This window comes from Galleria mellonella, unplaced genomic scaffold (genome assembly GCF_026898425.1).
Source record: "Galleria mellonella isolate WM207_F2 unplaced genomic scaffold, CSIRO_AGI_GalMel_v1 utg625, whole genome shotgun sequence".
Taxonomy (NCBI): Eukaryota; Metazoa; Arthropoda; class Insecta; order Lepidoptera; family Pyralidae; genus Galleria; species Galleria mellonella.
Window position 1 is genome coordinate 475,977 of NW_026442129.1, and position 121,896 is coordinate 597,872.

At 35.0% G+C, this 121,896-nt stretch overlaps 6 protein-coding genes, 1 non-coding gene and 1 pseudogene across 13 annotated transcripts in view; 3 read left to right on the forward strand and 5 right to left on the reverse strand.

Annotated features, from left to right (window-relative positions):
* The window catches only part of LOC113511170 (uncharacterized), a 244,882-nt gene extending 233,087 nt beyond the window's left edge, over positions 1-11,795 (forward strand). For all 5 annotated transcript variants that reach the window (XM_031912233.2, XM_052899690.1, XM_052899689.1 and 2 more), the window contains 4 exons: positions 4,016-4,193; positions 8,177-8,312; positions 10,173-10,317; positions 10,820-11,795. In XM_031912233.2, the coding sequence (XP_031768093.2) occupies positions 4,016-4,193; positions 8,177-8,312; positions 10,173-10,317; positions 10,820-10,894 (534 nt within the window). In that variant the 3' untranslated portion in view covers positions 10,895-11,795. The remainder of the gene's footprint in view (positions 1-4,015; positions 4,194-8,176; positions 8,313-10,172; positions 10,318-10,819) is intronic.
* A 10,953-nt stretch (positions 11,796-22,748) lies between these two features.
* Positions 22,749-63,205, reverse strand: LOC113511186 (uncharacterized). Its single transcript, XM_026894801.3, has 6 exons — positions 62,971-63,205; positions 37,868-39,001; positions 33,918-34,124; positions 32,316-32,478; positions 27,422-27,574; positions 22,749-23,389 (listed from the first exon to the last, which is right to left on the reverse strand). Exons 2-6 carry the CDS (start codon positions 38,985-38,987, stop codon positions 23,305-23,307), a joined length of 1,728 nt encoding a protein of 575 aa, XP_026750602.2. The 5' UTR covers positions 38,988-39,001; positions 62,971-63,205; the 3' UTR covers positions 22,749-23,304.
* A 5,535-nt stretch (positions 63,206-68,740) lies between these two features.
* Trnav-aac (transfer RNA valine (anticodon AAC)) lies at positions 68,741-68,813 on the forward strand. The gene has a single exon. It is a non-coding gene; the product is annotated as a tRNA-Val (tRNA).
* Positions 68,814-70,189: 1,376 nt separating this feature from the next.
* On the reverse strand, positions 70,190-79,073 carry LOC113511293 (MATH and LRR domain-containing protein PFE0570w-like). Its single transcript, XM_052899684.1, has 8 exons — positions 78,906-79,073; positions 78,529-78,739; positions 77,354-77,430; positions 76,903-76,971; positions 76,110-76,193; positions 74,334-75,071; positions 72,240-73,847; positions 70,190-71,881 (listed from the first exon to the last, which is right to left on the reverse strand). The coding sequence occupies exons 1-8, from the start codon at positions 78,949-78,951 to the stop codon at positions 70,911-70,913; spliced, it is 3,804 nt and encodes a 1,267-aa protein (XP_052755644.1). The 5' UTR covers positions 78,952-79,073; the 3' UTR covers positions 70,190-70,910.
* A 2,377-nt stretch (positions 79,074-81,450) lies between these two features.
* On the forward strand, positions 81,451-83,559 carry LOC113511290 (uncharacterized; annotated as a pseudogene).
* LOC113511289 (uncharacterized) lies at positions 83,254-91,733 on the reverse strand. Its single transcript, XM_031912232.2, is given in 4 exon segments — positions 83,254-83,513; positions 83,936-84,086; positions 84,088-86,309; positions 91,489-91,733. Coding segments are annotated over 4 exon segments (2,661 nt in total). The 5' UTR covers positions 91,601-91,733; the 3' UTR covers positions 83,254-83,337.
* A 19-nt stretch (positions 91,734-91,752) lies between these two features.
* On the reverse strand, positions 91,753-99,264 carry LOC116413380 (uncharacterized). The gene is made up of 6 exons (XM_031912241.2): positions 99,179-99,264; positions 97,250-97,594; positions 94,815-94,874; positions 93,565-93,711; positions 92,497-92,589; positions 91,753-91,817 (listed from the first exon to the last, which is right to left on the reverse strand). The coding sequence occupies exons 1-6, from the start codon at positions 99,237-99,239 to the stop codon at positions 91,792-91,794; spliced, it is 732 nt and encodes a 243-aa protein (XP_031768101.1). The 5' UTR covers positions 99,240-99,264; the 3' UTR covers positions 91,753-91,791.
* Positions 99,265-112,021: 12,757 nt separating this feature from the next.
* Positions 112,022-120,499, reverse strand: LOC113511288 (beta-1,3-galactosyltransferase 5-like). 3 transcript variants are annotated; one of them, XM_052899671.1, is made up of 6 exons: positions 120,363-120,499; positions 118,683-118,854; positions 115,753-115,936; positions 115,085-115,304; positions 113,949-114,071; positions 112,022-112,908 (listed from the first exon to the last, which is right to left on the reverse strand). In XM_052899671.1, exons 1-6 carry the CDS (start codon positions 120,460-120,462, stop codon positions 112,595-112,597), a joined length of 1,113 nt encoding a protein of 370 aa, XP_052755631.1. In that variant the 5' UTR covers positions 120,463-120,499; the 3' UTR covers positions 112,022-112,594. The 3 variants fall into 3 exon arrangements, with proteins under 3 accessions (XP_052755631.1, XP_052755632.1, XP_052755633.1); XM_052899672.1 differs by having other exon boundaries at positions 118,683-118,812; positions 120,363-120,467; XM_052899673.1 differs by lacking the exon at positions 113,949-114,071.
* Positions 120,500-121,896: the final 1,397 nt, after the last annotated feature.

Consider the following 121,896-nt stretch of genomic DNA (forward strand, 5'->3'; position numbering starts at 1 on the left):
CTCGACACTTAGACACTAGACACTCAGACACCCAGACACTAGACACTCAGACACTAGACACTCGGATACAAGACACTCAGACACTAGACTCTCAGACACTTGACACTCAGACACCCAGACGTTAGACACTCAGACACTAGACACTCGACACTCAACACTCGACACTTGACACTCGACACTCGACACTCGACACTCGACACTCGACACTCGACACTCGACACTCGACACTCGACACTCGACACTCGACACTTAGACACTAGACACTCAGACACCCAGACACTAGACACTCAGACACTAGACCCTCGGATACAAGACACTCAGACACTAGACTCTCAGACACTTGACACTCAGACACCCAGACACTAGACACTCTGACACTAGACACTCGACACTCGACACTCGATACTCGACACTCGACACTCGACACTTGACACTCGACACTCGACACTCGACACTCGACACTCGACACTCGACACTCAGACACTCAGACACTAGACACTCAGACACTCGACACTCGACGTCACTCGACACTCGACACTCGACACTCAAATACTAAACACTAGACACTAGACACTCCGACACTCGGATATAAGACACTCAGACACTAGACTCTCAGACACTTGACACTCAGACACCCAGACACTAGACACTCAGACACTAGACACTCGAAACTCGACACTTGACACTCGACACTCGACACTCGACACTCGACACTCGACACTCGACACTCGACACTCGACACTCGACACTCGACACTTAGACACTAGACACTCAGACACCCAGACACTAGACACTCAGACACTAGACACTCGGATACAAGACACTCAGACACGAGACTCTCAGACACTTGACACTCTGACACCCAGACGTTAGACACTCAGACACTAGACACTCGACACTCGACACTTAGACACTAGACACTCAGACACTCAGACACCCAGACACTAGACACTCTGACACTAGACACTCGACACTCGATACTCGACACTCGACACTCGACACTCGACACTCGACACTCGACACTCAGACACTCAGACACTAGACACTCAGACACTCGACACTCGACGTCACTCGACACTCGACACTCGACACTCAAATACTAAACACTAGACACTAGACACTCCGACACTCGGATATAAGACACTCAGACACTAGACTCTCAGACACTTGACACTCAGACACCCAGACACTAGACACTCAGACACTAGACACTCGAAACTCGACACTTGACACTCGACACTTGACACTCGACACTCGACACTCGACACTCGACACTCGACACTCGACACTCGACACTCGACACTCGACACTTAGACACTAGACACTAGACACTCAGACACCCAGACACTAGACACTCAGACACTAGACACTCGGATACAAGACACTCAGACACTAGACTCTCAGACACTTGACACTCTGACACCCAGACGTTAGACACTCAGACACTAGACACTCGACACTCAACACTCGACACTTGACATTCGACACTCGACACTCGACACTCGACACTTAGACACTAGACACTCAGACACCCAGACACTAGACACTCAGACACTAGACCCTCGGATACAAGACACTCAGACACTAGACTCTCAGACACTTGACACTCAGACACCCAGACACTAGACACTCTGACACTAGACACTCGACACTCGATACTCGACACTCGACACTCGACACTTGACACTCGACACTCGACACTCGACACTCGACACTCAGACACTCGACACTAGACACTCAGACACTCAGACACTCAGACACTCAGACACTCAGACACTAGACACTCAGACACTAGACACTCAGACACTAGACACTCAGACACTAGACACTAGACACTAGACACTCGACACTCGACACTCGACAGTCGACACTCGACACTCGACACTCAGACACTAAACACTAGACACTAGACACTAGACACTAGACACTCAGACACTCGACACTCAGACACTAGACACTCGACACTCGACACTCAGATACTAAACACTAGACACTAAACACTCAGACACCCAGACACTAGACACTCAGACACTGGACACTCGGATACAAGACACTCAGACACTAGACTCTCAGACACTTGACACTCAGACACCTTTTTGGCCTCAGTTCCGTCGAACCCAAATGTACGAAACAGATATATCATCAGTTTTAATTGACTTTGGCACAGACGGCATGCACGTTATTTACCCTAAAGCCATACAGTTTCCAGCAAAATTCAATTATGGTACGGCTGAAAAAAGGATGTTGCCCTTAGTTTTGTCATGAGCATTCACCGTCCATAAAATGCAGGGCAGCACCGTCGACCATGCAGTACTATATTTGGGCTCAAAATGGTTTGAGGAAGGACAAGCATACGTGGCTCTAAGTCGAGTCAAGTTTCTGGAAGGGCTATGTATTGAGGAATTAGATTGTACTAAATTATCAGGTAAGAAACCATGTAATAATGATGCACTGAATGAATTAAATAAAATGAGGAATATTCGGTAAACAATTTCACTAAATACTAAAAACAAGAAAATAAAAATCGGTAAAAAAACTTTTAAGTTAAACGGTTTTATTTTATGTGCACTGAAAACTACAAAATAAATAAATAGTTACTTACCTATCAACCTACGTAGGTGATCTCGGTCATTAATATCTCTGATAGTAGTGGTTGTCATAACATGAACCATGTCAGCGGCCGAAAGGCAGTTCATGAGAGAACACTAACACCAGGGTTTGCTTGGTAGGTAAACTAAGCAGCCCGCACTATAACAAGTAGGTATTTTGACCTTCTAGTTCAGAAATATTTTAGTACTAGGCAGAATAGCTTTTAGGCATATTAGACTAAAATAAAAACGTGGGGCCCATTAACTATTTCTGTATTACTTTCTACTATACTAAGTGTGGATTGCATCGACTTATTATAATCGTCATCATCATCATCCTAGCGGTTTATCCCGGTCGCATCCGAAACCTCATAGCTCCGGAGTCCAGGGTCCGCTGAATCGACTTACTATAATCGTAACTGGAGGTTTTGACCATCAATAACCAGCCGTTACGGCTTCACCAGCGAACGCCGAGCTCATGATCTACCAAAGTATAAGATATGCTCTGCTATAGGTATGATTTCAGAGGGGCCCCACGTTTTTATTTTAGTCTAATATGCCTAAAAGCTATTCTGCCTAGTACTAAAATATTTCTGAACTAGAAGGTCAAAATACCTACTTGTTATAGTGCGGGCTGCTTAGTTTACCTACCAAGCAAACCCTGGTGTTAGTGTTCTCTCATGAACTGCCTTTCGGCCGCTGACATGGTTCATGTTATGACAACCACTACCATCAGAGATATTAATGACCGAGATCACCTACGTAGGTTGATAGGTAAGTAACTATTTATTTATTTTGTAGTTTTCAGTGCACATAAAATAAAACCGTTTAACTTAAAAGTTTTTTTACCGATTTTTATTTATAATACTTTTGGGTTATAAAAGTGTCATTTTTAGACATAATTATTTTTTTTTTAATAATATATAGACATATAATTATATAGACAGAGCATCGAGCCTCAAAAACGGGTCAACTTTTTGTCAGCTAATTGTCAAATTAGCTGACTCGTTTTTTTATCAGTATTTCATATTTATTAAATAATACGTCAACATACATTTTATGTGTAAATATAAAATGTATGTTGACGTATTATTTAATAAATAAAATTAGTGTTTAAGCATTAAAAAGATGTAGAATTTCTAAGACAAAATAAATATGCTTAGAAGTTATAAAGGAATCACTCATAACTATTTATCACGCAAAATTGTATGGAAACGTTGGCGCGCCTTTCTCGGAGTATTTCTATGGGGACACTATCTATATAATCTGAGGTTACTTGTTGATAATGTAGCTTTTTAAAGGTGAAAAAATTTTTAAAATCGCTTGAAGAGTTTTTAACAACTACTACAAACAAATAAACAAACAAGAAATCAAATTTCCTCTTTATAATGGTAACATATATTAAATTGTTGAGTTTCGCCTTCCAGTCCGAAGGCTGCGCCCACGGTTACTGCGTGGTGTATTCTACAGCCGACCGCAGCAGCTTCGCTGAAGCGGAGCGCAGGCTGCAAGCGTTGTGGGCGGCGGGGCACACCTCCCGCCGCGCCGTCATCCTAGTTGGCAACAAGGCTGACTTGGCCAGGTCCAGGGCGGTTCCTACTGATGGTAAGTGATTATGATTATTATATTAACTAGCTTATGCCCGCGACTTTGTACGCGTGGTATTTGTTATTCCTGCTTAGTATGTATCGATGTATGTACTTACCTATTTATTATGTCTGGTTATTACCAAACTTAATAAATGACATGTCGTTCTCACTCTTTGCCTTTGGTCAAAATGACTTTACTTAAGTAGGTTGTGTACTAAGCTGTATAAGTTACTATAGTTTTTTAACTATCTCACGGAACTCTTTAATTTTCTGTGATTAAAAGTAAATCTAAAATGTTGACCAGACATGTAAGGTGCACCATGCAAAACTTCATTTAAATCGGTCTAACAGTTTCGGAGATTATCTCGTACAAACAAACAAACAGAGAAACAAAAATTTTGAAAAAAATTAGATGTATTCTATTCCACTTCTGACATCCCCCTGACTCGGTTTTTAGCTTTTTTCTATGTACAGACATTTGAACTTTACAGCTTATTTGCCATACATATGTATATATATGTATATATATATGGCTGATGGCCCACCTGATAGAAAGCAGTAACCGTCACCTATAGTAATGAGAAGTACCATGTACATAACAGAGTATACTGTTTCACCCATGACACCCCATGGGCGGTAAATACCTTAATACTTAATACCTTATAACACCATAACAGTTTCATCAATCACTATAAAATTTGGTATACCTATACACGTATTATATGAAAGTAGATAGAAAGAGATGAATAAAGATATAGTCTTATTTTTATCTCGCTCAGAAACACACCAAAGTCACTCGAACCAAGTCGTAGGTAAAAGCTAGTATTTAATAGTGTGTGGTATATATTCTGTACCGTGGTAACGTGTTACCATTTCATTTACCATCTATTAAAATTTAAAGATATTGTTGTTCCTACGAATGTAGGTACATGACACTTCGTGTATGTTAGTTGAATAGCCCACATGAAGGTGAATATTTTAAATTACATGTTAAAGCGAGTTAATTAAACCGACTCTCGAACTAATTAACGTTATTAACCATGTTATATATCAAAGTAAATTTAGACTAAATTACTGTTCACCTAATTGGAAGACGTCTTTTTCTAATTGACAATCCCTTCCTAACTTGACGTTTATCTTTAACAATCCTTGATATTTCATTACGATTTGCCTTGGTTTTTCCAATAACAAGTCTCATTTGTATGATTTATTTGCATTTACAAAATAAATTTTACGTCTTCAAAACTTTCAATGAGCGCCTTTACAAAATCTATTAGCAAAGTTGTTTCTCAGCATAATGTAGCTCAAACAAAACTTTTAGGCTTTCAAAGCTAATTTTCATTTAAACTAGTGTTTTCAGCTGTATAATCTGCAATATTGGATTTAATGGCGGAGAGCAATTTTAATGTTTAAGGTTTAACCACAGGGTTATTGGATCACAGATTTTATTATACACAACAATTTAATTTATTCTTAAATAATACATTTTCTATTCAGTAATTGAATATTAAATATGGCTAAAGGATTTCTAAATATAATCTATGAAATTCTGGAATAAAATGCTTTATGAATATTTAAAATTGACATTTAAAAAGTTATACATTTAATTGCTGAAACTTTTTATAATTTCACTAGTATTTGATCGAAACATATTGCAATTACGAACTCGATATACTTGATATATTATAAATATAAAACATAAAGCAAATACAAATGTGTAATTCGATTCACTCGAAATATTATAATTGTAATAGTTAGTTTCCACTAACTGGTCCCAAAGTGAAAATTTTATTAAGTCAGAGGAAGTTATTACAAGAAAAATGTAGGTAATCTTTAAATCTTTGTTTACTGTTATATCAAACGTTTACTTAATTAAGTACATAACATCACTGGGATTAGGTAAAAATAACAAATCTCATGTTCTAACTAGGTAGTATATTTAAATACATTTTACTAAACTGTACTTATCATTAAAATCTTAAGTTATAATAAATAAATAGGTATGAGTTTAGTTAATAACATGTAAATTGTATTTTGCTTGGACAGAAATATAGAAAATAATACATTAAATTTTTTATATATTCTGTCTTTACTAACTTGTGTATTTATACAATTGAAATTATTATTACGAGAAGATAAGTGGCAATATTTAATAATAACTCCTGATGGAATTAACTGAGCAATAATTTGCTTAAATCAAATTTTGCTTATATACGTTGTCAGGAATTCTAATTAGTTTGATTATTTGAATTCTCATGTATTACACAAACATTATTTTGCTTTTCAGTATATAATTGGACGCAAGTAACCTTTAATTTAACTTTTAATTAGCGCATTTCCACTGAGATATCGAATTTAATGAGAAAATTCCACTACCTACCCACGAATTGGGTGAAATAACTTATGCCTTTTAGCAACGAGACTTTAATTTTAATTCAAAAGGGTTTATAGATGTTCAAGGTAAATAAGCGATGAATTTAAAATTAGAATAATAAAAGGTATTGATTAACGGTCGTCAATTAGATACGTATGATCTAGAAAGCCTCTTTCTATAAAATCTACATTTATATAATCTCGAAATAAACGTATTAAAAAAAAATCATTTATTATAATTATTTATTAGCATTTAACTCTCCACTGCTGAATATATGCCTTCTCAATAAGGAGAGTGTTGCCAGTAGTTGCCATGATTGGCAAACGGTTTGGCAGTTGCAATTAGGGTTTTGTGATGTTTAAAAGAGACTTTGCTGCTCATCCCTCGACCATTAGGCTCCCTTAGTCGCCTCTTACTATAACCACGGGAAAAGAAGTGGTGGCCTATTCTATACCAGGAGTACATAGCGTATAAATAAATATAGAAAAGAGATTATTTGGCGACCAGAAAGAAAAAAACAAAATTAAAAGTAATTCGTAGTCGATTCACCATAAAAGCAGATTCTCTCAGCGCAATAATAGGGTCATTGCACTCAATATCTTACTAATGTAATAAAATTGTAAATAAACGATATCTGTATATGGAAAGTATTTAAAAAAAAATTTGCCATCACACAATTTTTTCTTGAAAATGTCTGTCTATCTTACTACTTGTCTGTATTCGTTCCGGCAACAAATACTGCGTCAAATTGGTTACGATTTTCACAGTTCAGTTTTTTTTTTTAATATTATTGAAGTGACAAACAAGCATACGACCATCTTGATGGTAAACGGTTACTGCAGCCTAAAAGCTAACTTAAATGCTGGTGTACGGGGGGAAGGGATTGTTAGTAATGGGGATGTTAGTCCCCATTGCTATCAATATACCCTATTATATACCTATATATATTTACAGTGTACAGAGGAATAACATTTGAGTCCACAGGAATGGTAACGCATGGGGGTATCATGGGCGAAACAGTATACTCTGGGGGAAGGGATTGTTAGTAATGAGGAGGTTAGACTCTATCAGGTTGACCTCCACGCGGATTCCCCTGGAAACTGTTGCAACTCGACAACTATCGTTGAATTCGTCACGATGGGCTAACCGACCTATCTTTTCATCCTCATCTATCACCTATCACTGGTGCCCCGCCAGTGATAGGTGATAGCGCAGGCGGGCTTACCACTCCATTATCATCTATTAAAAAAATAACCAGTGTAGGTTTTATCTTGCTACGCCATTTAGAAATGATACATTTCATTAGATTTCCTATTTCTGGAATCCATTGCTTAAAAAGTAGCTGACAGAAATCTAGTTTGTATTTGAACTAGGGCACCAGTGAAGGGATGATTGATAAGGATGCAAACGCAGGTCAGTTAGCCCATCGTGACGAATTCAGTAGTAAATTGGTCACGATGGTTTCCAGGGGGAACCGCGTGGCTGTCGACCTGATAGGGTATATTAATAGCAATGGGGACTAACATCCCCATTACTAACAATCCCTTCCTCCCCAAACTGTAGAGCACAATCCTATATCTTTTATCTTACGGCTGTCTCTTCACCACATTTTACAACAATTTCAGAGGGGAAAAGCTTGGCGACATCTTACGAATGCAAGTTTATAGAGACATCTGTGGGAATCAACCACAACGTGGACGAGCTGCTGGTGGGGCTCCTCACGCAGATCAGGCTGAAGCAGCAGCACGCCGAGAGAGTCAGGTTGGTGTTGGAGTCTATCTATCCTATACTATTTAAGAGCTGTGCTCTTGTCGATGGAGATCTTGCCAATCACTACGATTTTCAGCGGTGTTGAAGTCATCATCATTGTTCATGATCAATCACCTTTATTGTTCCCTTCAAGGAGTGATATAGATTTAAAGGGTTCACAGTATGCACACAAATAAAATTAATACTTCATTATATAAAACCACAAGATAAAGAGACGACAATTGGCGGCCTTATCGCTAAATAGCGATCTCTTTTAAGCAACCTTAGAATGGAGAGGAGTAATTAAAACTGTGTCTGGTAAACGTCATAAGGAAATAATAAGACTGAAAAAGGAAGAAAAAAGGCTAGAGGTAAATTTAAACGAAGTATAATAAAAAATATAAATAAAAAATACATACTTACACATAATAATAATATAATCATAATTTGGAGAGGATGGATGAAAGAAGAATTACGAAAGAGATTTATCGAACAATAATGAATGGAGATGTCGGTAGGGGCCGACCTAGACGGACGTATGTCGACCAAATAGGCGACGTGCTGAAGAAGGCCCAAATTAAAAGTACCCGTAACCGGTGAGCGTGTATGAAAAGATTGATGAATATGGAGGAAGCGAAAGAGGTTTGTCTGAATCCAAGCATTTGTCGTTCCATTGTTTCTGCCTACACTGATGGGAGACAGGCGTGACAGATATGTATGTATGTATGTAAATATAGCTTCTCTTAAACAGAATTATCGACTAATGTAATAGTACATAACACACAATCTGCCCACATTTAGCTGAAGATTCTTTAATATATGACTAGAGAGGGGAAAGGGATTGTTAGCAATGGAGTTTGACAGCCCCATTGCTAACAATATGCTCTATTAGGTCGACCTCCACGTGGCTCCCCCTGGAAACCATCGTGAACAATTCTTGTTGAATTCGTCACGATGGGCCAACTGACCTGCTCCATCCTCACCTATCATCCTTCACTGGTGCCCCGCCAGCGTATCCCGATTGCGCAGGCGGTGTTACCATTCCATTATCACCCATTAAAAAAAAAATATGACTAGATATGTATATCTCGTGGTTTCACCCGTGTGATTGAGTATATACAGTATCCTATGTGCTAATTTGGAATATAACCTATCCGTGCACCAAATTATATTCAAATCTGTCCAGTAGTTTTTGGGTAAAAAGAGTAATAATATCCAAACATCCGTCGTTACTATACCATACTATCGTATATAAAATATAAAATAGGATAGTGGAATGATAAACTCGCCTGCGCTATCGATTTACGTTGGCGGGGCACCAGTGACGGATGATAGGTGAAGACGATAGCTGGTCTTAGTGGATGATAATGGAATGGTAACCCCGCCTGAGCTATAGGTTTACGCTGGTAGGGTATCAATGAGAGGTGATAGGTTTTTTTTTTATTCAACTTAGAATGGCAAACAAGCTGACGGGCCGCCTGATGGAAAGTGGTAACCATCGCCTATAAACATAAGCAGTACCATGGACATAACAGAGTATACTGTTTCGCCCATGATACCCCCATGCATTGCCATTCCTCCGTACCCAGTAAATTCACGCCATATCCCACGCTTCAAACCGAAACACAGCCATGCAAACACAACTGCTTTACGATTGAAACACGAATGGAACAGAGGTACCCAAGCAATCGACTTTTGTACAAATTCTCCCTCTGGTAAGGTGAGGATGAAAAGATAGATTAGTTGGCCTATCATGATGAATTCGCTGGGAACTAACCGCAATGATTTCCAGGGGAGATAGCGTAAAGTTTAACTTAACAAAGCAAATTATTTTCACTGAGTCTTATGTCCATTTTAAAATGGAATTTCTAGAAAACGCAGCGGTTCACGCAAGAACCGGAGTCGCACCAGGTCGCCCATGGATACGGAGACGCCCGCGGCGCCAGCTCCGCCGCCCACGTCCGCGTCTGCGGCCAGCACTCCCAGAAAGAGGACCAGGCTGTCAGCCAGTGTTAAGGTATGCAGTAAAAGTATCTATTCCATATATCATACTATTAATCCACCCCGGCTTCGTACGGGTACATAGATAGAAAGATAAATTAACTCATGTGGCCGTGTGGTCCCGGCATAGAATACACCACTACTTCCTTTCTCGTGGGTCTCGTAAGAGGCGGCTAAGGGAGGGCGAGGGATGGGCAGCAGCTTCCCTTTTAAAACATCTCTAAAAGCCTAACTGCGGTTGCCATCCGCTTGCCAAGCGTGGCAACTACTGGCAAAACTACCCTTATGGGGAAGGCGTATGTCCAGCAGTGGACAGTTAACGGCTGAAATAATAATACTAAAAAATAAATAAAAAAGTGTGTGAAAAGATTGATGAACGTGGAAGAAGCGAAAGAGGTTTGTTTGTATCGAAGCATTTGGCGTTCCATTGTTTCTGCCTACCCTAATGGGAGACAGGCGTGACAGATATGTATGTATGTATGTAAAATAAATAAAAATATATTGTTGTTACTGTTCAGGTCCGTGGCTTGCTAGGCCGCGTTTGGGCGAGAGATTCCAAGTCGAAATCGTGTGAAAACCTCCACGTGCTCTAGCACTCGGCCGCCGAGCCCGTCGCCTGCTTCCCATTCTTCGATTGCGCCGCTGATTACACATAAACCGACCTCACCGGCATTGGGATAAGGTCTAAAATGAACCTGGAGAGTGAAAATCTAACTCACAATCAAATATATTTTACTAACTTTTACCCGCGTCTTTGCGTGGCCAGGATATGTTGGACTATGATGATAATTATCTTATGTCCCTCTCCATCCCATACAATATCAGTGTACCAAATTGCATAGCGATTGGTTAAGCCGTTAAGGTGCTAAGTGGCAACGAATAAATTCATTTTTCACATTTATAATATTAGTAAACAAATGTTTTTTTTTTTTTTTTTAAGAATCCGTTTTGAAAAAAAAAAGTTTAAATTGAGAAAAGAAAAAAAAGTATTATTTTCTCCTTAGCTTTGTCCTAGAACAGCTATGATCTCTCTACCAGGTTTGTATTAGACTAAGTCGATATATTTGACGACAAAACAACGCTTACCTCTAATAGATTTTTTTTTACATTTAAGAAATATAAGTAACTGAAACGCGAATAGCGTTTCAGTAATAAATTATTAATAAGTAAATTATTAAAAAAAATAGAAATAATACCATATAACAACTAAGAAGCATCAATTATAAAAATATAATAATAAGGAATAACACCTGAGTCCTCAGGAATGGCAACGTATAGAGGGTATCATGGGCGAAACAGTATACTCTGTTATGTCCATTGTACTGCTCATGTCTATAGGCGACGGTTACCACTTTCCATCAGGTGGGCCGTCAGCTTGTTTGCCATTCTAAGTTGCATAAAAAAAGAAATAAAGAAAATAAATACCTGTAGTACCTACAGTTGAGATTAGAGCAAGCTTGGAAAGATAAATGTTGTACTAAGAAATGAAAGAAATTTTATTAAAAAAAAATCGTGATTGTTATACTTTTACTTGTACTACATAATTTTTTTCTTAATCAGTTTCAACTTATGGCATTATAAAAGTGTTTTGTTATAATGCTATTGTGTCAGTACATTCAATAAATTTTACTATATATGTAAGTAGTTGTTTTTATGTAACGTAAAATGTAATATTTTTTACACGTTGGAAACATACTATTTCTAATGTGTAAATCTCTGCAAAATAATTCGTTGTTTTGTTATCATATATTATCGACAGGCAGATACATATATATGCCTATTACATGAACAATACACACATCAGACGATATTTGTGATAAAGTCATTATAAAATAATAATAACAGTTATATCATACACAGATTCTTTGCTTGCTGTAATAATATATTTGTTGGTATTTTTTGTAACTAAAACAATTCTATTAACTGCGTAGACCTCTATTTCTAAGAATTTAAAATAAATAGAAATTAAATTATAGATAGATAGATAGATACTCTTTATTGTTTCCTCCAAAAGTTTACAATAGTAAACTTATTATAAATATAAACAATTACAAGAAATAATCACATATACAAATAATTATAACACACATATACAAAATAATATTCACAAGTAAATCTACATAGAGGTCTATGTAAAAGTCGTTTTTGGCAATCTTTTTTATCATTTAATTATCAATTTTTGTACCTATTGTGACAGCTATAGCTGAAGCATAAAATATATATTTTATATCATTCATTTAATATATTCTGCTTACTAGTGTTAAAGTTGGGAAGTACGACGGCTCGGTATATAAACTTAAGTATAAATAAAAAGAGTTTACTTCAGAAAAATGAATGTTGATAAGTTTAAAATGTCAAAATAGAACAGGTCAGAAGTTTTATGTAATGAAGGAAAATTGATTGAGCATTTACACAGTAATATTGATATCTAATATTTACTTCAAACGTTTCAAATATTATTTCTAATAATTTTTTTAATGCAGTTTAATGAAGGAAAAATTTAAAAAAAAAAGCTACTATTAATATTTTGTCTATGCTATGCATACATGATTTATTTCATTATATATTTAGCTATCAATATTAGTTTAGAATAAAGGCAGCAATGATATCTTGACGAATATTGTTTCAGTAATGTACATTCAAAGTTAATTATGTAGGAGGTACGAAAAAAGCTTGCCAAATTATAAGTATGTTTTTATAGAAAATATAATAGCCAGTATGATAGAAAGTAATCAAAGCTAAAGATTTTTAAATAAGATTTGCACATATGTAGTTTTCATCACCTGCTTCATAAATGATCTGCCATGAAAACCACAAAATGAATATAATGCCAACAGAATTTATATCTACAAACTACCAACATCGACTACATTTGATGATGTTTAGTTATAAATAAGTATTTGTCAAGTTATCGTTGTTTGAAGGTATGCTTGTATTAAGAAAGTATTGATACCGTAAAGTGCAACATTGTAGAAAGAATTTTAGATGGTTTGAAAGATTCTATAGATACTGAGTATTATATTGTATAACGGATGGATAGCATAACAATTATATATGTGATCCTAGTGTGTCTCCCTTACGGTAATATTAGTATTTAGTAGTTATTTAAACTAAATTTTGTATAATGTAACGATTCGTGTATTTTGATTCATGTTAGATTGTAGGTTATATAGTTATAATGGTTTTTGTATAACAACAATTATAAATGGAGTAAAGGAGATAATTTTGACTACGCTAAATGTATTTAAATCTTATTTGAAAGTCGTATTGAATGTAATTTTATTTTGTTTTGTCAAGTAGGCATCTATTAACTATTTCGTTCACTAGTTCATTGTTGGGTGCATTTTACCAGGTTTGGTCCTCAGTTTACATATAGGTTGTTTCTAGCTGCCTTTTTGATATTATTAGTCCATCTAAAAGGAGAACGGTCAATGCTGCGTTTATACGCGGTCTTTAATTTTGCTCCCCATACTGACTTAACAAATGTGGTCGGTCTATAATCTTGTCAGCTAACAAATGTTGAGACATTTGTTAACTATTTTAGCTCTCAATAGAATTTCCTCGTTCCGAGTCATGTATCATAGAGAAATTTCAAGAACAGCACTTTCTATCGTTCGTTGTGCATTCTTAAATATGTGAACCAGCTTTACAGTTAGAGACCATATCTCTATATCATAAGTCAATACTAACTAAAGATTTTTGTCCTTAAGCATTGACGAATTTATATAGTGGACATGTGAAAGAGTTTTCTAATGGTCTTGTCCTCCTGAATACTTCTATCAATTTCTTCTTTGTCCTTTAAGTTAAGTGGCATAATCTGTTGAGGGCATAAATAATCTTTAACTGCCTCAGTTGCTGTGTTCCTGGCGAACTTAGAGTACCGAAGTCATACAATTTTTACATTACATTTTAATTATTTGTCCAAGTTCCTACTTTCGCACATTCTAAAGCTTTTTTTCAAGAGATTCGAAATCATATAGTATTCAACTCAGACTTTGCAATGCGGCCATTATGACTGCATTATTAATATAACGAAGGTATAAAATGTACTCGCTATTGTCATTGTCATACGTCATTTAATATTCCATTTTGGAGTGTTTTCTATTACATGTATTATATATGTATTATGTAATACATCAGAGTAGAATACATTTTTTTATTAGTACTCTGGATGAATGGCTCCGTATTGATGTCTTTTTTGCTATTTAATATATTGTAATACATTTGTACATAATGTATAAATATTTTTATTTTAATTACGTGTAAATTTATTTAAACGAAATGATGATAATTAATAGCTGAAATAATAATGATTTAAAAAATATAATATCTTTTTGTATTATTTCGTTTTATAAATTATTTTATATATTTCATATCAATAAATTAATTATATATAAGGATAAGATGTATTTATAAATAAATCAGACATTATAGTGATCGAATGCAGTATTGTAATATATTTATAAATGATTTTAGAATTTAAAATGTATCTTCCACTTCAAATAGTGTAATAATTTTATTTTTTATTAATTCCTTCGACAGCAACGCAGTCGAAATAATAATAAAAAATATCATTTGTTTTAGATATTTTGTCTGAACTTTAAAGAAACTAATCTTTTTGTTCCTTGAATATCGTTTTCATATTTAATAGATACAATTTTTATTTGCTTTGTATAATTTTCCTTGTAGGTATAATTACTGTATTTCTTCAATGACATAAGTATTATAATACCTGTCATAAAATACTTATATTATAATATAATTGGGTCCACAGCTTAAAAATTTGGAACGAATTAGATGTAGTGATTATTTTGCAAAAAAGAGATATAGATATGAAATTAGCGTAGAAAAGACGAGATAGTCAGCTAATATAGAGAAATTTATAAATTGGCAGCTAACATGGCTATTATATATCAGAAAGTTAACTAAGGTAATCATTTTCTCAGATTTTGGTTATGGTATTTTTAACATTAGCAAAAATGGAGAATAACGATCAACATTGAAGCAGTTATCAGTATTCTAATTACTTACAGTATAAAATAAAATACCAAAGCTTAAAGGAATGATAAAATATTATATCATTCTCTCGATGACTAAAGAAAACGTATCTGCCAAAAGATTGATCTACTAACAAATAAATAACGTGTAAACCAGGCCACACTGCTATAGCTGTACATTACAAATATCAATGTATATTATAAGTCATATATTTCAAATTGAAAATAAAACAATCCATCCAAAGATACAATGCCATAAATACAAAACGTTCCTCAAACACTTATGTAGTGATAGTATTCATTTTAGTGACCCGTATGATATTCAGTTACTTTAAAAGTACTGCCTTTAGACCTGTAAGTGTTGGTTTAAATAACAATTATTTGAATTTGAGTGCCTGATATTCAAAGGAAATGATTATTTAGTCCCTCCGTGAGACCCATTTGCCTTATTTTATTAGTGTTATTAATTATGATATTATAATTTCTTAGCCAATTCGATGATAGACGCTAGATCATTTACATTATAGTCATTATATTAGTGTTACATCTGAATTACTAGTCGATAAATGTGAGCTAAGTGTAGCATCTTCTTTATTCGATGTTAAAATAGTGAACTAGTGTTCAGGTTTTTTGGTTAGTAATTTTAAAATATGTATATGAACATATGCATTATGATTGCAATTAAAGAAAATATATATAAATAAAACATCCTTTCTTTCATGTTTTTTTTTTTTTTGGATTTTGAGTAAATATTATATATTAATTAAAATTTTGTATCTATATTATAATATAATATTTAAAGTTGGAACCAAATTACCTGCGACACTGGTTTTATTAAAAAAAAAAATTGATAAAATAAACGAATAGATAGAAAGTTTTGAAAGCTTCTTAGAGGCTTTTATTTATAAAGGTAATTTACGATGTATTTAATAAATCCCAGGGTCCAAATACGAAACACCAATCTCAACTCCTAATCTTGGACTATCCTGGACCATCCTTACCTAGCTTCACCCATCAGCAGTAGAGCTTAGTCACCAGTAGTGAGCTTAACGTTAAGATTTTTATACGATCGACTTTTGTTATTCAGTCTAAAGATTTTGCTTAAAATAGTATCAAATGCTAAAGAAAATAAAATTTCTGTAAAAAAATTATATTTGATACAGAGGTGGTGCAAGCAACGTCAGGGAAACGACAATAATGGTACAGTGAGTCTTAAGTAACTACTCGTTATTTTATAACTATTTCTCTCAGTTACAGGATTTTTGAGAAATAATTTGAAAGATTCTAAATCTACTGCTGTATTTCAAACCATTCTTCTACTGGGCCAAAATTCTGCTATTTAAAAACCTAATATAAAATTGCAAAAGATAATCGACAGACAACAAACAGTGGTGACGTCATTTGACAGATTTTATACGAATTATGTTAGTTACATAGTAATTTTACAAATTTTATGTACATAAAGCAAATTATACATTTGATGTGCCAGATATTAATTGGCGTAAATTTTGCACATTTGAAATGCACTGTGTAAATTAACATAATTATTGACATTTTGACGTAAAGTCTTAATCAAGTATTACACATTTGAAATTGTACAGTTAATTGGCATAAAAAATTATGTAAAATTAATTAGTACAGCAATTGCGTAAAAACACAATTGGTGTGGACTATATTAATTGTCAATCTTCAAAGTTGACTGAAAGAAATGACTTCCATCTGTGTACTTTGTCATTTTCGTTGTAAAATAGATATCTACATTGTTTTACACATTTGATATACATACATGATGTCAATTAACACAGTTTTACATATTCGATGTGTATGACTACTCTATCGACTGTCTGTTATTAATATTTATTTATTTATATATTTTGGGTAACAAGTTTTGTTATAAACATAGGTTCATAGACCTTAAAGTCTAACAGGAATATATAATAATAATAATTTGTTTTTTCCACACGTGGTATCGGCGATATGCAGCACCATTATCTATTTATTATTGAAGTATTCTTAAATAGCAGAATTATACCCCTAGTCGCTTTATTAAAGTGTTCACGTGGAGACTTGGGCTCTTTATGACCTGTCCTATCTTACAACCTCAAGGTCCCCAAGTCTGAACCTAATGCAATGCCTAATTGTAACCCCTTTGGACCACTTTAAGCAATATATCTCTATATTTGATAGTCCCTTAGGTTTTTCATAGGAATCAGTAGGCGTAGCTTACAGTAGAATTTTATATTATAAAAACATTAATAAGTACCTAATTATAATAATATTTAATAACGATCTGTGTGTCCATGTGAAAATTTCAAATGTTCGATGTGATTTATTAAGGTTTTTCTGATGGATTTATGTGTTATATTTAATATTATTAATAATAATAATAATAATATAAGATGTATTAAACCTAGTATTGTAAAATATGACTTATTTGAATTAATATCACGATTTATTAATAATTTATATGTATTTTAATTATTTATTAAAAAATCATATGATAAAGTGTTTGACATCTGTGAAAATATATAAGAATACATTTAATATAATTTAATTAACAACTAGATTAATTATAAATGATAATAAATAATAATAAATTATTTAATTTACTGTAAGTTTGAGCAATTTCTATTAATGTAGATTGTCTTTATTTAAATGAATAATATTAAATAACTGCTTGATCTATTGTTTTACATATATAAAAACTGATAATTTTGTCATTTAGAAAGAAACCTACATATTCTTAGAAAAGAAACGGCAAACTTACATATATGTAAAATTATAAAAATATCTAAGTTATAAGTGAGTGTGTAATTTTTATTATTTACATTTATTAATTATTTAAATAAATTGTAATAAATGAATAAGATATATATCACAAGTGTCAAGTAATCAACTATCATGTTTTACAATGCTAGCTATTTATGATCAATGTAATATCATACTATTTTCTAGACGGCAATGGAGCCCGCGCATCTATTATTGCAGTCAGCAACAACAAAAAGTCAGCCATTTTTGAAATGTCAACATAAATAGAAGTCAGCCATTTTCAAAACGTCAAAGAAATATTTTTTTTAATTAATTTAGTATCCATTTCTTTTATATCTAACAGAACACGATTGAAGTCGGTTAATTTAATAATTTAATTTAATTTTTAAATTAACATTTTTAAGTTAGTATTTATACTGGTTGAAAATTAAGTATTTTCCGGAATTATATATAATAATATATACAGAATGTCCCGATTATATATGTATTATATATATATAAAATATGTATTAGGAAAATCCTAATTATGTTTTTACGCGATTAGTTTAATATACTGACTACTGTAATGTCAGCAAGCATACTACTGCTTTTACTTTTAGATTAAAATTAATTGACCGAATATTTTCATTTATAGTCTGTCAACTTCATGTGTGGCACTCTTACGACCGCAAACGTATGTGGCTACGCAGGAGCGCCCTTCACGAAGTAGCCGGGCTATAGTTGCCATATATATATAAATATTGTGAAATCTGTTGCTGTGCGAGCAATATGCAATACGTTTTCGAAAAATTATACATATTATTCAATACTGTATTAAAATATGAACATATTGTACTGAACAGAATAAGGCTTATCATAATCTCATTGCTAGAACATTCTATAGGAGTTTCTGTATTAAAATCATCATGTACTTATTGCCAATGGACTGTAATCATCGGAATATCATTTTGAATCTACCTACATATCTAATTATATACACGATTTTTCTGAGAAAATTTTACGCACAAACGAATAACATGTCAAGTAAATTTAGAATGGTGTTCTTTTTTATGGGATTCTTGATTTTGTACCGCTTATATTTTACATTATATGATATATTATGTTGTGTCAACCCGTCATTGTGTAACAACAAATTGTTAAATGTAACATTTCGAAATATATTCTGATGTTTCGTACATAAAATCAATTTGTTGTTTTATTTCAGACTTTTCTCGGGGTCCTATGAGTATATATATATATATATATATATATATATATATATATATATATATATATATATATATATATATATATATATATATATATATATATATATATATATATATATATATATATATATATTATATGGCTGAAGTAATAATAATTAACAAAGTTCTCTAAAAAAATTCATTTCTTTTCCAGCAAAACCATGATTGATCTTAATTACTGAATATAAAATGATTTCGATAAAATTTCTATGGTATATATGTTATCTGTAAGTATGTCCTTTCAAGTAAATACAAAATACAAATACAAATAGCTTTATTTTGTTTGAAAAGTGATATAAAAGATGGTATATAATATTTAAATATTGTTTGTTTATTAATTGTTCACACTTTTCACCAGAATCTGGCGTGCAAATTTATTTAATTGTGCTACTATACTATGCTAATACTATTTTACTTATATCGTCATGATATATAATACACGTCAACATATTTACGTATTAAATATATATTAATAATAAATTATACAGGTTACAAATTACAATCATTTTACAAATTACATTAATGAGTCACTTTTTTTTTTATACAACTTAGAATGGCAAACAAGCTGACGGCCCACCTGATGGAAAGTGGTAACCGTCACCTATAGACACGAGCAGTACCATGTACATAACAGAGTATGCTGTTTCGCCCATGATACCCCCCATGAGTTGCCATTCTTGAGGACTCGGCTGTTATTCGTCTGTACCCAATAAATTCACGCCATATCCCACCCTCCAAACCGAAACACAGCCATGCAAACACAACTGCTTCACGGTTGAAACACGAATGGGACAGAGGTGCCCCGAGCAGTCGACTTTTGTACAAAGTCTCCCTCTGGTAAACTTTAAATTATTCAAAATATTCATTAACCGAGTAAAAACATTTTTTCTATCAGCCACCTTTTTAGTTTTCTTTTAAATATATTATATAATAGTAAAAAAAAGAATGTTCCAAATCGGCTTATAACTGACTGAGTTAAGGACGTCTAAAAAAAATACAATCGAAATTAAGAGATACGTAAATCATCATCATCATCATCTCAGCCCTTATCAGTCCACTGCTGGACATACGCCTCCATAGACTGACATGAACGGTCCTGAGCCACCTGCATCCACTGACTCCCTGCAACGCATTTAAGGTCGTCACCCCATCGGGGTCGCCCACACTGTACTCGTATTTGCTCGTAAGGACTGCAAACCCAGTGACCCGGAGGTCGTCGCCTCCGGAGTAGAAGCCGGGGTAATGGGGTACGCCACGAGGCCCCTACCTCGCCCGCCCACACATCATCCGGCGGGCAAGAGAAGACCATGTTGTTTTTGTTGTTGCTCGTAAGGAGTCGCCACTAAAGAACCTTTCTTCCCTAACGGTTGTCGATTCTTCGATCTATGTAAGCTGTGTGTTCAACGTATCTCCTTTGCTAAGTTAACGAAATCTTAAAAAATATATGTATGTAGATTAATTTGTGAGTGAATTACTTTGGTTAAAATAAAACACGTGTTTACTTCATTATTCTTTATTTGTTTATTTTTAACAATTATTTTTATTATATATATAATTTCTATTTATTTACATCATTTATATGTATAAAAATACACAGTTAACTTATTCGTTATTTCAAAGTGCATTATTTATAAAATTATACATTTTATTTCTGCGAAATTTTATACATTTTCTTTATATCTTATATAGTGTTTTACAATTAATACGTTACGTATTACATGGATATTAAATCATATACATAAAAAGTCATAAATGAGGATGTATACCGTATTGTTTCTTACAAAATGTAATATATATTTTGCCATGTGTGAGTGATTTCTTCCAGACATCCTTGAGAACCCGAAAGGAGAAAGTGTTTGTAGGGTTTGTATATGAAGCAAAACATATATGGTGCAAAAATAATACGACAAATAATAAATTATTAGTAGCTATGTAGTTAGTAATAGAATATAAGTATAAGATAAAAATTATATATATAACTAACTACTAATAATTTTTTACTTATTTATATAAAAATTAATAATATTTTTTATTTTATAAATTTAATTCAAAATTAATTTTAATTTTGGAAATTTAAAGAATGGCTTTTCAGATTCGAGCTATTGATACTTATAAAGTGGAATATATTAGTAAGTAGTATTTTTCAAGAAATTCTTATGTGTATAGTAGCGTTGGGATATTCATTAATAAAATAAAAAATAAAAAATACTTTAATTTTATTTCGGATTCAACAGATTTAAAAAAAAATCCAGATTTTGTGGTAGTGGGAGGCCCTATTGACGGAATATTCGTTAAGTATTATATAATCTAATTGATTGAAATCTTTTTTATACCACAGGTGGCAAACGAGCATACGGCCCACCTGATGGTAAGTAGTTACCGTAGCCTATGAACACCTGCAATACCAGAGGTATTACGCGCGCGTTGCCGACCCAGAAGAAACCCCTTTACCTCTTTTTTAAAGAACCTCAAGCTTATTTTTTATGCTCAAAAAATTCTGGTCGCGGAGAAATAAGTAGAAAAGAGGTTAAAATATTTAGTGTTATAAAGTTAAATATTACATTAGTCAGTCAGTGATTTACTAAATGTAATTAAAATAGCAGCTCTTCTTAAATGAAGATTCTACCTGTGAAACAACATCTGTTTCTGCTGAACTGTTTCCCAAATAACATTGATAGTCGAACGGTCAATATTAGTTATGGGGGGGAAAGGGATTGTTAGTAATGGAGACTGAGAATCCTATTGCTAGCAATATACCCAACCAGGTCGACATCCTTGCGGTTTTCCCTGGAAACTATCAGGGTTAATTCCTGATGAATTCATCATGATGGGCTAACTGGCCTGTTTTCATTCTCATCTATCACCCTTCACTGGTGCTCCGCCAGCGTATCCCGTTAGTGCAGGCGGGGTTACCATACCGCTTTCACCCATCAAAAAAAATTAAATATGTTCCCTACACAAATTCATTTTATCATCGCATCTCTCGCCATTAACAGGGATTTCATCCTCACACCTTGTCACCAAAATGGTCGCATACAGTGCGGTTTATGAGGAGTATCCTCCCGCGAAAGATTAAGCTGTAGAATGAGTTCCCTGCCGAAGTTTTCCCTAGAGGCTACAGCATGGCATTCTTCAAACAGTGCGTAATAAGGTTTCTCTAGTTTTCTTTCAGGCGTCCATAGGCTACAGTAACCATTTACTATCAGATAAGCTGTAGAACACTGCCTTAAAAGTTTACATAAAAGTTTTGATTACACCCTGTAGACATGGACAACACCATGGATATTAATATAACGCTTATGGTACTTTCCATGTGTTGCCATTTCTGAGAGCTATGATGTGTCGGTATAACAATATATATATATATATATATATATATATATATATATATATATATATATATATATATATATATATATATATATATATATATATATATATATATATATATATATATATATATATATATATCAGCAGTTTTGGTGATTATTAAAGAGACGCTGCTTATCCCTTGCCCATTAAGTTCCCTTAGTCATCTCTTATGATATCCATGGAAAAGGAAGGGGTGGCCCATTCTATACCGAGACCACACGGCAAAATATCGATTATTCGATATATATCGAAATGAATTCTCGACTTGACCGGCAATATTAAAATGGGCAACGACCTTTTTTCCGCTGTCTATTTTCAGAGAAACCCAATATATAGTTATCGCAGCTGTACCGGTAATGTTCATGCCTAGTTGGTGTATATCTGCTGATACAGAAGGTTAGTAGGTACCACGGTTTGTACTCCATGATTGATCCCCCACGCCATCCCCTGGTTGATAGAGATTAGTAACAGGAGCTAACAGCGCCATTGCTAGCAATACACCCTCAAATACTCCTTGCTGTCTTGCAGGACACCATCGTGGTTAATTCCTACCGAATCTGTCACGATGGGTCAACTGGCCTATCTCCGTCGTCACCTACCATCCCTCGGACTGAACCCTCAGAATGTTTCGTTATCGAACCACTGCCACATCTTCGGTTTGGTGAAGTCCAGCTCGTATTCCTCACACTTCTGTCCAGTTATCCTGGAAATTGTTAGAGATTAGAATCAGTCGCAATTCAACGACCATCGTTTAGGAAAGCGCTTATATGGTATATACCATACCATATCAGCCTTTAACTGTCCCCCCTTAAAAGATGGTGAGGGTTGCCTGTCTTTGCCACGCGTGGCAGACGATTTGGCAATTGCAGTTAGATTTTTGTGATGTTTTAAGAGGGCCGTTGCTACTCATCCCTCGACAATTACAGAATTTACAGGGTACAGAGGAATAACAACTGAGTCCTCAGGGTTAGCAACGCATAGGGGGTATCATGGGCGAAACAGTATACTCTGTTGTGTCCATGATACCGCTCATGTCTATCCACGGCGACGGTTACCACTTTCCGTCAGGTGGGCCGTCAGCTTGTTTGCCATTCTAAGTTGTATAAAAAAAAACATACAATGGAGAACTACTGTACACTACGATTATATAAATATACATACATAAATATATTAAATAAATATTACTTACATATACAAATATATATCATAAAAAAAATATTCAATTATAAATATACATACATAATTATAGATTACATACTATAATACCAATAAACAATTATACTGTATTGTAAAGATTTATCTCGACTTTGCTCACGCAATACATGCGTGGACCGCGCTCATGAATAAAGGCTTCTACTGAGTTAGAGAGTCGGACACCCAAATTTAAAGACGAGTAAAGCCAATATGAATAATTCGGGGGGAAAGGGATTGTTAGTAATGGAGGCTGAGAATCCCATTGCTAGCAATATACCCAACCAAGTCGACCTCCTCGCGGTTCCCCTGGAAACTATCATGGTTAATTGCTGATGAATTCATCATGATGGGCTAACTGGCCTGTTTTCATTCTCATCTATCACCCTTCACTGGTGCTCCGCCAGCGTATCCCGTTAGCGCAGGCGGGGTTACCATACCATTTTCACCCATCAATAAAATAAATATGAATAATTAATAAACAAAAAAACATAAAATTTTCATAATATTTGTTTTGATAATAACATCATTGATACATTGATACAAATTGGTATAGATGTAGTAATATTTTATTTAGATTTCTATAAAAAACAGTGCGGTGTGGTGCAAATATTTGTAAATCTTAATTGTTTGTATTAGCATAATACGAATAACAAGTGCAACCCGGTGGAAGAATGTTACATCTATTGCAAGTATATATTTGCATAACACTCATGCAATAAATATAAAGAAGCCGGTTCGAAACGAACACAGATGGCGCCACACGTTGCTGCGCCTCTCTCGATCATATCATAATATTATGAGTATTTCGTAACCCCATGATCATTAATAATGCGGTACATCATTTGGCTTTAATATTGCAGAAGAGAAAAACGATTTGTGAAACTTTAAACAATTCATTGTAATTTAAACCTTAATTACAAATGAGAAAGGGTTTAATTTTAAAACTAATATTCATTATTTAACTATGTATATAAATGTATAATGGGACTTTATAAACTGTCTGTACTTGGGAGATATTTGAGAAAAAAATATTTGAGGGGAAGCCAAAATTACATTTGTTTTGAAATTTTATTCTGAAGAGAAAAACGTTTGTGAAACTGTAAACTATCTCTATGTTTTTCCTTAATTACAAATGAGAAAAGTCATTTTTAAAACTAATATTGATTATATAACTATGTATATAAATGTATAATGATACTTTATAAACTGTCTGCACGTGGGAGATATTTGAGAAAAAAATTATATGAGGGGAAGCCAAAATTACATTTGTTTTGGCTTTAATATTGCAGAAGAGAAAAACGATTTGTGAAACTTTAAACAATTCAATGTAATTTAAACCTTAATTACAAATGAGAAAGGGTTCATTTTTAAAACTAATATTGATTATATAACTATGTATATAAATGTATAATGATACTTTATAAACTGTCTGCACGTGGGAGATATTTGAGAAAAAAATTATATGAGGGGAAGCCAAAATTACATTTGTTTTTGAAATTTTGTCTGTCTGTCTGTTTGTCGGTCTATCTGTCTATCTCTATGTTTGTTCCAGCCTCATGCAAAACTACTGCACCAAACCGGTGTATACCGATAGCGCGGGTGGCGACTATTTCATTAGCACCCATAAAAAACCATCATGGTTAATTCGTAGTAAATTTGCCACGATGCGCTAACTGACCTGCCTTTCATTCTCACCTATCATCCCTCACTGGTGTTCCGCCAACGTATATACCGAGTAAGCGAAGTTATAATTCCATTTTCATTCATTTTCATCCATTATCATCCATTATCATCCATTATCATACATTATCATACATTATCATACATTATCGTACATTATCATACATTATCATACATTATCGTACATTATCATACATTATCATACATTATCATCTATTATCATCCATTAAAACCATCAACAACCCAATTATTTCATGTCAAGGGCCCATTACAAACGCCCTCTACCCGCTAAGCCGCATGCATGCAGTTTTTGTGCAGTCCTTCAAATATGATACATGGTATTTTAACACCGTCAGTGTAATTTTTGAATTATTGGACATCCTTCCCATTGTTTATGCTTACTCAATTGTCCAAAACGATGTCTTCGGTTCAGATATGGGAGTTACATTATGGACAGCTATGACGGCCGGTCTACCCGTCATACTCGTGAACGGACGCCATCTCGGTCCGGCCTGCTCACGTTTGCTACGGTTGACTCATATAAATAAATAAATAGCGATAGCTAGTTCCAAAGTAAGCAGAGCTTGAACTATGAACACCAGATATCTGATAAATATACCTTAAATATATATATATATATATTGTAAATACATACATATTACATACATAAAAGAAGCCCACGCCAATACAGATAATATAAATAAGAATTTTTGTATTATATGAATGAATGAATGAATGAAAACTGTATATTGTTGCGTTCAAAGAATGATACAACATGGCCATAGCGAAGGGGAGGGGGCATCGAAGGGCAATGCCCTACCTTAAATTAAAAGGCCCCAAGAAATTTAGACAGATTCGCTTTTTCGATGTCACTTAATTACGATTTCTGCCCTACCAAAAAGTTTATTTGCCCTACCTTAAACTTGTGTACTAAATACGGCCCTGTGTTACTAGGAAATTGTAATTAAAAAGTTAATGTCTATGTATATGTAATGAAATCTAAATGTTTAATGCCCTTTTAAACACACCTTGTATTTTATCAATGAAACTAAAGATACCCAAAGGGACTTCGATTGTAAAACGATAAAAACCTGTGAACTTCTCATACTAACAGCATTACTCTGTCGAGTACTACTCATGTGTATAGGCGACGGTTACCACTTTCCATCAGGCGGGCCGTCAGCTTGTTTGCCATTCTAAGTTGTATAAAAAAAGGGTATTAAAAACTCAGAATTGTATTTCCTTTAAAAGAGCCCACGACTACGATTACGCCCTCTATATTTTATTTTCAAAAAGAAATAAGTTCTAAGTTCGATTATATATTTTTTATATATTTATTACCTCATATGTCTGTCAATTGTAAACCGAATTGGATTTTTTTTACCCGAAGGGATATACTTACAGATAGTGTGATTTAGTTTTAAATTAACAGCTTGTATCACAATTAAAGTTAGTTTTTTTTTATGACACACAGTTTTATTTTTAGCATTTTCCAAAAAATTTAAATTGAAAAATGTTTACTTTTTTTTTTTAGAAAAATCTCTTTGATCAGTTTTCTTGATAGAAGAAGAATGCCGTTTCAATTTCAGCTGTATTTTAATGGCCCACCATTAAAATACAGCTGAAATTGAAACGGCATGATTCATGGGTATATAATTAATGTATATATTAGATATCGGTTGTATATAGATATATAGATACTAGATTGGTACGGGCAATGTCGCAATTGGTGATAACCCTTCATCATTACATTACGAACTTTGTTGAAAAATATATAAATATCTAATACACAGATACGATTCGGTATCGCACATAACTGATATTATTCATGTCTACTGTATTTTTCATTTTATTCTCTCACCTGGTCCTCCTGAGGCACCTGACTATGGGATGGGCGCGCCTGAAACACTGCGGGCCTAGCACGTTAAAGTATGTGAGACCTATTTGGGCGGAGACCAGGGAGTTGGTGCGCCGGAGACACTCGCGGAATTTGACGTCACAGCTACAGTGCGATCTGAAATACAGAGACAATAACAATAAAATACTACTAATTACTAATATAATAAAAGAGAAAATTTATGAAGATGTATGGATGTACGTCAAGTGGACTTGAGGTAATAATCAATATCCTATGTCATTATGCTATGAATGTCTTATGATCAAGTTAAGTATTCGTTATTATGTATTTTGATTAAATTCTATTGAAATTAATTATACAAGTAAAATTTTATCACACAAAAAGCGATATGTCGCGAGCGAAATTAAAACAAAAATTCTAAATAGTAAACACAAATTAAACGAATAAAATATAGCAGTACAATCATAAGAAATTAAACCACAAGTTTATCATCAGTTAGCTAGTTTATTTATTTATTTTATTTATTTTTGTGGTACAACAACAGATTACAAACAAATCTTTTAACAATAGAATACAACAATAGCATTATAAGTTTGCAGTCCAACTATAGTTGTACTCAACATTCACAGAGGTGAAACAGAATAGGTTGATTTTTAATACAAAAATAATGAATGACAATAACTACATACAAAATAAGAATCAAAAACAAAAACAAAACCACTAAACTATGCTTATAAACTATTAGGTTATCAATGTATGTAAAGTGCTTAAGATGGTGCTAGTCGTTAAGATAAACCGTAGTTAAGTTATAACAAGGTTACAAGTTAAGTGCAACTTGAGTGCAACACGCGTGTCGTTGGATAATCTGTTGCGCAACTGCTGGATTGTCAACCGGCTGCGCAGGCGTCGCCGGTGAAAGCGCTCGCGCGCATTCTCTACACGTGTAACTAAATCATGATTCGAGCTTTTTTTGCACGACACTTTTAATTCTAGCCCATCGATAGTAATGGAAATAATTTATTTGCTCAAATATGAGTATTACAGATAGTATATTAAAAATTATTACGCCTAACATAACATGCCTAGACAATGGCGGACCGACATAAACGTAGTGGGTAGGCCGTGTAAATTAATACAACGGAACGGTCACCATACTACCCTGCAAAATTTATATTAATCGCTCGGTGGAGACGCCCTCTGTGTGACACTACACTTGACTACTACAAGACTGTCTTATTGTTACGTTGTAAATCTTATTATTATATATCTATTATAAAGAAAAACTAAAACAAATAAATATATTAAAGACTATTACAGCACCAACCGGAGTATTTATTAATATTGTATCAAACACTCCTTTTAATATAAATACTAATAAAATTCCATTATTATAGTCTATATGTGTAAACATACATACATATATACATATATGCGATATGTATACTTAAACCCAAGATTCCCAAATAAAACTTATATCTAAGGGATTTATAAATTCATATTTCAAATTTTGGTTGACAAAAAAAACTTACTGACCTATAGCAGGAAACGAGCTATCGATTATAGAAACTTATTATAATATTATGTTGATAAGACATCGCGTAACATGCATACAAAAAAATACAATAGAATTGAGGTCATCCTGAAAATATTAAACTTCTTTCATAAAAAGTGGCTATGAGAAAAGCTGAAATTTACTGAAATAAAAGTTATGCCTCTCTTTCTTTCTTAGTATTAACGTCATCAACATAGCAACCTTTAACTATCCACTGCTGAACATAAGCCTCCCCCTTAGTATTGCCAGTAATCGCCACGCTTGGCAGGCGGATTGGCAACCGCACTCAGGCTTTGGAGATATTTTAAGAAGGACGCTGCTGCTCATTTCTTGCGTTAAGTTTCCTTAGTCACTTCTTACGACTCCGACAGGATAGGAAAACGGTATATTTTCCCATAATTCACAGCAGTCGTTATCGATTTGTTAAAAAATTAATATAATTTAACCCTTAAATATCTGAAGTTTCAAATTTGATATCGGACTTTGATATCGGTTATAAATCGCATTGGGCGCCTACAATCGATTTTATTTTAATATTTGGCTGTTTACATGTTACCAATTTTTTTTTTTCAAAATAAATATATAAAAATATCGTTTTGATTTTTTTTTTTACTATTTTTTCCCATTATAAACACAGTAAAGGGTACACTTATATATTTTCAATTTGATTTAAAAAATCAGGTTTTTAAGGATTAATAAAGGAACGCACTTTATTTTCAACCGACTTAAAAAAGAAGGAGTTTACCATTCAATTTTCATCTCACAAAACCATATATGGAACACTCACTTACTGATCGTCACTAGCCCTCAATTTTTTCGTCCTTATTTTCACCGTTCTAGAAATAAATTGCCCCTCTACCCGCCCTTAAGTCCCTCCCTGACCACGTTAATAAAGTGTTCACAATTACCGCGCAATCCGGACGTCCATATCACAGATCGTTACACAAAGTATCCGGAACGACGCTTGTTGCAAATAAACTGTTAATAACTGGTTATTTTAAACTGTTGCACACATTAACATGTACATGTGGATATGTTGCAACAAATTTAAATTTTTTTTTAATGGGTGATAATGGTATGATAACCCCGTCTGCACTATCGGTATACACCGGCGGGGCGCCAGTGAAGGATGATAGGTGAGGATGAAACAGGTCAGTTAGCCCATCGTGACGAATTAAACTAGAAATAGTCACGATGGTTTCCAGGGGGAACCACGTGGAGGTCGACCTGACAGGGTATGTTGCTAGTAATAGGACTATTTGACCCCATTACTAACAATCCCTTTCCCTCCACAAATTTACATTAGGTACTCTATGTTTATGGAACATGGAATGTATTTTATTTTTTATTTATTTATTTATTCACTGGCCACTTTATTATTGCCAGCGACATCGTCCGCGTTTCCGTCGTTTTTCGTAAAATAAGTACCCTATGTCCTTCCTCACAGTTCAGTGGTTTTGATGTAACAGACACATTTCCCTTCACTGCTCTGCTCCTATTGATCGTAGCGTGATGAAAAGTATACTATAACCTGCCCAGGAATATTAAGAATAATTGTACCAAGTTTCGTTACAATCCGTTGAGTAGTTTTTGTTTCTATAACGAACATACAGACAGACAGACAAAAATTTTACTGATTGCATTTTTGTCATCAGTATCGATCACTAATCACCGCCTGATAGTTATTTTGAAAATATATTTCATGTACAGAATTGACCTCTCTACAGATTTATTATAAGTATAGATGTGAAAATGAGTTTGTTTGTTTGTGACCTTATAACTCCTTAACTGCTTAACCAATCACTATGAAATTTAGGATACACGTACTAAATGCGATGGAGAAGGCTAGAGGTTCATCCCGGTCAGCAAACATATCCCGGCTACTTATTTAACGAAAAACGACAGAAATGAGGACGAAATCGCGGGCAACAGCTAGTAAAGATGTAATGAAATGACCATATGCACTATTACTATATTAAATACACATATTACTCAATAGATAACATAAAACTATGCAATACTTTGCCAATCCTATGGCATTTAATTATCCAAGCTGAAGAAATTCTGGCATTCCATACATGGTCACCCATCATACTGTGCTTGACCTTGTTTCACCCAATTACAGTTACATCAAGTGAAACTATTACAAAAAAAAATACCATTTTTTTAATCAATTACAACAGATTTTCTTATGGTTTCGAGACATCTGCGTAGGTAGGTGGTTTTCGAACAATTTATACGCCATGGCAGGCCTCGGCAACTATTGCAAAATATGATAGATGAACAAACAGCAATTCGTAGCCGATATTATAGTTATTGCAATCAAAAATGTTACGTTAACTTTAAACCCTATATTTGAGTAATAAATAAACTGTATTACACAAAAAACCCTAGTTTAATTATACCAGAATCGATTCTTTTAATTTTTTTATATACAACTTAGAATTGCAAACAAGCTGACGGCCCACCTGACGGATAGTGGTAACCGTCGCCTACAGACATGAGCAGTACCATGGCCATAACAGAGTATACTGTTTCGCCCATGATACCCCCCATAGGTTGCCATTCCTGAGGACTCAGGTGTTATTCCTCCGTACCCAGTAAATTCACGCCATATCCCACCCTTCCAACCGAAACACAGCCATGCAAACACAACTGCTTCACGGTAGAAATCATATACAAAAATACAATTATATTATATAAATACGTTATCATATTTTTTATTAGGTTCATTACATTAGAATGGACCAGCCCTTCCTTTCCCGTGGGTGTCTTAAGAGGCGACTAAGGGAGGGCGAGGGATGGACAGCAGCGTCCCTCTTAAAACATCTCTCAAGCCTGACAACGGTTGCCAATCCGCCTGCCGAGCATGCCAACTACTGGCTAAACCCCCCAAGGGGAAGGCTTATGTTTAGCAGTGGATAAAGGCTGCACATCAGCCACGATGATGTTACATATATAATAATTCATTTATCCAGAGGGAGACTTTGTACAAAAGTCGATTGCTTGGGTACCTCTGTCCCATTCGTGTTTCAACCGTGAAGCAGTTGTGTTTGCATGGCTGCATTTCAGTTTGAAGGGTGGGATATGGCGTGAATTTACTGGGTACGGAGGAATAACATCTGTGTCCTCAGAAATGGCAACGCATGGGGGGTATCATGGGCGAAACAGTACACTCTGTTATGTCCACGGTACTGCTCATGTCTGTAGGCGACGGTTACCACTTTCCATCAGGTGGGCCGTCAGCTTGTTTGCTATTCTAAGTTGTATAAAAAAAATATTATTATAAGTCGAAAGAAATCGGTATACCTTAGGCCTTACCAGGCCTGATGATCAATTACTTACCTGGTGAAGAGTCCAGTGTTGGTGAGCCCATATTTGGTTTCACCAGCCTTTATATAGATCTTGCAGGCGTCGTGCTGCCGGCAGCACGTGTCCGTGAAGAAGAATAGTCCAAGATCTCCGGAGCGAGCGGTGGCCGAGTGGCCGTCACCACACCACACTGTTCCTGAAGGTTAGCAAATGGCATATTTTTTTTTAATTTAATTGTATTATTATACAATGAAATAAAAAAAAATACTTAAGTTTATAATGTATGTCTCTCTCCATAGGTTGCTATGTCTAAAAAATTCATGTTTTTTTAATGAGTTAAAATGAAATGGTTACCCCGCCTGTGCTATCGGTATACACTGGCGGAGTACCAGTGATAGGTGAGGATGAAAAGGCAGATCAGTTAGCCGATCGTGACGAATTCAACGATAAATTAGTCACGATGGTTTCCATGGGGAACCGCGTGGAGATCTCTCTGATATTGATGGGGTAACCATTCCATTATCATTCATTAAAAAAAAACACTTGTAAGATATAATGTCATAATATGCAACGCAACTATAATAATAAATATTTTAAGAAAATTGATAAAAAAAAATTATATACATGAGTACATTGTGTTCTATAAAAAAAACCGACTCCAATTATGACAAAGCCAAAGTTATTTAATTTAGTATTTAAACTACTGGATCGATTTTGATAAATTTTTTATGGTAACAATCTGAAAGTACAGTGAACGCTTGTCTTTTTCTCAATATCCTCTACCCAAAGGTTGTGTGGAAGAGATTGCTTAGCGATAAGGCCGCCTTTTGTATCACTTCTCATTAATATTTACTGTATTTGTTATTTCTCTTTTTACTTGGTGCAATAAAGTGTAAATAAATAAATAAATAAACGCTCTATATAAACAACTCATTTGACCCACTTTCAATAAAAAAGTTTCTTATTGGGAAAAGTTGCTTATAGGGGAAAAAAGGAGTATAAAAATAGGTACTTACCGTCTGGAAAATATTTCTACTTATTTCTTTTACTAACTAAGCTGAGTAGAATAAATAAAATATAAAAAATGTTATTCATACAAAGGTTACTTACATAGAGCGTTCGCTGTATATCCTTTCAGATAAATAAAGAATTATCCAAATCGGTTAACAACAAATGGAGTTATGATTTACAAACATAAAAAAATAAGATCGAATTGAGAGTCTTCTGTTTGAAGTCGGTTAATAAGTACAAAAGGATTGGCAAACTGTACAAGAATTCCCCGGTTTTGTCCTAGTTTGAAGGACAGTCCGGAGAAGTTTTTGAAAAATGTCTTTTGTTGTCGGGGGAAATCCAACTTTTTTTTATAGGTAGACGATCAATTGATCCACAATTAACCCTGTTTTTATATAACAATGTTTTTATTTATGTTACAAAAAATATTTTTTTCAGAAGTGTCCGGGGTTTAAAACCATATTTCGTCCAAATTTCCGGGATTTTTGCCGTGTTTATCCGGTGTCGGATAATTTAGGTGATGCCAGCCCTATGTACAGCTAGCTGTTCTTGCTTGTACATTTTAATATAAAGAAATTGGTCAGTGGACCATCAGCTTATCATTCCAAGTATCAGAAAATCTACCTGGATATATAGCTTGTACTCTATCCTTGAAGGCGTCAACCACGGAGGTCGCCACGTTGGCAACACTAGTGACCCCTGATGCCAAACTGCCCACAAACCCTCGGTCACTGTCCAAGGACCCGAAGTCCCTGACACCGGCCATCAGTTGGCTGAGTGGTTTGCTGATGCCTGATGAGATAGTCTTGAGGATACCGCGAGTAAATTGACCTGGAAGGGTAAAAATTTATTAATATTACTCGCTATATCACGCAACTATATCTACCAGAGGAAGACTTTGTACAAAAATCACTTGCTTAGGTACCGCTGTCCCATTCGTGTTTCAACTGTAAAGCAGTTATTTGCATGGCTGTATTTCGGTTTGAAGGGTGGGATATGGCGTGAATTTACAGGGTACAGAGGAATAACACCTGAGTCCTCAGGAATGGCAACGCATGAGGGGTATCATGGGCGAAACAGTATACTCTGTTATGTCCATGGTACTGCTCATGTGTATAGACGACGGTTACCACTTTCCATCAGGTGGGCCGTCAGCTTGTTTGACATTCTAAGTTGTATAAATAAATAAAGCAAAGTATACCGTGTCGCCCATGATACCGCTCATGAGTTGCCACTTTATTTCTATTGATGATTAATTTGAGAGTGTACACTCGGTCAACTATCATTCATAATATAAATTAGTTTACAAGAAATAGTTAAGTAACATATTATATTAGCTATCTGGGTTAACACGTTATAAATTATAAATGACATACAAATACGACTTGCGTTACTTAATCTGAAGCTTATTTAACATTTTACAACATAATCAAGTCACTTTATTGTATCTAATTTTTTACATTTATAATAGGTAAATTGTAGATTGTAAATTGCTTCATTATTCTCCCACGGGATTTATTACTTAACTCTCTTAGTATTAAGGTTTATATTACGTTATCTCATATCATCATCCTCATATCGGCCATTAACAGTCCACTGCTGAACATAGACCTCCTTCATTGAGTTTTGCCGGTAGTTGCCACGTTTGGCAGGCGTGTTGACAACCATATAGTTCCCTTAGTCGCCTCCTACGGCACCCACGGGGAAGAAAGGGGAAATATTGCTCATGTACTGTAATCAACGATGGGGTAGTCATGTCGAAAACTATTGTAGCAAACTGTTATACCCTAGCACTGTAAGGCTTAGTACTGCCTTGGAACTCCGCCTTAGACATTTTTGCGTTCCTCGACTGTCATTTAATAGCCATTTTTAAATCAGTCTGTCTTGAGCTTTCAAAGTGAACGGTTGCCTTTGAGACACGAGCACGACTACATGTCCTTAGTTTCCTTATTAATTAATAATTTGTCGCGAGTGTAAACAGCTACCTTTTTTTTTAAAAAAAAAAAAGCTATTTAAGGAAATCTCTATAAAAGAACATAACCACAAATAAAACAAACATATGTACTATCTATTGCCAACACAAGAAGTTAATTTCGTCTTATTTTATTAGTTGCTGGGAAAAGAATGTTTACCAGAGGGAGACTTTGTACAAAAGTCGTTTGCTTGGACACCTCTGTCCCATTCGTGTTTCAACCGTAAAGCAGTTGTGTTTGCATGGCTGTGTTTCGGTTTGAAGGGTGGGATATGGCGTGAATTTACAGGGTACTATTTATTTATTTATTTATTTTATTTATTTAATAAGGTTCACATACAACTTTTACATTTTACATGCAACTTAATAACACAAAAAATAATTTTGCCTAATGTAAAAATCTTTTATACGCGAACACCACATGCACTATTATAATATTTAATAAATCATTAACAATAACAATAAGATTATCTGAATAATAAGTAGATTATGAACTTATGTCTAAGATTTTCCGCAATAAGCTATATCTGCTGTTGGTGGGTCCAAAATTGATGTCAATTTACAAGGGTACAGAGGAATAACACCTGAGTACTCAGGAATGGCAACGCGTGGGGGGTATCATGGGCGAAACGGTATCCTCTGTTATGCTCATGTCTATAGGCGACGGTTGCCAATTCCCATCAGGTGGGCCGTCAGCTTGTTTGCCATACTAAGCTGTATTAAAAAAAAGAATCTTCTCTAATATAAACTCCCTAAGTTAACTCATAACCCTCAAGTAAAGGTTAATTAAAAATCAAACCTGGTATTTTTAAATACAGCAGAGTTTTTTTTTTTTTTTATACAACTTAGAATGGCAAACAAGCTGACGGCTCACCTGATGGAAAGTGGTAACCGTCGCCTATACACATGAGCAGTACCATGGACATAACAGAATATACTGTTTCGCCCATGATACCCCGCATGCGTTGCCATTCCTGAGGACTCAGGTGTTATTCCTCTGTACCCAGTAAATTCACGCCGTATAAAATACTTTGATATAACTTTAATTAATTTTCCACTGTCATTGACGATCGAACTGTAAACAAAGTCACGGCCTTACATTAGTAATTAAATTGTCAATAACAACAACTGTTATATCCTGTAGTATTGAATAATTATTTATTGGTTGTGTACAAATTAATTAGAATTGAATTATTATATTGTTACGCTCTCTAATTAGTTTTTTTTTTTTATATTATTGGTATTTGATTAGGTCAAATACCAATAATATTCACATTATGGAATGATTATAGAATGGCAACCCCACCTGGGCTAACTGAACTGCTTTCATCGTCACCTGTTATCCTTCACTGGTACCCCGCCAGCGTATACCAATAGCGCAGGCGGGGTTACCATTTCATTATCACCTATTAAAAAAAGGTAAACTGTTCAAAAATCGTATGCATGGGTACCCCGGTCCCATTCGTGTTTCAGTAGCAGCTGAATTTACATGGCTATATATAGCAGTGAAATTATAGGGTACAGAGGCATAACATCTTAGTCTCCAAGAAGAGCAACGCATGAGGGGTATCATGAGCGGCACAGTGTACTATAACATCCATTCTGTCTACAATCGATGGAGCAGATATATAGAACCTTCTAAAACTTATTCTGATACGATCTCAGCTACAAATTGAGTCCTCTAAAAATCAGGTTACGCTCAAAACACAAGGTCATGTCTAATCCATCATATAAAATCTAAAGAGTGCGTTTGTTTGTTGACCTAGAGCTTTGAAATTATGCACAAAATATGCGAGGTCTAAGGAATTGTACAAAAATTATATTATTATATTTAAATTTATTTTAATTTATTTAAACTTCAATACACAGTTATATAAATAAATAAATAATATATATATATATATATATATATATATATATATATATATATATATATATATATATATATATAGGGCATTTTTACACCTAACAGAGTTCTCTAGCAGTCAACCATGGGGCAAACAGAAAATAAAAAAGACGATGCATTTATTTTTATTAGTAAAATAAATGGCCGTAAGCTTGTTAAAAGATTATTGTACAAAAAATAAATATTCTCACTTACATGCATGCCTAAATATAATTTTATACTGAATATTTATATAACAAGTATATTATGATCTTGCCTAAGATACCAGAGGCCGGCTTTTTTACATTAGATGATTACTCTACCTACATAACAATAAAGAGCTAGATTGGAAGTTATAAACAGTACAGGTATTTGCATTGAATTGGATAACTTTTTTCATACCTTATGACGAAAGAAATGTTTAAAAGCACATTTAGCTATCTCGACAAAAAATGCTCACGACTATTATCTATTGTTGATTGGAACCGTTATGTACCTAACGCTATACCTTAATTTGGACTTGCATATTGGAATCCAACACGACAAGAGCAAGCCTAGCATTATCACTCAGATAAATTGGTTTCTTAATTACTCAAGGACTAAGACAGTATTTTTTTTAATGCTAATTTGTTTTTTTTTTTTTTATATCACGAAGGTGGCAAGCAAGCATACAGCCCGTTGAATATTTTAAATTGAAACAAACATTTTAGATCTTACCCAATCCCCCATTCTCTTCGCGACTCCTCAACCTCTCCGCCTCCAACGCTTCATTCTGCCTCTGCATCCTTTTAAATAGATCGTAAATACTCTTGGGTACAACTCTCTCCGCCACACTTTCCACAACGCTCTCCACCACACTACCAGCGAGTCCCATTAGCACTGACAAAGCATCAGTCTTTGGCGCCGTAGTGGGTACTACATCTTTAGAATCATAGTAATCTTCTGGTACCTCTTGATCGTCTTCTGCGTCGAGTTCTGTAAAAATTGGCACATCTATTTCCTCCTCTGAACTGTTTATGTCCCTCTCTGCTAAAGTCTCGATTTTTCTGGTTGAATTCGTATTAAGAACTTCAGTTGACATGTCATTCTGTATTACAGTCGTATCAATTATTTCTGTTGTAACGGGAACTGCTGTAGATGATTCTGGTTTTATAGTAGTTTTATTAAAAACATTTACTTTGTTACTAACAGTAGTAAAATCAGTAGTAGATTTTATTAGCGTTTCATTAGATATTTTTATTTTATTATTAACAGTAGTGGTTTCAATGTTAACAGTAAAATCTTCTGTGGCAATTTCAGAATTTTCAGTAGACGTTGGTAGTGTTACAGTTTGATTGATTACAATGTCAGGTAAATCTTTTATCGTAGTTGACAGAGGTATAACAGAATAGTCAGGTTCTGTTGTACTTTCAACTATAGTCAATAGTTTATTTTCTGTTGTACTAATTAATTCTAATGGAATAACACTATAATCATTTGTTGTAGTGTCAAAAATCTCTGATGTTGTATCAACTAATGTTTTAACTCGAGTATCATTAAGTTTCCCATCCTTTAATTTAACTTTTGTACTTTTGTCATCTTTAATAAGTATGTATCTATGGGATTCTTTATTAAAATTCTCATTTGAATGAAACGGCACATATTTTGTATTGAACTTAACTGAATATTGCTCGTCGAAGTCTATAATATTGTTTTCTATATTATTATCATCGTTTGAAATTTTACTATTAGTACTCTCTGTGCTCTGTATATTTTTTGGTAATGCTGTAGATATGCGACTTAAAATTAATATGGCACAGATGGGAGGTATCATTTTTCGTCTCACTCGATGATACATTGCTGTGTATCCATCTGCAACAAAATATTACAATTTGTTAATATACATATGTTAAATATGAATAACATGCAATAGATTTTGAATTTTTTTTTTGTTTTGATGTTTTAACATCATCGTGTAAAATCATTATGAAGTATAGTGTTGAGGTACCGGCCTAGTCACATCCTGGTGGGGGAAAGGAATTGTTACTAATGGGTCTAACAGTTCCATTCCTAATAATACACCCTATCAGATCGACCTCCACGCGGTTACTCCTGATAACCATCATGGTTAGTTCTTACCAGATTCGTCACAATTGGTTAACTGACCTGCTTTCATCCTCACCTATACGAGTATTCGCTCACTGGTGCCCCGCCCGTGTATACCACTAACACAGGCCGTTCTATTATAATGCATAAAAAAATAAAATCACATCCCGATAATTCGAATAAAGTCGCGTGCATACATACTTATTATTTATTAAATTTAAATGTAGTTATTGATTAATCAAACTGTAACAATATTTCAAAAACAAGGAAATTTACATATTTCAAAGACAATTGCTTAAACAAAAAGACAATAAGAACTTAAAAAAAAAACAACAATCTGTCAATAGAACTAACAATTTTAAAGCGTATAATTGAAATAAAAAAAAAATCCACATAATATTCAGATGTGCTATATTTAAGATCTAGTTAGCTAATCAATAAATATGTAATTAAAAATTCTCATATTACTCTGTACAAAATCCGATATGGTATTTGTATTGATTCTAATGCCAACAATATGATCTAAATATGGTGTGGTGGTGTTTGTTTAATTTTGTTTAATTTTGTTTATATTTGTTTAATTTTAGTATTGTCTAATTTTGTGTTTCGTTTACTTGTATTTTATTTTGTGCCAATTCCAGTGGCTACCAAATTACAATCTAAGTATATAATTATGTATTATTTTAGCTGTTTGTTTGCCTTAAATAAATAAATAAATATGAAATCATATTTTGGCGGTAATTCTCAGGCAAACTGGCGTCGGTTATAAATCTCTCGTTGAGTACGCAATGAAGTAAAATTTGTATACGCAAAGCAGCGTGTGATAATATAAAATAATTGTGAACGTTTTGTAATTCGTTTCAACATGTTACAAGGTTCGCAGTCCACAATTGCTCGTAATAGTCCCACACGGTACGTTAAATCGCTTCGGTGTCGGTTGTTAATTATCGCACAATTTACAAACAATAATATTCCAAATTTTTCGATAATTTTTCTCATTGAAATCACAATAGTAAAATTAATTTGTAATATATATTGTACAACAGGCCCTGTAGACATTTTATTTTTTATGGGTGGTAATGAAATGGTAACCCCGCCTGCGCTAACGGGATACGCTGGCGGAGCACCAGTGAAGGGTGATCAATGAGAATGAAAACAGGCCAGTTAGCCCATCATGGTGAATTCATCAGGAATTAACCATGATAGTTTCCAGGGGGAACCGCGAGAAGGTCAACCTAGCAATGGGATTCTCAGTCTCCTATACTAACAATCCCTTTCCCCCCACCTGTAGACAAGTAGCAAGCGAAAATATATATATATATATATATATATATATATATATATATATATATATATATATATATATATATATATATATATATATTTCAATTCCATCGTCAAATTTTTTTGCTATTGAAATCTAATGGTAACCCCGCCTGCGCTAACGGGATAGTGGCAAGCGAATTCGTCGATGGATTCGGGCGATCCCGATTCCATCGATGAATACGCTTGTCATTTGTCTAGAGGGCCAGATATTGTCTTGTAACATCGTATGTGCACCTTTCTGTCTAGTAACATGATAACATTTACATACTATTTCATACAAATGACAAACACTGGTCACCTTCGAAACAGTATACTCTGTTATGTCCATGGCACTGCTCATGTCTATAGGCGACGCTTACCGCTTTGCATCAGGTGGGCCGTCAGCTTGTTTGCCATTCTAAGTTGTATAAAAAAAAATTATAAAATTAATTCACTCACACACGTTTTGGAAAACTGTAAGTGTAGTGAATTATCAGTAATTTATAGTGTACTTTATTATACAATACTTTAATTAACGTAAGCCATTTTTTTTTTAAACTGATGTTATCCGTCGTTAACTGTCCACTATTCATCTTGTTTTTATTTGGAAAACGCCAGTAGCTATCATTTTCTTGGTTTACCGCAGTTAGTCTTTTGTTTTAAGAGAGATTTGTTGTTCATCGCTTGGTTTTATTTTTTACGACGTTTAATAAAAAAAATCTATTCTATGCTGGGACGACACGGTAAAACTTGACAATATGTGTGTTATATATGTGTGAAATCGCCTATAGACTGGTACCTGGACATAAATAAGTTTTACATATTGCCATGGACTGATGGACTCAGGTGTTTTATTTTTTTAGCATTATATGTTTATGTTCCCACCCTTCAAACCGAAACACAGGCACACACACATGCAAACACAACTGCTTCAGAGTAGAAACATGAATGAGACAGAGGTACCCAAGCAATCGGTAATTAATTAGGGCGACGGTAGTCACTTACCATCTTTTGAGCCCCATGCTGTATATTTATTATGTATAATAATAACTAAATAAATGTATTAATGACATAAATAAATGCTACACATTTTTTTTTAGTAGAATTATGAGCGTATTACGCTTTAAAAAAATATTGTATAAGAATTGCTAAAATTTCAAAATTTCATCTTTATTAAATTAGTATGGACAATATTAATTTTTTGATACAAAAACATAATCATACATATATTTATATATAAATCATAGGTTTATATTACAAAGTTAAAAATTTTAAACAACAATTACAAAATCTATGTAATTAGTCAATTAAAAATATCAATATCTGACTGCTGAATAAACAGAGAAATGACCAGAGAAATGGCCTGATAAGTGTTTCTTTGTAAGTCATCAAAATGACGTTTACAATGACCCATTTCTCACTATAGACGCGTGCAGTGAACACGGGGCCGATACTGTCTGAAATATGAATGTTTTACGCAACAATATTTCAGCACCGTTCGCGTGATATTGCAGGCTTCTAATATACGAGTGTAGACATTGATATGCAATGTCGAATAAACTAGAACCCTCACTGATATTGTAAATGTGATAGTGAGTTTGCTTCTTGCTATCTCTAACGTCGTAACCTTTGAAAAGGGTAAATGAGAAAAACAATAGAGAATTGAAGAGGTAAAATGCTGTTCCACCTTATACGACATGATGATTAAAGAACCTAGTAGAAGGAAAAATAGAGGGCAAAAGAGGAAAGGGCAGACCAAGGAGTTACCATATAGGGCAGGTAAAGGAAACACCAGGTGTCATGTCGTGTAGGGAGGTCAAATATATGGGATGGGATAGAGCTGGCTGGAAGAGAATGAATGAATTAGTTGCACCGACAAGAGAAAACTCTTTAATGAAAAGAGAAGAGATCACATTTCCATATTTAGAATTAACTGAATTTTTCATCGTGCCTCCGATCAAATTGTTTATAATTACTCCTCTCCATCCAAAGGTCGACTGGAAGAGATCGCTTTTTTTTTTTTTAGCAACTTAGAATGGCAAACAAGCTGACGTGATGGAAAGTGGTAACCATCGCCCATTGCTGTTTCTCACCCCCATGCGTTGTGATTATTTCAGTAAATTGTCAAACCGAAACACAGCCATGCAAACACAACTTTTTATATTTATAATAACTTTACTATTGTAATCTTTTGAAGGAAACAATAAAGAGTATCTATCTATTTATCTATCATTAAAACATAAAAAAAAAATATCTTCCTTCCTAAAAGGCCAGCAACTCATGGCCGCCGGTAGTCACTGTTGCTTCACGGGTCTTTATTTCGCCTCTTTCTTCCGTCAAGCAGCTGTACTTGCATTAGATATAATAGTAAAATTTCAATTTTTCTAAGTAACTATAAAATTGACAGATCTTTATGCAAATCCATTAATGAGTGATTGATGGAAATGATCCTTCAAGGAAGAAGTCCTTTAATATATGTATATTCTATGTATGTATTAGCTTTTGTTAAGAATGTATAGTTTTATGCTTTTGCCTACTCTCAGTCTATGATAATAAAAAGGAATTATATAGATGTAGTTTGTAGTAAACAAGGAATAAGAACAAGGAATTACATAGAGGAAGTGATAAAATTGTCAATTCATAGCAGGTTAGTGTATAGAAAATGTTATACGGTCGTATAACCCTACCAAATTCAGATGCAACCTGCTCGCATACTTTCTACATAAACAGTGTCGAATATATAATCTAGTAATGTAAAATTTATCATTGACAAATAATTGACAGATCAAACATTTTCTATACACTAGCGTCCTATGAATTGAGAAAAATAGCAACTGATGGTGTATCTTTCGTCTTTTTTTTACTAATTATATTTGCATACGAAGAAAGGAGGCAACTATATGATTTATAGTTTTTATTTTATCATTCCTTCTATGTAATTCCTTGTTCTTAGGTGGAAAATAAGTAAATATAACAACGAGGTAAAATAATAGAATTTTATTATAAAGAAATATCTATATTTAATAGCCTTTACCCGCGACTTCGTCCGTATGACTGATGTATGTTGTACTCCATCCCATATAGTATATATATGTGTGTGTGTGTGTGTGTGTTTCGGTTTGAAGGGTGGGATATGTCGTGAATTTACAGGGTACAGAGGAATAACACCTGAATGCTCAGAAATGGCAACACACAGGGGGTATCGTCTATTTTATGCCAGGATCACACAGCGATATGTATAATATTAATTAAGAATAAATTATAATTATTCTTTACTTATTTATTTAACTCTTTATTGCACCATAAATAAAAATATACAATGACAAGTGAATATTTCAAGTGAAATACAGTAACATAAATACAGATTGAAATATACACATAGAGGTACAAAAGGCGGTCTTATCGCTAGGGCAATCTCTTACAGACAACCTTTGGTTAAAGGAGAACAGATAGAAAAGGGCAGGTTTATTATTATTTTTATAGTAATATTTTATATGTTTATTTATGTATATATTTATTATAGGTATATATATTTATTAATTTTACATATTATGTTTATATTTATATTAGTCTAATTATATATTTTGGAATATCTGAATATATTACGCCTACGCAACCCCTACGTATTTCTCCGATTGCCCAATGGTTCACTGGTAGAGAACACCGTCCGGTGTTAAATCCGTCAAATGTACACAGAATTTCATTGTGCATTAAAGTAAATAAATAAAGTAGCTTGCTTGTAAAATCATTAGCAATATCAGGCCGACCTCCTCGTGGTCTGCCCTGGAAATTAGCCTGGATTATTTCCGGTGAATTCGTCACTACGAGCCAACTCGTCCCCACCTTTCATCTCTTACTAATTGGACGTTATAGAATATGGTAGGTCACGGTGATGGCAAGAAAACGAAGACTCTTACAATTGGATTTTATTTTTTATTTTAATTTCGTTAATTACAGATAATAAATAGACGTGTGGTGTCGATCGTATCTAGGTGCAGACTGGGGCGTGGCGTCCGTTGCGCCGATTATAAGTTTAAAAACGACCGCACGCAGAGACAATAACATAGACAAACTATTTTATTAATAATTGAGTTTTGAGGCACAAAACGCGTCGCTTACACTAGTGTCGTGTAGGAGTATACCTATCGGTAGTTCAGGCGTTGTTACCATTCCATTTTCATCCCATTAAATAACCATTCCATTGTCCATAAATACCATTGTGACGTAAAAGTGTTGAGTCACGGTACTTAGGAACTTGTTTGTTTTATTTTAAACTTAACTGTACAGAAAGTGACATAACGGAAAGATACACAATTACACACACACATACATATACACGCACATAGACACAGGTGATGACTTTAGTGGTGTGACCCATTCGTGTTTCAACCGTGAAGCAGTTATTTGCATGGCTGTGGTTTTTTTTTTTGATGGATGAAAATGGTATGGTAACCCCGCCTGCGCTAACGGGATACGCTGGCGGAGCACCAGTGATAAGGGTGATAGATGAGAATGAAAACAGGCCAGTTAGCCCATCACGATGAATTCATCAGGAATTAACCATGATAGTTTCCAGGGGGAACCGCTAGGAGGTCGACCTGGTTGGGTATATTGCTAGCAATGGGATTCTTAGTCTCCATTACTAACAATCCCTTTCCCCCTATCTATAATACTCTTAGCTAACTAGCAACTCGCCCCAACTACGTACTATTTTTTTTTTAATAAAATTCCATTTGTGTTCTCGCTGATAATGTAACTTTAATTACGTGAAAGCATTTTAAAAATCAGTTAAGTGTTTTTTTGATTTACCCATTATAAACAATAATTTAATCTTTTCTCATTACAGCATATTAATAATTTAATCTATCATGATGTTTCCACTATATAATTTAACTAGAACTCTTCAAAAAAATAAACGTGTAAACAAATTAATTCACCGGTGCGCAGGCGCACTGGCGTGACGTCCCGCGACCTTTGCAGCGCAAGCAGTGCTATGAAGCAATATTTGTATTGCCGTGCAGCGCTGCTGGATATCTGAGTCAGGGTCTTGGAGACTTGCTCGAGACAAAACAGCGAGATACGTACGAGAAAACTTCCTATAAAAAACTATACCGGACAGGTGAGTGGCACAAATAAAAGCAATATAAATAAAATAACGGTCATCGATCAACAATACCACCTAGATATCTAACACGTACTAGAATAGAACTAAATAAATAACGCCTCTAAGGAAAAACTGTGGTCTGGGTAGCCAGATGCGTATTTTGATTTTTACCTAAACACAAATATTTTTACACCAAATCGATATGATACTCAGGATTTTTAACTTATTACAAAGTTTCGTTTTTCACTATATGTTGCCATATGCCTCAAAAAGGGAGAAAACAGTCATTCTTTCTGTTTCTACTATACTCTCTCCTTCTCTTTCTTCCAGGCTAATATAATATTTTAGAAATTTCCAAGAAATTGCCCAACTCTGTCCAAGTTCATTTCACTTTTCTCCAACAATTTTATTTCTTCCAAATTACCTGAATTGAAAATTTTTCCCCATAATTGAGGGGAAAACAGTCAATCTAACAACGCTTACAATGGTCATACTCTCCGTATAATGACATAGATAGAAATAAAATAACTCGCCACTATTTGTCATCCCTTGGAATACCCTTAGAATGCCTTGTGTTATGAGGAACCAGGCAAACGCGTCTAGAGACACAATCCAAAACACGCATACAGTATTACATTATCTGTGCATTTACGAACGATACTCCCCCCACCCCTCCACATCACAATGCTTTCTAAGCCTTCAAATCTACAGGTAACAGTTACTTCCTCCAAAGGGAGACTTTGTACAAAAGTCGTTTGCTTGGACACCTCTGTCCCATTCGTGTTTCAACCGTGAAGCAGTTGTTTGCATGGCTGTGGTTTTTTTTTGATGAGTGAAAATGGTATCGTAACCCCGCCTGCACTAACGGGATACGCTGGCGGAGCACCAGTGAAGGGTGATAGACAAGAATGAAAACAGGCCAGTTAGCCCGTCATGATGAATTCATCAGGAATTAACCATTTTCCAGGGGGAACCGCGAGGCGGTCGACCTGATTGGGTATATTGCTAGCAATGGGATTCTCAGTCTCCATTACTAACAATCCCTTTCCCCTCGCATGGCTGTGTTTTGGTTTGAAGGGTGGGATATGGCGTGAATTTACTTTGTACAGATGAATAACACCTGAGTCCTCAGGAATGGCAATGTTTCTGTTATGTACATGGTACTGCTCATGTCTATAGGCGACGGTTACCACTTTCCATCAGGTGGGCCGTCAGCTTGTTTGCCATTGTAAGTTGTTTAAGCCTATCTGTCTATCAATATTTTTTCATTACTACCTACAATATATTTTTGTCACTCTTCAAAGAGATGAAATATTAGTTACCATTGCTTATAGATTAAAAAGGATTGTAAAACTTGATTAAATCATCTTATTTAACTAAAAATTGGGTTTCAATAGAAGCTCCATTGTGTTTATAATAAACAGTTGTATTGGGGGGAAAGGGATTATTAGTAATGGAGTTTGGCAGCCCCATTGCTAGCAATATGCCTTATTAGGTCGACCTCCCCGTGGTTCCCCCTGGAAACCATCGTGAACAATTCTTGTTGAATTCGTCACGATGGGCTAACTGACCTACTTCATCCTCATCTATCATCCTTCACTGGTGCCCCGCCGGTGTAAACCGATAGCGCGGGTGAAGTTACCATTCCATTATCATCCATTAAAAAAAAGCAGTTGTATTAGGGGGCATCCATTAATTACGTGAGCTCTTTTTCGATCAGTTTAGACTCCTCCCCCCCCCCCCTTAGTTGAGATTTAGTGAGATTTACCTTGACCCCCCCCCCCCTTACGTGAGATTGACGCAAAAAATATTTTAACCTTAATTTATATTTATTATTCGGGAAAATAATAAATCGTTCAGGTATACTATAATTAATTTATTTAAATTAAATAAAATTCAAAGTAAAAACATAAAAACAACACTTTCTTTTAAATTTTTACTCAATCCATGGAGACTCGTGTATTTTTTCAATCGAAATAATTGGACACATATCATCTGGGATTTCTAGTAGTGCAGGAAGACAATCACTGGAAACGTCTACGTTTATCTTTAATATTTTAGTAATATCTTTAATATTTTATATTTTTTGAAGTTGACGTGAGATTTTTGATTATCCCCCCCCCCCCTCGGTTTAAATGAGATTTGGTGAGAATTCATTAGACCCCTCCCCCCCCCCCCCTATTCTGAGCTCACGTAATTAATGGATGCCCCCTTAGATTAATATTAAAAAAAAAGAGTTACGTAGCCATCTGTCACATATGGACCGCTTATCAAGATGTTACATATATTATGTAATGGTCTCACAGCCGGTTTCTATGCTCACGTGGCGACAGTAATCACTAATCATTGTTACTTGTAGCGTAGCATAGTTATATAATATAACCGAGTAGATTTTGCACCGTAAAAATATTGTTAACTAACTGATCTCTTGCCAGTCTAACAGACTCTTCAAATCTTATGGACGTAAGTCACACAACTCGCAGACTGAAACGCAGAATGCCCCAAGACATGGTTCTATAAAATAAAGTAGGATGCGACTCAAGTCGCGTACTGAATACGCCATTAAAGTATACGTCAAAAATGCTATTTATTGTCCCAGCAAGGAGACAGAACGTAATATATATAAAGCCAAAAACAAAACTAGCTGATGCCCGCGACTTTGTCCGTGTAGTATTTGCTATTCCTGTTTGCTACTCCTGTACTAAAAATAAACAAAGTGTCTCAATAAGTACATTACACGTAACTTAATTTAACTCAGTACATACTCAGTGCGCACAACGCGTGAGAGAATTGCCATAAGTAAAAAAAAAAATATGTGAGAAATATTGGATTGTTTTAAAATATGAATGGCCGATTACAGGTAAGTAATGCAATTACAAGGGAACTGATTATTTGTTACCCAATCGTTCGCTCCATCGGCCACTGTCTGGCAATTGACACAGATCGTACAATTATAACGGTTGTACGGAACCATAGAGTTCATACCCATGATATTCATGTGCATTATTAATAACCAAGGCGTGTGAAAGATTTTTTTAAGGCCAACTTTTAAAAAAAAAATCTTATGAAATAATTTATTGTGTGTAACAACATAAAACAACTTGTATACAGCAGTTTTTATTTTATTAGTTTATTATTTATATAATTTATTATATTATTTATATAGTTAATTATATTATTATATATTTAGTTTATTATAGCTGTACGGTTATTGCCCTTGTACATTCTACAGTTTTCTTTCAGCTTCCCAAAGGTTGACTGTAAGAGATCCCTTTATGGGATAAGTCCGCCATTGTATATTAAATTCTTTTAATGTATCCAGTCAAATATATGTATAATAAAGATTTTTTACAACATTAACAACAACAACAAGAACTATGGAAAGAAGTATATTGGGAACAAGATAAATGCACAAAGTAAAAAGTGAAAAATATAGACAAAAAACTAAATGACCAGATGCAATCACACATGCTTTACGTCTGAAAGGCAATGGGCTGGTCGACGCTCACGCTTTACTGACAATAAATGGACATTTCCAAATACAAAATGGACAGGACCACGAGGTAGGAGAAATGTTTGTAGACCAATAAGACGGTGGGCAGATGATATAACGGAATGTACATGAAAAAACTGGTTATGATGGGCAGAAATAGAGATTTGTGGAGAAAGATGGAGGAGGCCTTCACCCAGAAGGACCCATATCCAATAACTAAAGTATGAAATACACTAGCAAGTAGTTATTAAGAAAAATTATAAATAATAATAGATATTAACAATACTGTAAAATATTTTAGGAACATGGAAAAAATGGTATTTCTTATTTATTAATTTAAATTAAAATATCAAATAATGATTTTAATGGACAAACACAATTAGTTTAATTCATTTATTTATATTTTGTATTTCTGAAGTAGGAATATTTGTTAAACAACACCCACAATTTTTTTTTGGTTGAATAAAGTCACATCAGAACAGAGATCACAATGTTGAAACTGCTTTTCTGCAGAACCACACTGCATCAACAGAACTGTGATATAATGACTATTAAAATATATAATGTACCAAAATCAATAAGAGAACTGTAAGGCACACTCACGTAAAAAAAAATTATAATGGAATCTTTTTTTATTTAAGAGAGAGACTTTTTAAAAAATTAAAATGTATGCAAATGTATAATTCAGTTGTATTGTATGCCATTTGTTATGTTTTTGACTTGTTATGTATTTGTTTTTGTTTAATTTGTAAATGTATTTGTTTAGTTCTGCTACCTTTGGTATGTTTTTTTTTTTTTCTGATTGTAATTGTTGTTGGCCGCAGATGGCCTTTACAACTTCACCGAACGGTGTAACAGGGGCGAGTGCAGATGGTCCTCAAGCTCGCGAGAGGGGGCGACAGAGGTGTCAGCTCTTGCATGCCTTTAGATAAGGCGAAATGTGTAGCTCAATAATATTTAAGAGTATATTAAACTAAAATTATCATTTATTTATATTTTGTTTTTGTCAAGAATTCTCGCGGCTGGTTTTTGGTTTTTAACCACAACAGAATATCAATGTTTTACTTTTTTGTTGGCAAAGCAGTAAGCCGAGTTGTGACTGTGATTTTGTGTTACTGTGGCACACTCACGAGAAATTATGTTACCTCTTTTATGTAGGTACTTCCTTTGTGTATGTGTGTGTTACCTTTTTTATGTACTTCCTTTGTGTGTGTGTGTGTGTGTGTGTGTTTTTTTATATATGTATTATTATATTACTTTTTTTTTAAATATATACCGATATCTGATGTTTTTTGCATGCTGTAAGTGACATAAACAAATCCTATGTCTATATATCTATCTATCTAAATAAAAAGACTTTAAAAACAGTTATTGTGTTATTAAAACATTGATTTTATTCATAAAAACTAAAACCTTTTACAAAGCTACTATAATTATTACACTATTTTGTCACTTACTTTCAAGTTAGGAATTTAGTATAATAGAAAGAGACAACAGTTCAATAGCCAAAATGGGTTTTTAAAAGATTTAACGTTTTTATGAATGAGAGGGTAGTATATACTTGATACTGATATTCACGTCGGTTATTAACTGTCCACTGCTGAGTATAAGCCCTCCCCAAAAAAAGAGCTTCACACTGGTGAAGCTTTTGTCTCCCTTAATGTAAAGTTCAGTAGAATGATTGTTAATCACTCACGTATAAAAAGCTCAACAAATTGAAGATACACGGGTAGATTACGTCTACAACCTAATACACGCAAGCAAAGCTGCGAGAAAAACCTAGTAAACTGTATTCATTCAAAGATTTAATTTACTAAAGTTCAATGTATAATTTGAAATAGTCATGAATGAACTACCATACATAAATATATCTCTAACTTATTTATAACTAAACGTTTCAAAATTAACGTTGAAAAAAGGAGATATTTTGCAAATCCGTCGAGGCAAGAAAGCGATGTTCGTGCAACCATATATGTTGATGCATGTTGCAATTAATGTTTTAGCGAATATTTTTCATTAATACTCAACATACATCGCATTATAGATAGATAGATATCTTTTTATTTTTTAGATTTTACTAGAGAAAGACTTTTTACAGAAGTCGTTTGCTTGTGCACCTCTGTCCCATTCATGTTTCTACCGTGAAGCAGTTGTGTTTGCATGGCTGTGTTTTGGTTTGAAGGGTGGGATATGGCATTGAATTTACTGGGTACAGAGGAATACACCTAACACCTAAGACTTCAGGAATGACAACGCATGGGGGGTATCATGGGCGAAACAGTATACTCTGTTATGTCCATGATACTGCTCATGTCTATAGGCGACGGTTACCACTTTCCATCAGGTGGGCCGTCAGCTTGTTTGCCATTCTAAGTTGTATAAAAAAAATTACTATACAATAAAGTTATAATTTTAATTAATCTTGTTGTAAAATCAATTATTATAAATTAAAAACTAAAACTCTTGAGATAATATCGCTCTTGTGCATTACATTTGAAACTAAATGCTCAAATCATTGTTTGTGTACAATAAATAACAAAGAAAATAAAGAAGAAACTACTGATAACTTGGTTTTTTTTGTAGCTCACAACAATCAAATAAAAAACTTGTATTAAAATGCATTTTTTACAGATTTGAAACATGCAATCTGAAATGAATTATTAATATTAAAAAAGTGGATTTCTAATGTCATAAAACGTCAATAAAGAGAAAGGAATTTCACACACATTTATCATTAATTTGGCAACGCTTACATCATTTTGCATTTGATCTGTTAGTTAATTTTTTTTTTATACAACTTAGAATGGCAAACAAGCTGACGGCCCACCTGATAGAAAGTGGTAACCGTCGCCTATAGACATGGGCAGTACCATGGACATAACAGAATATACTGTTTCGCCCATGATACCCCCCATGCGTTGCCATTCCTGAGGGCTCAGGTGTTATTCCTCTGTACCCAGTAAATTCACGCCATATCCCACCCTTCAAACCGAAACACAGCCATGCAAACACAACTGCTTCACGGTTGAAACACGAATGGGACAGAGGTAGCCAAGCAATCGACTTTTGTACAAAGTCTCCCTCTGGTAATTAATCTGTTATTAATCTGGTAATTAATTAGAAATATTCTTATATAACTAATTATATAATTTTCTATAACAAGAACGCTTTATATTATAATATGTATTATCATGGACAGATTATGTAAATGTATTGACAGGTTTAACCTACTGCCTGGGGGCTAAATCCGCTGACTTTTCAACATACCTACGTAATTATACTATTTGCAGCTTAAACCCTGTTCATCTGGTTATAGTATGCACTAAAGTTATAATTATTACTATATTTTGTGATAGGATAGATAGATAGATAACTCTTTATTGTTTCCTCCAAAAGATTACAATAGTAAACTTATTATAAATATAAACAATTACAAGAAATAATCACAATGAGAAAACAATGGGCGGCCTTATCGCTAAGAACGATCTCTTCCAGGCAACCTTTGGACGGAGAGGAGTAATTACTAGTTTTTTTTTTTTGGTGGATGAAAATGGTATGGTAGCCCCGCCTGCGCTAACGAGATACGCTGGCGGAGCACCAGTGAAGGGTGATAGATGAGAATAAAAACAGGCCAGTTAGCCCATCAGGAAATAACCATGGTAGTTTCCAGGGGGAACCGCGTGGAGGTCGACCTGGTTGGCTAAAAATTTTTAGTCTCCATTGCTAACAATCCCATTCCCCCCAGTAATTACTAGTTACAGAATTAGTACAACTATAAATACATGCCAATAAACAAAGATGGACTTTTCTTGTCACTAGGTATATCTAGAAGTGTTTGATCTATGTATAATTAGTATTACGTATAGATGCATGTACATCCTTGTTACTAAGAGAAACGGCATTACGTTACAAGGCGGATGAATAGGTTTCACATGTAATCACACCCGTACTATCGTCGCCTATAAACAGAATAGGCAAAAACTCACGCCGCGTACAGTATCATGCCTGTTTTTCCATCTTTGTCACCGTATCTTTGTTATCGGTCGATCATGCTCCAATTCCAAGGGCCATTGCGAAATACATACAGGTAATCGAATACCGAGAGAGAGGGACTTAGAAGGACTTGGCGACCTTCAAGACACAGACACGTGTTAAATAGATATCGCAATAGTATATAGTTTTCTTATCAATTTCTGGCTTTGAAAAAGAACGGTTCTCGATTCCTCTATATTTTGTACTAGCGGCCCGTCCCGGCTTCGCACGGGTGGACATTTTTAAACTTCGATAAAAAATGCAATTAAAATCTTTAAAAAATATTCAACATCGGTTACGTCCGCTGCGTAGGGAGCCGACCGCACGAATGAATCTATCAACTTTTAAAATGTAAAAAGTGGTTATTGTGACATAACGATAATAGTTGGACATATAGTATCGCGGAGTTTTTTGTAGTTATTGATATTTTCTTCAACATTGTAAAACATACTTTTGTTCTATCACCAACAGTTTCCGCAGCGCACGCAACGAAAGATATTTTATAGCATTTTTTTACACCTCGAGTTACGTTACTAAAGTTTTAGTAAGGATCCTTAATCTTTTCTAGCAATAAATATAGCCTATGTTAGCGAATTCAGGGTGAATGTAGCTTTGTAATGGTAAAAGAATTTTTGAAATCGGCAAAGTAGTTTTGGTGTTTATTCATTACAAACAAACACACAAAAACACAAATCTTTCCTCTTTACACTCGTGATATTAGTGTAGATTCTTACTGCAATTGACAAAGTCTTAATTGCAGATGATCACTGGATTTGGAATTAATAATAATAATAAAGATTTATTGCATATAAAAATATACAGTCATGGGCTTACAGAAATTTCAAAATGCATTATATTTATACACATAATTTGTACATTGTTTTAATTTTCTAATTGATTAGTCTTGTCACACAAACTGTCATTTTATTTATATATATTTACCACTACCTTTTGTTCGTAACTATGTACTAATTGGTAATATATAGGGATGGGAAACATATAGTAATATCTATATATTTTTATGACATTGTATATTGGTTCAACATTATTTGGGACGTTTTTTCAACACTGGATGCTACATCTAACTGTATATGATCGGGAGGAAAGTGATTGTTAGTAAAGGAGACTAAGAATCCCATTGCTAGCAATATACCCAACCAGGTCGACCTCCTCGCGGTTTCCCCTGGAAACTATCATGGTTAATTCCTGATGAATTCATCATGATGGGCTAACTGGCCTGTTTTCATTCTCATCTATCACCCTTCACTGGTGCTCCGCCAGCGTATCCCGTTAGCGCAGGCGGGGTTACCATACCATTTTCACCCATGAAAAAAAAAACTGTATATGATCTGTTGAATATCAACGAACTTAATAACAATCTTGAGTATCGTCGTATAACGTTTATGTAACAAACTGTTCGGTAAGAAAGTAGTTTAGTGCCTGTTTTTTGTTTTGTTTTGTATTTTACTGCTCTCTAGATCACATGTATTATTACAATAAAATAGAAATTGGCAATAACGATCCCGGCACAGAATAGGCCACCCCTTCCTTTCCCGCGGGTGTCGTAAAAGGCAACGAAGAGAACTTACTGGTCAAGAGATAGACAGCAGCATCCCTATTAAAACATCACCAAAGCCTTGCGGTTACCAAAACGCTTGCCAAGCGTCGTAGTTACAGTAGTTACTGGCAGAACCCCTCTTTTTATGCAATTAAGAATAGCAAACAAGCTGACGGCCCACCTGATGGAAAGTGGTAACCGTCGCCTATAGACATGAGCAGTGCCATGGACATAACAGAGCATACTGTTTCGCCCATGATACCCCGCATGCGTTGCCATTCCTGAGGACTCAGGTATTGTTTTTCTGTACCCTGTATTATTCACTGCCATATCCCACCCTTCAAACATACAGACCTTCTAACTCCCTAATGAGGGTAGTTGATGTTCAACACTAGACAGTTAAAGGCCGGTATAATAATTACAATATCGTAATAAAACAACATAGTTAAGTCAAATCTAACAATTAATAATGTTTACAAACACCACGTAATGCAATATGTTATTGACATTTAAAAGAAAAAAAAAACACCTAAAGCTATTTTCGAGCCATTCCGTTACTCCCATAACGCTCTGTGTCTCAACAGAGATATATTTAAATACAGCTATATTTATACCAATCAAATATTAAGAAATAAAGCCTTGACATTTCGTTTGTGTTATTACACTGACTTTGACGTGCGTTTTAACGAATACATACAACAAATTATAAGATAAACATGGCGGGGTAATAGAGTATATTATACACACACACACACACACACACACACACGCACACGCACACGCACACACATACATACACACACACGCACGCACGCACACACACGCACGCACGCGCTCACACACACACACACACGCACGCACGCACGCACGCACACGCACACGCACACACACTAATATATATATATATATATATATATTACACTTTAACAGTCCACTGCTGAACTTAAGCCTCCCCTTGGGGAGTGTACCAGTTACCACACTAGGCAGGCAGATTGGCAACCTCAGTTACCAGAGGGAAACTTTGTACAAAAGTCGATTGCTTGGGTACCTCTGTCCCATTCGTGTTTCAACCGTGAAGCAGTTGTGTTTGCATGGCTGTGTTTCGATTTGAAGGGTGGGATATGGCGTGAATTTACTGGGTACAGAGGAATAACACTTGAGTCCTCAGGAATGGCAACGCATGGGGGGTATCATGGGCGAAACAGTATACTCTGTTATGTCCATGGTACTGCTCATATCTATAGGCGACTGTTACCATTTTCCATCAGGTGGGCCGTCAGCTTGTTTGCCATTCTAAGTTGTATAAAAAAAAAGTGAAACTTTGGAGATATTTTAAGAGGGACTGTCCATCCCTCGCCTTCCCTTACTCGCCTCTTACGACACACTTTGTTAAGTTTCGGTGTAAATGTTATTAAATAAATAAATTAATTAATTAACATGACCGTAAATGTTATAAGTTCGAATCTGGCCGACACAAAAATGTGTAGCATGTTAATTTTTTACATTTCTGAACAGATTTGTTTATTTCTTTTTTTTTTATAATTTTCTAATAATTAGCGCAGTGAAGTTATTTTTCTACTCTTGCTATATTTATGACAGTTCCCGCACGAGGTTGACAGAGCAGAGTACCGAATGGCTTTATCCTTATATGCATATCTTGCTTCATCACTCGTGTATACAAGATTGCAAGCCGGTTCAACAGCTCGTGACTTTTTTCCAATATAATGAGCTTGCATAATACTATTATTCAGTTTGCAGCTTGCAAGTAATTTTATTGAGATATTCACGCCATGGTGTACGCTTCATGGGAGTACAACATGCAATACGGTCACGATAGTAATAATAAAAATTTACACGGTACAGAGGAATAACACCTGAGTCCTCAGGAATTGCAACACATGGGGGGTATCATGGGCGAAACAGTATACTCTGTTATGTCCATGGTACTGCTCATGTCTATAGGCGACGGTTACCACTTTCCATCAGGTGAGCCGTCAGCTTGTTTGCCATTCTAAGTTGTATAAAAAAAATATGTGCTTACATTGCACTCAAATTATGGGATGCATCAATGCATATCAACTGAATTTTAATCAAAATTTTTATAATTTTACATTGTATTATAATTAAAGATTGTGTTAAAAAAATGACTTGAATTGTGAGAAAACAAGTAATTTAAATTTAAAAATTAAATTACTGAGCTGATTTTCATAAAATTTCTACGGGTCCAATCTGTAAGTATGTCCGTTCAAATAAAAAAAAAATTCCCAAATCGATTTATAACTGACAAGGTTGTAAAGTAACAAACGTAAAAAAAAGAAAAAAATAATACAACCTTAATTGAGTACTTCCTTCTTTTTGAAGTGAAAAGATAAAATAAAATAAAAAAAATTCGCTATGTATATCGCAGCGATATAAATAGGAGTTGTGAGGTAATACACAAAAAAAATTTAAAACCGACTTAAGAATCAATTTCTTATTGAAGTCTCTTGAAAATAGATATGTAACATATTCCCCGTGGCAACCTTCAACCTTATGTATTTATTTATTTTTAAAAGGCACATCAACAGTGTAAATACATACATTAATTTTAATTGATATACAGGGCTTGCATCTTGCATTTACACCAATTACAGATGTGCACAACATTTTCTTAAGTCATCGATTACATAAACTGACACCAACAAAACAATAAAAAAAAACACATGTAATAAACATAAGAATACTTCAAATATACAATATTAAAAAATATATAATGTATTATATTAATGTATATATATATATATATATATATATATATATATATATATATATATATTAACACAACTATACCGGTTACAAAAGATCACGATCGCAGGTGAAACTAAAGCTGATTCTTACAAAATTGTAAACGTGAATCGTGATATTATGGTAAATGACTCGAAATTGTAAGAAAAAAAGCGAACGGTCAAGCTCAGTGGCGGACTAAAGGGGGAACAGAAGGGGTCTGGTCTTAGGATAATTCAAACGCCTCCATTTTCCTCTACCATTTCCATATTCTATGTAATTTAATTTTTTTTTATACAACTTAGAATGGCAAACAAGCTAACGGCCCACTTGATGGAAAGTGGTAACCGTCACCTATAGATATGAGCAGTACCGTGGACATAACAGAGTATACTGTTTCTCCCATGATACCTCCCATGCGTTGCCATTCCTGAGGACTCAGGTGTTATTTCTCTGTACCCTGTAATTTCATAAATGCAAGACTTTAACTAAATAAACATAAACACTTATACCTTAGATTATATAGATAGAGCATTGAGCTTCAAAAACGGGCCAACTTTTTGTCAGCTAACTGTCAAATTAGCTGACTCGTTTTGTTTATCAATGTTCTTACAATGTATACAATATACGTCAAGGTATCTATATTTAATTATTTAATAATAAAAAATGAGTTTTTACGCATTAAAAAAAATTTAAAAGTTATAAGACAAAATAAATATAGCAGTTATAAAGGAGTCGGTCGTAACTATTTATCACGCAAAATTGTATGAAAAAGTTGACCCGCTTTTCACGAAGCATTTATATGGAAACACTCGTATCTATATAATCTAAGACTCATACATACAAATGTGAATTGAATAAAAATCTTATAATATTAACTTCTTAAATTGGGGGCCTTATTTAGCTTTACCGCCCCGGGCCTCTGACGGGCTTAATCCGCCCCTGGTTTTTTATTTAAGAACTTTTGGGTAACTACTTACTATTGTCCCACTTTTATTTCTGCTGTGAAGCAGCTATACTTGCATTGCTGTTTCGGTTTAAACGGTGGGTTAAGGCAGTAAAATTAAAGAGTATAATATCATAGTCCTGGGGGAAGGGATTGTTAGTAATAAAGCCTAAGACTCGTTGCTAGCAATATAGCCTATCAGGACAATCTCCACGCGGTTCCCGCTAGAAACTAATATATTTATTTTTTGTCAAATTTGACATTTTTTTTATACCACTGAGGTGGCAAACAAGCATACGGTCAACCTGATAGTAAATGTTTACCGTAGCCTATTAACACCTGCAATACCAGAGGAATTACGCGCGCGTTGCCGACCTCGAAGAAACCTCTTTACCCCCCTTCCGAAGAACCCCATGCTGTAGTCTCTTAAGAAAACCTCGGCATATAGCATGATAGGTCAACTGACCCGCTTTCATCCTCATCTATCATCAACCACTAGTACCCTACCAATGTATACCGATAGCGCAAACGGAGTGATACCGTTTCATTTTCACCCATTAAAATATCGTAATTCTCAGGAATGGCAACGCATTAAGTGTAGCATCACCCATGCTAGTGTTTTCACTGGGGTCCATGGTGTTATACAAGTCTATAGACAACGGTTTCTTTCCATTAGAACTATCAGCTCGATTGTCGTTTTAAATTGTTTAAATTTTTTTTTTATTTTTCAATTTTTTAGGGAAACAATTTCGTGGACATATAAATAAATACTCTTGCAATAACATTAATTAATGAAGTTTCCATAAAAAAAAATTGATATATTATTTAAACGAGAGCAGATGAGAAGAAAGTGAGTGATAAATTTTTATCCTAAGAATCTATATTTATTATTATATATTATTATAAATATGGTATATAATATAGTATATATCATATATGTGTAAGTATACTTGTTATTCATATATATATTTATTCGTTTATATATGTAATTCTAGTATGTATGTATATCAATAATAAGTAGTACCGCATTCGAGTATTCTGACACTTCTCTATGGTTGACTGGGAGAGTATGCTTTTAGCATTAAGTCCGCCATATACACTTATTTGTACTAATGAATAAATAAAATAAATAATAAAAATAAATACATAATATAACAAAAAGAGAAACATTTTGAATTTTATAACCGTTTGCAATCACAAAGTGATTTTATCATGCCTTTAAGAACACTAAGCCACATTAAACTACGTCACGTAATCTAAATATCCTTCTAAAGACTTTTTACTGGATATATATGTAAAATTTAGACCGCATGTTGTTTGTTTATTCAAACTTTATTGACCAATAAAACGTGACACAAAAGACGGTCTTAATGCTAATAATATTTATTACAAATCCAACATTTTGGATGTTTTGAGACATTCTAAAACGGTTTAATGTTGAAATATATATATATATATATATATATATATATATATATATATATATATATATATATATATATATATATATATATATATATATAATAATATGCAATTATATTATTTACCTGCGACTTGGTTCGTATGAATAGGGTATGCCGATTGAATGGCATAAAATATAGCCTACGTCTTTCTTCATCTGATACAATATTTCATAATCAAAAGTCTAACCGTTACAGTTCGGGAGGAAAGGGATTGTTAGCAATGGAGTTTGACAGCCCCATTGCTAGCAATTTGCCCTATTAGGTCGACCTCCACGTGGTTCCCCCTGGAAACCATAGTGAACAATTCTTGTTGAATTCGTCACGATGGGCTAACTGACCTGCTTCATCCTCACCTATCATCCTTCACTGGTCCGCCGCCGGTGTACACCGATAGCGCGGGTGGGGTTACCATTCCATTATCATCCATTAAAAAAAAAACAAAAACCGTTAAGGTTCTAAGAGGTAATAAACAAACAAAATCACTTTTACAGGGGGAAGGGGATTATTAGCCCCACTATTAGTAATATGCCCTATTAGGTTGACCTCCACGCGGTTCTCCCTGGAAACTACTGTGGTTAATTCTTGTTGGAATCACTATGGACCAACTGGCCTGATATCGTCCCCACCCATCATCTCTCGTTGGTGCGTAACACTCTCAGGCGGGGTTTTTTTTAATGGGTGATAATGGAATGGTAAACCCACCTGCGCTATCGGTATACACTGGCGAAACACCAGTGAGGGATGATATATGACGATAAAAGCAGGTCAGCTAGCCCATCGTGACGAATTCCACTAGAATTAACCACAATAGTTTCCAGGGGGAACCGCGTGGAGGTCGACCTGACAGGGTATATTACTAGCAATGGGTTCATTAGACCCCTATTACTAACAATATCATCCCCCTCTCAGGTGGGGTTACCATTACCATATAAACCAATACCTAAGATTGCAATACATATGCCTGACATATATTATAATATATAAGTGACTAGAATTAGTAACATATGTTTGATAAAGCTTGCCATGTCAGTCTCGGCATAGAATGGGCCACCCCTACCTTTCCCGTGGGTGTCGTAAGAGGTAACTAAGGGAGGACGAGGGATGAGCACCAGCGTCCCTCTTAAAACATCTCTAAAAGCCTAACTGCTGTTGCCAAACCGCCTGCCAAACGTGGCGACTACTAGCAAAACCTCCTTTATGGAGAGGACCTATGTTCAACAGTGGGCAGTTAACGGCTGACATGAAGTTGTTAGCATTCAAACACGTTTCGAAATATGATAAAAAAAAAAATATTTAGCCCCATATTAACATGGCGGTTCTTTTTCGTCTAGCTGTTAAGTTAATATCATCATCGTCATCGCCATGTGGTTGCCAACCCGCCTGCCAAACGTGGCGACTACTGACAAAACCCCCTTTATGGGACCTATGTTAAGCAGTGGGCAGTTAATGGCTGATATAAATTTGCATGGTATTTTTTTTTTTTGTAATATTTAGATGGTAACGTAGACCAAAAAAATTAAAACGAAAGTTGACTAATACTTCAGTTTAGCATAGAACAATACTTAATTGATGCCTTATTTGCACGAAACCTGTTACGCAGTTACTCTTTTCAGCAATAAAATAAATTCTAAACAACATACCGTGACGGATCTGGCGTAAGATCCGAATTCTCCGATTTGTACTAAAATAGCGTCGATGGAACTATTTTTGACCGATTTCAATAATGAAGTTAAGTACCTCGGAACTCTGTCACTTATAAACCGATTTGGAAAAATATTTTATTATCTGAAACGTTTTCGAACGTATCGAAAATATTTACAGATTAATTACCATTTTATAATTTTTTTTTATTATTTTATTAATTTTAGATCAATCCCATAAAACAAATATTATATATAAAATACTTATTATAAATACAAATCTTTTGAAAATCCCTCAAGTAATTTAGTTTTTAATTCAAAATAACGACGAATGGTAATTAAATAATTGACAATTGAAGTCGTTGTTCTTTTTTTTTTTTTTTTGGAACAAAATCGATTTATTTAATTTACTCTAAAAGAAATGCATTTAGAATTATTAATTACAAAAAAAATAAAAAATAAATAGTTAGTAAGGATATACTTTATTTTTTTTTTTTTTATGCAACTTAGAATGACAAACAAGCTGACGGCCCACCTGATGGAAAGTGGTAACCGTCGCCTATAGACATGAGCAGTACCATGGACATAGCAGACTATACTGTTTCACCCATGATACCCCCCATGCGTTGCCATTCCTGAGGACTCAGGTGTTATTCCTCTGTACCCAGTAAATTCACGCCATATCCCACCCTTCAAACCGAAACACAGTCATGCAAACACAACTGCTTCACGGTTGAAACACGAATGGGACAGAGGTACCCAAGCAATCGACTTTTGTACAAAGTCTCCCTCTGGTAAATACATATACATACATAGAGTACTTAACCGAATTGAAACTCTCCTTTTTTGATGTCGGTTAAAATATAGTAAAAAAAATATTTAAACTGCCATGATTATAATAAATATAAGAATAAATATTACAATTGTATAAAAAGAGTAACATTCTAATATGATTATTAACAAGGTCAGTGTCGTTTTTATAATATTTTAACACGGAATTAAAAGAAACCAGATATCAAGGATATGACAGTGTACAAATAGCATACTAAACATTCACTTTTTAACACACAAAATGATATATAAAATAATCTTAGAATATATAGATGTAACATCGAGTCTCAAAAACGCGTCAACTTTTTGTCAGCCAATTGTCAAATTAGCTGATTCGTTATTATATATAGTATTCTATATAATTACGCACTCAAAGTGTCCAAAATATATCTATATTTAATTATTTAATAGATAAAATGATTTTATGCACATTAAAAAGATGCAAAAATTATAAAACAAAAATAGAAGTTGTAAAGGAAAAACTCATAAATATAAATCGCATAAAATTGTATTAAAAAATCGACCCGCTTTTCTAGAAGCATTTGTATGGAGACACTCTATCTATATAATCTAAAAAAGTGATATACTCCATCTACTTACCAGAAAAATGTATGTGTCAACAAACAACCAGTATTTTTAATACAGCACTGCACTTTAAAAAAATTTAATCACAACAAAGTCCAATAAACAGTTCAATAAAAAAAAATATAACACTTTTATCACAAAACTTTTCAAATATATCGTCACTCCACGAATTCAAATCGATTTCCTTTGCTTCAAATGACAGATTAAAAAATAATTGGTTCAGAAACGCGTCACAAGCGACTTTGGCGCGAAAACCTAGTGAAATGTCAATCTTGGCGGGAATTCGCGCGAAAGGTCGCCGGCCCGATGGGGGGGGCGAGCTCTTGTTAATTCGAAAATATAAACAATTGCTTTAGAGTAGTTTTAAGCAGCTTCGCCGGTGGTCGTATCGTGCTGTTAGATACCCTATAATCTTCTTCATGAAGTATGGCTATGAAAAAATAACATGTTTTCAAATCTGACTGCTGCTTCTAGATATTAGAGATGGTAATATCCGATATGTATATACTGAGTTTTGGACATTATGAGGGATTTATTTTCGATATTGGATAAACGATACGTAATATATCTGTTATTGGGCCAATATAATGTAACTAAAATGTATTAATATAAATAAATATATATATATATATATATATGATGCTTGATGTCTGAATGACTGACCTTTATATCGACGCACATTTGAAGCCGCAGAATCTAGTATTTCGAAATTTTGGAAGTAGGTTCTTTTTTATAATATAGGTGAACAATAAGAAGGGAATTTTGGAAATTCAAAATTCAACCCCTAAGTGCTAAAATCGAGGATGAAAGTATAAAATTTAGTCAATTTAGAAGTGAGACACGTGAAATTTTAGATTTAGACTCGTGCTTCATAACAAAATCAGCAACAGCTAGTTAATTTAGTTAATCAAGGAACAGCTAGTTAAGCTGTGTTCGAGTCTATGTTCGTGAAAAAAGTCAGTAAGAAGGCCGTAAGGACTAGTCTAAGGCCATCTCCAAATCAAATAGTGCAGTATTTCCATTCTCATTGGCATGCCAACTTTCATAAGATTTGGTTTCATAACAAAGCAATTTGCACGCAAATATCAGGCACAATATTAAAAAAAAAAAAGACTATTTTAAAACTGTGTAACACTTACATGCAAATAAGATATTTTATTGATTGATTGAGACGTTGAGGCAGTAAGGCGTAACAAACAAACAAAAAAATACTTTATAATAATATTTTGTCGTCCTCCGTGGCGCAGCGGTCAACACGCCTGCCTGCGACGTGGAGGCCCCGGGTTCGATCCCCGGCCAGGTCATGATGGAAAACGATCTTTTCCTGATTGGCCTGGGTCTTGGATGTTTATCTATATATGTATCTATTATAAATATAGTATCGTTGAGTTAGTATCCCATAACACAAGTCTCGAACTTACTTTGGGGCTAGCTCAATCTGTGTGATTTGTCCGTATATATTTATTTATTTATTTAATAATTAATTTTAACCAAAAATACCAGCGAATACTGCTGTTTACCTACCAAACTGATATGACATCATAACCTTTGAACAAACGCTTATTCCAATCCAAGAGTTTTTTTTTTTGGATGGTAATGGGATGGTAACCCCGCCTGCGCTAAAGGGATACGCTGGCGGAGCACCAGTGAAGGGTGATAGATGAGAATAAAAACAGGCCAGTTAGTCCATCATGATGAGTTCATCAGGAATTAACCATGATAGTTTCCAGGGGGAACCGCGAGGAGGTCGACCTGGTTGCTAGCAATGGGATTCTCAATCTCCATTACTAATAATCCTTTTCCCCCAAACATATACCCTTTAACTGTACCAGATGAGTTTTTACTATTATTAGCTAGCAATACACCCTGTCAGGTCGACTGCCACGCGGTACCCACTGGAAGCCATCGTGGTTAATTCTAGTGGAATTCGTCACGATGGGCTAACTTTTTTTTTATACACCTTAGAATGGCAAACAAGCGTACTGCTCATGTCTATAGGCGACGGTTACCACTTTCCATCAGGTGGGCCGTCAGCTTGTTTGCCATTCTAAGTTGTATAAAATAAAAAAAAAAATACATTACAAGCAATAAATTTAACATATTAGTTTAGATACTTTAAAAATGACACAAAATGACTGAGGGAACAAAGCACTATGTTTTTGTTTCCTTTACTGTACTTAGTCATTATAGTAATAATAAAACAAACGTAGTTAGTTCCACGGTAAAACAAACCTTGTCAATTTAAGACAAATATTTACACGCGCAAAAAAATTGTTATTAATTTCGGAATCGAATGCACGAATCGAAGGGCAACCCTTCGATTCGTGCGGAGAGGGACGTGACATTCCATAGAGTTGCTCAATAGCGTAATGCCCATGGTATTGCAGGCGTCCATAGGCTAAGCTAAGGTAACCACTTACCATCGGGGCGGAAGGGATTGTTAGTAATGGGGTCAAATAACACCATTACTAGCAATACACCCTGTCAGGTCGACCTCCACGAGGTTCCTCCTAGAAACCATCGTGGCTAATTCTAGTTAAGGTTAGACTTTGTACAAAATTCAATTGTTTGGGTACCTCTGTCCCATTCGTGTTTTCAACCGTGAAGCAGTTGTGTTTGCATGGCTGTGTTTCGGTTTGAAGGGTGAGATATGGTGTGAATTTACAGGGTACAAAGGAATAACACCTGAGTCCTCAGGAATGGCAACGCGTGAGGGGTATCATGTGCGAAACAGTATACTCTGTTATGTCCATGGTACTACTCATGTTTAACATATAGGCGACGGTTACCACTTTCCATCAGGTGGGCCGTCAGCTTGTTTGCCATTCTATGTCGTATAAAAAAAAATTCACCACGGTGGACTAACTAACCTGCCTTTTCATTCTCACCTATCATCCCTCACTGGTGCCCTGTCAGCGTATACCGAAAGCGCAGGCGGGGTTACCATTCCATTATCGTACATTAAAAAAAACCTGTATTGGAAATAATAAATACTGCAATCAATATAGCCCTCCGCTCGCACACCTTGGTCGGCGTTCCTGGCAATATTACAAAACATACAAATTAATAAGTATATTAAAATAATTAAAGCCAGGAAATAAAAAAACGTATTTAAAAATAATCAAGAATTTAACAATCGTGAAACAACTATCACCCTTACAATGTCAGGCTCAAGGTTCGACCACGTTAAACAGCACATAGACGCCATCTGCTGTATCATGTTGTAAACTAATTATTTTTTAATTCTTTCAAAGAGATAGAGGAAAAATTTATATATATATATATATATATATACAGATAATTTATTTGCATTACTTACAGCACACAAATAACAATACAAACATACACATAATACACATAATCTCATCCCAACCATCTGGACGAGTGGCGGTCCTCCACCGTGCGTTTTTCAAGGCACTTTCTCCCACGCACAACCGCTCTTTGGAATCAAATTCCAGCAGCAGTATTTCCGAACCGATACGACATCATAACCTTCAAGAAAAGAGCATATTCCTTTTTAAAGGGCCGGCAGCACACCTGCAATGCCGCTGGTGTTGTGGGTGATCATGGGCGGCGGTAGTCACTTACCATCAGGTGAGCCGCATGCCCGTTTGCCCCCTGTGTTGTAAAATATACAATAGAAATAAAAGGACACAGTAAAAAGAGATAGAAGAATGAAAAACAAAAAAAGCAACAATAAAAAAAAGCAAAATATATGAAGATAAATGTAATAAATTTCCATAATTATATTTTTTAACTATAAATGTGACATAGCTAATTTTTCTTTTTATATCATTTTTTTTCTTATATAATTGCAAATTTGTACAGCTCGATAGATGGGGTTGATCATATAGGATCATATATACCATCCATTGTTACCTATGTATCACAAAATTAATATATAAATAGTATAGTTTCTCAGTGAGGCCAATGGCCAAACTTCACGCAGTGTCAACAACTTTCGTCTCAAATTTCCCACTCACACCACTTCCTTTTATTCTAATTCCTTTACTGTTCAGGCAGTTCGCCTGTGGAACTCACTACCTACCTTTATTCGGTGCGCTCAATCTCTCGCTAGCTTCAAAACCTTTGTTAAAGCCCATTACCTCTCCCTTTAAATACTATTTCCCCATGTTCTATATTCATCTTACAGTGTCACTCTCTCCTATATATATATATATATATATATATATATATATATATATATATATATATATATATATATATATATATATATATATATATATATATATATATATATATATATATATACATATCTGTCACGCCTGTCTCCCATTAGGGTAGGCAGAAACAATGGAACGCCAAATGCTTCGATTCAAACAAACCTATCTATATGCATATATATGTATATATATTTGTTTATATATAATAGTGCGCCACCTTCCCTTTGTTTTTCTTTCTTTTCTCAATGTCCTCTACCCAAAGGTTGTCTGGAAGAGATTGCTTAGCGATAAGGCCGCCTTTTGTATCATCTCTCATTACAGTTAAATGTATTTACTATTTTATAAATGGGCCAATAAAGTGTAAATAAATAAATAAATATAAAACAACAATTCCCTTCTTTCATGCTAGCATGGCTAGCAATATACACTATATGGCGGGGAGCAAAGGGATTGTTAGTAATGGGGTCTTATAACCCCATTGTCAACAATATATTTTATCAGGTCACAGTAACAATCTCCGTGTGTTTCCGCTTAGAAACCATCTTTGTTAGTTATTGTCGAATTCGTCGCGATAAGCTAATTGACCTGCTTTCATCCTCACCTGTTATTTCTCACTGGTGCCCCGCCAGCGTATACCGATAGCGCAGGCGAGGCGATTTCATTATCATCCACTAAAAAAAATACAGCTAATCAATGCTAATTCTATTCCAATTTTTATGACAATTTGAATATTATTCAATCTATCAATATGGGTATATTGGATTACCGCTGCAACAAGAGATAGGTAGTCGAATGCAACATAATACAAATCTGATATTAACGGAAGGCGACTGCCGCGAGGGCGCGCCGCGGCGCGGAACGGCGCTTGCGACACGCGGTGCTTACAGTCTGTTTTAATTGCCGGCGCTGCGGTCTGACTGTCAGACGATCGAAATACAGACTAGTTGTGCTCGCGGCTTCGGCCGTGTTAATGAGACTTTTTTATACAACTTAGAATGGCAAACGAGCTGACGGCCCACCTGATAGAAAGTTGTAGGCGTCGCCTATAGACATGAGCAGTATCATGGACATAACAGAGTATACTGTTTCGCCCATGATACCCCCCATGCGTTGCCATTCCTGAGCACTCAGGTGTTATCCCTCTATACCCTGTAAATTCACGCAATATCCCACCCTTCAAACTGAAATACAGGCATGCAAACTGCTTCACGGTAGAAACACGAATGGGACAGAGGTACAGAATGGGGAAGGATTTGTTAGTAATGGGGATTAGCAATCCCATTGCTAACAATATACCCTATCAGGTTGGTTGTTGGAAACCATCGTCTGCTTGTTTGCCATTCTAAGTTGTATAAAAAAACAGATTAGAGGTATACTTTATTCATCAATTAAGTTTACAATTTAATATTATTATTTGATACATTTATATACAATGTTAAACTTAATATACTAATAATAAAAAAAAATCCATTAATTAATTCTATCCTTGCATCAAAATGTTATCAATTATTATGCATCTAATTAGTGTTACTTATAAAATTTACTTTCGTTTTCTACTTTTAATTTAGTAATTGCCAATTAATTTGATATTTCTTTCATCCGTTTCCGTGGTGTAGCGGTTATCACATCTGCCTAACACGCAGAAGGCCCCCGGTTCGATCCCGGGCGGAAACATACTTTTTAAATTTATTTTTAATTACAAACATTTATTTAGATAGGTATCATCTAGTAATATAATTATTTATTAAATTTCTTATATTGTTGTTATACATATTCTACATTATATTTCCTTTCCTTAGTCATAAAATACATTCATTATTAATATTGTGGTTATCATTACATATTTATAAAATTAAATTAAATTTTTAAAAGATTTGATATGTCACTGTTTGTGTTATGATTTTTTTTTATACCACTGAGGTGGCAAACAAGCATCCGGCCCACCTGATGGTAAGCGGTTACCGTAGCCTATGAACGCCTGCAATAGCAGAGGTATTACGCGCGCGTTGCCAACCCTTTTGAAGAACCCCATGCTGTAATCTCTTGGGAAAACCTCGGCAGGGAGCTCATTCCATAACCTGAGTGTTCGTGGGAGAAAGCATCTCTGAAACCGCGTTGTACGCGACCATTTAGGCTGTAAGGTATGAGGGTGAACTCCCTGTCGATGGCGAGACGTACGATGATAGGAAGTGGTCGTGGGCATCATATTGAACAATTCCTCTGAGCGCAATCCGTTGTACAAGCGGTAGAACACGCAGAGTGAGGCAAAATCTCTCGATTGAACTTCATTATACCAGTGATTTATTATCAGTATCAGTAACTTTCAGTGTAACCTCGATATAACGAGTCGCAAGGGAACAAGTAAATATTTGTTATATCAAGTAATTCGTTAAAGTGAGGTTTACTATTATCAAGGTGGGTTCATACATTCAAAAATCAACAATGTAGTTATTATGGTAGCTTAATCTTTATTTTATTCACCTTGATTAGTGAAAAAATCATACATTTTTGTCTGTTGATCACCGGTAATAGTTCTCCAAAGCGCAATCCAATTTCGTGGATTCGTTATATTAAGGTTGCGCTGCACTATCATTTTCTATGATTATTTCTAAACAACAAATAACTTTTTGGACTCTTAATAACACTTATTTAAAATTGTCACATCGGAACACGTTTATAGTTAAACAGTGTCTGCATATCTGATTTTTATTGCCAACTTTAATAAACTTTTATAATTCATCTCGAATGCAATTGAAAACAGCTTTGCTCCTACAATTTTCGTAGGTGTTAACAGCGAATGGAATTGAAAAACATTTTAAATATTTTTTCCCTTATTGACAACAAATTAAAGATATATTAGTTTTAAATAAAACACTAAGTGTAAAAAAGTAATTAAATTTCTATATCAATCATAAATGTAAATTATTTCAATTAAAAAGAAAGAAAAAATAAATAAATAAACCTCCACAGAAAGGCTACACGTACAATGTAACAGACTCAATCTCTTATTTGTAATAATAATATTAATAATAAACTCTTTATTGCGCACAGTAGAGATGTATACAAGGAGTATTTATACAGAATGTGCATATGAATGAATGAATGAATGAATGGTTTATTTTCTCTTCACAAAAGGTGGAATAAAGTAACAACATGAGGTACAATTTGAAATGAAGACCAGTTTTGTATATGCTAAATATGTATAAGCTAAAAGCAATCTCTTACAGACAACCTTGTATTCATTTTAAAAAATCTATTAATTAAAATACACCACTAAAATTAAATAAATATTATTTTATTCCATATAGGTACTATTCCTTAAGTAAAATTTATCTTTCCTTTTTTTTACTTCACATTAATCGATCGACTATTCTTTTTTTTATACAACTTAGAATGGCAAACAAGCTGACGGCCCACCTGATGGAAAGTGGTAACCGTCGCCTATAGACATGAGCAGTGCCATGGATATAACAGAGTATACTGTTTCGCCCATGATACACCCCCATGCGTTGCCATTCCTGAGGACTCAGGTGGTATTCCTCTGTACCCTGTAAATTCACGCCATATCCCACCCTTTAAACCGAAACACAGCCATGCAAACAACTGCTTCACGGTAGAAACACGAATGGGACAGAGGTACCCAAGCAATCGACTTTAAATTATATCACAAAATAATTTCAAAAAAAAAAAACAATATATAGTTAAAGTAATACACAGTGATATGTATTCAAAGTTATATACCATTTTATAAATACAAACTTTGAAACGCAATTATATATAGTATGAAGGGAAATTATCACTTGAAAGCCTGTCGATGTCATCTCTAGACCCTGAATCTTCCATCTCCATTTTTTCTGTGCCATAATCTAATGAATTCAATAGATCGTTCTCTTTCCTTAATATAACGTCTTCTGTGTTAATTTTAAATCTCTTTTTATTATCTATTTCACTGGAAATACCACTAACGTTCTGCACATATTTCCTCGGTTTTTTAGTAATAGTTACAGTTAAAGGTTTTACAGTTATAGTGGTTAAATTTAAATCTTCTTCGCTATAATCTGTATTAGTCCAATATATCTTAGATTTTACCGAATTATCTTCAGTATGATCATTGAAATGTCTCATTTTTATCTTACCTTTCTGAATAACAGTTGTTGTATCCGGAACTGGAGTACTAGAGATCAAATGTCCACTTTCAGAACTAGATTTTAATGTAGTACTAGTATCTTCTAGAATGTTATTATTATCTTCAAAATCGGCAGAAAATATTTCGAACGTTTTCTTATCATCCCCATTACGACCTTGGGGATTAACATCAATGTCCTTTCTTTTATCATTTCCATAGACCTGATTAAAAGGAGTTTCTGTTACTGATGCTTCAGTATATTCATATCTTCTTGATACTACTTCTGTATTTGTCGTTTTAGAAAAACTGATATCAGTATTAGACACTCCTTTATCAACTTGGTATAAATAAATTTTTTCATGCTCTTTGTCTACATCCTTAGACTGGTCTGGAGCTATGGATTTTGAATTGTCTAAAATAGGATGAAATATATCTTCATTCGATACCCTGTTTGAGTCGGAAAAGCTGTCTTCTCTAGACATATTCATTGGTGCTGATTCTGTAGTCTTAGGAACAGTTAAGTTAGAATTAGCATATAGCAGTACTTTTTTCTTTACTGACTTTATATCCGGTGCATTTCTTATGGTGTCTATAAGTAAGTCTATACCATCGTGAACTGCAAAATACATTTAATTATTTATGCAATATAAAATATTTTAATAAACGATTGTAAAAAAAAAGCCATCGATAAGGATTTCATCCTCATATCCCACAGCCTAAATAATCGCATACAGCGCGGTTTCAGAGATGTTTTCTTCCACAAACACTCAGGTTATGGAATGAGCTCCCTGCCGAGGATTTCCCAAGAGACTACAGCATGGAGTTCTTCAAAAGAGGGTAAAAAGATTTCTTCAGGGTCGACAACGCGTGCGTAATACCCCTGGCATTACAGGCGTTCATAGGCTATGGTAACCACTTGCTATCAGGTGGCCTGTATGCTTGTTTGCCACCTCAATGGTATAAAAAGAAATTACCTGGTACTCCTTCTAAACGATAATTTTGTTTCACTAAATATTCCATTAACATTAACAAGTATTCAATTGCATCAACATCTTTCAAGATGTCTCTTGTTCTTCTTCTTCGTGGATTTAATGTTCGAGCAAGATTGTTAAGTTTTTTAAGATTCATAATTATATTGTTTGAAAAGGTATCGACGGCTTTGGTGACATTATTTTCATTCATGGACAGTTTCAAATGATAGTCGGTTCTTTTAGAATCACTTTGATATAATTTTCTTTGAAATTTAGTCAAAATCTTATACATCTTACTCATAAAAGTATTTTGTATTGAATTATATTTCACTAATATTTTTTTTAAATTTCTTATCGGTTCTTGGCTTGTTGTGTTTAATTTATGACTATTTAAGAATTCTTTTTTAGTATCATTTCTATTATTTTGTAAATGATCTTTACTTGTTAAAAATGCAACAATATCATTTAAAATATAAACAAATCTTCTCACTGAACGCATAAATATTTTTGTGTTACTTTTAATGTAGTTTATTTGAGTATTTTGTGTTTTGCTTAATTTGCTGCTATAATTGTCATTAGTATTCAGCATTTTGAAAAGAACATTTAGTTTTCTTATGTCGTTTTTTAAATCAGTTGTTTTATTTTCTAATGTGTCATTATTAACTTCTTTGTAATGTGTAGGAAGTTCTAAGAGTCTAAGTAATCCTTTAATTATAATTATACTTTTCATTATGGTGTAAGTTTCTACATTCAATTTCTTTAGTTTTCTTTGTAATTCTTCACTGTCTTTAGTTTTATCATTACAGGGGCCAAAGCTATCACATAGAGATTTTATTGTGTGCTTATTGACATGTAAATCACTATTTTTGGTTTTATTTCTTCCTGTAAAGAATATTTTCTTAAAGAACTTTTTCATATACTTTATTACGTTTAATTTTTTTGTTCTTCCTTTAAATGTATTGTTTTTCTTAAATCCATTCAACATAGTTTTTAAAGAATTTTGAAGGTAATATATTTTATTATACACTTTATCTTTTATATCACTGCCGATGTTTGATTTTGTTCTATTGTTTTTATAATTAAGAACTCTTTTTATATCGTATTTCCTTGATGCACCAACTTTTCTTCTAACATCTTTTCTACAGATTTTATTTTTGTATTCTGTTAATTTGTTATTATTTGTGGTATCTTTATCTAATTTCTCAGAAACAGTAGCATTTATTTCATTTTGTCTTTGATCTTTTCCTTTATCTTTAAACAATTTAAAATGAAACCATTTATTAAATTTCAATTCATTAGCATTTACATTATCTGGCATTGTTATTACTCTGCTTATATTTGAATAGTTTGTTACATTATAATCTGTATTTTTAAACTGCATAGGTTCTTTTGAAAGTTTATTATATTCAGTTTCTGTTGAATTTATGGTCGTAACATTTGTATTATCTCTTATGGAATATGTATCGTAGTTATTTGTCAATACTTTACTTGTAGTTACCGGAATAGCTGATGGTATTGAATATGTGAAATTATTATAAAGTGTGGTGTAATTCACAATTGAATTCTCTGTCGCCGTTTTCAAATTATTTGAAGCAGAAATTGTTTCATTTCCTTAAAATTTAACAAATATCGTTAAATAAAATAACATAAAAAAATTGTACAATCATTATTTAATAAATATTTTTTATAAGTCTATTTTGTTCATGGTACCTTTGTTAACTGTGTTAAAAATATATATACCAAGAAAATTTCCGATATATTTTGTATATTTAAAATGATTCATGCATTCAAACATGGTCAAGTTACAGTTATTTAATCATTCTTATTTATAATATTATTAAAATTTATTTGATATACTATCGTACGGACACCACAGCAACAGGACACACATTTTGAGATGCTATTCACTAATATGTGTGACGATTATTGCTTTTCACCAGATAGAGGTCATCAGCTTGTGTCCAACGATTAGACTCATAGAAGTATCAATTATATTACTAAGATTTTTAAGTTCAGAGCATTCATCACGCCTAGTAACAGAATAGTTGCTAAAGGCAAAATCGATGCAATAAGAGAAATACTAAAAAAAAGGCTTACCTTCATAGGTCAAAGAGCTATTTTCTATCAATGTACTCAATTCGCGCTTATATCTCTTTGGTTGATATCTTTTCATATTATATGTAATTTTACTTTGTGATTTATTTAGAAATATATTTTGTTCATCGTTTTGTTTCTTTGCTCTATTTTTCTTCATGGCTACAGTTTGTTTGTATTGTTTTTTACGTGATAATAGTGTTTTATATTTGGCTTTATTTCTTTGATTCTTCGCTGCCATATTTTTATAAAACTGTTCCATTGATCTTTTTTGAACCGTTTGAATAAAATTTGGTAACGAAGCGGTCACTTGATTTCTTAATACTTTCTGCATGGCAGTTAAAACGCGTTTCACTACTTCCTGAGCAATGACATTTGTATTTGTATTATTTTTCACTTTTTGTGTTATTTTTGAATTTATAACAACAGGATTTTTTGTTGCAATATCTTTTTTAATAACTACTGGTCTTGGAGACATACTTATTCCTTTATCCCTCGTACTTTTTCCCTTTGCTATATATTTAGCTGGGATACTTTTCCCTTTGGCTTGTTTAGGTTCAGATTTAGCTCGTGAGGGTTGTGCTTTCTTAGCATCCTTCTGATTTGGTTTCTTTGTGGTCTGATTTGGAGTCTTAATGATTTGTGTTCGACGTTTAGGTGTTATTTTAGTAGACTGCTGTGATTGTTTCAATATTTTCTTTGGGGATTTTTTATTCTTCTCGGCTTGTTTTTTCTTTTTAACTAAATAATGAAATTTTAAATTTTGGCTAAAGTAAGAATACCATAATATATGAACACACAAATTCTATTTGTTAATTAAGGTTAAATGTTTATCAATTAAATTTTAAAGAAAATAAAAAATATTTACTAATAGTTAATGTATAGACGACAGACCATGCTTTTGTGATATATTACTTACATGAAGAATTAAAGAATTAATATATTCTAATAATTGTTAAAAAAAAACCTTCAAACACAATTTTTTTTTATACAACTTATAATGGCAAACAAGCTGACGGTCCACCTAATGGAAAGTGGTAACCGTCGCCTATAGACATGAGCAGTACCATGGACATAACAAAGTATACTGTTTCGCCCATGATACCCTCCATGAGTTGCCATTCCTGAGGACTCAGATATTATTCCTCTGTACCCTGTAAATGCACATCATATCTCATCCTTCAAACCGGAACACAGCCATGCAAACACAACTGCTTCACGGTAGAAACACGAATGGGACAGAGGTACCCAAGCAATCGAATTAGAGATAATTTAATTATTTGTATGAAAAATAAAACAAAAAACATTATTGACTCTTAACTGACTTCTTGTACAAGCAGATTTAGAATCTGCAAACAGAAATACACAGAGTCTACACATACAGAGTCTACCAAAGGGAGACTTTGTACAAAAGTCGATTGCTTGGGTACCTCTGTCCCATTCGTGTTTCAACCGTGAAGCAGTGTGTTTGCACGGCTGTGTTTCGGTTTAAAGGGTGGGATATGCCGTGAATTTACTGGGTACAGAGGAATAACATCTGAGTCCTCAGGAATGGCAACGCATGGGGGGTATCATGGGCGAAACAGTATACTCTGTTATGTCCATGGTACTGCTCATGTCTATAGGCGACGGTTACCACTTTCCATCAGGTGGGCCGTCAGCTTGTTTACCATTGTAAATTGTATAAAAAGAAATTAAAAGAGAATCTTAACTAGTAGATTACATAAATATGTATTTTTTTCTTATTGTGCATAGTATTGCTAGGTATTCCATGCTTACCATCGTCACAGAAACTTAATAGATGACAGTTCCAATGACCATTAGCACCGCAGTCGCACACCGTACAGCCAGTGCACCAGTCGGCTGGAAAATAACATATTCTAATGAATTAGGAGTTATTTTACGAAAATCCATATCACTGGTTATTTGATTACGAATTATTCTATTTAATTCCGCTACCATTACTACCAACAACTTGACTACTATTATTATTACTAGAAGTTCTACAACCTTCCATATTAGTCATTAACCTCCAACCGCCATTCCATCCACGCACTTTTTGCAATATTCTACCTCTACACGAGACGTCTTCAGGGAAATTTATAAATCTGTTCGGAGTGTTGCGTTAACCGTACGTAGCCTAACCTACAAAATTTACTTTTAGAGTGAAGTTCGCCTTTGTACATTTTTCTCTGTCATATTTTTATGTATAATTAATGTGTACAATAAAGTATTAAATAAATAAATAACATTTACAATTTTTTTTTAATCTTTGTACCGCCATTAACTTTCTCTGTTGATCGTGACGGTTGACTGTTAGAGAATGCCATCAGGCATTAACTCCGCCCTGTAGACATATTTTAATGTGTGCAAAGGTATAAATAAATAAATAACATCCTTTTATTATAAGTTCAACTTTTTTGTAGTAAGACCGAGTATGTTCAAGTACCTATTATATTTTAATGAGACTAATTAACTCCCTGATATAAATAAATAAAAATCCTCATCAGAACTAGATCGAGAAGTAGTTATGATAAAGAAGTGTTTAATTTTAAAATTTATAATGATATACCTGGAGGACATCCTTCGCTGAAACTCGACTCATACGGTTTACACACTTCTGGAACTTGTTTATTGAATACTGGAAAATATAAAGTTTTATTATATACTCGTAACTCAAATATATATATATATATATATATATATATATATATATATATATATATATATATATATATATATATATATATATATATATATATATATATCATCATGTGGCTAACATGACATGGCTTTGTATTTTGCCATGTGGTCCTAACATAGAATAGGCTACCATTTCCTTTCCCATAAGTGTCGTAAGAATCGACTAAAAAGCAGCGAAGGTTGGGCAGCAGCGTCCCTCTTAAAACATCTCTAAAGCCAACACCACCCAAGGAAGAAGCCTATGTCCAGCAGTGGACGAATAATGGCTGAAATGATGATGATGAAATAAATAAATAAACCAAGCAATGTGAAATACAAACCTTGTCTAGTTGCGTCTTTAAAGAAAATATCGCTCAATCCCACGGGACTCCGGCGTGCCCTCGCTACATTTGTACGTCTGAAAAGAAAATTGTTATTATATAAGTTTGTATACATTATCATCACCGTTATCATCATCATCATCATCATGGTCTTTAACTATCCACTGCTGAACACAGGACTCCCCCGTAAGGGGAGTTTTGCCAGTAGTTGCCACGCTTGGCAGGCGGGTTAGCAACCGCAGTTAGGCTTTTAGAGATGTTTTAAGAGGGACACTGCTGCCCATCCCTCGGTCATTAAGTTCCCGTAATCGCCTTTTACGACACCCACGAGAAAGTTCAATTCCTAAAGAATTCATCACCATGGACCGACTGACCTGCCTTCATCCTCACCTATCATCACTCACTAGTTCCTAGCCAACGTAAAACAACAAGGCAACGAGGTTACCATTACATTATCACTCATTAAAAAAATCCAAATTGTCAACAATGTGGTAATAGCAGGATTAGCAGATAGCTAAGATAGATAGGTAAGGGATTATTAGTAATGCGGTCAAATAGTCCCATTACTAGTAACATTTTCTATAAGGTATACGCGATTCCCTTTGGAAACTGTCGGGATTATTTCCTATATAATTCACCATGATAGACTAACTGGCCTGTTTTCATCCTTATCTATCACTAATGCCCTGCCAGCGTATGTTGATTATTTCTTCATTTCAAAAACTGGCATTCTTTATTTATGTAATTTATATAATTCTTTATTTTATGATAGTTTGTTTTCCTTGTGCATATAATTATTAATATGTATCCTAGTATTGGGTACATATTTAACATATATGCATGGGATTATATAATTTTGTTTGAATGATATGTATATGTATGTGTGTGTGTGTATATATGTATGTGTATGTATATTTATATATGTGTGTGTATGTATATATATATATGTATATGTATGTATATATGTGTGTGTGTATATATGTATATAATTTTTATATATTTTTAATTTGCAAATGATGCTTTTTTAATTATAAATCACTATCATACATACTTGTACAACAATTAGTCCATTACCATTCATCATTTTCACCCATTCAAAAGAAAGTAAGCTATATCTTTCTGTTAAGAGAGGAGATTCAAGCCCATCAGTGAACACAATTATGACAACAACATACCTTCCTCCGATATGATGATGATGGTAGCTCTCCACGTCACATCTCTTGTTCTCTCTTACCCAACACACTGCGCTGTCACCACCTTGGCAGAAGCAGAGGTGGCAGGTACCTGGCTCCACTGTATTTGGGGTCAGCTCCCTTTGGAGGAAATATCCCACTTTGGGACATGCGACTGCTTTTCTAATTGTATAGTTAGTATTGAAAGAAATATCTGAAAAGGAAACATTTTACGTCGATACAATGGATACAATGAACGTGGTGCAATCCACGTCGAAACGTTAGGTTAGGTACATATTTTAAAATCCACGCTTACGAAGTTGCTAGCAAAAGCTATCTTTATATGAACTTATAATAATAAAATAGAGAAGATATCAAACCTCTGGCGATGACCTGGTACACCAGCAGTAACAACCACACCACCATCTTCAAACACCATCAGAGCAGTGGAGTAGTAAGCCAGCAATAATACGAGCGCAGCGTGTTTATAAACATACGACGAAAATTTACGTTTGTACAGGTGCGCCGGATCAAGGGGATCTTTTAAGAAGCTACTTATTTCAGAAAACTAAAAAGGCATTAAAAATATAGTAAGATACCGCTGGTTTTTTTTTTATACAACTTAGAATGGCAAACAAGCTGATGGTCCACCTGATGGAAAGTGGTAACCGTCGCCTATATACATGAGCAGTACCATGGACATAACAGAGTATACTGTTTCGTCCATGATACCCCCCATGCGTTGCCATTCCTGAGGATTCAGGTGTTATTCCTCTGTACCCAGTAAATTCACACCAAACCGAAACACAGCCATTTAAACACAACGGCTTCACGGTAGAAACACGAATGGGACAGAGGTACCTAAGTAAACGACTTACGTACAAAGTCTCCCTCTGGTAGTATGGTACCTATTTTCATTTCTACAGAACAGATTATAAAACTTTAGGAAAAATAGGGGACGAGTGAATGGTACCTCCGTACAAAGACTAATGTTTGAGAGCACATAATACTCCTTTTTAATGGAACCTGAAAAATAATCTTAGAAACACTAAAAGACAGGGGGAAAGGGATTGTTAGTAATGGAGACTAAGAATCCCATTGCTAGCAATATACCCAACCAGGTCAACCTCCTTGCGGTTCCCCCTGGAAACTATCATGGTTAATTCCTGATAGGCTAACTGGCCTGTTTTCATTCTCATCCATCACCTTTCACTGGTGCTCCGCCAGCGTATCCCGTTAACGCAGGCGGGGTTACCATACCATTTTCACCCATCAAAAAAACACTGAAAGACAAGACATCTTAAGATAATTCAAAAATATCATGAAATCAGCCGTTATATGTCCACTGCTGAACATAGGCCTCCACTTTATACCGTCAGAAGGAAGGAGACCATTCTTTATGGCAGTTTACTATAAGGGGGATTTTGCAAGTAATTACCATGCTTGGCAAGCGGATTGCCAACCGCAGTTTGGCTTTTAGTGATGGTTTAAGAGGAACTCTGTTGCCCATCCCTCGAACATTAAGTTTCTTTCGCCTCCTACGACACCCACGGGAAAGAAAGGGGTACAGAGTAATAATACCTGAGTCCTCAGGAATGGCAACGCATGGGGGGTATCATGGGCGAAACAGTATACTCTGTTATGTCCATGGTACTGCTCATGTCTATAGGCGACGGTTGCTACTTTCCATGAGGTGGGCCGTCAGCTTGTTTGCCATTCTAAGTTGTATAAAAAAAAAACCAAGACCACACGGCAAAATTGAAATATGTTTACATTTGTAAATTCGTTTATTAAACTACTACATTTCCGTCCAAGCGCGTTCGTTACATGCCAAATCCGTCTCTGAAACGTTCAACAAAATTTTACCAAACAAAACTTCGGATTGCGAAACATACGCAATTTACATTGTTCACCGGGCGACGCGTCAGTATGCGTCTTCTATATGTTTGTCTGTTTGTCGGCATCTACGGCATCCCCGGTGAGTTGTTTGTTGTTATTTAACAGTTTTACTAGATATTTCCTCTGTTGTGGAATTGTATATAAATCGCCTCGATGCTAATAAAGTACCAATGTATTAACAACCGCTGTGTGGTTACAGCATAGAATTAGCCACCTCTTCCGTTCTCATGAGTGTTTTTTTTTACATAGTTTTATACATGGACATAACAGAGTATACTGTTTCGCCCATGATATCCCCCATGCGTTGCCATTCCTGAGGACTCAGATGTTATTCCTCTGTACCCAGTAAATTCACGGCATATCCCACCCTTTAAACCGAAACACAGCCATGCAAACACACTGCTTCACGGTTGAAACACGAATGGGACAGAGGTACCCAAGCAATCGACTTCTGTACAAAGTCTCCCTCTGGTAATGAGTGTAGTTAGAGGGTATTTAGTGGTCGAGGAATGGGTAGCAACCATCTTAAAATATCACCAAAGCCTAATTGCGGTTGCCAACTCGCCTTCCGAGCGTGGCAGCAACTGGCGAAACTCTTCTTATGCGAGAAGTCTATGTTTAGCAGTTGAAAGTTGAAAGTGATATGATTGTGAATAAGTTTTTAGTTCCATTAAAATAATACTTTCTTACTCTAGCTTTTTTTTATAACACAGTTGGCAAACGAGCATGCGACTCACTGATGGTAAGTAACTACCGCCGCCCATGATCACCCACAACACCAACGGCATTGCAGGTGTGCTGCCGACCTTTTATAATAATAAATATAATAGAATGCCTGGTGAATTTAATAATGATTTTATTTGTTAATAATATTACAAACATTTATGATTTATGTTAAATTAACTAATTACAGATAATTTATATTTCGAACAAAAATTGAACAACTCTATATATGGTAATTCAAAAGAACTGGAAGGCTTTAATGTAATGAATGTAATAAAAAGAGATGTTTCGCAAGTAAATATTATGGAAACAACAACAGAAGATAGTAATATCACAGACAGAATTCGAGATCTTAAAAAAAATGTTTTATTCCCACTAACTAACATCGTAAACGATGAACAAAATGAACTCGAAGAATTACTACGTGTAAAAGAGAGTCTTTTTGGATTTATAAAATTTTTGGACAATAACACTTTATTGGACTTTAAAGAAAATAATACAAATGGTAATAGGACACAAATTTCTATCTACAAATTTGAAATTTTTCCACAATATGACATTAGAAGGGGCGATAGTAATATTCTAGATAAATATTTATATAAACTTAAACGTGATATTTTCGAAGTAATTAGAGATATAGTTGCAATACAAAAATTATCTCATTCATCAAATCTACCAGAAGATTTGAGATTCTTAATTCATGCTATGAAGTACTATATTCACAAAAACGGAAAAGAACAAATTGAAATAAAAAAGAATGAAACTGATATAGATTTTAGAAGATATTGGAGGAAAAATTTGCCAGAAAAATCAACAAAAGATGTTATTATTGATATTATACAGCTTATCGACAAAGATAAGCCACGCACTGGCGCCTTAAACGTGTTGTCTCAAAAAACAAAACAACTGTTAAATAGGATCATATCGCAATATAATGAATTCGCTGTTATTAGTTTAAGAGCTAACTAACCAAATTATAATTTGACTAATGATTTACAAAATATAGAAAAGAAATGGCAGAAAATATCTGTAATTATTAGCAACAGTTCTCAATTTGACCACATTTATAATATGAAATTATTACATACCATACTATCTAGTGATATTATCAAAATCAATGATGCATTAGCTTTAATTGACTTCGCTGATAGCAGACGTGTGATTCCTAGTAATATCGGTATTGCTGACGATATTTTAAGTATAATAAATGGTAATTTAATCATAATAAAAACCAAAATCCATAGATTCACAACGAACCCTGACGATTATATAAAGAAAGATTATATCAGAACTACGACTAAAAAAACTAAAAAAGAATCATTTTTAAAGCGAATAAAAAAAATATTTAGGAACTCAAAAAAAGATTTAATAAGCCTTTTACACAAAAAGATCCCAAAGTTGGAGGTTGTCAAAGAATTAGCAAGAGAGAAACTAGACGACCTAAATAGAAGAAAGCTGAACGAGTACGAATCGTCAATGCAAAAATGGCAGAAAAGTTTGGACGTCTCAAGAAGAAAACGATCCACTTTCAACTTTGAAACACTTAAAAATCATATTATAAATATTCTACCGGAATATTTAAGGGGAAAAGTTAATCCTGCCATAAAGAAAGGGAAACCAAAAAAATAAAAACAAAACACGACACGGTGAGTGAACTAAAAATAATACCAGGACTAATTTGGATTTTTTTTTAATTTGACTTTAAAATAATTCAATTGTCACTGTATTACTATATATGAAATAATATAATTAACGCATAAATAAACAAACAGGTTTATTTATGCGTTAATTATATTATTTCAATATTTAACTTGTTTTACAGTACACAGCAGAAATAAAAAACATAGTAGAAGAATGACACAAAATAGAAGGCTGACGACAAAAAGATAAAATACGACGCAAATAAATACGAAGTGAATGAAAAAGTAGAATAAAATGACAACATTGTATATTTAATTCTGTTATTTAAATAAGTTTAGATTAATTTCTTTTTTTAGTTTTAATAAGCAGATAAAATTTTTATATTATTTTTTCCTAAATAAATATAGATTACTCGTGTAGTAAATTAAAAGAAAGAAGAGAGAAAATAACAAAAACTATTAAAGATAAATTTTACGAATAATTTTTTATTAAAAAAAAAAACTATAAATGTAGAAAAATGTTATAAGTTAATTAATAAAAATATGTACATCAAACTTTCATACGCTTTATATTTAATAACTGCTTAAGAAGAGTATCCTTTGTTAGTTTTCTGATTGGATTATTTTGATGATTTACATCTTCGAATTGTATAATAGGTTCCTTCCAAGATTTCGATATTTCAGGCTTTTGATTTATCCCAAATTCAGGCTCAGATCGGGCAACAACTGTAAAAAATATAAAGTGAAATCTGAAATACAGGCTGGCAAATTATTGTTGCTTTCTTTTTTTTAATAACATTAAATTATTATATAAAATTAAAAATTATTTATACTGCTACTCATTGACAGGTATTTATAGAAGATCGAGTAACACTTTATGCAATTTATCTAACTTATTGGTACTATACTCTTTTCCATTTATGTTTCGGCTGCCGAGTAGTTACGCCTGCTTGACTGTTTTAGTTATTGAAATAATTACAACATCTTGGTAGTTCATAGGAATAGCAACGCAAAAAGATATCATAGAGGTGTTACAGTCTATACTACCAAATAATTTTCCCTTAGATGGACTGCTAGTTGATTTACATTACAACTGTGTATTTTATATTTGTGGATATTTTGAATGATTAATTTTATCAAAAGCTTACCTTCAAACCGATTTTGCTCCTTATTTCTTTCAAATATTTTATACAAGTCTCTTGCTAAATTGTTATCGCCATTTTCTAAATAACTGAGAATCTTATTTGCTATTCTGGCATTCATATCCCCGTTTATATCTGCGCCTTCGGCTTCTTTAATTATTTAAATATAATTGTAATCGATTTTTCATTAACTGGTTTACTATATCATGTCTAGATAATTTTAGTTTGCCATTATACGAAGGAGTTACGTTATCTAATTTTATATGTTGATTTCTTGTATTTCCATTTTTAACATTATTATGTTTAAATATCGAAGAGAATTCTCTTTTCATAGCATTCTGCTGTAAATTTAAACCATTTAAAACTTTTTCATTAAGGTTTACATTTATAGCAGCATTTTCTATAAATTCTTGTAAATCTGTTTTATCTGCTGGAACGGCATTTGCATTGCTCAAGTACATTTGAATATTTTCTAATACATTTACATATTGTTTAATATCTGCATTCAGGGCTTTTAATAATACTAGTTTTTTTGCTGGATGCACATTCTTTGGAATAGCTTGATTTTTGTAAACATTTGATCCAGAATTATCTACTTTATTGATATCCTTTCTTATTCCGTCATAAGATTTTGTTAATGCCTCTGAATGCCGACGGGTATTGAGTTTTCTCTTAGTACCCAAATTTTTTGCCACTCTCTCCCAGACTACAGCTGACTTTGGTCTTGATTCAGGAACAAAATTAAATCTACGTGTTTGTGGTGAATATTTAAAGTCATTTTTTAATTTTTCAAACAAATTTTTAACTGTTTCTGTTGGATTAACACTCTTATTAGATTTTAATTCTCCAAAATTTTTTTTCAAAACATTGAATATGCAAGGCAACATTTCAAATATTTGAATTTTTCTGTCTTTTATGGGTATACTACTTGCATTTTGTAATTCAATTATATCGTTTATAATAGTTTTTAAATGATCTTTTAGCTTCTCTTTAGTTTTACTTAATTTTTCCAATTTGTTACTATTAGAAGATAAAGTTGTTAAAGATGACACAGGAATAGTAACTTTAGTTATTGGAGGGACAGTTGTAGAGAATAAACCACGTAAAATTGTATTATTTTGTTTAGTTGGTTCTAAAAGCTTTACTAAATCTGTAAGAGACTTCACTTTGAAGAACTCAGAAAGATTTAGTAAAATATTTCCTTCTATGTTAGACATAGGACTTAAATTTCCTCTTTGAACTGGACAATCCTGATTTTTTAGATTAAATAAATAATCGAATATTAATTTATCTTTAGCTGTTAAATGAATATTACCTAAATCGACTCCATATAAATCTTTAAGTTTTGCTTTAATATCGTCTTCATTTTTAAATATATTTTGATTTCTTATTCGATTAGTTATCTTCTTAGATTTCTTTTTAGGAATGATCATTTTTGTTATTTTTTCTAAAATTTTACCATTTATATTCAAAGAAGATGTCTCGTCTCTTGTTAAGAACTCATCCATTGTGTAATTTATTCTCAAATTTGTTTTATTTTTATCAGCAGTAGGTAGTTCTCGTTTTAAATGACTGAGATGTTTCTGAACTGTTTCAAATTTTTGTAATAATTCTAAGACTTTACTCATTTTTTCAATAGCTCTTGCAGTAGTATTTTGTTCTTTTATTAACATTTCATTTGTATGTTTATTACAATCTACGTGACCTATATTTTCATTTAGTTTTGGATCTTTTACATCTTTAAGATACTTCTTATCTTCCTTAATCTTTTCACATAATGAAGTATTATTAATATCTTTATTGGTTACGGCTTTTGAAAGATGTTCCAAAACATTTTTTAAAAACATTTCCTGTCGCAAAGATAAAGGTTCCTCGAATAGTTCAATAAGATCAGTTATTTTTTCATGTTTCAATTTTTCTGTTTCTAACGACTCGTCTCTCGTATCTCTCTCTATATTCCACAATTTATTTAATAAATTACCAGCAATAAATGCCATTGCTGTTAGAGTATCATTTTCTGATGTGAACGTAATATTTGATATGACAGGGGCTTTTTTATCGCCAACAATCTCAGTTTTAGGTTTAAGTTCATTAACTATCATTTTGGATAAATCTTTATCTTTCGCTTTTTGGGTTTTATTAAAGAGCTTGAGTACGTTCTCTTGATTTATGGCATAATATTTGTTATCACGCCCTATTACATCAATTTTATTATCTGCAATATGGTGATTGGAATGTTGTAGTTTATATTCAATATGAAGGGGGCTTGAAACATTATTGATATCAAACAAACCCGTATGGCGTGAAATTTGTGGTAGTGTGTTAGCAACCATTTTACTAGCTTCTATAGTTCCACTTGCATTTGTATTCTTCAAAATATCTGTAAATATAGTTAAACTATTAATGTTTACATAGTTATTTATTTGATTTAAATTTGTTGAACAGTGATTGAAACGAATCCGTTGTCTTTGAATTGTTTACATGTTACTTTTCTAATACCGTAAATAATTTACAAAAATCCAATATTTCCAGAAAAATAACATAATAGTCCCTAAATACAAATAAATATACGAATTTTACTTTATAATACTATATAAGACAACAAAATAAATATTCATAGAATTCTCTGCCAAAAATAAAAAATCTGCTTAATTTCTAAACAAATTGTCTATAAAATTATAACTCTCATTTATTATTTCAAAAAGAGGGAGTATCTCAATTTGATTGTATTTTTTTTAAGTTTGTTATCTGATAACACCTTCAGTTGTAAACTGATTTGGATTTTTTTTTAATCTGAAAGAAAATACTTACAAATTAGTGCCATAGAAATTTTATCAAAATCGATTTAGTAGTTTAATTTTTAAATAATAATAACCGATTTTGACGAATTGAAGTCGTTTTTCTTTTGTAGAACACAATTTTAGCTATTAATCTTATTTATTTTATTTTTATTTTTGTGATACAACAACAGATTACAAACAAAACTTTTAACAATAGAATACAACAATAGCATTATAAGTTTGCAATCCAATTATAGTTGTACTCAACATTCACAGAGATGAAACAAAATAGGTTAATTTTACTACAAAAAGAATTAATGATAAAAACTAGATACAAAACAAGAATCAAAAACAAAACTACCAAACTATGCATAAAAACTATTAAGTTATCAATGTATGTAAAGTGCTTCGATACAATGAAAATTTCTGATAGAATATGTCAATATCCGATTTAAAATCAATGTCGTTGTACAATTTGCACATTCTGTATATTGGATTATTATATGACACATTATTGTTTGCGAACGGTATAGAAAAGAGTTTAGTTGTACGAGAAGAGTGTTCAGTGGCTCTCAGGTTTATGTACTCCAATAAATTACCCTCCAATTCATTATTTACAATTTTATATAAATATGTTAGATCAATAATTTTACGACGCGCAACCAAACTCTTCATGTTAAAATGTTTGAGTCTATTCTCATAGCATGTCAATACACGTTTGTTGGCATATTTTTTTGTGATATGACGTATAAAATTTTTTTGGATCGACTCAATTCTGTCCTCATGTACAGAATAAATTGGCGACCACACTGATGGACAGTACTCAAGCACACTGCGAACTAGCGTGACGAATAAAATAATTAAGGTGGCTTCCCTTTTAAAAGGTTTTGACATTCTTATGATAAATCCAAGCAACTGATTTGCTTTTTTACTGTTGAATTATAATGATCACGAAAAGATAATTTACTGTCGAATATTATTCCCAAATCTTTCACAACCGTAACTCTTTTTAATGATTTGTTTTCTATTTTATAGTCAAATTGGTGTATATTTTTATTTTTCGTAAAAGATATTACATAACATTTAGCAATATTCAAGGCCATATGGTTTATTTCACACCAGTTGTACAATATGGAAAGATTTTCTTGTAACTGTATGCAATTGTTTATAGTTGTTATTTCGTTATATAATTTTATATCATCCGCGTATGCCAGACAGTTACATTTAAATGAGTCTAACAGGTCATTAATAAATATAAGAAAAAATAATGGTCCCAAGTTCGAACCTTGAGGTACGCCTGTGGATGCCATAAATGGTACGGACTCATATCCATAAACTGCCACGAGTTGAGTTCGATTCTTTAAGTAACTTTCAGTCCATCTGAGCAGATCTCCCTGTATACCAATATGAAATAATTTCTTTAAAAGAATCTGATGGTTGACACGATCGAAAGCCTTGGTAAAATCAGTGTAAATCGTATCGACCTGAGTTTTGCTATTAATAGTCGAACAAATGAAATTTGTATATACCAAAAGATTGGATGCGGTTGAGCGCTTTTTAACAAATCCATGTTGTTTATTACTAATTAAAGTAGAGATATGGCTATACATATGTGGGTAAATTAACCCTTCAAAAACTTTCGCAAAACAACATAAAATACTAATGGGTCGGTAATTAGATACATTAGCTCTGTCACCTGATTTATGGATTGGAATAATCTCTAGTTAACTTCCAGATGTCAGGAAAAATGCCCTCCTTGAGAGATTTGTTAAATATAATTGTCAACGGTCCAACTAATACAACTGAACAAAGCCGAATAAAGACTGGAGGTATACCATCAGGTCCAGCACTTTTATAAACTTTTAATGCCCTAAGTGCTTTACACACTTCATTTTCGGAGATTGTAATTGTGGATAATACTGTATTAACAGTTGGAAATATAGGTTTATAATTATTAGGGATACAGGTACCATACACTGAGGCAAAATATTCTGCAAAAAAATTTGCAATATCATGACCATTATCAGCCTTTTTGCCATTATAGTGCATGGAGGTCGGAAGAGTATTTGTAATACGTTTACTTTTAGTGTAACGCCAGAATGACTTTATATTTTCATTAAGATCTCGCTCAATCTTCGCTATAAAATTCTGATGACACTTATCTATTTCCTTTTTTACTCTAGCTCGTAATAATTTATACGAGTCCATATCTCTGGGATTTCTTCCTTTACGATATTTAATCCTATATTTATTTTTTTCCCTTATCATTTTTTTAAGCGAAGTCGAGTACCAAACCGGGTAGTCTGAATTATTGTTTTTAATTTTAGGTGTATATTTTTCTATTATGGACCAAATATTATTGTACAGTACTTGGAGAAATTCGTTACCATCTAGATGAATATATTCATTCCAATCAATAATAGCTAAATCATTAATACATTTATCGTAATCTGTTTTATGGAAATTAAATCTCTCAATTGTTGACTCGTTTTTAAGATTCAGTTCTGAAGGAATAGTCATACCTATATTGATTGGGGGATGGTGCAAGTCAACACGACTAATGGGTTCTACTTGAGTTATTTTATAACTCAAGCAATCGTCAACCAAAACAAGATCTAATGTTAAATTATTAAAATTTTTTAAATGATTTAACTGTGTAAGTCCTGTTCTATCAAGAAAATCTAAAAAATTATTATATTTAGTGTTCGTTTGTGATATATTTTTACTGTAAACTGGCGTTAGCACTGTCATATTATCAACCTTGTTCCATGAAATATTGGGAAGATTAAAATCTCCTATAATTAGAAAGTGCTCGTTTTCAGAAGCGCATAACACCAATGATTCAATGTTAAATATGAACTGAGTGTACATATCATCTGGAATGTAAGATGGAAGATAAACAGTACATATATTTAACTTGATATTTTTAAAATATACCCTTATCCAAATATCTTCAACAACTGTTTGCTGCGATATACAACTATCCACAGTAAAACTTTTGGACACTGCTATGAGAACGCCCCCTCCATGTGATTTTCTAAACATATCTCTGAATACCACATCCCGATCCCTTCTGTAAACTATATATCTACTATCAAATAACTCAGAGGATAATATGTTATCATCAAGCCAAGTTTCAGTCAAGCATATTATTTCATAGTCATTAGTAAGAACAGCCTTCTGTATATCATACAACTTCGATTTCATACCGCGAATGTTTTGGTAGTAGATATTTATGTCGCTACAAAGCATAAAAAACAAATAATAATAATAATACAAATGTAAAAAAATATAAATGTAAAAACAACAAAAGAGAGAGACAAAAATAAATGTTATTTTCCTAGTGTATCTAAAAATGAAATTGAATTAACAAGAAAAGCAGGAGTATTTTCAGATTTTCGCATATAAATGCGACCGTTGCGAACCCATACAAATTTATAATGCAAATTCTTCGCCTTTATACGGGCAGCAGCATGGATAGCTTTATTAGATGGTGATAGATGTTCAGAAATGAATATTGGAGATTTATTGCCACCAATATTTAAAAGTGACGAATTGAGCTTTTCACTAGTATGGGCTTTGTTGTAATTAGTGACAGCAGATAAAAAATCGTCTCTGCGACGTACACTACGGAATTTTGCAACAACAGTACGTGGTTTCTTGCTGTCTCTGTTTCTTTTGGCTACACGAACACAATGATTTATGTCCATGTCATCCAGCTTGCACTCAACTACTTCGGCACATTTCTTAATAACATGTAGTAAATTTTCAGAACGGTTTTCCGGTATGCCATGAATTTCTACATTACACTCGCGAAGATGCTGCTCCAAATAATTTATGCGATCGCTAAGACTTATCACAGTTTCTTGTAATGCGTTAGAGTTTTTCTGAATATCATCAGTTTTTTTGGACAAAGTAGCCAATGTTGCTTGAAACTCGTCATTTTTGTGAGTAAGAAAATTAAAAGACTGTTGAAGTGCTGCCAGTTCGCTGCGTATGGGAGATAGCTCCGCTTGAAACATTGGTTTAATAACGTCATGCATTTCTTTTATCAACCACGGTAGTAATTGCTGTTTTATAGATTCTGTCAATTGATGAACATTGACTGAGTCCCTGTTTATATCAACTGTTGTTTTTACCGGAGTATCCGAATTATCCGCCTTAGGCATACTCGATTTACATTTCGGGCATATCCAAGAACTTTTTGCCTCCTTAGAAAGTTTTTTATAATTTACAGTTGAAATATTCAAACACTGATAGTGATATATAGAATCACATTTACAGCAAGATATCTGTTCAGTACTTTTTACTTTTACCTTGCAAGCCTCGCAGTCAGCCATTTTTAACGATAATTTCTTATATAGACGAAACAGCAAATTAATGGATAATAATTAATATGACGAAAATATTTTTAAGTTCACCCACAAAAAAAAAAAAAAAAAAAAAAAAAAAAAATCTTTCAATCACTAAAACTATATTTCGTTTTTTGCCACTATCACTTAATGTTATGCCGTAATTATTAGTTACTCAAATTGCGCAGACACCAATCTATCACTAGATATTAAATTAGCGTGCAAACTATAATTGTTTCAAAATATATGGAATTTATTAACGGAGCTACAAATAACAAGTCATAACTATAGAAGTTATAACTATAGAACTCGGTCAAATTTTGACTTTGTTAAAATACTTGATCAAATGTTACTCATAATTTGAAACACTTAATATAGACAGATATGTCTATATCTACTTTATGTGACAATACTACAATGTGATCACCTTCATTAATCTCATCGATTGTATGATGAAACAAAACTGTATCACTTTTGGTATCACTGTCTATACCCGATCCTTCTGTTGACCTTTTACGTCGCTGCATATATGCTAGCATTTCTTTTTTCACATCATCGTGATCATCGCCTCCAAAAGAGCCTGTAAAACGTTTTGTACTTTAATGTACGGAAACAAGTTTCTTTTTTAAAATGACATATCTTACCTTATTTTGTTCTTTAAGTATTTCATATTAAAGTAAAACAATGTGCATTATGTGCAATTATTATATTTAAACGGTGCTCAGTGTTGTTATCGCGGTATAGCAATGATGTAACCTGAGAAAAGATATACATATATAAATATTACCACCATTTTTTTTATACAACTTAGAATGGCAAACAAACTGACGGCCCATCTGATGGAAAGTGGCAACCGTCGCCTATAGACATGAGCAGTACCATGGACATAACAGAGTATACTGTTTCGCCCATGATACCCCCCAAGCGTTGCCATTCCGGAGGACTCGGGTGTTATTCCTCTGTACCCTGTAAATTCACGTCATATTCCACCCTTCAAACCGAAACACAGCCATGCAAACACAGCTGTTTTACGGTTGAAACTCGAATGCGACAGAAGTGCCCAAGCAAACGACTTTTATACAAAGTCTCCCTCTGGTGAGATGTTTTATGATTTACGCTTCGATCTAATATTTACATCAATCTGCTTCAACTATTAGAAAGCATTTACAATCATTTATATATAATAAACTATATGAAACCCATACACATTAACAATACCATGGACGTCTCAGAAAACTTTGACACCACATATTTTTTTGCATTTTATAAATGCAGATAGTTGTTTTTTTTTTTCTTTCTTTCTCATATTTAATATATCTTGACAACTAGTATTATGTTTCCGTACCCTGTAATTTCACTAGCAAATTTTTCACAACCAGAGACGAATAATCAAGCCAACAATTTTATTTTATTACCACTAGAGATGAGAAAATACCTAGCAACAGATTGTCCCCCTTCCCCGTGCTGGGTCGTGGAACTAGTGGTGTTTTTGCTTTGGTCGATTCCTTCATCTGTTTAAACTTCAAGTCTGTAAATCAAAGAAAATAACAATATGTGATTTTTTGTTTTAAGAAAAATAATCATCTCTAACGTCAAAAATGAGAAACCTTCATTCTAAAATTACGTAAAAATTAAATAAAGTTGCAAAATCGTGATCTTTTTATTTTTTCAACTTCCTTATTTTCTTTTAATAAAACAAAGATTCAGTTCACCTTTTTAAATATTATAAACGATTTTATTTGTTATCTCTCGGCACCTTATTAGCTCAATTGTCAAGAAATTTGGCAATATTTGAGATTTCCTAAGCATGCATTATATTTTAATGTACCAACTATCAGTTTAATTTACGTTATCCTGACTGCTTAAATTCGTGCTTGCGTCACAGTCGCTCATGACTAAGGATCACGAATTGATTCCAAAACTAGTCGAGCTTTCTCGATCTAATTACACGTAAGTGAAAACGGTAGTTATAGGGGGGAAACGAATTGTTAGCGAGGTCAAATAGCCCCATTGCTAGCAATATACCCTCTAAGGCCTACCTCACCGCGGTTCCTCCTAAAAACTGTCATGGTTAATTCATGCCGAATTCATCATGGTGGGCCATCTGATCTGCATTCATTCTCACCTATCATCTTCCACTGGTGCCTCGTCGGTGTATACCGATAGCGCGGGCGGGGTTAACATTTCATTGGGATATGGCGTGAATTTACTGGGTACAGAGGAATAACACCTGAGTCCTCAGGAATGGCAACGCATGGGGGGTATCAAGGGCGAAACAGTATACTCTGTTATGTCCATGGTACTGCTCATGTCTATAGGCGATGGTTACCATTTACATCATCAGATGGGCCGTCAGCTTGTTTGCCATTCTAAGTTGTATAAAAAAAAAATATGCTACTTTAATCTCAGTCAATCAAAATTAATTTTGAATTAATGAACATATCGCATAACATAAAATATACAATTCAAAGTCAAAATTCAAGAAGTCGATTAAAAACAATACCTTGTTTAAGCTTAGTGAGTGCATCTTCAAAATTGCTTTCATCAACAATGAGATTTCCATCCGACTCGTCGCACTCCATTACGGGGTGACACAGCCACTTGGCTTCGTCAGTGCATTCACACCGCTGGCATCCAGAACACCTGTTTTCTGTTAAATAAAATATAGTTTTTTTACACCACGGAGGTGGCAAACAAACTTACAGCCCGTCTGATGGTAAACGGACACTTTAGTCTATGAATGCAGACAATCTCCCAAATCAGAAACTTTTTTGCAGACAAGAAAATCACAAGCACGTTGCTCACCCTGCAGGTGCCTTAATATACCCTTTTGGAAGAAACCAATACAATAATCTCTAAGGAAAACCTCGGCAGAGACCATTCCATAGCCTGAAAATTCCCGGTGGTCAACTCCTCTGAAACTATACTGTACGTTACCATTTGGAATCAAGTATGTCAGGATGAATATCCTATCAATAGCGAGAGATGTGGTGATAAAAGGTGGCAGTGAGCTTCATTTCAAGCAATTCCTCAGAACACAATATGTTATACAAGCGGTAGATCACACGAAGAAAGGCAAAGTCTCGCTTTAGACTCAGTAACACCCGTGAACTTGGGATCATCGACTTTTCTCTTAGTCCGATTATTTATAAACTATATTCACAGCATTTTTTATTTACAAATTTTCTTACCATACTTAAGGAAGTAGTTAAGTAACTACAGCAATCAAAAAACGGTTGCAGTACCGCAGATATCGCGCATTGTGGACCCCTGTATGTGACAAGATCTTGCATCATTGTACCTAATAATTTCACTGCTATATCACAGCTTTCATAATGGAACACAATAGATGAGAAGTAACCGTTTCCACGATCTGTAGAATCTTATTTAAAAATGAGTATTTCACAATTTAATACATATTGTATTGTTATACCCAATTATTATTTTATAAGGCCAAAAACATCATTCCTCGTCGTAATGTCTTATAGTAATACATTAGAATTGATAAAGGAAGCTTGTTTCACAGCTCGCTCGTTTACAGCTGTTAGAGATTTTGTAATAGTGTATTGTGAAATAACAATTTCATTACTGAACCAAAGGAATTTTGCAGAAAGTTACCCCGAATTTAAAAATCGACGTTGAGTATATGATTGCAAACAGTATCCAATTCAAACACGTAGAAATCTCTACGTCTCCCACTAACTCTCGCTCCCTATTTCTCTCTACCCTCTAATTTGATGATTGAAAACTCACCTTCAGTACAATCCGTATATTCCGATACGAACGGTATACATGTCGAAGAATCTGTGCCCACTGAAAAATTGAATATGTTTTAAACTAGGTGCTTATATAATAAGAAATCAAAAAAAAATCTACTCAATAATTGAAATTTTAGGTGAAAAAAATCGTAAAAGAATATTTAATTTTGAATTTTAGGTTCTGGACTATTGTAATTTCCTAAATAGTGCAAAAAGTATTTTATATATTTGTTTTCAGAATTATGATTTACTAATCGTATTTAGTAATTGTAAATATGTAAAAAATATCATCAGCTTTTTTGTCCTTAACATGTATAATATATTTTTTTATAACATTGTTGTTACTTATGTTGATTTCTTTAAAGGCCATGGCTTTGCTAGATAATTTTTTAACAAAATTTAAATTATTCCTTCCAAACATTAGTATTTTATAAAAACTTACCTCATAAATGCGATGTTTGAGTAAATTTAGGTAATAACATCACTAATTATTCTATTTTAGTAACAAAAACGTTTTCCCAATACTGAACTACTTAATTTACTCGTGGGAAAAAGGTTTTATAGTTACAGTAATATTGCTGTCTCTAAGTTTATACCAATAGGAACTTAATACTAAGTATTATGTGCAATTGTGAACTTAGAATTAAAATATTTATATTTATAATGATAAGTGTGATGAGCAGTGCAGCTGATAAACTGTGCAAAATTGTGCAATATGTATACAAACTAATAATTGTGAATTTTAAGCAATTGCTATTTTAATTCAAAAAGACAAAGATAACTTAATGATCAATTTAATTCACACATCACCATCACATTTGTATAGAAAACATATAAAAATGAAAAAGTCTTTACCGCACTACAAACTAAATTTAAAAAAAAAACATTGTTAAAATTTCACTGATACTTCAATATCTTTACAATTATTAAAACACCAAATAATCACAATTACACAATTATCAATTCTCCTTTTTTTTTTCCAGTTTTTTGCTGGTGTTTCTCAAAGTTTATTTTATATTAATTTATTATCTTCATTTAGTATTTTTCTCTTTTACCTCACAGCTCAACTCACACATCCATGCATTTTTAAATTCTCCGTCTTCTTATTTATCGTTATTAACGATGAAGTCGGTATAATCTCCACCCGGCCCACCAGACATAAGATTTTCTTTAGGCACCCTTCTCCTCATTTGCCTTATCTTGTTCCTCACTTGGTTATGAAGATTCCTCCGATGTCCATCTTGATGCCCACAGCACAGCGAATCGCCTCCTGCAATCACCAATCTTTATGTTATCATTTGTATACTTATAACATGTTTGTTCCAATAACTTCGTCACAAAATCTTTCAATACACGTAATTCTAATTTTAATTTGATAGTTTTTTTTTTTTTTTAATTTACGAAGAAGATTGGTTGCAAAAGGCGATATGCTGTTTTAAAAAGATATATTTTAGGTACCGACTTACTACTAAGACGACACTAAATTAAAATTAACTAACAAGACCTAAACGATTATCACTTAAAAAACCAAAAAAGAAAAAGCAATGGCCCAATATAACAACCCTGTGGCACACCATACCGGTATCCGCTAAAGCGTACACCGCCTCGTCCATAGTCCTCCTTATTCTATACGACAATTGTCTGAAATACGTTGGTCTGTCTTGTTTGAATAAACTTCTATATCTGTCCCTGGAAGTGGCTTTTTCTCTTATATTTCTATAATATTCACAAAACCAAGGATCTCTGCTGATGCAGCCAACACCTCTCCCGTGGACAGCGCAGATGCAGTAGTAGCATATGTTTGTGCTTTGGTAGTTTAACAGTGACTCGATGTCGGAGGCAACATCGATATCAGTGTCGTTTGCAGTGACGCTGTTTGTGTAATACGAGAACCCTCGCTTACATTTTGCCTTTGCTTCATATGGGATCTCGTCCTTGTGCCAAATGTAATCTGTATTATTGATAAATTTAAATGTGAATTCAATACTATCAGTGATAGATAGAAGCAAATTTTTAGACTTTTTTGATAACTAATTAAATTGTATATTATAGTAATCATATCCTATTGTTGTATCTGTACATTTACTTTACTATCTATATTTATTTTGGTTTTACCAATATATTGTTTGGTATTTTAAAGAATACTTATACATAAAATTCCAAACTACTCATATATTAATTTTATTTAAATATTGTACTTATATAAAAAAAATATATCTTCTTTTAATTTATACAATACTGTATTATAGAACTGCATCCTATTAAACAATATTATTGTTTTATTTTGATTTTATTCTGTTTTATTCGATACTTTCCTACGAGTATGTACCTAATGCAAATTCCCACATTCTCATTAACCGCGTTGCTGTTAGCAAATAATAACATTACAAAATCAGCTGAACTGCTCATCACCGCCACTATCCCACCAACCTCTTCTAATTCTATACGCCAAGTTCCTATTATTATCATATAGAACGCTTTTCTTGAATTCATCAGTCAACATGGCCATCCTAATACACTCATTTACATTCATAGCTGGTCTTCTGCTACAATATTGGTCTTTTCCCTCGACTGAACAAACACATATCTTGCAGTATTCATCCTTCGTCTCGTGGTTCATATGAGACCTCCTAGCATCGTCTTCGAATTCGTCTGAACCATCGTTTTTAAATTCTATTTTTTCATCAATTTTGATTGTCGTACGACCAGGAATACATTTTAGATCTAGTTTATTTAAATCCTCTTCTTTTGGTGGTACATGATTGTAATAGAATTCTAATAACAAGAAAAATTGACCATATTTGATATATTTATTTTTATTTATTTAATTTGATAATCTATTTGAAGCTCTTTCAATAGCTAAATATAATAGTTATTTACGTTTATTATTTTGAACTTTTTAAATAACATTTTTTATAAATGTAAATACACACGTACACATTTGCTTTTAATAAATAGATTTCGACCAAACAAAGTAAACTTAGAGAGCTAGACCGATTACTAGGCAATGGAATCAAAACTTCTTGTCCATAAGTAATTTAATTATTCCAAGTTGAGAGCCCTGTTAACTATACTAGAGACTTTAAGACTGATTCCTTATAGTTAATGCTATTTTACATAATTCATGTATATATAAAAATGCTATTTTTAGAAAAAATCCATTCGAAAGAAACTCTTATGGACATTGGATGCTTGTTGCATCAGAACTATCAGTTGTACGTTAGTAACCCTTAAGTATTGAAAAATTCTGAGTTACATTTGATAATCAGTACTTTTCCTGCCATATTCTCGTCCTTCAAATTGGAATAAAGCAATTAAATTGGAATAATCCAATTTGCTATAGCAAAAGGGTCAATGAGTCATCCCCTTTCACAGGAAGTACCGAATATACATTTTCGTAAGAAAATATATTCAAAATCTGATTTTAGTTACTAATTAATGTGCAACATTTAAGAATAACATAAATAAATATGCTCAAAATATAAATTATAAAAAAGGGTAGTCAGTTTGCTGCTGTAGCGATGAAAGTAACACTTGACAAGTCGAGAATTCGCCAAAGAGAATCCAACTTGACAGGGGACAAGCCTATCGCTAATACTCGGATTAATATAATTTACCAGAGGGAGACTGTACAAAAGTCGTTTGCTTGGGCACCTCTGTCCCATTCGTGTTTCAGACGTGAAGCAGTGGTGTTTGCATGGCTGGTTCGGTTTGAAGGGTGGGATATGGCAGTGAATTTACAGGGTACAAAGGAATAACAACTGAGTCCTCAGGAATAACAACGCAAAGGGAGTATCATGGGCAAAACAGTATACTCTGTTATGTCCACGGTACTGCTCATGTCTATAGGCAACGGTTATCACTTTCCATCAAGTGGGCCGTCAGTTTGTTCGCCATTCTAAGTTGCATAAAACTAAACAATTTGTTTTTTATCAATTTTTTTCGTGGGTCGGATTTTGGAATGGGTAAAGTCAATTCCATCGTGATGAATTAGTCGTGTAGTCCTGAAATAGAATTGGTCACCTCTTCCTTTCCCTCGGGTCTCATATGAAGTGACTAAAGGAACTTAATGATCGAGGAATGGGCAACAATATCCCTCTTTAAACATCATCATAACGTAACTGCGATTGCGAACTCGCTTGCCAAGCATAAACTACTACTGGCAAAACCCTACGTACAGCAGTGGACAGTTGATGACAAACATAATGATGATTAGTTCATCAAACATTAACCACGATGGTTTCCAAAGCGGAATCACCGGACAACCAGTCAGAAATTAAAATTGGCTTAATTTTAATTTAAAGTTATTGGTCCAATCCTTGTATACGAGTACCTTTACATAATTAAAAATAATCTCACCAGCATGGACGAAGGCTGTGGTTAAAACCAGAAAGATAAGGAGCACCAAGTTCACTTGCATATTGTACCGCTGACTTTAATTGCAGTCTCAGAAGAATGAAAAATTTATATAGTTACGCTTCGTTTGATTGTTGGATACTTCGTTTTTTCAATTGGGTACGGACTTGGGGGTTAATAAATTATTTTTTTATATCTTCTACAACAGTGTATGTATGTATGTATGTATGTGTTGATATATATGTGTATATTTTGACGTCAACGATTGCCCGCCTTGTTTATTTTTCTATTTCTCATTTAACAATTGTCAACTACATAATCTACAGAATTTAATTTAGAAAAACCTGTTATTGGTCATACTATTTTAAAATATGTATCTATTGTATAAATTCTACTATCAAATATTTGGTAATTTTATATGTAAAGCGCTGTTGGTTTTTTTAAATAAATAAATTAATTAATTTCAACTTATAGTCCTTTTTTAGCAACACACTTATTTTCTATCTTTTATAGAATAATTAAGAGGCATTAGAAGGATAAGCAAGCTGAACTGGCAATGGGCTGATCGTATAGCTCAAAGAATTGACAACCGATAGGCAAGAAAAGTTCTTAAGTCTAGGATGTTCTGTAGTCTAGGATGATACCACTAGATCGAGTGACGACCTCAAATGTATTACAGAGTCAGTGTATGCCGATGGCTCAAGGCCGTTCCTTAGGGCAGTCTATGAAGGCTTATGATCAACAGTGGACAGATAACGGCTGATATGATGATGATAATTTGAAGGAAATAGGCCAATAGGCGGCTCACCTGGTGGTAAGTGACTACCGCCGTCCATGATCGCCCGCAACACCAACGGTATTACAGGTATGCTGCCGGCCTTTTAAAAAGGAATATGCTCTTTTCTTGAAGGTTATGTTGTCGTATCGGTTCGGAAATACTGCCGCTGGAAGTTGATTCCAAAGAGTGGTTGTGCGTGGAAGAAAGTGCCTTGTAAAACGCACGGTGGAGGATCGCCGCTAATCTAAATGGTTGGGATGAAACTTTAGTTTATGGCGGGTTGTATGGTGGTGAAAATCAGCAGCAGGTATCTATCGGAACAATTCCTCAGAGCACTCCCCATGATAAATTATAAAATGGGAGATATTCGTGACAGATATGTGTGTATGTATGTAATATTATTTAATAATGTTCTAATGATACCGCCTTTTTCAAAGTCACCGAGCTAAAACAAACATGATCAGATCAAATTTCAAATAAAAACTGGTCACTTTTTTTTAATTATTCTTTTTTACAGCATGCTTTTTATCCGGGCACGTTACGTGACCATAACAAAACAATGATCACTTCTCGACGTGTCTTACTAGCGTAACTTTCAAATTTCTCCAGCCATCTTGTCATTTCACCTTGTTTTCTGTTAATATGTGAATAAACGAGTACCTCATTAACTGACGTTTTTAAAAAAATAACCTATACTACGGGCCATTGTTGGAGTTTTAATACTGGCTGTTGACACTGAAGTTTTTTAGAACAATGTATAATTTTTAAGTTTGTTCTGTGTCAGATTTCTATAAGACATGTCTCGTATTTTTTCACTTAACTTATTATTTTATATCTCAAATACAAATATGTTTTATTACTGCATTCTGCTATTTACAACAGCCACCCCTTCCTTTCCCGTGGGTGTCGTAAGAGACGACGAAAGTGACTTAACGCTCGAGGAATGGACAGCAACGTCCCACTTAAAACATCACCAAAGCTTAACTACGGTTGCCAACCCGTCTGCCAAGCATGACAAATTTTGGCGAAGCCTCCCAATTTTATAGGCAGTTTATGGGGGAGGCCTGTATTCAATAGCGGGCAGTTAACGACTGATATGATAATTAGAAAAAAATTACTATTGTTATTAATAAATGAGATGCCCCCAAACGAAAAAGCATTAATTACAATCCCATAATTAGCTGAATACGGCCCTCCACTATCTGAATGCAATAAAACAAAGCCAACAAGTCGAAATAATGACGAACAATGGCCATAAAACGTTATCAGCTACGCACCTGCACGCGCCATCTGTCGTACAAGACTTTATAATGTTGCACTAGGAGAATTGATTATCAAAATAACAGAATAGAGATCTAAGCTGGACATTGGGCCTCGTCCAAAGAACAATGTTAGTCTAAAACACTGGTCATATGGTCCCGGCAGAAACTAAGCCACCCCTTCCTTTCCCGTGGGTATCATAAGGGCTGACTAAGGGAGGGCGAGGGATGAGCGGCAGCGTCCCTCTTGAAACATCTCTAAAGCCTGACTGTGGTTGCCAATCCGCCTGCCAATAGTGACAACTATTAGCAGCATCCTCCAAGGGGGAAGCTTATGTTCAGCAGTGGCCAGTTAAAGGCTGACATCGTGATGACGATGATGAAACACTTTTAAACCATCTCCATTCTATCCGTGTTCTTAATGCTATTCTTACTCTTCTTCTAATAATCCTATCATTTTTAAAGTACTACCTTCATTTATATCTACAAATAATATATTTCTTTGTTACATATCTAAAATAATATTGTAAAGGGGAAATGTTTGATTTTTTTTATTTGTAATGAATAGATTCAAAAATACGTAATCGATTTTTAAAATACTTTCACTATAAGACTGAGACATCCGCGAACCCCCCACAGTTTACAGATACGGGTCTCGACCATGTGCTCTTTGCCCGAGCGTACTGCTATGGCAGTACGCCATCGCGTCGTTCATTTTGACCCAGGGGACCAAGCCTGCGCTATTGAAATAGCATTAGCTGGGAAAAATAGTAGGAATATAAGAAAAATTAAAATATTGTCCAGTCATCGCGAAACCGGCTAACCAGCTAACCGCCCTGCGTAGAACCTGCTATGCGCAGAAGATCGCGCGGCGTCATGAGGGCGAGCCGTTGTCGACGCAGCTGAACGCAGACGCGCCAACTGGCTGACAAATTCCTACACCATCAGAATCTTTAAGTCGCGTGCGATGACTTCGTTCCTGACTTACCGATCTGCAACTGCGCACATTCGCAGTGCGGGGTTTTTTGGCCTACAGTGTTGGATTCTGTAATGATGAACACAGTTCGTACTATGTGGAGGAAGCATACGTAAGCCGGGAACGAATATAACCATAGGTTTTATAGATACCTACTTCTCATTCGGAACGGCAGCTCAGATTGTAAGACCGGTCATAACAAGACGCATGCGGCCTTTGCCTGGGTGATGACTCGATACAGCTGCGGCGTCATACGCTGCGGTCAGTCAATCTCAACCTCTAGGTAGCGCACTGTACCTTCCCAAGAGATGATCTTATCTCAAAGGCGAAGGTTGGCGGTAACAATTGCTGGCGGCGGATAAGGAGCACTACCGTCTTACACAAATTAATGGCGAAGCGCCATTAAACCAGCCACCCGGGAAGAAGAAAACCCAACAGTCGCTTCTTGCGTGCAGGGGCATCGGCCCGACTCGACGATATGAAAAATGCGCTCTCGTTCACCTATAGAAAGCTGCAGCTAGTAACATAGGCATTGAAAGCAATGCCCAATAAAACCGTGCTGGGGCCGGAGCGAATTGCTTTCACTCGGTGTCGTAATTGATTTTGCATAGAACAGGCAGTGTTAATGTTGATATCGTAGTATGTCAATAGTGCTCTTTGGTTGGAGAGTAAGGAATGGTTAGTAATAAAATCTAGTAGCCCCATTGCTAGCTATAGACACTATCATGTCGACCACCACGTGATTCCCTCAATACAATGGGCGAAGAGACCCTACTCCATCTTGAACTATCGTCCCGGGGAGGAAGCGGACCAGTCCCATTGCTAGCAATATACCCCGTCAGTTATTCCTCCACGTGCTCCCCACTGGAAACCTTTGTGCTAGGGGGAAAGGGATTGTTAGCAATGAGGTCTAATAGTCCCTTTCAGATCGACCTCCATGCGGCTCTGGAAACCTTTTCTCAAAAATTTTTCGTCTTCCACTGGTGCATTGTCAGTGTATACCGATGGCGCGGGCGGGGTTACCATTCCATTATCATCCATTAAAAAAACAACCTGTCATCCAGGGAGGGGAAGCGATTGTTAGTAATGCGGACCAGTCCCATTGCTAGCAATATACCATGTCAGGTCGTCATCCACGTCGTCTCTCCTGAAAACCATTGTGCTGAATCCCAAGTGTATTTTTTTTGATGGGTGAAAATGGTATGTGGTGGTAACCCCGCCTGCGCTAAAGGGATACGCTGGCGGAGCACCAATGAAGGGTGATAGATGAGAATGAAAACAGGCTAGTCAGCCCATCATGATGAATTCATCAGGAATTAACCATGATAGTTTCCAGGGGGAACCGCGAGGAGGTCGACCTGGTTGGGTATATTGCTAGTAATGGGATTCTCAGTCTCTATTACTAACAATCCCTTTCCCCCTCCCAAGTGTATTCATCACGATGGGCTAACTGACCTGCCTTTTCATTCTCATCTATCATACCTCACTGGTTCCCCGCCGGCATGTACCGTTAGCGCAAGCGGGGTTACCATTCTATTATCATCCATTAAAAAAACCTATCGTCTCTCGCCGATACCCCGCCAGCGTACACCAATAGTGCAGAATAATATAGGTGTAGTCTTTCTACAAGTATTGATTTAGTCGATCACCGCATTGCTCGCCATCGACAGGGAATTCGTCCTCACACGCTTGAACCTAAATGGTCACGTACAGTGCGGTTTCAAAAAAGTTTTCTCCCACGAACACTCAGGCTGTGGAATGAGTTCTATGCCGAGGTTTTTCCTAGAGACTACAGTATGGGTTTTCTTTTAAAAGGTTCTATTAAGCTTTCTTCAGGGTTGGCAACGCGCACGTGACACCACTAGTGTTGCAGGTGTCCATAGGCTACAGTGACCGTTTACCATCACACGGGCTGTATGCTTGTTTATCACCTCCGTGGTATAAAAAAAAACCACAATAACCTATTATATTTTAAATTCGTTACCACACGCTGATTGGTCCTCTTATCTACATTCAGATATGGTATTTCATAATTTAGTATTATATATTTGGAATAAATGAAACATATATATATAAAAAGGCAAGTTTAGAAAAATATATTTATAGTTATAACTATATAATAAGTAGATACATTAAAAAAAATCACGTTCCCTTTAAGCTTCTCGTGCTGGTTACTCTGTTCGAGTCATAGATTACTATTTGCTCTTCTATTGCAGTTGTTTTATTTAATTGTCTTATAAAGTAATATATTATGTATGTATTTATTGTATATATATATTTATTTATTTAATATATTATGTGTATGTGTTCGCGCGTTTCTTTAATTTTATATATTTTTCGTAACAATTATAAATTTATTCTCATTATATATGCTAGTTCAATAATAATAATCGATACCTAGTGCTAAATTCATTTCCCTTGATCCTATCCTCTCCAATCACCGTCATCGTCTTTACCTCCGAGTTATAACAACCAATGAGGACGCTGGAAGATTATAAGAAACTTCAGAGCTGTCTTCAATCCTAACCGTCAATGTGACCTCCGCAATCAACGAGTAATTACGTGTTTAAGAAAATATTAATAAAATTGTTGTGCTGCAAACTGTAACATTTAAAGCGTTGCCGCTTACATAATTTTGAAGTGCTGTGTTATAGACAATATTTTAGTGTGTGTACATTGGTGACAAAGTGACGGAAGAAATCAAGGCGCCTGCACAGGACATCATATGATAGCCCACGACAAGACGGTGAGTCCTCAAATCCTTTTCGTTATCCCTGCCACACCTAGATTTCTCCTATAAAACCCACCATTTGATGGTACCTATCGAACCGGATTTAAAAAAAAAAAAAAAAAAAAAAAAAAAAAAAAAAAAAAAAAAAAACTAGCTTGAACTAGCATTTCATCATCTTAATATTACACGGCATCCGCCATTTTGTACCCTCTTAATAATTAATCGCATCCGCCCACCAGCACAACGTGTTATTATTTCTATTATTTTCTAATTCACAACCGCTAAAATACATATCCTAGTTTATATTCAATACCGCAGTAATAATTAACCGTTTTACAAAAAAAAAAAAAATATATCTACCTTTTCTATATCAATATAAACCGCGTAAATATAATTAGTCACATTCATCGCTAAAACCGCATTGTTCTTTATATGCCTACATACCAATCGCAATATTTCTTTAATACCGCTACATACCTGTCGATTTTATTTTCGAGTACTGGTAAGCCGCATCTGTGTACCCACATACTTTTTTATTTCATTTGTCGGTAGTTCATTTTTTATTTCGTTTAATTCATCAAATATCAAATCAAATATTCATCAAATTTTATATCTAACGCTAATTGTCATCTCTAAAAATGAATGCAAAAATTTCTATATTAAACGCTAAAATTAATTGTATTTTCCAACGTATAAATAGACTGCATGATTCGGCAAAAAAGGTAAACGTTTCTAGTCCTGAGCTTCGTTCTACGGAGGCGTTCATGGCGGACACAGAAACATTGTCTGTGATTCGTGATGAATTTATTGCTAATATAGATACGATAAATCAATATAAAATTGATGAGGATCCTACGTATGTACCTAATTATTCTCAACTTACCGCATTTGAAGATATTTATACGCGAATTCAAAGAGTTCGTTCTCAATTGATGCAATCGCAGTCGCAGGGCTCTCGGATGAAGGTCCAGGAGGGAAGGTCAGGGATACCCCTCCCCCCTATTGAGCTTAAATCGTTTAATAGCCAGGTTGAGCTTTGGCCAAGCTTCTACGAGTGTTTCAAGATTAATGTACATGATAATGAAGGTCTATCTGATTCACAGAAATTACATTATCTGTTGGGTAAATTGTCAGGTCCTGCTTTAAAACTGACGGCCGGTATTGTACCAGCCGGAGAGAACTACGCTAGTATTTGGCAAAGTTTAGTTAATAAGTACCAAGACAAACGAGCATTAGGATCTCATTACATGTCTATTTTAATGAATATAAAACCTGCTATTAATAATGCTGCTTCGCTTGACACGTTTATTGAATCGTTTAGCGCCGCGGTGTCGGCCTTAGAACAGCTAAAAATTACCGATCTTAAAGATTTCATGCTATTAACTATTGCTTTACGAAAAATAGACTCAGTAACCGCACAGGCATTTGAAATGGCAATTAGAGATAAGGAAATCCCTTCTTATTCGGAATTTGTCGAATTTATTAAAGGTCAAGTAAAGATATTAGATCGTACTAGTAACCGCCCTACGGTTATACCTACCGTAGCCAGCCCGCGTCATAACAATACAGTCCACTACTCTAAAACTTTGCTATCACGTGATAATATCGAATCTTGTTCAATGTGCAACAATGGTGATCATTTGCAATTATACCAATGTACAACCTTCAAATCGCTTCCGGTCGAACAACGTTTTGAGTTTATCAAAAATAAACGTGCATGTATAAATTGTTTGAGTATGTCACATACTGTGTCGCGTTGTAATTCTTCGCATTACTGTAAAATGTGTAACAAACAACATCATACACTATTACATAAAACTAGTCTGAGCAATAAATTAAATAATCGAAAACAACCCTTTACGCCGCCGTCCTGCTCGCACGCATTACTTGCAGCGCCGTCGGTTAGCACAGCTGAGGTTCCCGCTCATACTTTGTGTAATTGCCCCGCGCACCCGCCGCTAGCGGTAACCCCGCCAATCGCGCAGCTCCCGCCGCCGACTCAGCTGACTCCGTGCGTTAATAACCAAGTTTCATTGTGTGCCCGCGCGCATGTTATTAATAACAACAATACAATATTGCTTAGCACGGCACAGATAAACGTTTTAAATGATTGTAAACAGAAGTTAAATGTTAGATGTCTTATTGATAACGCGTCACAAAACCATATCGTGACAACCGCTTGTTGTAAACGCCTTAATTTAAAACCAATTCCACTTAATGTACATACATCTATTAAAGGTATAGGATCCGCATCGCAGACCGTTCGCGGTTGGGTTCCGCTGTGTGTTTCTTCTAAAAATAACTTGTATAATTACACTATTGATGCGCTTGTCGTCGACGTCATAACGGAGAATATGCCTTCCGTCATGATCGATGCAACGATTATTAGTAGTTTATTAAATATACCGCTTGCTGATCCACTATGGCATACGCCTGGACAGATTGAACTCGTACTTGGGGCTCAATTGTTCCCATATTTATTATTAGGTGGTAAAATTATTGCACCTCCCGCACCGGCCGCTATTGAAACCGTATTCGGATATATTCTTATAGGGGAAGTCGCCTCAACCGCTGACTCCGATACGGCACCCGCCTCTTCAACATTTCTCATATGTTCGGAACAGGAAACACAAAATGATAATTTAGATAAAACATTATGTAAATTTTGGGAACTGGAAGAAGTTCCTTCAAAAAGGTTTATGAGTCCGGAGGAGACTGAATGCGAGCAAATATACTGTGACACAATTTCACGTGATTCTACGGGTAAATATTGTACCTCACTGCCATTTTCTAAGGATCCCTCCATATTGGGTGATTCCCGTTCTGTAGCTACTCGTCGCTTACTCTCTTTAGAACGTAAATTGAAAGATCCTGTTCTTCGTGCTAGTTACAATGAGATCATACAAGAATATCTTATCAACGATTACCTATCGGAAGTTCTGCCCACTAGTAACGAATATGGTAAAGGGTATTACATACCTCATCACCCCGTCATTAGGAATGATAAAGAGACGACAAAATTACGCATAGTCCTTGACGCAAGCGCCAAGTGTCATAATGACATATCTCTAAATGATATATTACATACGGGACCCAACTTACAAGCCGATATATTAATTCTTTTATTGAACTTTCGCTTATTTCCTATTGCACTAACCGCCGACATAAAACAAATGTATCTAAGAATCGAAGTTCGTAAGGAACATAGAAAATATCAAAAGATATTGTACCGTTTTAATTCTACAGAGCCTATTCGTGAGTTTCAGTTTAATCGTGTCGCGTTCGGGCTGCGATGCAGTCCATACCTAGCCATGCGTACTGTTAGGCAGTTGGCAGAAGATGAGAGGACCGGGTACCCGCGTGCAGCTGATGTAGCGACTAATGAACTGTATATGGACGATTTGGCTACCTCCGTCTCGACATTTAAGGAAGGAGTGGTTTTGTCACGCGAACTCATTGCATTATTTAAGGAGGGCGGCTTTCATTTGACTAAATGGGCGAGTAACTCTGTGGATCTTTTATCTGCTGTTCCTGAATCTAACCGAACCGCTATTAATTTTTCGAATAATGATAGTATAAAAATACTCGGATTGAAATGGCTTCCCTCTGAGGATGTGTTTACTTTTTCAACATGCTCTATAGACGAGAAATGTACTAAACGTACTATCCTCTCGGCTATTGCCCGTCTATGGGATGTTTTAGGATTCGCTGCACCAGTAATTCTTTTTGCTAAACTTTTAATACAAGAATTGTGGATCCAACACATTGGTTGGGATGATGCTCCACCAATGGATATACAAACAAATTTTCATAATTTTATACAACAATTAAAACATCTCTCTTCGTTGAAGATACCTAGACACGTTAATGTGGAAGTTGGTTGTACTACCAACATAGTTGCATTTTCCGATGCCAGCATGAAGGCGTATGGATGCGTAGTGTACCTACACGTCACGGATCCGATAGGTAAAGTGCATGTCGCTTTAGTATGTGCAAAATCTAAAGTCGCACCTACAAAAACGGTAACTCTTGCTAGACTGGAATTATGTGCTGCTGTTTTAATGTCAAAACTTGTAAAGCTGGTCTTAGACACGTATAATTCCCGCATTAATATTAATAAAATCTTTGCATTTTCCGATTCACAAATCGCCCTTTCATGGATCCATTCTTCACCACATAGGTGGAACGTTTTTGTAAGTAACCGCGTAGCAAAGTGTCAAGAAAATCTTGCCTCTTCGCATTTTTATTACGTAAACACGACAGATAATCCTAGTGACTGTCTGTCTAGAGGTTTATTACCTGACCAGTTGATATCGCATCCTTTATGGTGGCACGGTCCCGTCTGGTTACAGCGCCCTCTGGCCGAATGGCCAATATCTCCATTTAAACCAGTGAATTGTGAGCAGTTACCTGAAATAAAAAGTAATACCCTTACCTGTACTACCTCCGCCCCCGCCTCTATATTACACCAGCTTGCGCTGAAGTTCTCCTCCTGGAATAAAATATTACGCATTATTTCATATATACTTAAATTTACAAAATTAATACCGTGTAGTACTCGCATCATGTCTTCACATTTAAACGTCGCAGAAATGCATCTTATTCGCGGAGTTCAACAATTATATTTTCAATCGCTTTTTCAAGATATACATAAAAATAACTTACCTTCATCACAATTTCGTAAACTTGACCCCTTTATCGATGAAAGTGGAGTTATTAGAGTAGGAGGAAGATTATCTAATAGTAACTTACCTTTCGAAGCTCAGCATCCCGCATTACTGCCTAAACATGATCATATTACTCACCTGCTTATAGACAATTATCACCGTATGTACTGTCATACTGGTGCTTCATTATTGACTTCATTACTACGACAAAAATATTGGATTATATCAGCCAGAAGTGTAATTAAACAAAGAGTCCACTCCTGTAACAAGTGTTTTAAAGCTTCTCCATCAAGCAAGGCGCCAAAAATGGCGGACTTGCCTCCGTACCGCGTGCGTGAAACGAAAGCCTTTGTGCACACCGGCGTGGATTACGCTGGACCTATAAAAATAACGTTACGCAGACACCGTGGTCAAAAGTCACAAAAGGCTTACATTTGCCTATTTATTTGCCTTGTAACAAAAGCCGTGCATATCGAGTTAGCCACAGACCTTTCATCTGATATATTCATTTCTGCCTTTAAACGCTTTATATCACGGCGTGGACCGGTCTCATGTCTTTATTCTGATAATGGAACAAATTTCGTTGGTGCAAAAGCTCAACTCCATGATCTTATGCTTAATAACCGTATTGAATGGCATATGATCCCGCCCCGCGCCCCTCACTTCGGGGGGGCTTGGGAATCAAATATTCGAAGTATAAAAACCCATTTATTCCGTACAATCGGTTCTCAATTACTCACGTACGAGGAAATGTTAACTGTTTTAACACAAATAGAGACAATTTTAAATTCAAGACCTCTCTGCGTACTAACGGAGGAACCGTATCCTGAACCGCTAACTCCTGCGCATTTCATTATGGCCTCCCCCCTTTTGCACTTACCCATTGAAAACGTATCCGAGGACATTCGAAGTCTTAGACAACGTAAGCAGCTACTTGATAAAATAGTTAGCAGCTATTGGAAAAGGTGGCGTTTGGAGTATCTTAATACTTTACAGGTACGACAGAAGTGGCTTGCTAATACTGAAAATATAAAACCCGGCACGGTTGTGTTAGTACATCAAGACGATGTACCTCCATTGCGTTGGCCTATGGGCATAATTATGGAAACTTATCCCGGGACAGACGGTAGGGTACGCGTCGCGTTAGTAAAAACATGTAGTGGCATATACAAACGTCCCGTAATAAAACTTTGCTCTTTACCATCTCAATAATTTAATTAAATCTTCTCAAATTCTTATTTAATATATTACTAGGTTGAAAATACTACGTATTCTCAAGGCTGGGTGCATGTTCGCGCGTTTCTTTAATTTTATATATTTTTCGTAACAATTATAAATTTATTCTCATTATATATGCTAGTTCAATAATAATAATCGATACCTAGTGCTAAATTCATTTCCCTTGATCCTATCCTCTCCAATCACCGTCATCGTCTTTACCTCCGAGTTATAACAACCAATGAGGACGCTGGAAGATTATAAGAAACTTCAGAGCTGTCTTCAATCCTAACCGTCAATGTGACCTCCGCAATCAACGAGTAATTACGTGTTTAAGAAAATATTAATAAAATTGTTGTGCTGCAAACTGTAACATTTAAAGCGTTGCCGCTTACATAATTTTGAAGTGCTGTGTTATAGACAATATTTTAGTGTGTGTACATTGGTGACAAAGTGACGGAAGAAATCAAGGCGCCTGCACAGGACATCATATGATAGCCCACGACAAGACGGTGAGTCCTCAAATCCTTTTCGTTATCCCTGCCACACCTAGATTTCTCCTATAAAACCCACCAGTATGTTTATATTATATGAATTTATCAAGTATTGCTTTATATTTCCTCTATTCAATAATGCACCGCCTACTTATTTCTCGGTTCGCCCAATGGTCGACTGGTAGAGAACACCGTCCGGTGTTAAGTCCGCCAAATGTACATAGACCTGCATCCCATAGATATATACCTTCTTAATTTGAATACGACGTAGCCAGTAGACAAAGTATCAACATCATATCAGCCTGCTAAATATAGGCTTCCAACATAAACTGCCTTAAGGAACGGTCCCGAGCCACCTTCATTCACTACCTGCGATGCATTTGAGGTCGTTGTTCCATCTAGTCGCGGGTCCTCCTATACTGTATTTGCATGTACGGGGTCTCCGTTCAAAAACCTTTCTTCTCCATCAATTGTAGGTTCTTGGAGCTATGTGACCGATCCATTGCCATGATTATCCTTCTGCCTATGTCAAGTTAGTATCATCGTCTCCATATCAGTCTTAAATTGTACAACCCGCCACAAACTAAAGTTTCATCCCAATCATCTGGACGAGTGGTGGTCTTCCACCATGCATTTTTCAAGGCACTTTCTTCCACGCACAACCATTCTTTGGAATCAACTTCCAGCAGCAGTATTTCCGAACCGATACGACAACATAACCTTCAAGAAAAGAGTATATTCCTTTTTAAAAGGCCGGCAGCGCACCTGCAATGCCGTTGGTGTTGTGGGTGATCATGGGCGGCGGTAGTCACTTACCATCAGGTGAGCCGCATGCTCGTTTGCCCCCGGCGTTGTAAAAAAAAATATAAAGCATTCTAGCAAATGAGATGTTTACAAAATATACTAAGCTTGGGTACAGTGTGTAGTTATCCACGTGGATAAAACCGTGGGATGAACTAGTCCATTAACAAACCTGTAAAATATTAGTTCGTTGTCTCATCACAAGTTACAAAAGTTAAAGTTTTGAGACTTTGTACAAAAGTCGATTGCTTGTGTACCTCTTTTTTTTTTGACTACCGCCGCCCATGATCACCCACAACACCAGCCAGCATTGCAGGTGTGCTGCCGGCCTTTTAAAAAGGAATATATTTTTTTTCTTGAAGGTTATGTTGTCGTATCGGTTCGGAAATACTGCTGCTGGAAGTTGATTCCAAAGAATGGTTGTGCGTGGAAGAAAGTGCCTTGAAAAACGCACGGTGGAGGACCGCCACTCGTCCAGAAACTGGAAATTAGAAGTCAGTACAGGAACAAATCACTTGATAAAATCTCATAATATTTACAAACGTCCTCATGCTGTCTAAATTCATTGGCGATCGTTTCGATTTTTGGCCAAACATTGGCCAATTCGGCAGGACTGACACTGTGTGCTGTAGCCAGGTGCCAGTATACGCAGGCGATTAAAAAGCATGGCTTCTGCGGGCTCAACCTCCTATCATGGAATAGGGTCAGGTGTAGATACTTTTTCGCTACCAGATATGAAAAATATATATCCTCTAAATTAACTAGAGGTACAGTAAAAGCTGCTTTGAGTATCTTGCTTATATATTCACCTGGAAAAAAAAAAAACATTTACCAGAGGGAGACTTTGTACAAAAGTCGTTTGCTTGGGTACCTCTGTCTCATTCGTGTTTCAACCGTAAAATAGTTGTATTTGCATGGCTGTGTTACTGTTTGAAGGGTGGGATATGGCGTGAATTTACAGGGTACAGAGGAATAACATCTGAGACCTTAGGAATGGCAATGTATGGAAGGTAAAAAAAACATTATTATAGTCATAGACTACAATGACGGTTTTTTAATTCATGATAATGGAATGGTAACCCCGCCTATGCTAATGGTACACGTTACCCTTAGATAGGATTATATTATCTGTGTCCTTAGCATAGGCGGGGCACCAGTAATAGATAGGTGAGGATGAAAAGGCAGGTCAGTTAGCCCATCGTGATGAAGACTTTAGAGAGTATATTGATAGTAATAGAACGGGTAGTCTGTTAACAATCTCCCCCTCCCCCTAAGCACCTTCGTGCTTGTTAGTTATGCTTAGGGATTGTTAGTAATGGAGACTGAGAATCCCATTGCTAGCATTATGTCGACGTCCTCGCGGTTCTCCCTGGAAACTATCATGGTTAATTCCTGATGAATTCATCATGATAGACTAAATGGCCTGTTTTAATTCTTATCTGTCATTCATATTCCTTCACTGGTGCTCCGCCAGTGTATCCCGTTAGCGCGGGCGGGGTTACCATTACGACACCCACGGGAAAGGAAGGGGTGGCTTATTCTACGCCGGGACCACACGGCAAATTTTTTTTAATGAGTGAAAATGGAATGGTATCCCCGCCCGCGCTCTCGGTATACACCGACGAGGCACCAGTGGAAGATGATAGGTGAGAATGAATGCAGGTCAGTTGGCCCACCATGATGATTTCGACAAGAATAAAACATGATGGTTTCCGGGGGGAACCGCGTGGAGGTCGACCTGAGAGGGTATATTGCTAGCAATGGGTGGCCCCACCATTTAGACACCATTACTAAAAATCCTTTCCCCCCCCCCCCCCCACGGCCAATTATAATAATATATAAAACATACCACTTATAAAATATGCAGTACCCGAGAGATATGCTGAGACAGCATCGTCCGGGTATAGCCAGCGTGGCAAATACCATTTATTGTACTCATCACGATGCAGATATGTATTATTGATTCTATACCCTGCAAAAATAATGGCGAATATATAATCTACACTAATATTATAAAGAGGAAAGATTTGTATTTCTGTGTGTATGTTTGTAATGAATAAACTCAAAAACTGCTTTGCCCATTTCAAAAATTCTTTCACTATTAGAAAGCCACATTCACCCAGAGTAACATAGGCTATATTTATTGCTAGAAAAGATTAGGGGTCCTCAGTAAACTTCAGTAACGTAACTCAAGGTGTAAAAAAATGCTATAAAATATCTTTCATCGCGTGCGCTGCGGAAACTATTAGCAAAAATATGAATTTTTTTTAACCCCTGTGTTGTCGCATATTTCTGTAAAATAAAGTTTCTTTCTTTCTTCTTTCTTTCTTTCTTTCTTTCTTTCTTTCTTCAATAGAACAAAATTATGTTGTACAATATTGAAGAAAATATCAATAACTACAAACAACTTTGCGATACTATATGTCCAACTATTATCGTTATGTCACAATAATCACTGTTTAAAATGTTGTAAAAATGTCCACACGTGCGAAGCCGGGACGGGCCGCTAGTAGCACGAGTAGTATAAAAACAAAGAATATCAATCTGACTTTTTTTTATACAACTTAGAATGGCAAACAAGCTGACGGCCCACCTGATGGAAAGTGGTAACCGTCGCCTATAGACATGAGCAGTAACGTGGAAATAACAGAGTATACTGTTTCACCCATGATACCCCCCATGCGTTGCCATTCCTGAGGACTCAGATGTTATTCCTCTGTATCCAGTAAATTCACGCCATATCCCACCCTTCAAACCGAAACACAGCCATGCAAACAACTGCTTCACGGTTAAAACACGAATGGGACAGAGGTACCCAAGCAAACGACTTTCGTACAAAGTCTCCCTCTGGTGAACTTAAGTCGTAACTTAATTCCTAATTCTTATTTCATGAGTGCAGTACAAAATTGTTATTGACTTAAGATTGGTTTTATATTAATATTAAATTTAAAACTAGGCATGCTGGATTAATGAAAGATAACTCACCTAAGAGCTGAGCATCTTTATTGTCCTTAACCACCTGCTTCAACATCCAAGGGTTGACGAATACGTCATCATCAGTCTTCAAAAGGAACTCCACCTGCGGACACCGGTCCAAGGTCCACTGCAGCATGAGAGCTGTCTTCAGCGACAGATTATGGTAGTGCTCTTGAAAGTCGAAGATCACCAGATCTCCGTACTGTTTGGCTTCCACGTAATTGTCTACCTGAAGATTTTTTTTTTAATTTCAAGATAGATTGACAGATGAAAGTTTAAGCTAAACCCAACCTATTCAGGATTTTTTTTATACAACTTAGAATGCCAAACAAGCTGACGGCCCACCTGATGGAAAGTGGTAACCGTCGCCTATAGACATGAGCAGTACCGTAGACATAACAGAGTATACTGTTTCGCCCATGATACCCCCCATGCATTGCCATTCCTGAGGACTCAGGTGTTATTCCTCTGTACCCAGTAAATTCACGCCATATCCCACCCTTCAAACTGAAATACAGCCATGCAAACACAACTGCTTGCATGATTTAAGCGTACATAAGGACAGACAGACAGCGAGACGACTTTGTTTTATACTATGTACGTATTGATAGTAAAAAAAAAAGTAAACAAGTATTTATTTTCAAAATCATCAAATCTCAAAATCATTAAGAACTCACTAACTGCTCGTCAACTGTAGGTCCGTCGAGGCCCATAACGAAGTATGTCGGCTGGTATTTAGCCCACGTGCTCCTGATGACGCTCCTCTGCTCGAAGCGGGCGGGTGGGCTGGTCACAAGGACGAGAATAGGCACCTCCTCCACACCATCGCAAGGAGTCGATGAAGGCTCTATCAGCAGTTGTCTGAAAATAATACTATTATGGTAATTAAATTTACCTACCACAATTTTATCCGCGTGATCCCGGCATAGAATAAGCAACAGCTTCCTTTTCCGTAGGTGTTGTAATTGGCGACTAAGGGAGGGCAGCAGGGATGGGCAGCAGCGTCACTCTTAAAACATCTCCAAAGCCTAAGTGCAGTTGCCAATTTGCCTACCAAGCATGGCGACTATTGACAAAACTCCCCAAAGGGGAAGCTTATGTTCAGCAGTGGACAGTTAAAGGATGATAGAAGTGTATTCTGTATTAGCATATGTGATAATCTTCTTTGATGTATGTTTATAGGCGACGGTTACCACTTTCCATCAGGTGGGCCGTCAGCTTGTCCCCCATTCCAAAGTGTATAAACAATTACAATTTGCAATTAATAAACTACCAAGTGTCTAATCTTTATTACAATAATAAAAATGTGAAAGCTTGTTTGTGTGCCTCTTGGTGCCTTAACGGCCCGTCCCGATTGTTTGGAGGAGGGGGGGAGGGGATTGTTAGTAACGCGTACTAGTCCCCATTGCTAGTAAAATACTCTGTCAGGTCGACATCCACGTAGTCCCCTTTGGAAACCATCGCGCTGAACCCCACATGTATTCTTCACGGTGGGCTAACTGACCTGCCTTTTCATTCCCACTTATTATCCCTCACTGGTACCGAGCCAGCGTATACTGATAGCGCAGGCGGGGTTACCATTCTATTATCACTCATATAAAATTTCTTTTTTAAAAATTTCTTTTTTCTTTTTGTTGTTTTAATTTTTTATTTTCTTGATAATGGTAATAAAGGTCATCTATCTATCTAAAAAAAACCGGTTGGTTGAGCCGTTATAGGAAGTATGCCCATTTTAAATAACAAAATTGCGTACCTAGTTTTTTTTAATGGGTGATAATGGACTGGTAACCCCACCCGCGCTATCGGTATACACCGGCGGGGCACCAGTGAAGGATGATAGGTGAGAATGAAGCAGGTCAGTTAGCCCAACGTGACGAATTCAACAAGAATTGTTCACGATGGTTTCCAGGGGGAACCGCGTGGAGGTCGACCTAATAGGGCATATTGCTAACAATGGAGCTGTCAAGCTCCATTTTTTTTTATACGACTTAGAATGGCAAACAAGCTGACGGCCCACCTGATGGAAAGTGGTAACCGTCGCCTATAGACATGAGCAGTACCATGGACGTAACAGAGTATACTGTTTCGCCCATGATACCCCCTATGCGTTGCCATTCCTGAGGACCCAGATGTTATTCCTCTGTACCCAGTAAATTCACGCCATATATACGCTATATATATATATATATACGCTAATGGGACAGAGATACCCAAGGAATCGACTTTTGTACAAAGTCTCCCTCTGGTATAATCTCCGCCTCCACCTCCATTGCTAACAATCCTTCCCCCCCCTCCTCAATTGTATATAGTTATTGAAAGATATCACTAATGTACCATAGATACATTGAAAAGAAGATTGTACCAACTACGGCAATTGCTTTTATACTAGAACTTGGCATGAATACTAAGGATCATCCAGAGAATGAATTCGAAACGAATCAACTGCTCATTGAACTCAATTCCAATAACTTCCGCAAATTAGGGAGGAAAGGGATTGTTAGTAATGGAGACTGGGAATCCCATTGCTGGCAATATACCCAACCAGGTCGACCTCCTCGCGGTTCTCCCTGGAAACTATCATGGTTAATTCCTGATGAATTCATCATGATGGGCTAACTGGCCTGTTTTCATTCTCATCTATCACCCTTCACTGGTGCTCCGCCAGCGTATGCCATTAGCGCAGGCGGGGTTACCATATCATTTTCACCCATCAAAAAAAAAAATCCCGCAAATTTTCCACAGCCTCCTCGTAATTTACTTTTTTACAAAGGAGGCATGCGGTCACTCCCCGACGTCGTCACCCAAAGCACATGCTTTTAGACCCCGATATTGAATAATATTACCCCTTATATTTCTCTTTCTATATTTCAATATGGTATCGACTTACGACGGAACCAAGAAGGATAAAAGGTGAAGATGAAGCCAGATCACTTGGGCGACCGTGATGAATTCACCAAAAAAATATGGCAATGATTTTCAAGGGAACACCTATGTAGGTTTTTACCAGAGGAAGACTTTGTACAAAAGTCGATTGCTTGGGTACCTCTGTCTCATTCGTTTTTCAACCGTGAAGCGGTTGTGTTTGCATGGCTGTGTTTCGGTTTGAAGGGTGGGATATGGCGTGAATTTACTGGGTACAGAGGAATAACACCTGAGTCCTCAGGAATGGCAACGCATGGGGGCCATCATGGGCGAAACAGTATACTCTGTTATGTCCACGGTACTGCTCATGTCTATAGGCGACGGTTACCACTTTCCATCAGGTGGGTCCTCAGCTTGTTTGCCATTCTAAGTCGTATAAAACATGTAGGTGTCAGCAGAGTGTAATACCATAAATTAACTATCATAAGCAGTCGTTATGATATTTGGTATACACATACTGTATGGAATCGAGATTGTATGGAAGACATAGATGACTTTTTATTTTGATCAACGACCACATCTCGATCAAACACATAAAGGCGAGAGTAAAAGCTTTCCAGATGGCGCTGCCGTCACGAAAACAATTTAGTACTTGTTAATTTATTAAAAAAAAAATAATATAAAAACCAAAGTGATGCTTCGCAACAAGTGATAACAATCATGATAAATCTGTAATCTCACTCACGTCTTATCGATGTAATACTTTAGACTCCTGTTCCTTCTAAGGTGCTCCAGGTTTTGGTCTGGTGGTGATGGGAGCAACAACGCTCTGCTACCAATCTGAGCCAGCCACCGGCACACACTCAACATTGAAACTATGAATATAATAAAAAAAGTGATCACACTTCTTCGGCGACCTGGAATAATTTATTATGTTATAAAAACATAGTTTTTAGTTAGTTAAATTAGTTTAGATTACTAGATGTACACCGCGGCTCCGTACGCGGTAAATCAGTACATACTCGTACCATATTACCAGAGGGAGACTTTGTACAAAAGTCGTTTGCTTGGGCACCTCTGTCCCATTCGTTTTTCAACCGTAAAGCAGTTGTGTTTGCATAACTGTGTTTCGGTTTGAACTATTGAATTTACAGGGTACAGAGGAATAACACCTGAGTCCTCAGATATGGCAACGCATGGGCGGGGTATCAAGGTCGAAACAGTATACTCTGTTATGTCCATGGTACTGCTCATGTCTATAGGCGACGGTTATCGCTTTAAATCAGGTGGGCCGTCAGCTTGATTGCCATTCTAAGTTGTATAAATAAAAAATAAAAAAAATTACAACATACATTGATATACATAAAAAGCGAGATAACATAAATTATTTTAAAAAAAAATACATAAAGTTAAATACAATTTTTCATTTGTGCGTGTGCCATAACAATACAATATGGCCACAACTCAGTTTACTGCTTCGCCTTCAAAAGAGCAAAGCACTGATATTCTGTTGCGGCCAAAGGGAATAGGGTAAGAATAAAACAATACTACCAGATTATCCGTACAGTAAATAGACAGATACACCTACAGTAAACAGACGGATATGACAGTCTATCTAGCAGACAAATGTAACATAGAGGTAACTTGCTGGAATGTCTAACTTTTGCCTCTCAATTAAGAATTTTTGTAAATTAATTTTGAAACTGGACTTATACAAAAAAAAATACAGTTGAAATACTTCTTCTAATAAACAATATATAAATACCTACATATTAAGGACCCTTATCCAAAATGGGGTGGTTTTTTTTTGATGGGTGAAAATGGTATGGTTACCCTGCCTGCGCTAACGGGATACGCTGGCGGAGCACCAGTGAAAGGTGATAGATGAGAATGAAAACAGGCCAGTTAGCCCATCATGATGAATTCATCAGGAATTAACCATGATAGTTTCCAGGGGGAACCGCGAGGAGGTCGACCTGGTTGGGTATATTGCTAGCAATAGGATTCTCAGTCTCCATTACTAACAATCCCTTTCCCCCCAAAATGAGGTGGTTAGAGAAGAACAAACTATTATTATAGCATTGTAGAAATAAATTGGAATGTGTTATAAAGTAAAATAACTACTTTTGACACAATTTAAACACGGTTTATTCAACTAAATTTTAAAAAAAGGACTTTTCAATTCGGTTGTATTTGTTTTTATGTTTGTCACCTCATAACTCCGTCAGTTGTGAACCGATTTGGAACATTCTTTTTTTATCTGAAAGGATATATTCACAGATGGGTCCTATAGAAATATTACGAGAATAAGTCTAGTAGTTTAATTTTTAAATTATAATATCTAATTTTGTCACAATTTAAGTCGATTTTTTTTATGGAAATCATTCTTTTATATTATTTGCGAGTAGGCATATAGACTACTTACCAAATATATACAACGTTTTGATCTTCCGTCTCATAATTTTGCAAATTAACACTGAACTAAACGCGCGACGTTTAGTAAACACTTGTAGTTGGACAGGCATCAGAATGGCCGGCGTGGATATAAGGTTTAGTCAAATATACCAACGTACGACCATGAAACAAGCTGATAAATTGTGGTGATGATAAAAAAAAAACACGAAAGATTAGATTAGGACTCCCCTAAATAATGAATGTGCTAAAATAATTATTTGTCTTATGTACTTTATGGGATCCATTACTAGCAATAAACCGCGACTCCGCACGCATGAATTGCTATGAAAACGTGCAGTTTTCATCTGCAAAAACTACTATACTAAACTGTCTACCCCTATTAACAAATTACTAAATTAACAAAACCAGAGGGAGACTTTGTACAAAAGTCGATTGCTTGGGTACCTCTGTCCTATTCGTGTTTCAACCGTGAAGCAGTTGTGTTTGCATGGCTGTATTTCGGTTTGAAGGGTGGGATATGGCGTGAATTTACAGGGTACAGAGGAATAACACCTGAGTCCTCAGGAATGGCAACGCATGCGGGGTATCATGGGCGAAACAGTATACTCAGTTATGTCCATGGTACTGCTCATGTCTATAGACGACGGTTACCACTTTCCATCAGGTGGGCCGTCAGCTTGTTTGCCATTCTAAGTAGTATAAAAAAATGTATACAAGCGTATTTTTGTGGGGGAAAGGGATATTTAGTAATGGTGTCTAATAGTTCCAGTCCTAGTAATATACCCTATCAGGTCGACCCCACGCGGTTTCCACTGGAAACTATCGTGACAAATTTATCGTTGAATTCGTCACGATGGCCTAACTGACCTGCCTTTTCATTGTCACCTATCACCTCTCACTAGTGCCCCGCCAGTGTATACCGATAGCACAAGCGGGGTTATCATGTAATTTTCACCCATAAAAAAATACCTGTTTTCATCCTCACCTATCATCTCTCACTGGTGCCCCGCCAAGGTATAGCGACAGCGCAGGCGGAGTTACTGTTACGTTTTCACTCATTAAAAAAAAGTCTTTATTAGTCTTTTTGCAATTTTATGGAAAAAACAAACTTATGCCGATGTATAACAGAAATAAAATAATAACATATCCAAGTACCTACATAATTCTGACAGCGTCTTTCTGTTTACCATAGAAAAGTCTATATTTTTCGTAGAAGTAATACTATACAATCTTTACCATAGAAAATAAAATTCTTAATCTATGATAAAAATATAAAGCATATGGCAAAGATTGGCATAGGCGACGGTTACCACTTTCCATCAGGTGGGCCGTCAGCTTGTTTGCCATTCTAAGTTGTATAAAAAAAAAATGGACAAGCAAAATTTCTATACCTAAATTACTAGTTTAGCCTGTATATATATTTATATATATATATATTTGTATATACATCGTCTAGTTACTATTAAAATAGTAAGTTAGTATAAAATGAAAATTACTAGACCTTAAGATATAGCGTGTCGTCACGGTGGGCTAATTGGCCTGCT

Coding starts and splice junctions, on each gene's coding strand:
- LOC113511288 (XM_052899671.1), bottom strand. CDS start 120,462: ATGCCTGTCCAACTACAAGTGTTTACTAAACGTCGCGCGTTTAGTTCA. Junction 115,937..118,682: donor AAGTATTACATCGATAAGAC/GTGAGTGAGATT, acceptor TATTATTTTCAG/ACAACTGCTGATAGAGCCTT. Junction 115,305..115,752: donor CTACAGTTGACGAGCAGTTA/GTGAGTTCTTAA, acceptor AAAAATCTTCAG/GTAGACAATTACGTGGAAGC.
- LOC113511293 (XM_052899684.1), bottom strand. CDS start 78,951: ATGGTGGTGTGGTTGTTACTGCTGGTGTACCAGGTCATCGCCAGAG. Junction 75,072..76,109: donor ATTAAGTTTCTGTGACGATG/GTAAGCATGGAA, acceptor TTCATTATTTAG/TTAAAAAGAAAAAACAAGCC. Junction 73,848..74,333: donor TAGCTCTTTGACCTATGAAG/GTAAGCCTTTTT, acceptor TTAAATTTTAAG/GAAATGAAACAATTTCTGCT.
- LOC113511186 (XM_026894801.3), bottom strand. CDS start 38,987: ATGTATCATCGAGTGAGACGAAAAATGATACCTCCCATCTGTGCCATA. Junction 34,125..37,867: donor CGAAGAGAATGGGGGATTGG/GTAAGATCTAAA, acceptor TTACCCTTCCAG/GTCAATTTACTCGCGGTATC. Junction 23,390..27,421: donor AGGTGCCTCAGGAGGACCAG/GTGAGAGAATAA, acceptor AACAATTTCCAG/GATAACTGGACAGAAGTGTG.
- LOC116413380 (XM_031912241.2), bottom strand. CDS start 99,239: ATGCAAGTGAACTTGGTGCTCCTTATCTTTCTGGTTTTAACCACAGCC. Junction 94,875..97,249: donor GGCGTATAGAATTAGAAGAG/GTTGGTGGGATA, acceptor TCAATTTTTCAG/TGGGCACAGATTCTTCGACA. Junction 92,590..93,564: donor ACTCACTAAGCTTAAACAAG/GTATTGTTTTTA, acceptor TTTGATTTACAG/ACTTGAAGTTTAAACAGATG.